The 144,179-nt window shown below is 42.6% G+C and overlaps 1 protein-coding gene across 1 annotated transcript; it reads right to left on the bottom strand.

Moving 5' to 3' along the window:
• Positions 1-27,912: 27,912 nt before the first annotated feature.
• On the bottom strand, positions 27,913-141,117 carry LOC140493870 (low choriolytic enzyme-like). The gene is made up of 11 exons (XM_072592863.1): positions 140,962-141,117; positions 127,436-127,532; positions 127,332-127,359; positions 121,253-121,330; positions 108,618-108,773; positions 81,096-81,216; positions 74,060-74,133; positions 65,345-65,348; positions 61,872-62,050; positions 54,383-54,464; positions 27,913-28,045 (listed from the first exon to the last, which is right to left on the bottom strand). The coding sequence occupies exons 2-11, from the start codon at positions 127,493-127,495 to the stop codon at positions 27,913-27,915; spliced, it is 915 nt and encodes a 304-aa protein (XP_072448964.1). The 5' UTR covers positions 127,496-127,532; positions 140,962-141,117.
• Positions 141,118-144,179: the final 3,062 nt, after the last annotated feature.

Genomic DNA, 144,179 nt, shown 5'->3' with positions numbered 1-144,179 from the left:
GGAAAAAGAGGCACTATTTAGAATAACGAAGAGCTTCACTTTGCATGTTAACAGTTGTGTACACAGTAGTTAGCCTGGGTAACTCACAGTGTAAATAATAGCGCATTATCAAATTTTTCTGCATTGAAAGGGTTGTTTGAATGGAAATGCAATACTGAACTAATGTCCTTCCTGGTTTCTATCGTCTCATAATTTATGTCATAAGGTACGCTTACTGCAGATATGAATCTTACAATCAGTTCTACAAAAGACAGAGGACATGCAACATTTTATTTCTTGAACATTTAAGAGCAGTGCCCAACCCATGGACAGTCTGTCTCTCATTCCTCTTTGCCATTTGCACTTTATGGTTTTCAGTCACAGGTAGCCATTCTCCCCTTAGCCAATTAAGCTGTACCATGCTCTTCATTCACAGCCTGTCTCCTCCACTTAGCCATTTGGGCTGCACCATAATCCACAGACACAGCCTGCCTTCCTACCCTTCAATGTCTCAACTATACTTGGAGAGTTTATCATGTAAGGAATTGCAATGATGATTTAAAGCTGCATCACTACAAGGACCAAGTAGCAAGAACTGAAGCAAAAGGCTAAGAAGAATTGTACTTTGCCTTGTACATGCTTGGTCTATGCAGTGAAGAGTTTCACAATTGGCCAGAAGTTAATTGGAAAAACTAACTTAATTTTAGTGTAGTTTTAATAGTATGTTAGTGTATATCAATAAGCTTCTTGACTTACATTATGAGATCAGCGAATGTAATTGCTTAAATTTATCTTAAGGTTGAGATTCTGACTTTTTGGCTCACACTAATAAACTTTACCTGCCCAAAATTCTTCTCTCATTCTCCAGGAATGGAATATTCTGTCTTTACATTTTCCCGCCAATTGCATTTCCAAATGGATGAACTGATATATTGTAACTCCACCCATAATATGCCCATCAATATTTTTTACCATGAATTTAGTAGAAGAAAGCAGGTAAAGTTTCATTTCATATTAATGTTATATATATATTACTTTCTTTTATCAATACATAGTTCACTATTTCATCACTTTGTCCATATAGTTTGGATCTTCAGGACTTTATTTGAACTTTATCAAATTAAATGTCCTGGTCAGCTAAATCAATAGTTTGTTTTTTGTTTTTCACTTAAATTTGTCTTGTCAGGAACATGCAAAAGGAGGATAGAGAATGACTGCCACAATGGCTTCTTTGTTCAAGTCCAGATTAAAATGGGATTGGGGAACTATTGATGTAATAGGACATTGATTTACATACATTCGTGAGATTCCAACATTTAGGTCAAATCTATTGTCCATTCTGATGCTTTTACTTTCACTGTAAAGCATGGATTTCTTTTATTTTGTTTACAATGCTGTTGAGGTTTTACATACCACATAATGTCGAGCTATCCTAATTATCCACTTGCAATCAGCATTGTTAGGATATAATCCTGGGAAATTTGGAGAAGCAAAACTTCCAGCTCTATCTGACAGCATGTGTCCACAATCATCTGAAATAAGAAAAGAGTGCTTATGACAGAATAGGCTTGAACTTTAATCCAGACTGGAAATCCAGTCCCTGGATAATTTTTGAGTATTATCCCCACTCCGCAACTATGTCATTTCATACTATGCATAGAAGCTATGACTGGGGGTGTGAATGACAGCATTGGCAAGGATGTGAAGTCAAAGTAACTGAATGTGAAACCTTAGACTGATTATTTATAGGTGAGTGATAGGATTGCAGTGAGTTGATGCAAGGGGCATGAGGGTATAGAGTGTTAGGTTTGTTATGAGATTGGGTGGAAGGCAGATTGGGGAGGGTAGGTGGGTGCTGGGCTTCATGTGCTGTGCAGTTGGGGGCATTAGGATGCCAAGTGGGTGAGGCTGTTCAGGTACTAGCTGATTGGAGGTACAGTTGCCAGGTAGGTAGGGGACAGTTTGGCAGGCGGAATGGGGAAATTAAGGTGTCATGTAATTGGTTAGTAGCGTGATAAATGGAGGAACTACAATTACCTGGTGTGTAGAGAGGTAGAGTGGCAGGTAAATGGATGAATATTTGGCTGTGTCTGCTGCATGCACAGTAGACGTGATAAATGTAAATTTTTAAAATCGCTATCAGAAGTCAGCAAACACATGAAAACAAAAAGATTTGAATGGACGTATAGACTGATCCATGTAAAAAAAATATCAATTTTTTAAAAATACATTTAAAAATGTATTTAAAAAATAGCTTTTTATTGTGCATGGAGGGGGGAGACATTGTTTGAAAATACAACAATTTACTCTCAGCATTGAGAAAGGCCTCAACTGAGTCCTCATGCAATTGTCCCAGGTTTCTTGTCATATCAAGTGTCATTCACAGTCTTATGACATTCAGTTCTAGGTTTCATTAATGGACATAGAAAATAAAACAGAAAATGCTAGAGAAACTCAGCAGGCCTTGCGGCATCCATGGAGAATCAGGGTTAACAATTTGAATTCAATATGACTTTTCTTCGGAATCACACTTTGTGTTTTTATTCCCGATCTCCAACATCTACAGTACTTTGCTTTTACCAAAAAGCAGGGAAGTTATGTTAAATGTGTATCAAATCTTGGTTAGACTGCACAATAACTGTGCAGTTCTGGTGGTCATATTTTAAAATGATCATAAAGACATGGTGAGAATAAGGAGAAGATTTACAAGGATGGCAGAAACGCATGGGACTGAAAGGAAAGGAATAACAGTGGATCTTTTCTCTCTTGGAAAAAGGAAAGTTGAAAGGTAAGTTAATAGAGGTCTTTAAAATTATGAAAGATTTTGATACAGCATCTGCAGAGAGAATATTTCCTTTTTTGGGGGAGGGACATCAAAATAAAATTGTCACTCAGTCAGAAGAAATTTCTTTACCCAGAAAGTGATAAAAATTTAGAACTTGCTACCACGGGCAACAGTTGAAGTGAATAATAAGGAAGAAGAGAATGGATGGTAAAAAAATATGGAAGGAGAGTCAAATGGAGCAGCAAGATTGGCATGGTCTGCTTCTGTGCTGTATATCCCATGTAATCCTAAATGTGAACAGTTGAGAAGCTCTACTATCTCAAGCATGATGACTGGAAGTTGGTAAAATATCAAGTTTTCCAGTGGGGTCGCAAAAAGGTCAAATGCCTTCACATGTTTTTGAACAGACATTATAAGTCATTAAAATACACACAGGCATTGAAGCAATTGCATCTTTGTGCATAGCCAGGTTTAACAGCTTTTAGTGATAAACTGCCCTTAGAAAGAATGAATTATATACCTTGCAGCATCATCTCTATTTATCAAATAATATACATTATTACATGATATTCAGCCTTAGACCTTCCGGTGAGCATCCTCCAAGACTGACTGTGGAACAATCAACAACACAGAGTGGCTGAGCAGAAGCTGATAGCAAAATTCGGTACATGTGGGAATGGCATCAACCTTGGGTTCATGTCACACTACAGGCCACTGCACATACAGACACACAAGCTCGCTCTCATATGCACACACATACATCCACTGTACTCACACGAATACACACACCCTCTCACACATACCCCATCGCACTCATGCATACACTTAACTAAGCTCCTAAACACACACACACACACTTTATCACATGCACTCACAACCACATGCACACAATCACATGCACACTCAATCTGTCACTCCCATATGCGTACACATATAAGCTTATGGGGTGAATTTGTTTTTGCAGAATTACCTTTTATTTTGCTCAAAAACTTCCTGAATCCTTGTAAAACTCTGTAAAACTATACAGAGGGTTTGTTGTCTGACATAGCATTGGGACACAGACAGACTTCACACCTACTGTTTAAAAAGCTGAGCTATCTTGAGAATGTAATTTAAAAGAAGTTCTGAGATTTACATATCAAAGAACAGGAACCAGAAAGATGCAAGTTTTAATCTAAGATTATTTACTGTATCACATCTCCACAACACTGGACTCCTGTGGCTCCAAATTCTGTGAGCACGATCTTAACCTCCACAGCAACCTGATAAAAGAGCAGTGCTCCAAATGCTACTGCTTCCAAATAAACCTGTTGGACTATAATCTGGTGTTGTGTGATTTTTAACTTTGTCCACCCCAGTCCAACACTGGCATCTCTAAATCATGATATATTATAGCAATCAAACATAGAAAATAACAATGATCACAAATTTGAGGTAGTGGCAAGACCAGTAGTATTTAGATTATGGAGTAAATCAGTCTGCAACTTGCATCTTGCATATGTGTTGCTGGATTTTAAAATCAGAAAGTTCCTCTTAGTTATCTTGTTGTACCATAACCTTTGTTACAGTGATGCTTTGCTGAAAAATTTACTTTGACAACAGATTAAATTGTAGCATCTTTTCACTGCATATCTACTAAATAGTCTGTAGGCTGAGTGTGTACTAAGTGGGAATTATAGTATACATGCACGGCTCACATAAATTACAAACCTGGATATATTTTAAGGGCAGCTTGTCTTTAATCGATCGGAGATGCATTCATGCTACAGGAACTACTGCCGCAATTTTTGGAAAGCTTTTGATGAAAGGTCCATTACAACAAATGGAGCATAAAACAGAAAATGTAATTAACAGATGTTGCGATGGGGCCTTACAAATAAATGTCAGTGTCAAGGCTCTCACTGAGAACAGAATGGAAACAGAAAGCCAGTGTAGTGATTGTAACAAGGTCAGCCAGCTGGATGTCAAAGAATATGCATTCCCCAAATGGGGTAGTTTATCTGGCCCAATCAGGAAGCCGAGGCTGACAGATAAAACAGGAATGTCAGGGCTCTCTACGCGGGAGTCCTCCCCCTTTCTCTCGGGGATCTGGGGTGGAGGGTGCTGCACGCAGCAGTCCCCTGCAACCGCAGATTGCGGTGGTTCACGGACTCCCAGCCCAACTGCTTGTTCTGTGGCGCTGTGGCGTCCGTGGACCATGTATATATTGGGTGTGGGCGTTTGCACTCCCTTTTTGATTTTCTTAACCTTCTCCTCTGTTTCTGGCTGCACTTCAGTCCCACGCTCCTGATCTTCGGGCACCCGGTACGGAGGAGGGAGGGCAGGTCCGAGGACCTCCTCGTGGGTCTGTTCCTGGGCCTGGCCAAACTGGCCATCAACAGGTCCAGGCAGCGGGCCGTGGAGGGGGTCGTTAGGGCCGACTGCCTGCCCCTCTTCCGGGGTTACGTTAGAGCCCGGGTGTCCTTGGAGAAGGAGCACGCCGTGTCCACCGACACCCTGGAGTCGTTCAGGGAGAGGTGGGTGCCGCAGGGAGTGGAGTGCATCATTTCTCCCTCCAACTCTATTTTGATTTGATCCCTACCCTCCCCTTCACTGTTTTGATCACACAGCATTGCCCTGTGGTTTGAAGGGCAGTGCTTGTCACTGGCCACTCGGGTGTTTTTCCTATCTTCCTGGTGGTGGAAATCGAATAAAGATTTATGCACTTTGTGTCTTTTCACTGTGTCTCACACCTGCACACACACACCATGGGTGCAGGGGATAAAAATAAGCACTACCGCACTTAGGTGGTAGTGTAGGGGTTAAGGGAAAAAAAATATATAAACAGAGGATTTAAAAAAAAAAATAATAAAAAAAAAATAAAAAAATAAAAAACAGGAATGTCAGGGCTCTCTACGCGGGAGTCCTCCCCCTTTCTCTCGGGGATCTGGGGTGGAGGGTGCTGCACGCAGCAGTCCCCTGCAACCGCAGGTTGCGGTGGTTCACGGACTCCCAGCCCAACTGCTTGTTCTGTGGCGCTGTGGCGTCCGTGGACCATGTATATATTGGGTGTGGGCGTTTGCACTCCCTTTTTGATTTTCTTAAAAACCTTCTCCTCTGTTTCTGGCTGCACTTCAGTCCCACGCTCCTGATCTTCGGGCACCCGGTACGGAGGAGGGAGGGCAGGTCCGAGGACCTCCTCGTGGGTCTGCTCCTGGGCCTGGCCAAACTGGCCATCAACAGGTCCAGGCAGCGGGCCGTGGAGGGGGTCGTTAGGGCCGACTGCCTGCCCCTCTTCCGGGGTTACGTTAGAGCCCGGGTGTCCTTGGAGAAGGAGCACGCGGTGTCCACCGACACCCTGGAGTCGTTCAGGGAGAGGTGGGCGCCGCAGGGAGTGGAGTGCATCATTTCTCCCTCCAACTCTATTTTGATTTGATCCCTACCCTCCCCTTCACTGTTTTGATCACACAGCATTGCCCTGTGGTTTGAAGGGCAGTGCTTGTCACTGGCCACTCGGGTGTCTTTCCTATCTTCCTGGTGGTGGAAATTGAATTTAAAAAAATATAAAAAAAATAAAAAAAAATAAAAAAAAAATAAAACAGGAATGTCAGGGCTCTCTACGCGGGAGTCCTCCCCCTTTCTCTCGGGGATCTGGGGTGGAGGGTGCTGCATGCAGCAGTCTCCTGCAACCGCAGGTTGCGGTGGTTCACGGACTCCCAGCCCAACTGCTTGTTCTGTGGCGCTGTGGAGTCCGTGGACCATGTATATATTGGGTGTGGGCGTTTGCACTCCTTTTTTGATTTTCTCAAAACCCTTCTCCTCTGTTTCTGGCTGCACTTCAGTCCCACGCTCCTGATCTTCGGGCACCCGGTACAGAGGAGGGAGGGCAGGTCCGAAGACCTCCTCGTGGGTCTGCTCCTGGGCCTGGCCAAACTGGCCATCAACAGGTCCAGGCAGCGGGCCGTGGAGGGGGTCGTTAGGGCCGACTGCCTGCCCGTCTTCCGGGGTTACGTAAGAGCCCGGGTGTCCTTGGAGCAGGAGCACGCGGTGTCCACCAACACCCTGGAGTTGTTCAGGGAGAGGTGGGCGCCGCAGTGAGTGGAGTGCATCATTTCTCCCTCCAACTCTATTTTGATTTAGTCCCTACCCTCCCCTTCACTGTTTTGATCACACAGCATTTTTGATGTGAAGGGCAGTGCTTGTCACTGGCCACTTGGGTGCTTTCCTATCTTCCTGGTGGTGGAAATTGAATAAAGATTCGTGCACTTTGTGTCTTTCACTGTGTTTCACACCTATATACACACACACACCATGGGTGCTGGGGAAAAATAAACATTACCGCAGTTAAAAAAAGAGAAAAAAAACAGTAATGTCAGAGCTCTCTACACGGGACTCCTCCCCCTTTCTCTCGGGGATCTGGGGTGGAGGGTGCTACACGCAGCAGTCCCCTGCAACCGCAGGTTGCGGTGGTTCACTGACTCCCAGCCCAATTGCTTGTTCTGTGGCGCTGTGGTGTCCGTGGACCATGTATATATTGGGTGTGGGCGTTTGCACTCCCTTTTTGATTTTCTTAAAAACCTTCTCCTCTGCTCTTGGTTGCACTTCAGTCCCACGCTCCTGATCTTTGGGCACCCGGTACGGAGGAGGGAGGGCAGGTCCGAAGACCTCCTCGTGGGTCTGCTCCTGGGCCTGGCCAAACTGGCCATCAACAGGTCCAGGCAGCGGGCCGTGGAGGGGGTCGTTAGGGCCGACTGCCTGCCCCTCTCCCGCGGTTACGTTAGAGCCCGGGTGTCCTTGGAGAAGGAGCACGCGGTGTCCACCAACACCCTGGACATGTTCAGGGAGAGGTGGGTGCCGCAGGGAGTGGAGTGCATTATTTCCCTCTCCAACTCTATTTTGATTTAGTCCCTACCCTCCCCTTCACTGTTTTGATCACACAGTACTGCCCTTTGATGTGAAGGGCAGTGCTTGTCACTGGCCACCCGGGTGTTTTCCTATCTTCCTGGTGGTAGAAATTGAATAAAGACTCGTGCAGCTTGTGTCTTTCACTGTGTCTCACAAAAAAAGAAAAAAATAAATAAACAGGAGATTTCTCTATGTCTCAAAAAAAAGGGAAAAAAAAGAAAGAAAAGATAAATGGAGAGATGTGTCTCATACCTACACACACACACACACACACACACCATGGGTGCTGGGGAAAAATAAGCACTAAGAAAAAAAAAGAGAAAAAAAAAGAGGAAAAAAAATGGAGAGAAGGGCACTACTTAAAAAAAAGAAGAAAACAGGAATGTCAGCTGGTTTTCAGGAAACTGGATGAGTGGAAATGGTCCAGCAGCCAAACCCAGAGCTTTCAAGGAAGGAAAGAAACAGCTATCATCTTTTAAGGTGCTAGCACACTATGATCCCAAGTGAGATCAGGTATTGACATGCAATGGCTCCCCATGTGGTATTAGGATAGCATTAGCTCAGAGGTGGCCCAATGGAGAGGAACATCCAATAACATATGCATCTAGCTCTTTGGCTAATGTAGAGCATAAATACCCCCACTTAGAGAAGGAAGTTTGGCGGTCATATTTGGAGTCAGGAGGTTCCACCAATACCCTTCCGGATATGCATTTGTAATAATAATAGACCACAAATCCCTGCTACGTCTACTTTAAGAGGGTAAGGCAGTGCTGCTGATAGCTTCAGGTTGAATTTAGCAGTTGGCTTTTATGTTATAGAACATAGAACATAGAACATAGAACAATACAGCACAGAACAGGCCCTTCGGCCCACGATGTTGTGCCGAACTTCTAACCTAGATTAAGCACCCATCCATGTACCTATCCAAATGCTGCTTAAAGGTCGCCAATGATTCTGACTCTACCACTCCCACGGGCAGCGCATTCCATGCCCCCACCACTCTCTGGGTAAAGAACCCACCCCTGACATCTCCCCTATACCTTCCACCCTTCACCTTAAATTTATGTCCCCTTGTAACACTCTGTTGTACCCGGGGAAAAAGTTTCTGACTGTCTACTCTATCTATTCCTCTGATCATCTTATAAACCTCTATCAAGTCACCCCTCATCCTTCGCCGTTCCAACGAGAAAAGGCCGAGAACTCTCAACCTATCCTCGTACGACCTACTTTCCATTCCAGGCAACATCCTGGTAAATCTTCTCTGCACCCTCTCCAAAGCTTCCACATCTTTCCTAAAGTGAGGCGACCAGAACTGCACACAGTACTCCAACTGTGGCCTAACCAAAGTCCTGTACAGCTGCAACATCACTTCACGACTCTTGAATTCAATCCCTCTGCTAATGAACGATAATACTCCATAGGCCTTCTTACAAACTCTATCCACCTGAATGGCAACCTTCAAAGATCTATGTACATAGACCCCAAGATCCCTCTGTTCCTCCACCTGACTAAGAACCCTACCATTAACCCTGTATTCCGCATTCTTATTTGTTCTTCCAAAATGGACAACCTCACACTTGGCAGGGTTGAACTCCATCTGCCACTCCTCAGCCCAACTCTGCATCATATCTAAGTCCCTCTGCAGCCGACAACAGCCCTCCTCACTGTCCACAACTCCACCTATCTTCGTATCATCTGCAAATTTACTGACCCACCCTTCGACTCCCTCATCTAAGTCATTAATAAAAATTACAAACAGCAGAGGACCCAGAACTGATCCCTGCGGAACTCCACTTGTAACTGGGCTCCAGGCTGAATATTTACCATCTACCACCACTCTCTGCCTTCGACCGGTTAGCCAGTTTTCTATCCAATTGGCCAAATTTCCCTCTATCCCATGCCTCCTGACTTTCCGCATAAGCCTACCATGGGGAACCTTATCAAATGCCTTACTAAAATCCATGTACACTACATCCACTGCTCTACCCTCCTCCACATGCTTGGTCACCTCCTCGAAGAATTCAATAAGACTTGTAAGGCAAGACCTACCCTTCACAAATCCGTGCTGGCTGTCCCTAATCAAGCAGTGTCTTTCCAGATACTCGTAAATCCTATCCCTCAGTACCCTTTCCATTACTTTGCCTACCACAGAAGTAAGACTAACTGGCCTGTAATTCCCGGGGTTATCCCTATTCCCTTTTTTGAACAGGGGCACAACATTCGCTACTCTCCAGTCCCCTGGTACCACCCCCGTTGCCAGTGAAGACGAGAAGATCATTGCCAACGGGACTGCAATTTCCTCTCTTGCTTCCCACATAATCCTAGGATATAGCCCGTCAGGCCCGGGGGACTTGTCTATCCTCAAGTTGTTCAAAATGTCCAACACATCTTCCTTCCTAACAGGTATCTCTTCTAGCTTATCAGTCCGTTTCACACTCTCCTCTTCAACAATATGGTCCCTCTCGTTCGTAAATACTGAAGAGAAGTACTTGTTCAAGACCTCTCCTATCTCTTCCGACTCAATACACAGTCTCCCACTACTGTCCTTGATCGGACCTACCCTCGTTCTCGTCATTCTCAGGTTTCTCACATACGCATAGAATGCCTTGGGGTTATCCTTGATCCTATCCGCCAAGGATTTTTCATGCCCTCTCTTAGCTCTCCTAATCCCTTTCTTCAGGTCCCTTCTGGCTATCCTGTATCCCTCCACTGCTCTGTCTGAACCCTGTTTCCTCAACCTTATGTAAGCCTCCTTCTTCCTCTTTACTAGACATTCAACCTCCCTCGTCAACCAAGGCTCCCTCATACGACCATTTCTTTCCTGCCTGATCGGTACATACATATCAAGGACACGTCGTATCTGCTCCTTGAAAAAGTTCCACATTTCCACCACATCCTTCCCTGACAGCCTATGCTCCCAACGTATGTTCCTCAAATCCTGTCTTACAGCATCGTAATTTCCCTTCCCCCAATTGTAAAATCTTCCTTGTTGTGCGCACCTATCTCTCTCCATAACCAAGGTGAAAGTCACAGAATTGTGGTCACAATCACCAAAATGTTCACCCACTAACAAGCCCACCACTTGTCCCGGTTCATTACCGAGTACCAAATCCAATATGGCCTCCCCTCTGGTTGGACACTCTACATACTGCGTTAGAAAAGCTTCCTGGACACACTGCACAAACACCGCCCCATCCAATCTACTTGATCTAAAGAGCTTCCAATCAATATTTGGGAAGTTGAAGTCGCCCATGACTACGACCCTGTGGCTTCTGCACCTTTCCAAAATCTGTTTCCCAATTTGTTTCTCCACATCTCTGCTGCTATTGGGGGGCCTATAATAAACACCCAACAAGGTGACTGCACCTTTCCTATTTCTGACTTCAGCCCATACTACCTCCAGAGGCAGATCCCCCTCAAACTTCCTTTCTGCAGCCGTTATACCATTTTTAATTAGCAATGCCACCCCCCCTCCTTTTTTACCACCCTCCCTAATCTTACTGAAACATCTGTAACCAGGAACCTCCAATAGCCATTCCTGTCCCTCATCTATCCATGTTTCCGTGATGGCCACAACATCGTAGTCCCAGGTACCGATCCACGCCTTAAGTTCACCCACCTTATTTCTGATACTCCTTGCGTTGAAGTATACGCACTTGAGCCCATCTCTGTGTCCGCAAGTAGTCCCTGTCTGTGCTACCTTCTCCACAGCCTCCCTACAGTCTTGGGCATCCTGACACACAGCTAGCTTACTTGCTGGACTACAAGTCCGGATCCCATCCCCCTGCCAAATTAGTTTAAACCCCCCCGAAGAGTGCTAGCAAACCTACCCCCCCAGGATATTGGTGCCCTTCTGGTTCAGGTGCAACCCGTCCTGTTTATACAGGTCCCACCTTCCCCAGAATGCAGTCCAATTGTCCAAATATCTGAAGCCCTCCCTCCTACACCATCCTTGCAGCCACGTGTTCAACTGCACTCTCTCCCTATTCTTTGCCTCTCTGTCACGTGGCACCGGCAACAACCCAGAGATGACGACTCTGTCTGTCCTAGCTTTTAGCTTCCAGCCTAACTCCTTGAGCTCTTGAATGACCTCCCCACCCCTCTTCCTACCTATGTCGTTGGTGCCAATGTGTACCACGACTTCTGGCTGCACACCCTCCCCCTTAAGGATTCTGAAGACACGGTCCGAGACGTCTCGGACCCTAGCACCCGGGAGGCAACAAACCATCCGAGAGTCTCGCCCATGTCCACAGAACCGCCTGTCCGTCCCTCTAACTAGAGAGTCCCCTATAACTAGCGCTCTCCTCTTCTCCCCCTTTCCCTTCTGAGTCTCAGAGCCACAGACCCCTTCACTGCAGCTTACACCTGCAAGGCTGTCCCCCCCAACAGTTTCCAAAGCTGTGTACTTATTTTTTAGGGGAACGACCACAGGGGAACCCTGCACTGCCTGCTTCTTCCCCTTCCCACCTCTAACTGTTACCCAGCTACCTCTGTTCTCCGGCGTAACTATGTCCCTGTAGCTTCTATCGATCACCTTCTCAGCCTCTCGAATAATCCTCAGCTCATCCAGCTCCAGTTCCAGTTCCCTAACTCGTTCGGTGAGGATCAGGATCTGACTGCATTTCCTGCAGACGAAGTCGGCAGGAGTATCGGTGGTCACCCCTACCTCAAACATCCTGCAGGAGGAACACTCCACCGCCTGCGCTGCCATGACTGTACACTTTGTCTCCAAAAACAAGAACACTGAGTCAATAACCTGTGGACTTTAAAGTTAGGTTAGAGGAGGAGGGTGGGAGGGAGGCCCTACGAAAGTAGGACCTGGGGTCTAGAACACACCCACTCAAATACTAATCACTTACCTTCCCGCCCAGCTATGCGCTCCAACCTCACTTCCGCTGCCCGCTACAGGTAAGTAATTTTGAAACAAACTGTCTTACCTTAGCTGTAGTCTCCCGGGTTCGCTTTTCCTCGGCCGCTGCTCCCACTCAAAAAAAAATTATGTGCATATAATTATTGGAACATTGTCTGGGAGGCCAAGTAGCAAATGTGGATGCATTGAGCCACCTCCCATTGGCAGATATACCACTACTGGTACCATCACTGAAAGAATCCGTAATGGTTTTAAATTTTCTGGATGCATTTCCACTCACAGCTAACAATATCAAACTTTGGACACACAGAGATCCAGTTCTGGCGTCTTCAAAAATGAAATAACACGAGTCCAGAGACGGTATGTTCCTGTTAGGGTGTAAGGCAAGGTTGGTAGCTGTAGAGAATGCTGGATAAGGAGAGGAATTGAGGCTCTGGTCAAGAAAAAGAAGGAAGCATAAGTCAACATAGCCTATGTGTGGAACCACAGGAGATGGGGGAGATACTAAACGAGCATTTTGCATCAGTATTTACTGTGGAGAAGGACATGGAAGATACAGAATATGGAGAAATAGATGGTGACACCTTGAAAAATGTCCATATTACAAAGGAGGAGATGCTGAATGTCTTAAAACACATAAAGGTTGATAAATACTCAGGACATGATCAGGTGTACCCTAGAACTCTGTGGGAAGTTTGAGAAGTGATTGCTGGGTCCCTTGCTGAGATATTTGGATCATTGATAGCCACAGGTGAGGTGCCAGAAGTCTGGAGATTGGCTAATGTGGTGCCACTATTTAAGAAAGGTGGTAATGAAAAGCCAGGGAACTATAGACCAGTGAGCCTGACATCGGTGGTGGGCAGGTTGTTGGAGAGAGTCCTGAGGGACAGGATTTACATGTATTAGATAGGAAAGACTGATTAGGGATAGTCAACATGGCTTTGTGTGTCGGAAATCATGTCTCACTAGCTTGATTGGATTTTTTGAAGAAGTCACAAAGAGGATTGATGAGGGCAGAGTGGTGGACGTGATCTGTATGGACTTCAGTAAGATGTTTGACAAAGTTCCTCATGGTAGACTAATTAACAAGGTGAGAATACATGAAATACAGAGAAAACTATCTATTTGGATAAAAAAACTAGCTTGAAGGTAAAAGACAGAGAGTGGTGGTGGAGGGTTGCTTTTCAGACTGGAGGCCTGTGACCAGCGGTGTGCCACAGGATTAGTGCTGGATCCACTACTTTTTGTCATTTATATAAATGATTCAGGTGTGAACATAGGAGGTATAGTTAGTAAGTTTTTGCAGATGACACCAAAATTGGACGTGTAATGGACGGTGAAGAATGTTACCTCAGAGTACAATGGAATCTTGATCAAATGGGCCAATGGGTTGAGCAGTGGCAGATGGTGTTTAATTTAGATAAACGTTAGCGCCTGCATTTTGGAAAGGCAAATCTGAGCAGGACTTATACACTTAATGGTAAGGTCCTAGGCAGTTGTTGCTGAACAAAGACACCTTGGAGTGCAGGTCCATAGTTCCTTGAAAGTGGAATCTCAGGTAGATACAATAGTGAAGAAGGTGTTTAGTATGTTTTTGTTTATTGGTCAGAGCATTGAGTTGGGAGGTCATGTTGCATCTGTACATGTTAGGCCACTTTTGGAATATTATGTGCAATTCTGGTCTCCCTCCTATCAGAAGGATATTATAAAACTTGAAAGGGTTCAGAAAAGACTTACAAAGATGTTGCCAGAATTAGAGCGTTTGAGCTATAGTAAGAGGCTGAATAGGCTGGGGTTGGTTTCCCTGGAATGTCGGAGGCTGAGGTGATCTTACAGGGGTTTATAAAATCATGAGGGGCATGGATAGGATGAATAGACAAGGTCTCTTCCCTGGATTGGGGGACTCAAGAACTAGAGGGCATATGTTTAGGGTGAGAGGGAAAAGAATTATATGGGACCCAAGGGGCAAATTTTTCACGCAGTGTGGTACGTGTATGGAATGAGTTGCCAGTGGTGGAGGCTGGTACAATTACAACATTTAAGAAACATTAGAATGGGTATATGAATAGGAAGGGTTTAGAGGGAATATAGGCCAAGTACTGGCATGTAGGATGAGATTAATTTGGGACATCTGTTCATCATGAATAAGTTGAACTGAAAGGTCTGTTTCTGTGCTGTACATCTCTATGACTCTAATTGAAACAGTTGGTAGTGAATGTACCAACCAAAGGGATATCACAACCTGAACAGAAACACTTTTGGACCTGGAGTCCACAGTAGAGGATAGCATATTATTATGGGGAGCAAGAGTGATTGTCCTGAGCATAGCTCACTACCAGACACTGGCTGAACTCAACCAGGATCATCTGGGGGTTTTCGAAAATGAACATATTAATGAGAAGTTATGTCTGGTGACTATGATTGGATGCAGATATAGCTGTGTTGGTGGGCAGTGCCCAGAGTGCTAACAAAGACAAAATGTACCACCAGCAGCATCCCACGTTTTTGGGAATGGCTGGGTAAATCCTGGACTTGGTTACATATCGACTATACAAGTCTGTTCATGGGCTCAATGTTCTTAGTCACTGTGGACACTGTTGTGAAGTTGGGTAGAGTAATTGTAGATTGGGAGGCAGTGTTAGAATTTGGTATTTGTAAAATTTGGAAAGCATTGTGTCGTCCCTTTAAAAGATTTTTCCATGCTTAGAGATTTAAAATGGATGTCTATGAGCAGCAGCTTGAAAGTTTACAAGTGCACAGAGCACATTTGAATTTAAACATTTGTATCGAAAGGCCATACAATTAGCAGGCTAAGCAACAGTTTTTAACCAAGACAACAGGGTTTTGAATATAGCCAATCAATTTGAACCAGGTAATTAGGTAGCTATTCAATTTAAATCTGATTGTTTTGACAACATAGGACCAATCCTACTGCAAGAAATATCAATATGTCATTCCAGGTATAAAAAGAAGGGGGTATTTGAACTAAGGTCCCAGAGCAAACTGCCATCTGCCAGATGAACTAGCTGCTATCCTCCAGAGCTAATGGCCCTTAACTCTCAAGAGATAATCACTGGCTTCCATCACTTCCTCTATGTCTTAGAGAAAGCATCATCTAAATAACAACAATATCAACAGCCGGTTAATATTCCTGACTAAAGAATCAACAGAGAAGGCATAGAACATTCGGAAGACATGTAACCTTGCCGTGATTTCGAGAAACTAAATTCTATTTCTTTTTCTATGAGTGGGTTTTGTATTTATTGGAACAGTATACACTGAAATCTTGCTTTATTCAGGAATAGTTAGGAGTTAGAAAGGATTTATTTGGTTTGTTAATAGTTTAGTTAATTTATTCACTGTTAGAGTTACAAAAATACATTGTTACTTGTTGATTTTAAAGTGAGTGTCAGGGATTTATTTTATTTAACCACTAGGTGCTGAAAAGCAGGTTACACCACTTTTTACATTCCTTTTACAGAATATAGAGTGAGGCATTCCTCTTTGGGTTTTGGTCTTAGTTTTCAGAAGGGATCAAGCTCCGCTTTATAACATTACCCAATCAAAGTGGCTTTGACATGCATAGAGTTCATTTGTCAAACACATGGACAACGATAGAAAATTAGCAGCATCTTTTGCGATACCTGGACTCCCGGAAGTGATCGTCACAGATAACGGGCATCGTTTACCTGCAAAGAATTTGAGTATTTTCTAAAGTGGAATGATATTCATCAAATAAGATCAGCTCCATCCTATCCAATGGTCTGACAGAAACAGTAGGCCAAACTTTGAAGGCAGGCCTAAAGAATCAGCCTACAGTTTCACTAGATACCAAAGTGTCCTAGTTTCTATTTGATTATTGAACCACCCCTCATACAACTACCAGATAGCTCCAGCAGAGTTGCTAATGGGGTAAAGACTCTGTACCAGGTTAAGCGTGACAGTTTGGTGCAGAAACCATGGGAATGACCCTGTACAGAAAAGAGGCATGATCAACACAAAGCCAACTACCATGATGTACAAAGTTCAGGTGGGTGCGATGGTCCTGAACAAGTATGTGAACCATATGAAAGCTGTAAACTCACAAATGTAAGGGAGCAAAATGTGCTCAGCTTCTCGACTGCCTTTCTGACTGTTCTGCAACTGAGAGGACTGTTCTCCCTCTCTGTCAAGTTTTAAAGATATCTCGGAATCTGAGATGGACAAGGTAGATGTTGTCGCTTTGATGCCTTTGCCGCCTGAAGAGGAGAATGAATTTCTTCTGAGATGTTCTGGGTGCAAGAGGCAAGCTACTGTGCGTTACACACCACATATATCAAAGGCAGAACTGGAGAAACCTGACCCAGTTCTAAAATGACCCAGGAAGAGCTAGAGAGAAAAGAACTGGCCTACGACCTTAGACTCAGAGGGTGAGGGATGTAGTGTTTGTAATGAGATCAGTCGGATGGACCTCATAGAATATGCGTTTCCTGACTGGTGCTGTTAGTCTGATCCAGTCAGGGAACACTTGCTAACAGATATAAACATGAGTGTCAAAGGTTCTGCTCCGAGAAAGCTGGATCAGTATCAAAGATGTTCTTGACATAAACAAAGGGTTATTTGGTGATGGGATAGTGACCTCTGTGGAGTTATTTCAACCAGGAGATCCAAATCCCAAAGTCTGCCCTTGAGTATCTAAACTTCAATGATTTTTTTATTTCAAAAATATACTTTATTCATAAAATACTTTAATGGTCTGTACAGTTGGACATGCCATACATATGTAAACATTCCATTTGTTTGCATACCGAAAACAGAGTAATCATTCCTATTTACAGGTCTGTACGATTACATTTTTAGCTGAGGTGTCAGCAGAGCCCAAGTGACTGTGTGGGCCCCCTGTTCTTCTTTAGGCAGGCAGATGTGACAAGGTGGTCTTTCCCCACCGCGCCTTGACGGCAGCTGCCCCAAGCTTCAGCACATCCCTCAGCACGTAGTCCTGGACCTTGGAATGTGCCAGTCTGCAACACTCAGTCGGGGTCAACTCCTTCAACTGGAAGGTCAACAGGCTTCGGACCGCCCAGAGAGCGTCCTTCACCGAGTTGATGATCCTCCAGGTACAGTTGATGTTCGTCTCGATGTGCGGCCCGGAGAACAGGCCGTAGAGCACGGAGTCCCGCGTCACGGCGCTACTCGGGACGAACCTCGACAAACACCATTGCATTCCTCTCCAGACTTCTTCTGCGTAGGCACATTCCAGAAGGAGGTGTGTGACAGTCTCCTCCGCCCCCCCACCACCCCCCCCCTCCCCGCAGCCGCTTCGAGGGCAGCGTGCGGTGCGGCTGAGAGCCCGGGCGTACATAAAAGATCTCACAGGCAGAGCCCTTCTCACCACCAGCCAAGCCATGTCTTGGTGCTTGTTGGAAAGTTCTGGCGATGAGGCATTCTGCCAAATGGCTTTGACAGTCTGCTCAGGGAACCGCTTGATAGGATCCGCCCTCTCCTTTTCCCGAAGGGTCTCAAGGACACTACGTGCTGACCACTTCCTGATGGACTTGTGGTCAAAGGTGTTTTTCCTCATAAACTTCTCCATGAAGGACAGGTGAAACGGAATGGTCCAACTACTTGAAGCGTTCCGCGGAAGTGAGGCCAGGCCCATCCTTCGCAACACCGGGGACAGGTAGAACCTCAGTACGTAGTGACACTTGGTGTTTGCATACCGGGGATCCACATACAGCTTGATGCAGCCACACACAAAGATGGCCATCAGGGTGAGGGTGGCATTGGGTGTATTTTTTCCCCCGTTGCCCAGATCTTTGTACATCGAGTCCCTTCGGACTTGGTCCATCTTTGACCTCCACATAAACTGGTAGATGGCCCGGGTGACTGCAGCGGCACAGGTTCTGGGAATAGACCAGACCTGTGCCACGTATAATAGCAATGACAGTGCCTCACACCTGATGACCAGGTTTTTTTCCACGATGGAGAGCGACCGTAGCTTCTATCTGCCCAGTTTCTGCCTCACTTTGCTGATACGCTCCTCCCAAGACTTGGCGCATACCCCAGCCCTCCCGAACCAAATACCCAGCACCTTCAGGTGTTCGGTCCTGATGGTGAAGGGGATCGAGGATTGGTCAGCCCAGTTCCTGAAAAGCATGGCCTCGCTCTTGCCTCGGTTTACCTTGGCCCCCGAGGCCTGTTCAAACTGGTCACATATGAACATGAGTCTGCGCATGGACAGCAGATCCGAGCAGAAAACGGCGACGTCATCCATGTACAGGGAGGCCTTAACCTGCAGGCCCCCACTGCCAGGAATAGTCACCCCTCTCAGGCTCGCATCCTTCCTGAAGGACTCGGCAAATGGCTCTATGTAGCACACAAACAAGGCAGGAGAGAGAGAGCAGCCCTGCCTGACTCCAGATCTGACTGGGAAGCTCTCTGATTCCCACCCATTGATTGAGACTGCAGTGACAATGTTAGTGTAGAGCAGTCTGATCCAATTGCAGATTCTCTCCCCAAAGCCCATTTTGGAGAGAACATCTCTCATATACCTGTGTGATATCCTGTCAAAGGCTTTCTCCTGGTCCAGGCTGATCAGGTAGGTGTCCACCCCCCTGTCCTGCACGTAGGCAATCATATCCCTGAGGAGTGCGAGATTCTCAGCGATCTTCCTGCCCGGCAGAGCACAGGTTTGGTCAGGGTGAATCACCGACCCCAGAGCAGACCTGACCCGGTTGGCGATTACCTTTGACAGAATTTTGTAATCCGCATTCAACAGTGAGATTGGTCTCCAATTTTTCAGTTCCTCCCTCTCCCCCTTCCGCTTGTAGATGAGGGTGATGATGCCTTTCCACATGGATTCACTCATGGTACCTGCCCGAAGCATACTGACATACACCTCCAGCAGGTCCTGGCCAATCAAGTCCCAGGAGTTTTATTCTTTTCGAAGGACTCGAGGACCTTGGTCAGCTCGTCCAGAGATAGCGGCTGGTCCAGCCTCTCGCGTGTTCTGTCCTCTAAGACCTCAGTGATAGAGGACAGGAACGACTGGGAAGGACGCACTGTCGGTCGGCTTTGCGTCATACAGACTGGCATAGAAGGATTTGCTGATCCTCATGACGTCAGCCTGAGATGACGTTATCGAGCCATCTTCTTCCTTCAGGCAGCTGAGCACAGAGCTCTCTTTGTGCACCTTCTGGAAGAAGAAACGTGAGCACGGCTCGTCCTGCTCCACCGAGTGGACCCTGGACTGGAAGATTATCTTAGAGGCCTCCGAGGCAAAGAGCGAGGCTTGCTGGCTCTTCACATCCTTGAAGTCCTCCGTGACATCGACCCCCATCGTCTGCAGCAGGAGCAGGTTCTACATACTTTCCTGGAGCTGGGACAGTTTTCCCCGCATCTCTCTCGCCTCCTGAACACCTTTGAGGATGAAGAACCTCTTGATGTTCCCTTTTACTGTTTCCCACCAGTCTGCTGGGGACTCAAAGAGGGGCTTCACGGTTCTCCAACCTGCGTAGTTCCTCTTGAGCTCCCCAATGTTTCCCAGGGTCAACAGCTTTGTGTTCAGCTTCCACGTTCCCTTACCAATTGCTTCTCGGCCTTTTGGCTCGGAATATGTGTAGTTCCTGAGGACCAGAGGAAGAGATTCTGCTCGAGTGTTGCAGGTTCGACGCAGTGGACATGTGCTGGCGGGGGAGAAACTACGGGGATCGTGTTGCGAGTTGTCGGAGCTGCTGAAGACCATCGCTGGATCATGATTGAACGTTGGAGGATCGTTTGGTTGTGCTGACCTGCTCTTGGTGGATCTTTATGCTGGCTTCGGCCTAACGCCAATTCAGGTACCAGCCAACCTCAGAGCTATGAACTCAGCAGCTGCTTGCAGCCCAGGCCTGGGCATTCGCAACAGTCTGGGTGACTGTGAAGAAGGTGGAGGAGCTCACACCGGTCAATTGGACGATGTTCGTGAAGAAGATTTTGCTGGAGTGCTGTGAGTTCGGTGAGATCCTTCATGCACGCCCGGACTCTCAGCCGCACCGCACTCTGCCCTCGAAGCGGCTGCGGGGGGACGAGACTGTCACACACCTCCTTCTGGAATGTGTCTACGCAGAAGAGGTCTAGAGAGGAATGCAGTGGTGTTTGTTGAGGTTTGCCCCAAGCAGCACCGTGACGTGGGACTCCATGCTCTACGGCCTGTTCCCGGTGACGCACACCGAGACAAACATCAACTGTGCCTGGAGGATCCTCAACTCGGTGAAGGATGCTCTCTGGGCTGTCTGAAACCTGTCGATCTTCCAGCTGAAGGAGTTGACCCCAACTGAGTGTTGCAGACTGGCCATTCACACTACATGTTGAGGGACGCACTGAAGCTTGGGGCAGCTGCCGCCAAGGCGCAGTGGGGAAAGACCACCGTGTAACATCTGCCTGCCTAAAGAAGAACAGGGGACCCGCGCAGCCATTTGGGCTCTGCGGACGCCTCAGGTAAAAATATAATCGTATAGACCTGTAAATAGGAATGATTACTCTGTTTTCGGTATGCAAACAAATGGAATGTTTACATATGTATGGCATGTCCAGTTGTATAGATCATTAAAGTATTTAATGAATAAAGTATATTTTTGAAATAAAAAAAAGACGTGTACTGCTGTGGGTTCACCGCAGCAGATGTGTACTGACTGCAGGATTTCCCTGGGGCAGGCTACTTTGATGTGACCTTCAGAAGTGTGAAGCAGTGCGAACAGCTCCTGAAGGTCTTCAAAGAGAAGGAAGGGGAGCCGCTGTTCTCCATCTTCTCGGCGACCCCATTGTATGTGCTTCCAGTAAGGTTCACCCAGACAGCAGGGAAACGGAGTCTGGTGGCACCCAGAAAGAAGAACAGACTGGAGTGGAGGAGGCGGCAGCCAGCGGAGAGACACAGCAGCTGATCCTAGCTCTAGCTGGGCAGATTGAAGCAATGGAGGAGGAGGTAATCGAGCAGGCAGAGGAGTGGATACCTGTTAAAAACAGGAAGAGAAAATCCTGCCAGGCCCCCAAAGCTTACCAGCAAAGGGGGGAAAAAGACAGCTGCACGATGGAGGGACGGCCAGCTCTTCGGATGGGGAAGATGGGCGCAAAGAAGGTCATCACCACCAGAAGAAGAGACAGAGCGCCGTAGGTAAAGAGGAGGGCATTTCCTCCCAACCAGGAAACAACGGACTCCCCGAAGTCCACCCTCCACCCAGTGAGAACCAGAGGGTACCCACTGCCCCACAACTACAGGTAACTGAAAGCTGTGATCCTCTGACAGTCCCATTGTCAGACACAGAACTGTACGGTGCAGACCCTTGCCTTGGCTCAATGACACCAGAGCGGGTAAATGACCCCAGTGAGGAGCTGGATAGCTACCTCAGCCCAGCGAAGGTCCAGCAGTTTGTGCTTACCTTGGGGATGTAGACAGCTACCCCAGAGACAGGACAGTCAAATGGACAATGGTAATGCCATAAACTGGGGGTGAAAGAAGTTTCCTTTGCTTTCATATAAGAGGGCACCCACTCAGTGGGTGGGTTCCGCTGAAGCCACAGCTAAATACTAAGAGACTGGATGGTTAATAAAGGGAACTGTTAAATAGGATAACTGTAAATTTGATTAATTCAATCTGTTCTTTGTAATATTAAGACATGCAATGTATATGAACGACATGGCAAATTGTACAAGTACCAAAGATTTATTTCTTTGAATAAAGTATATTTTGAAATTTAAATAAAGCTGACGTGTACTGCCTCCGTATCACCTGTCCTTCGTGGAGAAGTTTATGAAGAAAAACACCTTTGACCACAAGTCCATCAGGAAGTGGTCAGCATGTAGTGTCCTTGAGACCCTTCGGGAAAAGGAGAGGGCGGATCCTATCGAGCGATTCTCTGAGCAGACTGTCAAAGCCATTTGGCAAAATGCCTCATCGCCAGAACTTTCCAACAAGCACCAAGACATGGCTTGGCTGGTGGTGAGAAGGGCTCTGCCTGTGAGATCCTTTATGCACGCCCGGACTCTCAGCTGCACTGCACGCTGCCCTCGAAGCGGCTGCGGAGGGGGGGGGGGCAGAGGAGACTGTCACACACCTCCTTCTGGAATGTGCCAACGCAGAAGAAGTCTGGAGAGGAATGCAATGGTGTTTGTTGAGGTTCGTCCCAAGCAGCGCCATGACGTGGGACTCCGTGCTGTACGGCCTCTTCCCCGGGCTGCACACCGAGACGAACATCAACTGTGCCTGGAAGATCATCAACTCGGTGAAGGACGCTCTCTGGGTGGTCTGAAACCTGTTGATCTTCCAGCTGAAGGAGTTAACCCCAACTGAGTGTTGCAGACTGGCACATTCCAAGGTCCAGGACTATGTGTTGAGGGATGCGCTGAAGCTTGGGGCAGCTGCCGCCAAGGCGCGGTGGGGAAAGACCACTGTGTAACATCTGCCTGCCTAAAGAAGAACAGGGGGCCCGCGCAGTCATTTGGGCTCTGCTGACGCCTCAGCTGAGAATGTAATCGTACAGACCTGTAAATAGGAATGATTACTCTGTTTTCGATATGCAAACAAATGGTATGTTTAACATATGTATGGCATGTCCAACTGTACAGACCATTAAAGTATTTTATGAATAAAGTATATTTTTGAAATTAAAAAAAGCTGACGCGTACTGCCTGCAGGATTTCCCTGCGGCAGGCTATTTCGACGTGACCTTCAGGAGAGTGAAGAATTGCGAGCAGCTCCTGAAGGTCTTCAAGAAGAAGGAAGGGGAACCTCTGTTCTCCGTCTTGTCGGTGGTCCCGTTGTGTGTGCTTCCTGCGTAAAGGAGTCGGGCTGTAACAATCCAGATGTACAACCCACACGTCCCAGCAGCAGATGTCCTGACCTTCTTGAGAAGATACGTCCAGGTCGAGGGAGAGAGTACTGAGGTGGTCGATCCTTTCGGGATCTGGACCAGCAAAAGACAGGTCAGGGTAACCCTGAGGGTCGATGCCAGTGGGAACATCCTCCACCCACCCTCCAGCTTTGCCATCGGAGGAAGCACAGGTTACCTGACATACGCAGGGCAGCCGAAAGTGTGCCGAACCTGTGGGAGGTCAGGCCATATGGCGGCGGATTGTAAGGTGACTGTCTGCCGAAACTGCAAGCAGGAAGGCAACCCGACCAAGGAATGTAAGGAGGCCAAGAACTGTAATCTGTGTGGAGAGGCAGGCCACATGTACAAGGCCTGCCCAAGACGAGGGGCCGCCACCTACACACAGATGGCCAGAGGTGGCAACACGAGCCGTGGACTGCCTAAGACCAGCAAGGTACCACAAAACAGCACGGGAACGGTGTCTGGAGGCACCCAGAGGGAAGGGCAGGCTGTAGCGGAGCAGGCGGCAGACAGCGGGGAGATGCAGCAGCCGATCCAAGCTCCTTCAAGACAGACGGAGGAAATGGAAGAGGAGAGATCAAAGGAGGCAGAGGATTGGATTACTGTCAAAAGCAGGAAGAGGAAACCTCCCAAAGCCACCCAGCGAAGGGGGAAGCGGCACCTACACGACAAGGATACAGGCAGCTCTTCCGACGGTGAGGACAGGCGCAAGGAGGGTCGTCACCAGAGGAAGAGACAGAGCGCCGTGGGGTAAAAGGAGGGCACCACCGCCCAAGCAGGAAAAGACGATCCCTCTGAGGGGATGGGTAAAGGCCTCCCCCGACCCGGTGAGAACCAAGGGGTACCCACAGGCCCACAGCTCCAGGTAACTGTCAGATAGAGAACTGGACAGTGCAGACCCTGGGCCCGACCCAAAGACACCAGAGGGGGGAAATGGCTCCAGCTTGGAGCCGGATAGCTACCTCAGCGGAGCGCAGCATAGATACACCTGGTCACGGGCAGATGGATCTATCTGCTCAAGGATAGATTACCTTTTGTGTCCCGAACGCTCTCGGTCAGATCCACCGACGTCAAGTCGGTGTTCTTCTCTGACCACTGCCTCCTGCTGGCCGACTGTCACCTACAGGACGAGCAGCGGGCTGGTAAGGGAACGTGGAAGCTGAACACAAAGCTGTTGATCTAAGCTTCAATGATGGAAAAAGTTGAATAACCTTAAATATTGGTGAAGCTTAGTAAATGTTCATGGAATGCCCTGCCAGTAGCAGTAGTGGACTCTCCGTCTTTATGGGTATTTAAGCGGGCATTGGATAGGTATATGGAGGATAGTGGGTTAGTGTAGGTTAGGTGGGCTTTGATCGGCGCAACATCGAGGGCCGAAGGGCCTGTACTGCGCTGTATTCTTCTATGTTCTAAATGCATTTGTTAATCGAGTCTCTGCTTACCACAGACCACCTCTCACTCTGCTCAACATCCGCAAAATCATCACTCACCCTCATACACTTAATAATTCCCATATAGTACAGAAGAATGCTCACTCTCCCACATTTGATGGTGTGTCAAATCCTGAAGCTGTTCACAATCCTATAAATTGTGCTTTCCACATTTGCCAATATGCTGATCTCCCGAACGTGACAGTTTGACTTTTTTCTGGTGGAAAGATGATTATAGGTGAATTTTTTGCATTGGCTGATGATTGGTTATGTTCCTAATCTGGAAGATCATTGTCAGAACGTTGATGTCCTGGCAGAACACTCATTTTCATGACTTGTTTTATTTTTAGTTGATTAATGTTGTTGTTAAATCTTTATTTTTGTAAAGGTTGTTGTTATATTAAAGCTTAGCAGAAAAAGTTTCTGCCATTCTAAATGCTATTTTCAATGTAAAGTTCAATTTTCCTTGACCAACATGGAGATGAATGAAAATAGTCCTTTCCCAAAATGCCTGATGGATCACTAAAATATATGTAGTTAGCAATTTTTTCAAAAACAGTTTCAATCAATAACATGTAATGATTTTTTCACTGTATCAAAGATGACTGCCATGATGTTGTTCATGGTGGACTTTCTTCTGCGTTTGAGTTATTTTTGTGCTTGCTTGGTTTGGATTTATCTCCAAGGATGCTTTGGACATTTAATACTTTCTCTGCCTTTAAAAAAAAACATTTCCCCTGTTACAGGTTGTAAAAGGCTTTTGTTCAGATATTCAATTGTTTTTGGTGGTTTCTCTGTAAGAATATTCTGTTCAGAATGTTCTTGTTGTTCTTCATAACAGTTGCTCAGCTCTGTGGGTTTTCTGGCTACTTGCTGGTCTTAAAGCTACACCAGTTTTCGTTTTGGGAAAAAAAAACTAATGTTTTGAATTATTTTTCACTCCGAACAATCTTAAATCTGTTTCTTAATCTTTACGGATGCTATGATTTTCTTGGCTGTGGAACCTGTCATTACTAACATCTTTTGTTGTATGGGTTTAAGTACACATCCATGAATTTGGGTTCATGACAGAGTAGTTGAGGAGCAGGCAAGGTCAAGGACATTTTGAGGATTAGGCTTTTATCTAAAACTGTCAATTAAATATTAAGATTAGTTACCACAGTATTCAAAAATATACCAGATTCTAATCTTACTGCTTTACTACTGAAAGACTATTTAATAAATGCTACCACCAAATGCTAGTCAGTTGATTCCACATGCTGATCTGCATGGATTTCTAACATTTATCTAGCTAGATTTTAGGCTTTTGTGCAACTCTCCATGTGTTTCTCAAATGCAAACAGGCAAAAACAAAGACACCAAGAGCTTTTCTTCAGTTTAATACATATGAATTTGTTCATACAGGTACCTGCACTTGTCTAATGAATAGTTCTTCAGGTCACCAGCAAAGTTATGATGTATCCCTACATTTACACTACAACTCATGCAGGGCACTGCAGGTATTAAAATCAAAACAGTACATACCTTTACAAAGCAGGAACTGTTAATAAAGCGTGCAATTCTGGTCTCCTTCCTATCGGAAAGATGTTGCGAAACTTGAAAGGGTTCAGAAAAGATTTACAAGGATGTTGCCAGGGTTGGAGGATTTGAGCTACATGGAGAGGCTGAACAGGTTGGGGCTGTTTTCCCTGCAGCGTCAGAGGCTGAGGGGTGACCTTATAGAGGTTTACAAAATTATGAAATAGGTGAAATCTTTTCCCTGGGGTCAGGGAGTCCAGAACTAGAGGGCATAGGTTTAGGGTGAGAGGGGAAAGATATAAAAGAGACCTAAGGGGCAACTTTTTCATGCAGAGGGTGGTACGTGTATGGAATGAGCTGCCAGAGGAAGTGGTGGAGGCTGGTACAATTGCAACATTTAAAAGACATTTGGATGGGTATACGAATAGGAAGGGTTTGGAGCGATATGGGCTGGGTACTGGCAGGTGGGACTAGATTGGGTTGGGATATCTGGTCGGCATGGATGGGTTGGACCGAAGAGTCTGTTTCCATGCCGTACATCTCTATGACTCTAAATGTATTTATAGTACAGAACCAGGCACAAGTGATATTAAATCATTTGCTGTCTTTCTACTGATAAAGGTTTGTTGCTTTGGGAAATTTCCCACTTGAGCTATCCATCTTGACAGCAAAAATCCAGCTTGAAGAACGTTCAAGATAAGGAAGAATATCAAAGGGAACTCCATTGCTTTTTTTTCAAATGATATTATGATGAAGTCATATCCATTGAAAGATCAGACCATTTAACACCTCATCTAAACAAGGTACCACTTCCTCAATGCTACACTAGACTTTGAGCATAGATTTTGAGAGATTATTACCACTTATCCACAGCTAATACCAAAACATATACTTTTTTTTTCCAAAGGTGGCTGAAGCAATGAGGGTTCATGACATATTGTGGTCAGGGAAATTTGATCTAGGTGTATGCCTGCAAAGGGTTTAACTTTGAAGTCAAATTATTCTATTTTAATCAAGTGATGGTGGCAAGTACACATTTTCTGTTTCTTTCCTGACTCATTTGTAGTCCTTTCCTCTATTGATGATTTTGCAGAATACTTTAAGCTCTAAAGAAATAGACAGCTGGTCAAGATGGAGTCTTAATTTGTAATGCCAGTTGAGCTCACATTAAGTGTAAGTTATCATTCTACTTAATTTATCATACCAATCTGACAATGTCAATGCAGCTTGGCAGTACAGTTTCTATTTCACTCTGTGAAATTGTTCACCTCACCTGTTCCTACACAGCCTTTGCAAAGGCCGTTAGCATTATTCATATACTGCTATCATAAAAAAGCATATGTTTATGGGCAAATAAACATATGCCCATTTATTTTAATTCATTCTGTTAACTGTCAGCTACAGACTCTTTCAAGATTCCCTTCCCTTTAAGTGAGTTCTCTGCATAAAGTTAGATCTTTGCAGGAAACTTTGTCAACAAATGGACATTGTAGAGTAGCATAAGGTCAAAACTGGATGATTTTGAGGAGTATTACAGTTCCTGTACTAGTTTCTCAGATACCAGAGATAATCTACTCAAAAGAATGTACTATAAATTTTCTACATACCACAATTATATAGTTTGTTAATCTTGGCAACATCTTTGGTGGAAAGCCCTCGAATTTGACCAATTTCAACATTGGGATCAGGTATTGGTAGGATAGTAGGAAGCCCATTTCTGGAAAAAACAGTTCTGGAATAAAGAATAATAAAGGTATTTATATAGCATCATTTATGTCATTATTTTGATCTTCAATTGATGAATTTTAAATTGTTGGTGACCTTGTGGCCAAAACAATTGCAAGTAGAGTTTTTTTTTTAATGTGGGAATGTGATGTCTTTCGCTTTGTCCTCAAGAAAGATAAATCAGAGTATAAGAAACCAGGGACTGTAATGGAGCAAACAAATTTGGGAACGAAATACATGAGAACCACTCAAAGACAACAGACAGGGACAAAAAATAATTAGAAAGACTTAAGAAATGTTGGTATTTATCTTAAGGAAATGGAGATTATTTTAGTTTTTTCCAACCTGATAATTCTGAAGTTCATATCTGTAATAACACTAATTTTTGCACATCACTCAGAAAGAATATAGGAAGGAGGGTACTCAAGATGGAAATCAAGAGCATGAATAAAAGACATGAAATAGTTTTGGCAAGTAGGATTAAGGAGAATCCAAAGCAGTTCTACTAATAAATTAAAGGGAGAGAATAAGGCCCCGTAAAGATCAACAAGGCTGTCTCTGTGTGGAACCGCAGGTTGTTGTGGAGTATAAGGTCGTAAGACACAGAATTTATAGCAAAGGTTTACAGTGTGATGTAACTGAAATTATATACTGAAATACCTGGATTGTTTGTTAAGTCTTTCATCTTTTAGAATTACCATTTGGTTTCAGTTCTTTCATATGTAAATTACAAAACGTTTTCAAAAAGTTATATTCTCAAGTGACCTTTACCAATTGGTGTTATGTCGGCCCAGTTAATGCATTTAAGGTGTGAGACAGGCTGTGCCACAATGGTCAGACTGATACTAATCTAAAAAAATGGATTTGCAGAATTTTACATGGATTCATGCAGTTTTTTGAACAAAGTAAAATGTAATTCTGCAAGTACAATTTCACCCCACAAACCTGTGTGTGTGTGTGGGGGGGCTGTTATGAGTGTCTGTGAGACAGTATGCATTTGCGTGTGAGTGTAAAGGGTATAAGTCTGTGAGAGGGTGCGTGTGTGAGTGCATGTGTGAACGTATGAGGGTCTGCATGAGTGCATGGGTCTGTAGGAGAGTGTGTGTGTCTGTCTCTGTGTGTGTGTGTGTTTATAGTGCAACAGGGTGACCCAGTTGAGGCCATCCCTATGGGTACTGAATTGGCTATCAGTCTTTGCTCGGCCACTTTTCATTGTTGCCTGTCCCGGTCACCCGAAGGTCCAAGGTCAAATATGCTGGACCACTGAAGTATTCTCCAACTCCTGTCTGTTGGTTGTGCGGTGTCCATTCATCTGTTGCTGTAGCCTCTGCTTGGTCTCGCCAATGTACCATGCCTCAGGGCATCCTTGTCTGCAGCGTATGAGATAGACAACGTTGGCTGAGTCACATAAGTATCTGCCACGTACATGATGGGAGGTGTCCCCACATGTAATGGTGATATCTGTATCGACATTCTGACATGTCTTGCAGCATCTACCATGACAAGGTCATATGGTGTTGTCCTGAAAGCCGGGCATTTTGCTACAAACAATGATCTGTTTGAGGTTTAGTGGTTGTTTAAAGGTGAGAAGTGGAGGTGTGGGGAAGGTCTTGGTGAGGTGCTCATCGTTATTGGTAATGTGTTGCAGGCTGCGAAGAACATGGCATAATCTTTCGGCTCCTAGGAAGTACTGGACAACGAAGGGCACCTTATCAGTTGTAGCTCGTGTCTGTCTCCTGAAGAGGTCATTACAGTTTCTCACTGTGGCACGTTGGAACTGGCGGTCGATGAGTTGAGCATCGTACCCTGTTCTTATGAAGGCATCCTTGAGTACTTCCAGGTGCCCATCACGTTCCTCCTCATCTGAACAGATCCTGTGTATGCGTAGGGCTTGTCCATAGGGGATGACTGTTTTAATATGTTTCAGGTGGAAATTGGAAAAGTGTAGCATCATGAGGTTATCCGTGAGTTTGCAGTAGAGTGAGATATTGAGGTGCCCATTCTTGATGGAGATGCAAGTGTCCAAGAATGAGACAGATAGTAGAGAATAATCCATGATTAGTTTGGTGGTGGGATGAAACTCATTGATATCACTGTGTAGTTGTTTCAGTGACTCCTTGCCATGGGTCCAGAGGAAGAAAATATCATCAATGTACCTGGTATATAGTGTTGGTTGGAGGTCCTGCATAGAGAAGAAGTTTTGTTCAAACCTCATTTGGGCATTGCTAGCTGACCATCATGTATTGCACATCCCTAGTTGCCCTTGAGAAAGTGGTGATGAGATGCCTTCTTGAACTGCTGCAGTCCACCTGTTGTAGTTAGACCCACAATACCATTAGGGAGGTAATTCAGGAGGCAAATAATTCCTGGGCCCCTTGCTGAGATATTAGTATCATTAATAGCCATGAAAGAGGTGCTGGAAGACTGGAGGGTGGCTAATGTGGTGCGATTATTTAAGAAATGTGGTAAAGAAGAGCCAAGGAATTATAAGTTGGTGAGCTTGATGTCAATGGGTTAGTTGTTAGAGTGGATTCTGAGGGAAATGACCAACATATATTTGGAAAGGCAAGGCCTGATTAGAGATAGGAGAAAGTGAGGACTGCAGATGCTGGGGATCAGAGCTTAAAAATGTGTTGCTGGAAAAGTGCAGCAGGTCAGGCAGCATCAAAGGAGAAGGAGAATCGACATTTCAGGCATAAGCCCTTCTTCAGGTGATTAGAGATAGTCAACATGGCTTTGTCTGTGGGAAATCGTATCTCACTAGATTGACTAAGTTTTTTGAGAGAGAGAGAGGCAGGTAGAGAGAGAGAGAGATCGAGAGACAGGCAGGCAGGTAGTGAGAGAGAGGATGCAGGTAGGTAGAGAGAAACAGATGCAGGCAGGCAGGTAGAGAAAAAAAAAGGTTTCATCAAGGGTGGGTCGTGTCTTACAAATCTCACTGAGTTTTTTGAGAAGGTGACCAGGCATATAGATGAGGGTAAGACTGTATGAAGTGGTATACATGGACTTTAGTAAAGCCTTTGATAAGGTTCCACATGGTAGGCTGCTGGAGAAAATGCAGAGACATGGGATTGAGGGTGTTTTAGAAGTTTGGATTAGAAACTGGCTTTCTGAAAGAAGGCAACAAGTGGTGGCTGATGGAAAATATTCAGCCTGAAGTCCGGTTGCTAGTGGTGTGCCACAAGGATCTGTTTTGGGACCACTGCTGTTTGCCATTTTTATAAATGACTTAGACGCAGGCATAGTAAATTAGCAGATGACACTAAAGTCGGTGGAGTAGTGGACAGTTTGGAAGAATGTTACAGGTTGCAGGGTGACTTGGATAAACTGCAGAATTGGGCTTAGAGGTGGTAAATGTAGTTCAATGCAGCTAAATGTGATTTACTTTGGGAAGAATAACAGGAAGGCAGAATACTGCGTCAATGGAAAGATTCTTGGTAGTGTGGATGTGCAGAGGATCTTGGAGTCCATGTACATAGATCCCTGAAAGTTGCCACCCAGGTTGATAGTGCTGTTAAGAAGGCAATACGGTGTGTTAGGTTTTATTGGTAGAGGGATTGAGTTCCAGAGCCACAATATCATGCTGCAACTATACAAATTGCTAGTGTGTCTGCATTTGCAATATTGTGTACAGTTCTGGGCGCCATATTTTGGGAAGGATGTGGAAACATTGGAAAAGGTGCAGAGGAGATTTACCAGGATGTTGCCTGGTCTGGAGGGAAGGTCTTATGAGGAAAGGTTGAGAGACTTGGGTCTGTTCTCATTGGAAAAAAGAAGGCTAAGAGGGAATTTGATAGAGACATACAAGTGATCAGAGGGTTAGGCTAAGAGGGGATTTGATAGAGACATACAAGTGATCAGAGGGTTAGATAGGGTAGACAAAGTCTTCTTCCTAGGATGATGACGTCAGCTTGTACGAGGGGGCATAACTACAAATTGAGAGGTGATAGATTTAAGACAAATGCCAGAGGTAGGTTCTTTACTCAGAGAGTGGTAAGGGCATGGAATGCTCTATCTGCCAATATGGTTAACTCAGCTACATTAGGGAGATCTAAACAATCCTTGGATAAGCACATGGATGATGATGATGGGATAGTGTAGGGGGATAAGCTGAGAATAGTTCACAGGTTGGCGCAACATTGAGGGCTGAAGGACCTGTTCTGCGTTATGCTGTTCTATGTTCTAAGAAGTGACAAAGAAGATTGATGAAGGCAGAATGGTATCCTTATCTATATGGACTTCAGCAAGACGTTCAACAAAGTTCTGCATGGTAGACTGGTTAGCAAGGCTATATCATATAGAATTCAGGGAGAGCTAGCCATTCAGATACAAAATTGGCTCGAAAGTAGGAGACAGAGGGTAGTGATGGAGAGTTGTTTTTCGGACTGGAGACCTGTAACCAGCGGCATGCTACAAAGATCAGTGCTGGGTCCACTGCTTTTTGTAATTTATTTAACTGATTTGGAAGATTACATAGGAAGAATGATTAGTAAGTTTGCAGATGACACCAAAAATGGTAGCATAGTGAATAGTGAAGAAAGTTATCTCTCAGAATAATGGGATTTTGATCAGATGGGCCAAAGAATGGCTGATAGAGTTTAATCGAAATAATGTAAGGTGTTGGATTTTTGCAAGGCAAATCAGAGCAGGACTTATACACTGAATGTTGCTGAACAAATACTCCTTGGGGTGCAGGTTCATAATTTCTTGAAAATGGATCACAGGTAGACAAGGTATTGAAGAAGGCATTTAGTACACTTATCGTTATTGGTCAGTGTGTTGAGTATAGGAGATAGGACATCATGTCATGACTGTACAGACATTGGTTAGACCACTTTTGGAATACTGTGTTCAATTCTGGTCTCCCTACTACATGAAAGATATCATTAAACTTGAAAGGGTGCTGAGAAGATTTACAAGGATGTTGCCAGGGTTAGAGGGTTTGATTTACAGAGAGTCGCTGAATAGGCTGGGGCTATTTTCTTTGGAGGGTTGGAAACTGAGGGGCGACCTCATAGAAGTTTGTAAAATCATGAAGGGCATAGATTGAGTGAACTGCCAAGGTTTTTTATCCCCCAGGGTAGAGGAAAACTAAAGGGCATTGTTTTAAGGTGAGAGAAAAACAATAGAAAAAGGGACCTAAGAAGCAACTTTTTCATGCAGAGGTTGATGCATATTTGGAATGAGCTGCCGCAGGAAGTGGTGGAGATTGGTACAATTATAGCATTTAAAGACATCTGGATGGGTACATGAATAGGAATGGTTTAGAGGGATATGGTCCAAATGCTGGCAAATGGGACTAGATGAATTCAAGATTTCTGATTGGCATGGACAAACTCGACTGAAGCATCTGTTTCCATACTGTACAACTTTATGGCTCTATGAAAGATACAGCATCATTCATCAGGATGACATGAGGTTTACAAGGACAGACTAATAGGCAATAATGAAGTATGACTTGACCATAATATTTGAAATGCTAAAAGGATTGGATGAGACAAAAATCAAGAAAATATTTTAGTAGTGGATGAATCCCAAAATTAAATCAGGTGGCACAATCTTAAAATTAGAGTTAGACCTTTCCACAACAACTTGCAATTAAGCATAAATTTTAATGTGGCTACAATATCTCAAAGTGTTTCACAGTAGTGTTATCAATCAAATTTTCATAAGAAGGACTTGGGAGATGACCAAAAGTTTAGTAAATCAGATAGGTTTGAAAGCATGTACTAAAGGAGGAAAAACAGATAGATTTACTGAAAGAATTAGGAAGGAAAATCCAGAGTTGTGGCTCAGGCAGATGAAGATCCTGCCATGAGTGGTGGATAAATAAAATCAGGAATCTGCAAAGGCCAAAATTAGAGAAGTACAGAGATCCGTGTCTCAATATTTTCACAGTGTAACACAGTGTTACAGTGAATCATTATTGCTGTATCTTCAATTGCATATGGCATGTTGGCTCAGTGGTTAGCACTGCAGCCTCACAGTAATAGAGACCCAGCTTCAATTCCAGCCTTGGGTGGCTGTGTGGAGTTCGCATGTTCTCCTTTTGTGAGTTCCCTCCAGGTGCTCTGCCTTCCTCCCACAGTCTAACAATGTGCAGGCTAGGTGAATTGCCCATGGTCTTCAGGGATGTGTAGGTTAATTGCATTAGTCATGGGAAAATATAGGGGAATGGGTCTGGGTAGGTTACTCTTGGAGGGTTCGTGTGGGCCCAATGGCCTGTTTCCACACTGTAGGGATTCTATAATTCTGTAAAAATCTGACAAAACAAACAAATTCAACACGAAAAGTTTTGTTGGACTTATGGGGTGATACTTTCTAAATTAGTAAGGGATCCTCCAGCTAATTTTGTCCTTTGTACTTTTGTTTCCACGTGCTCTTTCATCAACTTGGTATTCACTTACGGTTCCACTCAGATATATTTGGTACTATTGCTTCCAGAGCTGTCTGAATGACACCTGGGGATAAACTGCTCGCCTGTCCAATTGCTTTCAGTAAGTCTCATTGACTCTACTCAGTGAAGGTGCTGTTTCTTTCTCGTCAACCATGGCACCTGCTGCCTCTTGTTTGGAGTTTTCTATAGGGCTGATTTTGCCGGGCTCTGCTGCAAGGACTTTGGTGGTGGTGGTGGTGGTGGTGGTGTGGGGGGAGGGGGGGGGGGGGGGGGGGGAGGTGGGCGGAGGTGGGAGGTGTTCTCCTGTGTCCATAGGATTGTAGGCTTGGAAGTGGTCATGAGAAAGTGGATGATTAGGCCTTTGAAGGATTTGAAAATATGAAAGTGTGTTTTAAAATTGAGGCACTGTTAGAAAAGCAATCAACTTAGGTTAGTTTGTATGGAGGTGAATAGTGATCGTGAGTTAATTATGATCAACAAAACTTTCAAAGTTAAAGTTTACGAAGATTACAGACTGAGGAGTAGCAGAGACATGGATGAGGAGATTCAGGAGCAGAGAGGTTGATGTAAACCAGGAGATGGATGATATTACAGAGATGGATGTAGTTGGTTTTACTGATGAAGAGGACATATATTTAGAAGTTCAGCTCTGGTCAAACAAGTTGCCAAACTTGAGGACACTTTGATTCCATCTTAAATAGTGACCAGGAAGGGAAATGGAGTTAGGAACCAAAGGAAAAAAACTTCTGTGCTTGCTATCACAGATATCATTATGAACCATTATGGATTCCAGTCCGTTATCTTTGGTGGTAAGTAGCACATCCTTTAGTATTCTGGTTGTAATCCTGACCCTTTCCTCTTGAGCCCATCTTATGTACAGCCTTTGTTAAAGCAAGCATTTTAATTATAGTTTGGCTACTTGGTGAGGATGACTATCTGTTATAGGTATAGATGTAAGATATCAAAGTAGAGTTGTTGAGGCACCGGACCTTCCTACAGCATGTCACAAGAAGCACAGCCACAAGCGCAGGAATTATAGGAAGTGAAGGAAGATGCCAACTACTATGGTTCCCAGCTGCCAGAGCTTTCAGTTCATCCTAATCAATCCTACTTACTATTCCTAGTGTACTCAGAATCCTACAACCATTGTCATCACCATCTTTCCTGTAACCATCTAATTTCCTTCCTTCAGATTTAACATTCTTTGTTGTTATTTCAAGCAAGACTTACAAATCTAGTGCAAAAATCCAAACAATTAATTTAATCATTTTTGAATAGTGAACAGAAATAATGTTGAATCTCTCTTCTGCAGCCCTTAAACCCTGTCTTTTAATCACCTTTCCATAATTTACCCTAATGGCTAGAGCTTGGAAATTACAAATCCACTGAACTTCTATTGAGGCTTTTTAAGGTGACCATTATGAACAATTTCAAACAGCTGTGGCTCTTTATGTCCTGCTTCCAGACAACTGTACCGTGTGTGGATCAGGATTGTCTGCCCAAGCTGGCTGTGTGATACCAATTTTACTAAAGCTGTTTATATTTCTTTGAAACTCCAACACTACTATGAATGAACAGATACCATAGCAGCGACTTCAACACAAGTAATGCCATAATGCAGGCAATTTACGCAAGGAAGTTGAGATTTGTAATTCTTTATAAATCTGGGGACTCCTGCAATATTGAACAGCCAGAGTCATCATAATAATTGTGATTTTGACATGCTTCATAACGAGGACAATGCTGGAAGACATCATGTACATTTTGTGGTCACAGGATACAAAAAAAGCTCGCAAAGCACAAACATCATATTCAGTGCTTCCAATCAAACATGTTAGACTATAATCTGGTGCTGTGTGATTTTTATCATAATATTCAGACATCGTTCTCCTCCATTCTTTTGTTTACATATGATTGCAGCATTACTTGCATTACCATTTCTGTAACCTTGATTCCACTCTTTTTGATCCTTCCACTTTGTTACCTTAAAAGTCACGTGTCGGATTCAGAGAATTTGGATCAGTAAGCTTTGTAAGGTCAGAAAGGAGATATCACATCCAGATTGAGACATAGCCCGATTGAGTATGTAGTTGGGGAATTTGAGGAATTGTGGGAAATCCATGCAGAAGGTAAGAGGTGCTTTTTGCTTCCCTTCTTTTGGCTCATAGTTTGTGAAGTTTTTTTTAAACAGGATAAATTGAAGGCCAGGATCAGGGCTCAGCACAAAAGAATGACATCACAGGTAAACTGTAATTTGACTATCTATTAAATGGTACTTTCAGATTGAAGATAAAGAGGGGCAATATTAATAGGCTACTGAAAGTTTTGAAAATCAAATTACCTTATTAAAATAGAAAATCTGGAACAGGTGATGTGTTGTGAATGCTTGATGTGGGAGCTGGTGGATGCCACTGCTGTCATAGTGATTACATTTGTAGCAAGTGTTAGTTGCTTGAGGAACTCTGGCTTAGAGTTAATGGGCTGGAGCCTGAGCTTTGAACACTGCATTATATCAGTGAGGAGAGTTACCCGGATGCTGTGTTTCAGGAGGTAGTCACACCCCTTAGATTAACAACCTCTATTTTGGTAAGTGGCTAGGGATAGGACGGCACCACTAGTGAGGCAGGTAGAGGGATGCAAGAGCTAGTACTGAAAGAACATCAACCCTTGAATTTGTCTAACAGGTTTGAGATTTGTGCTACTGCACGGATGAGATTGGTGACTGTAGGGAGGATGTGCAAACTCATCACAGAACCATGGTACAGGGAGCTATTAAAGATGGGGGAGGAAATATACTTGTAAATAGACATTGTTTTCTTTGACCAGGATTGGAAGTCCCAAAGCTGTGGTGCCTTCCTGGTGTCCAGGTTCAGGATATTTCATCTGGAATGCAGAGGAATGTGGACTGGAAGGAGAAAGATCCAGTTGTCATGGTTCATGTAGATACCAATGTAGGTAGAAAGAGGACAAACATTCTGCGGAGGGAATATGAGAAACCAGGGTTAAGTTAAGAACCAGAACTTATAAACTAAGCCACAAGCAAATTCACACATGGGCAACAAGGATAAAGAGGTAAATGTGTGGCTCAAAGACTGTTGTGGTAGAAATGGGTTCAAATCCATGGGTCAATGGCATCAGTGCTTGGAAAAGAGGGAGCTGTTCCAGTGGAATCGCTCCACCTAACAATGGTGGGACCAGAGTCCTGACAAATCACATATCTAGGCATTTGGTTAGGGCTATAAACTCAACATTTCAGCTGCATGGAAAATGATGGAAACAGTTATGGGAGAGGGAACTCAGTATAAGATAGTATTAAGACAAAGAGTTTGGAAAAGGTCAGGAATCTAGCTTCAGGTACAGCAGATAAAGGGATATCTATGAAAACAGTGATGGTCAATGCAGGGCTGAAGGTATTGTACCTACAATAATGTAGCATGCGAAATAAGGTAAATGAACTTGTCATGCAGACTGAAATTGGCAGGTACAATGTTGTTGGCATTAAAGAGATATGGCTCCAAGGGGATCAGGTTGGGAACTAAATATCCAAGGATTCACATCCTATCAAAAAAACAGGGAAATGGGCAGAGAGGTGTAGGATTGCGTTACTAGTAAGAAATGAAATTAAATTGAAAGCAAGAGTTTCAATTTCAAGAGTTAGAGGGTGTAAAATCTGTATGGTAAAGTTGGGGAACCACAAAGAAAAAAATGATGGGAATTGTATTAAGCCTCCTAACAGTAGTCAGGATAGGGAGAAGAAATTAAATCAGAAGATAGAAAAGGCAAATAAGAAAAGCAATATTACAAAAATCATGGGAAACTTCAATATGCAGCTGGACTGGGAAAATCAAGTAGTAGCAGATCTCAAGAAAAGGAATTCATGGAAAGTCTATGAGATTTTCTTTGGAGCAACTTGATGATTATTGATCCTACGAGGAAACAGGCAGTTCTGGACTTGGTGATGTATCATGGGAAGACTTGATTAAAGAGCTTAAGGTGAAGGAACCCTTAGGGGCAGTGATGATAATATGATAGAATTCACCCTGCCATATAAGAGGGACAAGTTAGAAGCAGATACAACAGTATTAACAATAGTGTAAAAGTAACTACAAAGATATGGGGGAGGTGCTGGCCAGAGTCGATTGAAAGGGAAGACAGTTGAGCAGCAATGGCAGGAGTTTCTGGAAGTAATTCAGATGGCATAGCACAAATTCATCTCAAGGCAGAAGAAACATACTAAGAGGATGAGGCAACCAGGACTTATAAGGGAAGTCAGGGACAACATACAAGGTGGTGAAGATCACTGGGAAGTCAGAAGATTAGGAAGTCTTTAAAGACCAACAGATAACTGAAAAAGCAATAAATTGGGGAGCAGGTAACATTTGAGAATAAGCTAGCTAGTAATATAAAAGAAGAGCGCAAAGGCTTTTTTATATATAAAAGGTAAGAGAGAGGCAAGAGTGGATATTGAACCATTGGAAAATGAGGCTGGAGAAGTAGTAATGGTCAACATAGAAAAGATGGAGGAAACATGTTTTTATTACACAATTAAATATGTTTTCAATTACACAATCAGAGTTCAATGTCTCAAGAAAACCAATATTGCAGGAGGGACTTCTACCCTCCAATGCTTGTCTCTTAAACAATTTCAAATCATGTTGCCACTGACCTTTTAAACGCATAGACTGATGTTACTTTTTTTTGGATAAATGGCAGTTTTGTCATGATCTTTGGAGGACTATTTACTCCAATGTCTAGACAGTTGGTTACTGTTATCTTAACAAACTCACCACATTAATTACCTAACAATGGCACCCATTTGCCTAGTTCTAGCCCCTACTCAGCATTTGCCATTGCCAAAAAAACTTTCCAGTTACTAGATATCTGCCGTGAGGCTAGAATCTCTGGTGCCTGCATCATCTTTAAAAGGACACTGTACACAGTGAGAGAATCGGGTTGAGAACTGGCACTGCCCTTTGGAAAACAGCAACAATGTCAAGGCACAGCTGTCACATTTCTTACGGGCACAAATCCAATGTGGCTGACATTCGCGTCCACATACAACCCTATTCTCTCACCTTTGTAGCTGTTTACTTACCAGGCCACATAGAATGTAGCTAAGGAAGGTAAACTGTCTAGCCACCCTTTCTATGTCACTGCTACTCTGTCTTCAATGCCCACTGTAGGTCTACATCTGGTCATTATCCAGTAAAGAATATCACATACAGGAAACCAATTGGACAATTCTAAATATGAGCTTCTATTTACAGTCAGCAACAGCGAACAAAAACAGAACAATAGAGGCTACAGTTCAATCCTACAATGCAAACCAAATGCTGGCATGATGACCAACAACTATTTTACATTTCATGATGATCTCTGGCACCCAGCTGTAACCTACTGGAACCTGGTGTCAACCAGATCCTTCTAGTTCATTGTATCCAATGCAGCTGAACTCTGACAGAAGAAGAGCTTCCTATTCCCCAGTGTTCTCATTGTCCTAGTTTCACAAAAATACCAGGTATGTGGGAGAGCTCCAGGACGTAGGATAATGTCATCTACAGGGTCGTGGGCATGTATCGATAAAAAGTGGTAACATTCCCACTTGCAGAGTGTTGTGATATGGTCCTCACAGTACCACATGAACAGTAAAGGCTGGATCTGGGAGAAGAAAGCTGTGTTTCTGAATACTACTATCCAATCTGCAGCACTGACCTTGTCAACAGGCAATGAAATGAACCAGTGTGATCTTGAGGAGATGGCACTGATCAGTGTCCTCATGCATTTGTGGGCGGACGACTGAGAGATCCAACACAGGTTACCAGGTACTCCCTGGAAGAAGCCAGTAACATAGAAGTTGAAGTTCAAAGGGGCTGTCTCCTTCACAGCCACATGCACAGGATTGCTTCCCACCTTGCAGCCCCCAGGTCTTGCTTGAGCAGCCAGCATAGGTCCATCACATTATCCCAGGACATATGCAGCCTATGTTGACACTGTGCCTCACTCATCCCCAGAGAATGGAAGCTAGGTGAAAATCTCTGGTCCTCCTGCAGATCCTATGCAACCTGAAGGGCCCTGCCTCAGCTAATGGTTTGTCTGTCGCAGATGCTGTTACCATGGGGCCTCATGAATCAGCCTTCATCTTCTTAAAAAGGTGCCACTGTAACCAACATCTTACCAAAGTCTGCATACATGATGTTCTGTGGAAATTACCTAAGTTGGGAACATAAGGAACACAATCAGTTTCCCCTCTAAGTTGTGTGGCCACTGGGAAGCTCTGCACACATCGATTGGTGTGCCAATGAATGGCTTCAGCTTCTGGATTTTGGTGTCACATATGGACCTTGGAAGTCACTGGAAACAGCAAAAAAAAACAGGAAAACGTTGAGCAAAACATTTTTTAACTCTGACAACAGTCAGTGATGGGATGCACTGCAGGCGAGGGCTGCACAAACTCCTCCATACAATGAGAGAAACATGCTGGACCCTGATAACAAGGATCATTTCTCCATTGTGAATTCAGTTTCAGCCTCAGCATGTGCACCAACTTGGTGAAGGGGCTGTGGCAAATAAACTGACATGACAAGTAATGAAGCACCCCTTGCATTTGCAAGCACCAACAGCACTGCACAATCACATTGACCAGCATGCTTATTCTATATGTATTGTAAATGGAAATTATTACAAATTAAATCTAGCTGCAGTTTGGAAATGCATGCATCGTACATTTGCCACTTCAGTGAGTGATTATCAAGTTGAAGTGGATCCTGCACTTTTAACCACCAAACTGTCATTTACGTTGCCAACCTGTGCATTGACCCAGCCATTTTCCAGTTACAGTCAGCATTTATAGAATAGCAAATGATGGGAACTCATGCAGTGCACAATCACCAGATACTCCCCCAAAACCTCCCATGATACATTTTACTTTGCATTGCTCAACAGCCCATTTCTATCCATCCTACTCATGTGGATATCCATCACATTGAACTTTGCCTCCAATTGTTCTCCCTTCCCTCTGAGCCCCAATGTTACACCTTATTGATGCCTACAGAGGCTATGCTGGTGGTTCCAATAAACCCCCTCCCTCCCCCATAGCCTACCATGTCCTTGGATGTTGTCACACATACTGCCATCACACCTTGAGATTCCCGCCATCACTGTCTTTGCTCCACCTTGATACAGGCTTCTTCTTTTTCCACAGCATTGATGTGCAACTCCTTAAGGCACTGAGTCTCCCATTGCCTTTACAGCTCCCTCACTTTGCACCCACCCTTCTCAATGATCAATGCATAGACCTCCAGAACTGTACTTTCCTCATATCTGTGAGTGACTTCAACAAGTAGTCCCTTGTCTTGACTGTGACTGACCAGACTCCTGACCACTGTCTCTACAGCTCCCCAACTGATGATATGTTATTCCCCTAACTGCTTGTAGTGGCCCTTCAGGTCAGACTGCTATCAGACTTACTGGATAATTGTGACCCGAGCCTCAGACTATGCCTGTGACTGATGGTGCCAGGATCTCCCTTACTGACAGCCACTCAACCCTAAACTGGACTGAGGACAAGATTCCACCATTTCTCTGTTTGATTATTTGAACAAAATAGCATGCTTGATTGGCATTACATCAGGAAAACATACACTTCATCCAGCACTGATGCTCAGGAACAGCAATGTACACTGCAAAAATTCACCAAGCCTCCTTACAGAGCATCTTCCAAACACACAACACGCTCCATCTAGAAGGGAAAGAGCAATAGATATATGGAACACTATTTCCTGCAAGTTGCCCTCCAAAGCACTCACCATCCTGACTGGAAATATATCATTGTTCCATTCAGGACCAAGGTAGCAATCTGTCTGTGGAACCAGAAGACATAATTGAGGTTTTAATAAGTACTTTACACCTGTATTCACTGTAGAGGAGGGCATTGCAGGTATAGGAATTGATGAGGGAGATTGTGACATATTTGAATGAATTAACAGTGAATGAGAGAGAAGGTATTAGCAGTTATAGCAGACTTGAAATGGATAAATAATCAGGCCCAGATGAAGAAACTGGAGCCAGGGTAGGGGTGCCAGTAGTGCAGAAGACAGTTAAAGTGGTGCCACTATTCAAGAGGGATGATAGAGAAAAGCCAGGAAAATACAGGGCAGTGAGACTAACATCGAGAGAAGGGAAATTATTGGAAAACCTTCTATGAGAGAGAATTCATTAAAGCTTGAAGACATAAGAATTAATCTAGAATAGTCAGTATTTTTGTGTAAAGAGGAGGTTATGTCTAACAAATGTGACGACTTTCTTGAGGAAGTCACTAGGTGTACAGCTGCAGTCGACATGGATTTCAATAATATTTTTGACAAGGTCTTACATGGCAGACTGGTTAAGAAGCTAAAACCCCATGGGATCCAGGGGAAATTTGGCAAATTGGAGCCAAAATTGGTTTAGTGGCAGGAAGCAGAGAGTGATGGTCAAAAGTTGTTCTTGAGAGTGGAAGCCTTTGAAAAACAGCGTTCCACAGGTTCACTGTGGGGTGCCTTGATGTTTGTTGTGTATGTTACTAATTAAGACTTGAATGTAAGAGGTTGATTTGTAATTTCTTGGATGAAACAGAAATGATGGTCTGGTAAATAGTGAGAAGGAAAATCCATAGACATCAGTGCAATACTGATGGGCTGATCATATGGGCTGAACAATGGCAAATGGAATGTAATCATGAAGCATGTGAGGTGATGCATTTTGCAAAGATTAACAAATCTAGGCAATATATTGAACAGCAGGATCCTTAAAAGTACAGAATGTCAGTGGGACCTTGATGCACATGTATAGATCCTTGAAGGCAGCACGGCAAGCTATAGGTGATTAACGGGAATATCGGTGAAATAACTGCAAAAATGCCAGTATTCTATCACCAAGTCACCTTTTATTTACTTATGCTTAGTACGTTGGCTGTAGCTAGCTAACTCGCCAGCTCAGAATCTGTCCCTGAACTGAGGAGATTCTAAATTTCCTAGTTATATTGGTCAGTAGGGGCTTTTCTGATTGGGATTGTTAATTTGGGCCAATCAAGGATTGTGTAGTCAACAAGATCCAGCTGGTTCCATTCCTGAAGAAGGGCTCATGCCCGAAACGTTGATTCTCCTGCTCCTTGGATGCTGCCTGACCTGTGCGCTTTTCCAGCAACACATTTTCAGCACCAGCTGGTTCCAATCACTACATCCCTCCCCATCCAAATCTGGGGATGTAGGCCTGGTCTTCCTCTTATAGCTTTTCTTGCAATGTTTTTGTGCCAGGTCTGGTTCTTCTGACTCAGACTCTGACATGGGTGACATGTAGTCCGTCCCTTGCGTCTGGAGAGTCTTGGGAGAGTTTCTTCTTCTTCCTCCGGCATTGAGGATGCATCCATCTCAGAATGTGAGGATTCCTCGACACTAAACAGAGACACACACGAGAATTCCTAGAAGCATGGCATGGAACTCTCTCAACAAACACATTGACTTGGATCCCATTTACCACCCCCTAAGAGAAAGAACAGGAAATGACACCACCAACCCAAGGAAACCTAAACGCATAAATAAAAAGTGGGCCATACCACCAGTGCTTCACCAGAGGCTCACTGATGATGTTACCTAATATGGTGACGAAACGTCTGAAAACAAACCTTCCAGCTCAGCGAGCAAACTTACATCCAGAAATAGATGGAGGGGGAAGAACCTGGAGTTTCTGACAGGCCTTCTGGCAGTTTTGAGGACCAGGTCTGTTTTTTCTCTTTCCCCGTTTAAGAGGTAACAACTTTCAGGTGATCCAAGTGTTTGTTTAGGACCGTATACCCACCCGAGCTTTGTAATTCACAGGACCTGACTTTGCATTCACCCTGCCTCGTACCCATTTTCATAGTTCCAGCACCAAACTTTGTCCCTTGAATTAAATTGTCTCTCTCATTTAGAGGAGGCATGTGGCCAGCATTGGTGATCCTGCTGCCATTTCACCCACTGCTCCCCAGGTCTGGGAATATGGGATTTAATCTGGTTAGGAATGGTCTCCCTATCAGTAACTCTGCTGGAGCTATCTCTGTTGTTGCATGTAGAGTATAATCAAACTAGAGCCAGGACAATTTGGTATCAAATGACAATATAAGCTGCTTCTTTAGGCCTGCCTTCAACACTTGGACAACTCTTTCCACTAGACCATTGGATGATGGATGGTATGGTCTTGCCCTTACGTGTTGAATGCCATTTGACTTTGGTAAATGATCTCCCAATGTCTGTGACCAAAAACGGAGACCATTTTTCATGAATAATGCTCACAGCTTCTCAATTGTCATCCCTAGTTTGCTGAACAAACTTTATGCAATCACTTTGAATGACCAGGAACATATAACCCATGAAAGGTCCTACAAAATCAAGTCCAGGGTTTACCTAGCCATTCCCAGGAATTTGGGGGGAGCTGCTGGCAGCAAATTTTGTCTTTGTTGGCACTCTGGGCCCTGTCCCACCAATGCACTTATGTCGACATCCAACCCTAGCCATCAGGGTTGCATCTTCATCTTGGAAACTCCTGGATGACTCTGGTGGAGTTCAGCCAGTATTTGGCGGCAACCTTTATTCAGGACAATTACCTTTGCTCTACATAGTAATATGCTGTCTTCTATGATGCTGTAGTCTCACCACGTCTAGAAAGGTTTCAATCCGGGTTGCAATGGCCCTACTGTTTCCATTACCACCAGCTGTTTTAGTTTTCCTAGGGCAGGATCTTTATAAGTCTATGTCAGATATTGTCAGCAGTGACTAGAAGGATGTCCAGGAAGTTTAACGAACTCTTCAAGAGGAGGTACTACCAATGGAGTAACTGCCAGAGGGAGGCAGTTCAATGCATCCATATTAGGCACTTGGCTTCCTGGATGATGTTCTAACTTGTACAGGCTAAGAATAAGGGTCCAGTGGTGAATTCTCCCAGAAGCTATGCGAAGCATCACCTTGTCTTCCTTCAGTAGCCTTTGCAGGGGTTTGTGATCTGTTACTATGACAAATTCCTGTCTGTAAAGTTACTGCCGGAACTTCCTCACCCCAAAAAATGACTGCCAAACCTTTCTTCTCTATCTGGGCATACTTAGCATCAGCCAAAGTCCAGAAGCATATGCTATCAGGCATTCCTCTTCATTGGGCCACCAGTGAGTCAATACTGTGCGATACCATATGGGGAGGCACCTCACATCAGCACTACCTCTCACTTTGAGTCATAAGTGACGATAGCTGTTTTGTCACTTGCTTAAAAATGACATCTTGGTTACGTGACCATTTCCAGGACCGACCTTTTTTCAATAACAGGTGTAAGGGTGCCAAGATAGAAGCCAGGTTACATTTGAATTTTCCATAGTAATTCGCCAACCCAAGAAAAGACCTAAGCTCCGGTACAGACATGGGAGCCAGGGTTCTTTTGATCGCCCTCACTTTATCTTCCAACAGGTGTAACCTGATTTTGTTGACTCTGTAACCCAAGCAGGTCACTCCTGCTCCTCGGATGCTGCCTGGCCTGCTGTGTTTTTCCAGCACCACATTTTTCAACTCTGGTACTCCAGCATCCGCAGTCCTCACTTTCTTCCAGGTCACTTGGGGTGCCTGGAACACATATTTTTCCCTTCTAAGGTGTACACCTGCCTGGGAAAAACATTTATGCACAAGGTCTAGGTTCTCCAAATGCTCTTTATTGGTCTTCCCTGTTATTAGTATGTTATCCAGTTAAGTGGCAACATGGAGTCAGCCCTTGTGTAATGTTCTCCATGGTCTGCTGGAAAAGGGTGCGAGCTGATGATACCGCAAATGATAGTCATCTTGATGTAAATCCTTATGGGTATTAATTGTAGTGGAGTTCTGGGACTCCTTATCCAGTCGAATTGCTGGTAGGCATCACTCATGTCTAGCTTCGTAAATGACAGCCCCCTGTCAAACTTGCGTACAAGTCCTCAATGAAAGGAAAGCAGTTCACCCCTTGCTTAACATTTCCACAACAGAAAACTGAGCCATGAAGCTTCACAATAGGTATGACTGGTGCTGCCCATTCTGCAAACTGTACTGATTTGATAATTCTTTTGCTCTCCAGCCTCCTGATTTCCGCCTCTGGTTTTGCCTGCAAGGCAAATGGCACCGGAATTGCTTCCTGGTTAAGATGTAAAGTACTTTGGTCCCTTTGATAGTCCAAAGTCCTTCCTGTAATACTCCTGGGTATTTTACTAGGACTTCACTGAGGCAGCCATTTTCTAATCAAAAAATGTTGAGCCAGTCTAGCCATTCTAGGTGAATTGTTCTCAATCAATTTCACCCCGATAGGCTTGGGCCTGAGTCTTTTACTACCATTCTTGGTAACTGCACCAACTGTTTCTCATAGGAGACGGGACCTGAAGTTGTAATCTTAATCTATAATCTTAATCTGTAATTGTTCCCCAGTATATGTTTTGAGTCTAGTGGAGGTCTTGCTCAAATTTAAGGGTTGGAATCCTGACCGAATCTTGTTAAAAACATTCTGATCACTGACACAGCTGCACCAGTATCAACCTCCATGGGAACAAGGTGACCATTGAATCAAACATTAATTTTAATTGGTTCCGATTTGGATGCTGCTAAATAACTTAATTGTTCCAACCCACACGTAGGGGGACTTTCCAAGGTGTGACTCTCCTGGGTACTGGCCTACAAGTTTTCTTGCTCAAGTCAGGCCTTGAAGGACTCCTTTACTGTTTCCAGTCTGCATACCGGCAGCAACTACAATGGCTTGCTGGTCCATATCCTGAAGAACTGTTTAGCCACTTTGCTGAGGCTCAGCTTTGTTGTGGAGTTCTGCTGTGGGCTGAACAAGAGTCCTTCTGCTCAGGATATGCCCTGCATAAGGCTCTGTGATTGCCTACACTCAAGTAGTGTTCCTCAAGCTCAGTTGGGCAGGTGAGGGAGTCCACTTCCATGCCCTGTAGCTCCAATGCTCCACTTGCTCTATTTTCTAATGACAAAGCCAGTTGTGGCTCCTATTTGAAATCCAGTTGGGTTTCATCTAGTAGGTGCTTCTGCATGGTTACATCATTAATCCCACTTATCAAACGGTCTCTTAGCATCTCATTCAGGGTTAACCCAAAATCAACCTTATCAAGAATCCTGATATGGATTCCCCCAGTTCTCTAACAACAGATTAAAATAGAATAAAACAGATAGCATCTCAGAATTAGAGGAGGTTTGGGTCATAATATTTCTTAACCAACTCAGTTAACTCTTGGAAGGTTTAATTGTCTGGTGCCTCTGGGAAAGTTAAGCCCCTTGTAATAGAAAATGCTGCAGGTCTGCAGCAGTCCAGAATGATTACTTATTGCTTTTCATCTGATACAATGTCATTTGCCTGGAAAAATATTGCATTCTTTCCACATACTGGGCACAGTCTTTGACAACAAGATCAAATGAACCAAGCTTTCCAAATAAAGGCAAGTGCCTGAAATGCTTCTCCCAACTTCAAGAAGACTGTTGCATGCGAATGTCCTTCAAGCACATACCACTTTCTCCCATTGCCACTGAAATAACTACACAAGGTCAGTATCATATCATCAAGTCACCCTTTATTTACTTGGGCACAGTACACTGACTGTGGCCAGCCAGCTCAGAGTCTGTCCTCTGAACTGAAGAGATTCTAAATCTCCTAGTTATATTGGTCATAGAGTTATAGAGATACACAGCACAGAAACAGACCAACTCAGTCCAACTCATCCATGCCGACCAGATATCCAAAATAAATCTCGTCCCATTTGTAGTATTTGGCCCATATCCCTCTGAACCCTCCCTATTCATATACCCATTCAGATGCCTTTTAAATGCAATAATTGTACCAGCCTTCACCACTTCTTCTCGCATTTCATGTCATACCAGCTCCACCCTCTGTGAAAATGTTGCTCCTTAGGTCCCTTTTAAATCTTTCCCCTCTCATCTTAAATTTATCCTACCCATGCTCTTCATGATTTTAGAAACCTCTCTGAGGTCACCCCTCAGCATTCAATGCTGCATGGAAAATAGCCCCAGTCTATTCAGCCTCTCCATCTAGCTCAAACCCCCAAATGCTAGCAACTTTTTTTTCTGAACCCTTTCAAGTTTCACAACATCTTTCCTATAGCAGGGAGACCAGAATTGCACGCAGTATTCCAATAGTGGCCGAACCAATATCCTGTACAGCTGCAACATGACCTCCCAACTCCTACACTCAATACTCTGACCAATAAAGGCAAACATGCCAAATGCCTTCTTCTTTATCCTATCTACTTGCGACTCCACTTTCAAGAAATTATGAACTTGCACTCCAAGGTCTCTTTAGGAGAAAGTGAGGACTGCAGTGCTGGACAGTCAGACCTGATAAAACATGGCGCTAGAAAAAACACAGCAGGTCAGGCAGCATTCGAGGAGCAGAGAGTTGATGTTTCAGGCATAATCCTTCTTCAGCACCACTCCTCAGGACCTTGTCATTAAGTGTATAAATCCTGCCCTGATTTGCCTTTCCAAAATGCAGCAGCTCACATTAATCAAAATTAAACTCCATCTGCCACTTCTTGGCCCATTGGCCCATCGATCAAGATCCCGTTGTACTCTGGGGTAACCTTCTTTGCTTTCCACTACACCTCCAATTTTGGTGTCATCTGCAAACTTACTCACCATACTGCCTCTGTTCACATCTTAATCATTCAGACAAATGACAAAAAGCAGTGGACCCAGCACCTATTCTTCTGGTATACTGCTGGTCACAGATCTCCAGTCTGTAAAGCAACCTTCCACCACCACCCTGCCTTCACTTTTGACCCTGTTCTATATCCAAATAGCTAGTTCTCCCTATACTCGGGTGATCTAACCTTACTAGCCAGTCTACCATGAGGAATCTTGTCAAAAGCCTTACTGAAGTGCATAGAGATCACATCCACCACTGTGTCCTCATCAATCCTCTTGTTACTTCTTCAAAAAACTCAATTATGTTAGTTATACATGAGTTATGTTGTTTTTTCCCCACACACAAAAGCCATGCTGACTATGCCTAATCAGTCTTTGCCTTTCCAAATACATGTACATCCTGTCCCTCAGGATTCCCTCCAACAATTTGCCTACCACTGATGCCAAGACGACTGGTCTGTAGCTCCCTGGCTTTTCCTTACCATCTTTCTTCAATAGTGGCACCATGTTAGCTGACTTCCGGTCTTCCAGCACCTCACCTGTGACTATCGATGATACAAAAATCTCAGCAAGGGGCGCAACAATCATTCCCTAGCTTCCCACAGAGTTCTAGGGTGTACCTGATCAGGTCCTGGCGTGTATCTATCTTTATGCATTATAAGACACAGCCAGGGCTTTCCACAATCAAGACTGTTGTAGTTAACAAGATCAAGCTGGTTCCAATCACTACAAGACAATTAATCAAGACATTGAATGCAAGAGCAGGGAGGTTATGATGAAACTGTATACAATATAAGCCAGAGTACATTGTGTAGTTATGGTCGCTACACTGAAGAAAAGATATGACTGCATGAGAAAGAGTAAACAGAGGAGATTCACCATGATGTTTGCTGCATTTAAATGATTTAGCTTTAATGATGGATTTAATAAGCTGGGATTGTTTTCCTGCAAACAGAAGACTGAGGGGAATTTCAAGTTTATAAAGTACTGAGCAGCATAAACAGTGTAGATAGGGAGAAACTGCTCCCCTCAGTAGTGAGATCAATAACCAGGCAGCATAGTTTTAAGGGAAGGACAGGAAAATTTAGAAGGGATACATGCAATTTGTTTTTATTCAGATGCTTGTACGTATCTGGATCTCACTGTCTAAAGAATTGTAGAAATAGGAACCCTCAAGACATTTAAGAAGCATTGAGGACAGGACATAGACATGGACAGGATGGGCCAAAGTCCTTTGTGCATCCGTAAAAAAATCTATGACTCTAATCCCACTTTCCTTCTTATCTTCTGTTCTTTATCTTGCCTTTTTAACCAGGAGTGGTAGTGCTCAATTCTGCTCTTATTTAAGGCAGGTCTCTGTTAATTAGTTGACAATATCAGATGGATGCATCCTTATTGAGATGCCTTGAAACTTTGGCTTTCCATCTGTTTAGAATCATTGACCTTTTTCTCACATTAGTTCTGCAAGCTCCCCTTTCATGTCAATATTTGGATGGCTATGGCACGAGACCTATCTTATCCCAATAAGTGCAAACAATTTTATGAGTATGAAGGCCTTGGCAGCTTCTTTGTCCTCCTTACCATCCTGCCAATGGTACAATGTATAATTTTAACTGGCTCCCACATATTCACTCCACATATTCCAACTGATGCTAAAGCCTGCAACCAAAACTCCTGTTTAGCATCCCTTTTCACTTGCACATTTACATTGCTTGATACATTTATGAGTCATTCTGCAGATACTATACAGTACCATGTATCCTTACAGAGGACAGAAGGACTTTTTTTTTTAACCCTTTTAAGGCACTGGACCCAAACATCTTTGTGAACACTGTGGCTACTAACATCTGCTGTCATTTTTTATAGATCAAATTAGTTAGGCAGCAGGTTCTTGTGCTACCAATACTGGAAAACAAGATCACTGGTTCATGGATGACCTGGAGAAACATTGCTAAAATACTCATTGTCTGCTGGGACATTCTTCAATGATTAAGAGGGGTGACAGCTGGAAGTGGTATCGGTAGATAAGGGGTGGGGTGCAATGTTAAAGCAGTTATAGGGGTCTAAAAGGACAATTCAGAAGAGAGCACAACTCAGAAGAGAGCACAGCAGCAGTTCAGTTAAAAATAAAACTCCTGGACTGATATTGCTGGATAGTGGGTGTTGATGCTGTTTCATTATAGTGGCTAAGAAGTAAAGGCAGTTCTGGTAACTTCCTGCCCATCTCCATCACATGATTGGCTGGAACCCTCACTTCTGCATGTTCAATTGGCTGGCTTCTCAATAAAACCTCAGAATCATTGACTTATAGGATGGTTCCAGCACATGAGGAGATCACTTGAAACATTGTGTCTGATCAGAATCTGCTCAAGGACAATTCAGTTAGTCCCATTCCTCTGACCTTTTCAGTTGATTACTTTCTTTTCTAGTGCTGATCAAATCCTTTTGAAAGCCTGTAATTAATCACATTTTCCAGCAATCTTAATTACTTGACGTTAAAAGAAGTTTCCCTGACTTGCTCCAGACTTACCCTAACTTGAGTTTCTTAGTCTCTGGTGTATTCTTGTAAATCTTTTAGGTACTCTCCCTAACTTCTTCACACACTTTCCAAAGTGTGCTGCAGAGAAATGAATAAGATGGGTGGAATCTAGCTGTCTTTTAAGATTTGTGAGGTCAGGACCTAATGCAGATTGTGTTACTGCAGGGCTGCTTGGCATGCCTTTAATATTTTACTGAATATTAAGTATTAGATGAGACTGGCACACACGGCTCAAGTCGAGGGCTACAATGTTGTCCTTCTAGTAGCTCTGCCTTGAAAAGTGGACACTGCTAGGTCACACATGAGAAAATAAGAGTAGTTTAAGATGGAGACATGCTCAGAATCTATATTAAAATTTTTTTTTGGAATTGTGGCAACAGTTATTAGATCATCATTGTGTAAGGCACACCCCCTTCAATGCATGACTATTGGACAAAACAATGGTTCTCGACAGAAGTGTCCCACATATCTAGGGGCATCGGGATTAAGGACAGGGAAATTCAAAGGTCTGTTAGTCTGCAAACCACACTCAGGTTCCTATTGAGCTTTACCTTCACTGGGAGCTTGTCCTGACCATATCTACAGTCTACATAGAAGTAGACAGTTAAATAGTCAACGTAAAAACCTGCTAAGTGTCTACAGATGCAAATATCCCTAGTTATCTGATTTGCAAATTTTCTCCCGGTCCCACCATCAAGATTACTTCTGTGAGACAATGCTGTAGTTCAGGCTGAACTAGTAAAGAACTAACCATGCATGTCTTTAGTTAACAATGTCTAGAAAGCTTACAATATAGCCTTCTGCCTCTCTACCTCATTTAGTGGTAGAAGCTGGTACAATTACAACATTTAAGAGGTATCTGAATGGGTATATGAATAGGAAGGGTTTAGAGGGATATGGGCCAACTGCTGGCAAATGGGACTAGATTAGCTTAGGATATCTGGTTGGCATGGACAAGTTGGACCAAAGGGCTAGTTCCGGGTTGTACTCTATGACTCACTATAAAACCTTTTTCTTTGACCAATCCTTTGGTCATTGAACCTAATATCATTATATGTGGCTTTCTGCTATTACCACAGAAGTGGGAGGGGTAGACTGTTGTTCTAGCAGATGCTGAAAATCTTAAACAAAAACAGAAAAAGCTGAAGAAACTCAGCAGATCTGGCAGCATCTGTGGAGAGAAAGCAGAGTCAACATTTTGGCTTCAGTGATTTTTTTTCAGAACTGGTGAGAAAACTGGTGAATAAGGTGGAGAGTTTTCCAAAGTCTGTCAATCTGATGTTTTGTGTGCGGTCAGATCACTGGTCACACATGGTGTCCCTGGAGTTGTGGAAGATACAGCTTTCTCAGAAAGTACAAAATTAAGAGGTTCTTTCAGTCACTCTTCCAGAAGAATAATCCGGCTTCACCATGATTTCACAGCAAAGATGTTTCAGTAAAGAAGACATGAGCTGACCAGTAGGCTTCCCTCAACTGAAAATCCAAAAACAAATACTAAGCCTGTTTGAAGAGAATAGCCATTAAAGCTTGTAGGTGTTTTCCCTTAAGTGAGTTTAAGCAACCAAGACAAGAAATTATCTAGGTGCATGTGATTTCCAAGAAATGTCTTGTTTAATAATATAGTTCTAACGTGTCTTTTCATTGACTAATTAAAAAATTCTAGCCATTTCCAAAATCCTTGAAACTCAAGTCCACAAAAGTCATTGAAAGTAAAGCATCTTCAAAACAATGTCATCCTCTTTTTATACTGCTCTTATAAAACAATTTGCAACATTTTATTGTTTTACAAGTTCTATCTAAACATAAGTTTCTGTTGCTGTTTGCTACAACTTTGTTTTTGTAATCTATGCCCAAGATAACGCATCAGTTTTATAACCACTTTCTCATGAATTCTGCGACTTGTGATGATTAGAACACATACATCTCCAGATCTATCTCTGCTACTGCATCCCCCTTGGAATTGCACACCCACGTTCATTTCATTAATATATTTTTAAAAATGGTGTCTCCATATTGACTCCTAGAGAATTGGTCCAGTCTACCAGCTGCTCCACAAACTTTACATTGATAGTATCTTTTTACTGCATGAGTTCCAACTTTCATGCCACTTTTGCAAGACCATGCACACTATCTCAACCTCATGATCCTTACAAATCAACACTGTTATATCATCCAAAAAATCAATACATTTCAGAGCCATATGATAGGAACAAAATGTTGACATTTGTTTCAAAGATATGGATGCTTGTTAATGACTGAAATCTTAATGCAGAGGGTCAACAGGAATTTAGTGATTGTTTCCTGATAACCACATTAATGACCATTTGACTAGTATACCAGTCAGTTCTGCACAAGATTTACCAGTCAAATTATTTCTCTGTGAAACATGGGTGAAAAGATGGTGGGCATGTTTTTGTACATTAAGAATGCAAACAACCAGTCTGAGACTCAAAATTGAAAAGTGCAGAAGAAACCTAGTAGGTCTGGCAACATCTGTGAGGAGAAAGCAGAATTAACATGTTGAGTCCAATAACTTTTCATCAGTGCTGATAGCAGCTAGGAAAATGTTGTATTTAAATAAAGATGGTGTTGTTGGTGGGGTTCTGAGAGCAGATAGGTGAAGACGGAGCCCAGAAAGAGAGAGGGAGAGAGAGATATGAACGAGGTAGGCAGATAAGAGGATTATTGATAGTAAGCTAGGGCAAAGAGATGTCTAAGACTCACCTGCCGTAGTGCATGACTGAGCTATAATCATACTCTGTGCCCAGATTATTTGTGTGCAAAATATTAAAATTATATTGGAGCTCTGTGAAGAAAACAAATTAGAAATTAATTAAAACAGATCTGTTTTGCTTTAACCAATAAATGCCAAAATAAAAAAAATTGAAAAAGCTGATCGACAACCTTGGAATTTTTTTTTAAAAAGCTGACACCATCTTAAGTGGGGAGCTGTAAACAGCACCAATTATCCACTTGATGTCACAGTGGGTAAAAGAAAGCAAAGAGCCTCTCTTGAGTTACCTGGGAGAGAGCAGAGACATACAAAGCTACAACTACAGATTCCATAGAAAGCTGGGTTTGAATAAAAGTAAATCAACCCGGAATCAAGGCACATTTTAAATTCATTGATATGTAGGCTGTTTGTAGTCTGAGGCTAAACAATTAGAATTTTAAAAACATTAAAATTATTAACTATTACCAACAAAAATCAAATGAGCAGTTGCTGAGTCTTACTTTGCATTTTTACAATGAATGTTAAGTTTTAGTAGGGTTTGTCCGTATTGATATGTTTTCTTAATAGTGGTGAGATTTATTATTAATGACAAATGTTTGTTAGCAGTGGCAAGGTTTATTATCATGGGTAAAATTTATTAGTCGTGCAAAAGGTTACAGATTAATAAATAAGTAATAGCAGTCTAGCTCCTACATGAGATGCCCTGTCGAAAATAGAACTCCAGGATGCTTTCCCTGTCCTGAACCGCTATTCACAGAAGAATTGTAGTCAATTGCAATAGCTTGAATTCTGGGTTTCAGAGCTTTAGCAATAGCTAGTATCACGACAGTCATCTGTAAGGCTAAGAGTTACATGGGTACCATGTTTATAGATAAATGTACTTTACACATAGAGAGATAAGGATTTGACCACAGTCAAATTGGAAAAGGTGGGAAATGCAGAGGTCACATGAGTTCATTCCGCTCTCTAATTCTCAGTTCTGAATAATAATGAGGGTGTTAATTCATCTGCACTGTGTGGCCAATCATGTCCATGTCACCATGGGTAACTGAGGATTAAGAGGAGAGTGGAAGAAAAATTGGTAGAGAAATATTGTTTGGGGGATTCTGTAGTGAGGGGACAGAAAGGTGTTTCTGCAGCCTCAGATAAGAATCCTGATTGATGGGTTGTCTCTGATGTGCTTTGTGGATTTCTATACATTAGCCTATGTGACTAGACATTTTAGATGCAGGAAGGGTGTTCCCGATGGTGGGGGAGTCCACCACCAGGTTTAAGGACAAGTGGTAAATATTTTAGAACTGAGATAAGGAGAATATTTTCACCAGAGAGTGATGACCCTGTGGAATTCACTACCATGGAAAGTGGTTGGGCCTAAACCATTATGTGGTTTCAAGAAGGGGACAACAGTGTGCGACTGTAAATGAGGCAGGTAGGGGGATTCTGAGTTCAGGAGTGGAGGAGCCTCAGCCCTTGACCTTGTCCAACAGTTGAAAGATTTTTGCTTCCTGTAATGATGAGAAAAAGGGCTGTGGACAGGATGAACCAGCTGACCACGGCACTTTGGTGCAGAAGGCCATTCAAGAGGGGAGAGCAAAAAGACAAGTAGTTTTTACAGGGGCTTCTATAATTAGGGGGCAGATAGTATCCTTTGTGAGCCGGATTGGGAGTCCCACATGGTGTGTTGCCTGCCTGGTGCCAGGGTGCAGGACATCTCCGACTGGCTTGAAAAGATATTGGAGCAGGAGGGAGAAGATCCAGTTGCTGTGGTCCACGTTGGCACAAACAACGTAGGCAAAGCTAGGAAGGAGGACCTGTTTGGAAAGTATCAAGCACAAGAAAGGAAATTGAAGAACAGATCCTCGAGGGTCATAATCTCTGGATTACTGCCTGAGCCACTCGCTAATTGGCAAAGGGATAAGAAAATTAGGGAAGTAAACACATGACTAAGAGATTGATGTGGGAAAGAGGAATTCCATTTCATGGGACATTGGCATCAGTTTTGGAACTGGGGAGATCTGTACTGATGGGATGGTCTCCACCTGAACCAATTTGGAACCAGTGTTCTGGCGAAAACGATAAATAAGGTAGTCACTAGGACTTTAAACTTGTGAGTCGGGGGGGGGGGTAAGGGAATGGGAAAGCATTAGGGAGTCAAGTAGAAAGATAAGCTACAGATTAGCATGTGTGCAGGTTTGAAGTTCAAGGCAGACTAGGAACGAATCAAAAAAGAAGGATAATTTAGGACATATTACTGGAGATGATGGAAATCATGGGGATAAGAAAATTAGCATTAAGGTGCTTTACCTGAATGCTCATAGCATTTGTAAAAACGTAGATGAAGTAACAGCACAAATCATCGTAAATTATTATGATGTGGTAGGCATCACAGAGACGTGGTTGCAGGGGGTTCAGGACTTGCAGTTAAACATCCAAGGATTTACAACTTATCAAAAAGACAGGGAGGTGGGTAGAGGGGGTGGGGTTGCCTTGTTAGTTAAGAATGAAACTAAATCTATGGCACTGAATGACAATAGAGTCAGATGATGTGGACTCTGTGTGGATGGAGTTGAGGAACCACAAAGGCAAAAAAATCACAATGGGAATTATGTACAGACCTCCCAGTAGTGGTCAGAACCAGGGGTGCAAGAGGTACCAGGAAACAGATAGTGTATGTCAGAAAGACAAGGTAATAGTGATCATGGGGGACTTCAATATGCAAATAGATTGGGTGAATATTAGTGCCAGTGCATCCAAAGAAAGGGAATTCATGGAATGCTTACAGGATGGCTTTTTTGGAACAGCTTGTGATGGAGCCCACAAGGGAGCAGGCTATTCTGGACTTAGTGTTATGTATTGAGTCAGACTTTATAAAAGATCTTAAAGTAAGGGAACACTTCGGAGGCAGCAATCATAATATGGTAGAGTTCAGTCTGCAGTTTGAAAGAGAGAAGGCAAAATTGGATGTAATGGTGTTACAATTAAATAAAGGTAATTACAGGGACATGAGAGAGGAACTGATGAAAATCGACTGGAAGCAGAGCCTAGCGGGGATGACAGTAGAGCAACAATGGCAGGAGTTTCTGGGTGTAATTGAGGACACAGTAGAGTTTATCCCAAAGAAAAGAAAGATTATCCAGGGGGGTGGGGGTGGATTAGACAGCCATGGCTGACAAAGGAAGTCAGGAAGTGTATCATAGAAACAGAGAGAGCCTATAAAGTGGCCAAGAGCACTGGGAAATCAGAAGATTGGGAAGACTACAAAAACAAACTGGATAACAAAGAGAGAAATAAGGAAGCAGAGGATCAAATATGAAGGTAAGCGAGCCAGTAATATTAGAAATAATAGTAAAAGTTTGTTTAAATACATAAGAAACAAATGAGAGCAAAAGCAGAAATTGGGCTGCTCCAAATTGATGCTGGAAGGCTCATGATGGGAGATAAGGAAATAGCTGAAGAACTTAGTAAATACTTTGTGTCAGTCTTCACAGTGGAAGACATGAGTAATATCGCAACAATTAAGGAGAGTCAAGGGATAGAGTTGAGTATGGTAGCCATTACAAAACAGAAAATGCTAGAAAAGCTAAAAGGTCTAAAAATTGATAAATCTCCTGGCCTGAATGGGCTGCATCGTAGAGTTCTGAGGGAGGTGGCTGAAGAAATAGCGGATGCGTTGGTTGTAATCTTTCAAAAATTACTGGAGTCAGGGAAAGTCCCAGATGATTGGAAAATTGCTGTTGTAACCCCCTCGTTCAAGAAAGGATCAAGACAAAAGATGGAAAATTGTAGGCTGATTAGCCTAACCTCGGTTGTAGGTAAAATTCTAGAATCCATCGTTAAGGATGAGATTTTCAAATTCTTGGAAGTGCAGGGTCAGATTAGAACAAGTCAGCGTGGATTTAGTAAGGGGAGATCATGCCTGACAAACCTGTTAGAATTCTTTGAAGAGGGAACAAGTAGGTTAGACCAGGGAAACTCAGTGGATGTTATCTACCTAGATTTTCAATAGGACTTTGATAAGGTGCCTCACGGGAGTCTACTGAGTAAGGTGAGGGCCAATGGTGTTTGAGGTGAGCTCCTGGCATGGATTGAGGATTGGCAGTCTGACAGAAGGCTGAAAGTTGGGATAAAAGATTCTTTTTGGAATGGCAGCTAGTGACAAGTGGTGTCCCACAGGGTTCAGTGTTGGGGCTGCAGCTGTTCACTTTATATATTTATGATCTGGATGAGGCGACTGGGGGCATTCTGGTTAGGTGGACAGTTAGGTGGACAGACTGGTAGTTTTGAGGAGTGGGAAGGCTGCAGAAAGATTTAGACAGTTTAGGAGAGTGGTCCAAGAAATGGCTGATGAAATTCAACATGAGCAAATGCAAGGTCTTGCACTTTACAGGCATGGACTATTTTACAAACAGTGAGAAAATTCATAAGGCCAATGTACAAAGGGATCTGGGAGTGCGACTCCAGGATTCTCTAAAGTTTGACTTGCAGGTTGAGTCAGTGGTTAAGAAAGCAAATGTAATTTTGGCATTTATCTCAAGAGGGTTGGAATGTAAAAGCAGGTTATATGTTACTGAGACTTTATAAAGCTCTAGTTAGGCTCCATTTAGAATACTGTGTCCAATTCTGGGTTCCACACCTCAGGAAGGACATACTGGCACTGGAGCATGTCCAGCAGAGAGTCACACGGATGATCCCTGGAACGGTAGGCCTAACATACAATGAACGGTTGAGGATCCTGGAATTGTATTCATTAGAATTTAGAAGGTTGAGGGGAAATCTACTAGAGACTTACAAGATAATGCATTTCTTAGAAAGTGTGAATGCTGGGAATTTGTTTCCTCTCGGCGGGAATACTAGGATCCATGGGCAAACCCTTAGAATTACAGGGGGTCAATTTAGAACAGAAATGAGGAGACATTTCTTCAGCCAGAGAGTGGTGGGCCTGTGGAATTCATTGCCATGGACCGCAGTGGAGGTTGGGATGTTAAATGTCTTCAAGGCAGAGATTGATAAATTCTTGATCTCACAAGGAATTAAGGGCTACAGGGAGAGGGCAGGTAAGCAGTGTTGAAATGCCCATTAGCCATAATTGAATGGTGAAGTGGACCCGCTGGGCCGAATGGCCTTACTTCCATTCTTATGAATTACCATGTTACAGATATAGCTCTTGTGACCAAAGGGATCAAGGGATATGGGGGAGTGTAGGATTAGGTGCTGCGTTCGATAATCATATGAATGGCAGAGCAGGGTCAAGAGGTTAAAGACCTACTCCTGCTCCCATTTTTTAAGTTCCTATGTAATATACATAACAAAGAGACAGGAAACTTTCTGAGAAAGATGTCTTTAAGTTTATTAGGAACACCAACCATTTGAGAGGCTATAACATCACAGAATTACAAGCATAGTTTGGGTTTTATGGTCTTAGATATTAGTATGCATTATGTATGTAGCTAACTGATTGATGGCACTGAACTGACTCCATTACACAGAGAAAATGACTGAAGATAAGGTGCTTTATATCGAAACATCACAGGTCATGATGTCATGTAACTGTCGGAGGTCTTGTGCTTTATGAAGAATACAAAAACTTAGATACTCTGGTAACAATTTGTAAAAAAAAACTGGATTCAACAAATACTTTAATGGTATAAAATATTTACAAGAATGCTTACAGATTTGAGAGACTTCAGCTACGCAAATGGGTCAAAGAAACTGGCTATGTTTTCCTTGGAAAATACATGATTAAGAGATGTGTTAGAGATATGTTAAACCATGAGAGGAATGAACAGAGTCAATAGAGGGAAACGTCCCCTTGGCATAAAGATTCAGAATCTCAGCTAACAAATTTAAGTCTGATTTAAGAGGCAGGGTCTCTCACTCTCTTCAATACTGCAACACTTTTATACATATTAGATTAGATTCCCTACAGTGTGGAAACAAGCCCTTCTGCCCAACAAGTCCACAGCGATCCTCCGAAGAGCAACCCACCCATTCCCTACATTTACCCATGACTAATCCACCTAACACTATGGACAATTTAGCATGGCCAATTCACCTCACTTGCACATCTTTGGACTTGTATTCAAAGATAACTGAATACAGCTCTCTAGAGTCTTACTCCTACTCCATTTCAGTGTTTTCTCTGGTTTGTTCTTCTGCTCTCCTCTATGCTGCTGGTGTCAGCATAACATCAATTAAACCATCCTCATATGCATATTCAAATTCTATTATACAACATCTGATCTGTTCATTGTAGATAGTGTCAAGGTTTTAGGGAATCAGGACGTGACATACTCACTGTAATGTTTCCATTGTCTGACTGGCTCTTAGAGCCACAGTATTTATACAGCTAGTCCAGCATATTATTTTGTCAATGGTAAACCCTCAGGATGTTTCTAGTTGGGGTTTCAGTGATTGTTATGCATCGAATATAAAGGGAAAATGCTTGGATTCTTTTTTGTTGGTAATGGTCAACTTCTGGCACTTGTGTGGCACGGATATACATTTTCAGGCCAAGCCTAAATATTGTCCAGAGCTGAAAATGTGTTACTGGAAAAGTGCAGCAGGTCAGGCAGCATCCAAGGAGCAGGAGAATCGCGTTTCGGGCATAAGCCCTTCTTCAGGAATGAGGAAAGTGTGCCAAACAGGATAAGATAAAAGGTAGAGAGGAGGGACTTGGGAGGGGGGCGTTGGAAATGCGATAGGTGGAAGGAGGTTAAGGTGAGGGTGATAAGCCGAAGTGGGGGTGGGGGCGGAGAGGTCACCATTTCCAACGCCCCTCCCCCAAGTCCCTCCTCCCTACCTTTTATCTTAGCCTGCTTGACACACTTTCCTCATTCCTGAAGAAGGGCTCATGCCTGAAATGTCGATTCTCCTGCTCCTTGGATGCTAACTGACCTGCTGCGCTTTTCCAGCAACACAGTTTCAGCTCTGATCTCCAGCATCTGCAGTCCTCACTTTCTCCTAAATATTGTCCAGGACCTATTACATATTGACAAGAACTGCTTCAATGTCTGAGTAGTCAGAAAGGGTGCTTTTTCTGTGCTTGTGACTAAATATATAAATATGTACCTAACATATATATTTAATTTATTCACTGTGCAAATAAAACAGCCAATTAGCAAATAAGACTACCTATTTTAAAAATTACCTAAAACAGATTGTAACAGTATGTGCATATTCTGCACTCCCATGAACAGAGATGCCTGATGGTGAGTTTAGCCTGATAGTCACTACATCTCAGACGATTTGCAAGACAGAGAAGTGGTAACTTCAGTATAGAAACTGAACCTGCACAGTTTGCATCACTCTGTATCACAAACTAATCAATCAGCCAACTGAACTAACCACCTCCCCCAAACATTATTACAGTAATAACCAGTTTTAACTTTCTCTGAGTAAAGAACAGTTAAAATAATGTATGTTATGGTAAAGTTAACTAGGCATATATAAACTCTCAAGAACCAAACTAGGTATTCTTACCATGTACAACGTTATGCATAAAGATCTTGACATATTTGTTACGATCACTCCTACAGTGCTCATGGTGGAAGCCAATTGCATGTAGGAATTCATGTGCTATCACACCAAAATGCAAACACTGTGGTATTTGCAATGACATTTTCTGTCGACGTCCTCTGTATCCTATCACTGCAAAACACCTGAGTAAGAAGGGAATTAAAAACATAAATTGACTTTTGTAAGCCAAAAATTTAAACAATACCAAAATTGGACAAAATACACAATAGGAGATTTGATAAATGCATATAATTAAGTGGAATCATAAAAGCCAGATTTCTAGCATATTGTCCAATTTATAATTAGTCATCTGATCTCAGCTTGAACTTTTGTTGGCCACAGCAAACATCTTTGCAATCCCTGAATGGATGAGAAATAAAAACTGTTTCTGTTCTTAACTAGCAGCCATTCAGCCTGAAGATGTATTTTTATGGATATTAAAATCATGTTTAACTATGATGTATCCCATTGTTACTTTGCTACTGCCACTTTAATCATATTTCCCTCTTTGCTTCAATCACTTTTAAATGGTGGCGGTGTGACCGGTAGCATTCATCTATACTTGTTCACATACACTTCGTGACATCCTACTGAAAAATGATTGCTTAAATATGTATGGAAGAAGGATCATGACATGATGATATGATTATGATATGAAACGACTTGGCATCATGCATTACACTTCATGTTTAGATTAGATTAGATTACATTACATTACAGTGTGGAAACAGGCCATTCGGCCCAACAAGTCCACACCGACCCGCCGAAGCACAAACCACCCATACCCCTACATTTACCCCTTAACTAACACTACGGGCAATTTAGCATGGCCAATTCACCTAACCTGCACATCTTTGGACTATGGGAGGAAACCAAAGCACCCAGAGGGTACCCACACAGACATGGGGAGAATGTGCAAATTCCACACAGCCTGAGGCAGGAATTGAACCCAGGTCTCTGGCACTGTGAGGCAGCAGTGCTAACCACTGTGCCACCGTGCCGCCCATTGGTTAAAACTAAAAGAAAATGTTAATATAAGCCAGTTTTCCGTCACTAGGCTGCAGTATAAATGAAGAAGTGAATTTAACAAATTTGGTATTCCTTGAGATCAGGTAGCAATTTTGTGAATCTACGTTCTGCCCTTTCTATTAGATCAACATCTTTTCTATAATATGGAACCCAAAATTGTACATTTTACTAGGAGCCGGTGTTTCAAGGGGTCCTCTTGAGATTTCCTGAACATCTACTTTTGATATTTGGGAACTAAGTTTTGGTCTTAGAGGCTTCTTTCGTTCTTACTAACTCCTTTATGAGGTGATGCATGCATTTTTAATTTCACCTTCAGTACGTTTGTTGATTAACAGGGTACTTGGACTCACACAGAAGCAGAATTACAAGATTTCATCAAAATGCTCAACAATTATCATCACCTCTCTAAATTAAGCCACAAGACTCAAGGGAAGCATTAGTTTCCTAGACACCATTGAACTTAAATTATCATAAGACAACAAATTCCTATTAGAAATAAATACTTAAAGATAAAGCTGGTACACATTTGCACAAAACCATAAGCCTGAACACAAAGGCTTCCTCAACTGGACATTCAAGCTTAAACTTTAAGATTGAGGAGTTCTGGGTCAGAAATATCCACCATGGAACTTTGGCAGGATTGTAGCAACAATACTCTAGATCTCACAGCAACACTCCAACCTCACACCAACTAGCCCACTTTCACAGTTTCAACTGAAGGGGTCACAATAATTTTCTAGCCTCAAAATGGAGTCACTATGGGAGAATGTTTGAAAAGCAAAGATGAATTTGTTTTTCACTGATTGTCATCATAGAGAGATGATTGCATCTCTAACATGGTCACTGCACCTCAAGTAATTTACAATATGTGAGACAATTTGACACCTTAAAACTGTTTTGTAATAAGTTATTCAATGGTCATTGTTTATTACAATGGCATCTACAACATTTTCCCCCAAACAATATTGCTTAACCCTTTGCAGCTTTAAGCTAGAGACTCCACATCTGTTTACATAGAGTTCATTACCTTAGTGACATCAAATTTTCCTGGTTCCCAGTTAGCTAAAGGTAATATTATTAAAAGATTATAAAACTGCTCTTCTCTTCTACTATTTTTTTCTCAGCTCTAACTTGCTGGGTTACATCAAGTAGATACTACTTGTGAACATTTCAACTCCCACTTACTTTTGTACTGAACACTTTGTAGCAGAGGCTTCATTAGACTCCCTGCAGCTTTTAGGACTTTCCCCGAGTCTGACTGCAATAATCAGCTACCTATTATTTACTAGATCTTCTACTTCAGTTCAAATTGAACAGAGATATCCAACAGCACTTTACTTCTACTGAGTCCCCAAACCAGAACTCATATAGGTCAGTTGTATTCCTGCTAGAAGCAGCACTACCCAACATGAAGTCTACTTCTATCTTTCTTTCATAAAAAAATCATTATTTCTCCACTGCCTGTAACTTTTAAACTCATCCTCAGTGACCCTTGAACTGTCCTGAGTAACTTGTTGGAAGTCTTGAAACCAATCCCATTGCTATTTCTGAACAGAATTGCATGAAACCAGCATTTTCAAACAGCCTCACAGAATATTTGTTTCTACAGCACAAATAATGCTGACAAAAGGATTCTTCAAAATGTATACTGTGGATTGTTTTACTGCTTACAGTATTATTTTTTGCAGTTGGAAGCTATTCAATTCATCATGTTTGTTGCAGCTGCAGCTAGTGGAATTTAAATTAAATTACAAATCTGAAATCTAAAGCTAATCTCAGTAATATTGACCATAACAGTTATCTTCTGTTATCGAAAAAATCCATTTGGTTCACTGGTGTGCTGTAGTGAAGGTAAGGTGGTATCCTTACCTGTTCTGTCCAACACATGATTCCAGTCCTAAAGCAAAGTGGCCTAGCAAACTACTCAGTTCAAGGGCAATTTAGGATGGGTTGCAATTACTGGCCTTGCCAGCAACACCCACAGCCTATGAAAGAATGAAGAAAACAAATATAACCTCTTTCCCTTGTAATCCATGCTCCTATTAATAAAGCACATTCATTCCTGCCACCTTTAATGATTTATGCACATATACACACGTTTCGTTGCTTTTGTACCCCATTCACTTAATACTATGTCTCCTACAATATTCTTCCTACAAAAATGCATCATCTCACATGTCACTGGACACAACATCTGCCACCTATTTCATCAATGTGCTCATGTTTGTAGTTCTACATTATTCTCCTCTTAGTTTACAGTATTTTCAATATTATTATTATCTGAAAATTTTGAATTTGTTTCCTGTACATCAACGTCTAGATCTAAAGAGTGCAGCAGTGCAGGAAGGCCGCTTACTTCACAAGGACAATTTGGGATGTGCAAAACATTTGGGCCTAGACAGTAGTACCCGTCTGCCATGAAAGAATATTTTATAAAAAGTCATGTGAGAGCAATTATGAAGAAGAACTGTTAAAGAAATATTATAGTATGTAACAGATTTTGTATTTGTTTTTATTTGAACTTTTGATACCTGCTTTTGAGGCAAAATGAAGTCTTTGCAGTGAAGAGGCTCAGGGTAACACATGCCTTGGAACTGAAAGATGAGTAAAGAAAAACTTGTCTTGAAATTCTGGACTGCCAAAACTCACAATGCTGAATAAAGGATCATCTGTGCACAGTCAAATGAGCTTAAAGTACTAACAGACTAATTTGGGATCGATAGTCTATTTAGAAATGGATTGTTTGTATAGAAACAGAATTGATACAAAAATTTAACTTTGGACAAAACAAAACAAAGTGAATTAGCAGATATCATGAACTTGTTATTGCTACAGACCACAACTGAAAATACGGTGTACTTTCACAGGGTTTAAAACAATATTTAAATTTAAGACAATTGCATGTGGAAGATGAAGTAAGGGTAAAATACAGCAAACTGTGCATTTCAGCCATGAAATTGAAAAGAAAAGCATAAAACATATCTTAAAATGATTATTAGATCACAAGAAACGGCCAATGAGGAAAATGTCAAAAGAAAAAGAACTTCTTTTTATTCTGAAAGGAACTGATCATTCTGCATTAGGAGGCTCAATTCTTGTATAATGTTATATCACATTTTTATCCAGGAAACTGCTGTATCTTAAAGTTAAAGCTATTTAAGCTTAATATCAATCTAAGTGTAACAGATTGGGGTTCTAGAACAAATCTCATCCTATTCTTACCCGAGTTTCACCATCTGTCTGTAAGCAGATTCTAGTTTAATTTTCTCCATGTTTAAACAATGATGGCATGTCTCACCACTCCTTCTTTATGTGGACACTGACTTTATAAAGTCTGCAATAAAGTCTGCTGTAAATTTAAACCAATACTAAAGTTTATTTCATAAACTCCTAGATGCAGTTGGGCAGAAATGTTACCACACAGGCAAACTCACAATCATACAAGGAGGCACTGCATTAAAAAGAATAAAGAGATTTTTCAGTTAGCAATAATGCAAGTACAAACTGATCAAGGAATAACATTTTATTAATCTCCATCCTTTTAAGATGGAGTCCAAAAATCCAAAGCTGCAGTTAACAGTCTGGAACTCCTTTTTGGGGGTGTTGGATCAGTACTCTGCAGTTCAGATGTTGGAGACAGTTCCTCTCTTTAAACCTCTTCATGTGTTTTTTCTGAGAAATATGCTGAAATGTATAAGGCTATTGATAGTTTTTCACAGGCCAGAGTTAGTAATCTAGAGTTAGGGATTTTGATATTGTTAGCAGATGTTGTCTGAAGTGTTAAGTCCTTAACTAACTGCCATTTTAAAATTGTAAATTTAAAAGGCATTTGGGATCAGCATTGTGAGGAATCACATGACTAACCCACATACAAGAAACACGGCTATCAAGATAAACAGTCCCATTTCAGATAATCAGCTGTCCATAACCCATCTCAGGGCTTAGATGGAAAGCCATGAACACATTTTTCTGTTCACAGGATATGGGTAACTTGTAATTCTATTAAGACAGAATTTTTCCTCAAGAAAATTGGATTCTGGGGCGTCTGAGAGATTGCCACTCCTTGGAAAATCTCACATAATGCAAGTGAACCTATTGTTACCCATATCTTTGCGTTTGGTACACCTAGAGAGAAGCTTAAAGGTAACTGGGAGGGTTGGAAAGGTAGCTTTTGGGATTGTCCTTAGTTTAATAGTAGATGGAGTTGTCCCACTCAGAGGGATTGATTTGGCTGGAGTTGAGGTAGCAGGTTCTCCGATAATGTCAGAAAGATCACATGAGATTAAGCGAGCAGAGATAGGATGAGGTTCTGGGATTTTTTCCTTCACCTGAACTGGCCTGAAAGATGGCTAGACAAAGCTTATCATCGGAAATTGAAATGGTACCACAAACAGATGGTTGGTTGTTTGAAACTTTCTTTAGCGATTTGGATAATCCACAGGTATTTGGAATAGTGTCCCACTAAATATGTCCACTGTTCCATAAAACTTCGCAAAATGCACAAGTGTGGAAGAATACCAACGAAACCATCAAAATGTCTGGTTTGGCTGACTAATACCCAGAACAAAATAAAATCACACCTATATTCTTCAGTAATACTAAATATAATTCTGTTTACTGGCACAATACAACTACAACAATAAAAGACTGAAAAACAGTAAAAAGGGTTTCTAATTTATAAGTTAGCACAGCTCAACAAATGCAAAACTTGTTTTTCACGTTGTAACATTTTCCTTTTTGTCAGTGACTGCAGTCAAACTTTCATTTCAGTTTATGGTCCAAAAATAAAGTATTAGGGCAGCACTGCTGCCTCACAGCACCAGGATCCCAGGTTCGATTCCAGCCTCGGGTGACTGTCTGTGTAGAGTTTGTACATTCTCCCCCTGTCTACGTGGGTTTCCTCCGGGTGCTCTGGTTTCTTCCCACAGTCTAAAGATGTGCTGGTCAGGTGAATTGGCCATGCTAAATTGCATTAGTCAGACGGAAATGGGTCTGGGTGGGTTACTCTTCAGAGGGTCGGTGTGGACTGGTTGGGCTGAAGGGCCTGTTTCCACACTGTAAGGAACCTAATCTAATCTAAAAATAAGTGGTATCACACATACTCTTTTTGAAAATGAAACACTGTTCCTAAGTGCATTTCAAGATCAAGAAATAACAGATATACAACACAAAACATTACAGTCAGTCACCCCATTACTTTTTATGCAAGATTTAAACATTTATTTATCATTATCATTTATTTTCCAATTTTAAAAATATTTTCTTTAATTGCCTTCTTCATAATGTGTCAGCTATGTCTTCTTTCTAGCAATGAGAACAACTTTTACACTGAATAGATGAATCAGTAAGTTCTTACTTAATAACCTTGCATTTTAGATCTTAAATTACATGACAAAAACGAGCAGATTATGTTCAGTGAATATTTGTGTTTCTTCGCATGTTGGACATGGTACTCTGATGACTGTTTTCATAACAAAATACACTATTAGAGAAGAAGTTTGCAATTTGAGGAAAACATTTTTCACCCAGAGAATGGTAGAATCTGGAATTCACTTCCTGGAAGAGTAGTTGAGGTGGGAAATCTCACTATTTAAATAAAAAATTTTGGATGAACACTTGAAATGCCATAACATTCAAAGCTATGAGTCAAATACTGGAAGTCAAGGGTCGAATCTAGATTTAGAATCGTCTGTGTCAGTGTGGATTTGATGGGATGAAAGGCCTCTCCTGTACTCTATGATTCTATGATACTAAGATTACTTACCAAGGCAATTAATGAGTTGTTTAAACAAATCTCCTAATTATTTTAGATGTGCTTCTCAAGTATTACTATGTATTACAACACTGTCCTAAAACTACACAGCTTGGCACTTTAGTGTGACTTGATTTATAAGTCTTTGTAAAGTAGTTGGGGCATTTAAAACCAAATGGCATGATACATCGACATTGATATAAACCATTTGGTGTGACCAAAGCTGATGACTCCTTAGCTTTTTATATTAGTGATACTTGCCAGTACCCCTTTCAATAGATCAATCTAAGGAAGAACTGAAGTATTGCAAAGCTTATCAATACAATCTTTTAACTGAGGAACTGGGTTTTAAGCTGTTTTCATTATCACATTCATTTTTCTGGAATCTATGCAGGGTGTAGTTCAATTTAGGAACACGTCCAATTTAGGAACTAATACTATTGGTGAGCACCACTGCTTTTATTATGTTCAATCTGGTGATTGTTTAACTTGAATTAACCTTGTTTTTCTGATAAGGATGTTATTTGATCAGTACTAATTTCCTAATACCCAAATTATGTCTGTCTAATCTATAGACTTCTTTGAATTTCTTAGGTTACTGTACAAAATCTTTTCATTGTCCTTCCCTTAAATTCAAATATACATTATCATCATTCCAGCATTTCAGTCCTGGCAAATTGAATTAAAGGAGGTTGGCTTTGTGAACTATTTCTCCTACCTTCCTACTGTCTCTGCCATACTTTACTACCTGACACTCTTGGTCTTTCTCATCTTTTTCCTGAGGATGATATTGCTTCAACATGAATCACTAAGCTTTATCTAAACAATCTTGCATTTGAGGTTTAAATTTTTCAACAAAAGCTGACAGATTATCGTCAAAATATATTATTATTTCTTTGCAATTTGTCAGGCTTGGATTTCAAAATGTTGAAGAGCCAACAATAATCTCAATTTCTCCTTTACAATTGCATAGTGCTTCTTTGGATATTGATTTAATTTCTTAGAAAGGTATCCCACCAGTTTCTTTATTTCTAAGTCAACTTTTTACAGTGAGACAATATCTACCCTCAATTCATTAGCATTCATTGTCATTTTTAAAGATTTTGGCAGCCAAAACTGAATACATGTATAGACTTGCCATCAACTTCTCAAAGACTCTTGGGCACTCTGCTGACCATACAAACTTTACTTGTCATCAGAACAAATCTATTAAAAGTATAGCAATCGTGCTGAAGTTAGGTACAAATTTCTGATGGAACCTACATACACCAAAAGAATTATTGATTTTCCATTAAGTTTTAGGAACAAGAAGTTCTAACAGAGCCTCTATTTTTACTGTTCTTTGCATCACCTGGCCTTGTCCTATGATGTGTCCTAGCTGGTGCAGACACAATAGAACATAGAACATTACAGTGCAGTGTGGGCTCTCAATGTTGTGCCAACCTGTGGAAATCTGAAGCCTATCTATCCTACACTATTCCATTTTCATCCATACGTTTATCCAATGACCATTTAAATGCCCTTAAAGTTGGCAAGTCTACTGCTGTTACAGGCAGTGCATTCCACGCCCCTACTACTGTTTGACTAAAGAAACTATCTCTGACATCTGTCTATATCTATCACCCCTCAATCTAAAGTTATGTCCCCTCGTGCAAGCCATCACCATCTGAGGAAAAAGGCTCTCACTGTCCACTGTATCTAATCCTCTGATTATCTTATTGTTATGACATAGGGTAAACCCTCTCTGTTAATTTTAAACCAGCAACATAGAAAAAATTTATCCCGTGGATTAATCTGTGAAAATTCAAGAGGCTAAGAATGATTTAAAGTAAATATTTACAACTTTATTTCTTAAAGTACAACAGAGAATAATTAACCAACAACTATTTACAACTCCTTCCTCTAACCTATCTTTTACTTTCTTTTCTATAATACTAGTCTGATAAAACCCCCGATTAAAGTTTACCAAAATTCAAATTTCAAAACCAGGCAGCTGAGAAATCTTCCTTTTGTATCTTCCCCTGTAGATTTTCTTCTTCTTAGGATTTCTCTTTTACAGATGTTTGAGAAACAAAAGTACTTTTAAGACAGCTAATTTTCTGGGCAGTCTGCAGATATTGGTGGCTTGGCAATTCTCCCTCAACTGTTCAAGTTTTCCCGGTCTTAGACCCCAAAACACTGGACTGAATCATTGGCTTTTAATATTGTCAATACACTAAATTCAAACTTGATTGGAGTCTGGCTTTTTGGGGGAGGTATAATTTAAACTGATTGGCCCAATTTAAATTTGTTTTTTGTCGCCTGGCAATCACTATACTAGCTGCTGGTACATTGTATCTTGTTCAGAACACTTGGTGCTGTCGGGTAGTTCTGGGAGCTTTTAACTTTCTTAAAGGTGCAGTACACTTCTACATCTTCATAATATCTTATGTCTCAATTAAGTCATCTCTCAACCTTCTTTGCTGTAATGAAACAGGCTCAAGTCTCTCAGCCTTTCCTCATAAGACCAGGTAACATCCAAGTAAATCTCCTCTGAACCCTTTCCAAAGCTTTCACATCCTTCTTATAATGTGGTGACCAGAACTATATGCAATACTCCAAGTTTAGCCACATCAGAGTTTTGTACAGCTGCAGCATGGCTTCGTGGCTCCAAACCTCAATCCCTCTACCAATAAAAGCTGACACACTGCATGCCTTCTGAACAACCCTATGAACTTAGATGGTAACTTTCAGGGATCTACGTACATGGACACCAAGATCTCTCTGCTCATCGACACTATCAAGAATCTTATCATTAGCCCAGTACTATTTATTCCTGTTGCTCCTTCCGAAGTGAATCACCTCACACTTTTCTGCATTAAACACCATTTGCCGCCTTAGCCCAGCTCTGCAGGTTATCGATGTCCCTCTGAGAACCTGCAACATCCTTCAGCACTATCCTTAGTGTTATCCGCAAATTTACTAACCCATCCTTCTACGCCCTAATCCAGGTAAAAATGACCAACAGCAGTGGCCCCAAAACAGATCCTTGTGGTACACCACTAGTAACTGAACTCCAGGATGAACATTTCCCATTAACTACCACACTGTCTTTCTTAGCTAGCCAATTTCTGATCCAAACTGCTAAATCACCCTCAATCCCATGTCTCCGTATTTTGTGCAATAGCCTACCATGGGGAACCTTATCAAATGCCTTACTGAAATCCATATACACACATCAATCACTTTACCCTCATCCACCTGTTTGGTCACCATCTCAAAGACTCTGCAATCTCCTCCCTGGCTTCCCAGAGAATCCAAGGATGAATCCTATCCGGCCCTGGGGACTTACTGATTTTCACACTTTCCAGAATTGCTAACATCTCCTCCTTGTGAACCTCAATCCCATCTCGTCTAGTAGCCTGCACCTCAGTATTCTCCTCAATAACATTGTCCTTTTCCAATGTGAATACTGATGAAAATATTCACTTAGCACTTCCCCTATCTTCTTGGACTCCATGCACAACTTCCCACTGCTATCCTTGATGGGCCCTAATCTTACTCTCATCATTCTTTTACCCTTGATATACCTATAGAAAGCTTTAGGGTTTTCCTTGAACTGTGTTATCTGTCTATGCCATGATATTTAGATTGATTCTCATCTAAAAAGTGAGATAACAGAGTTTTACATGAATTCATGCAGTTTTTGAGCAAAGTACAATGTAACTCAGCAAGTACAAATTCACTCCACAAAACATGTGTGTATGTGGGTCTTTGTGTCTGACTGTCTGGGTTGGGAGTGTGAGAGAGAGGGTATATGTGTGTGTAGTGAGTGTAGAGTGTCTTAAGTCTGTGAGGGGGTGCATGTGAGAGTGTGGGAGTGTGTGTGTGCATGTCTAGGGTAGGGGGTTGTGAGTGTCTGTGAGAGAGAGAGTGTATATGTGCGTGCATGAGTGTAGAGTGGTCTAAGTCTCTGAGAGGATGCCTGTGGGAGTGTGTGTGTCTGTAAGCGTGTGTGTCAGTAAGGGTGCGTGTCAGTGTCTGTGTATATGTGTGTCCGTGTGTATGTGTGCGTGTATATAGTGCAATGGTGGTCACCTGTAATGTGACATGAACCCAAGGTCCCGGTTGAGGTCCTCCCTATATAGCTATCAGCCTCTGCTCAGCCACTTTTCACTGCTGCCTGTCCCGAAGTACGCCTTGGAGGATGGTCACCAGAAGGTCTGAGGTCAAATGTCCTGGACCACTGAAGTGTTCCCCAACTGGAGGGAACACTGTTGTCTGTTGATTGTTGTGCGGTCCCCATTCATCCATTGTCGTAGCCTTTCCTCAGTTTGCCCAATGTACCATGCCTGAGGGCATCCTTGCCTGCAACGTATAAGATAGACAACATTGGTTGAGTCACATGAGTACCTGCCACGTACAAGGTGGGAGGTGTCCTCACGCGTAACGGTGGTATCTATGTCCACACTCTGACATGTCTTGCAGCGCCTACCGTGACAGCGTTGTATGGAGTTGTTCTGAGAGCCGGGCAGTTTGCTACAAACAATGATTTGTTTGAGGTTTGGCGGTTGTTTAAAGGCAAGCAGAGGAGGTGTGGGGAAGGTCTTGGCGAGGTGCCCATCCTCATTGATAATGTGTTGCAAGTCACGAAGAACATGGCTTAGTTTTTCAGCTCCTGGGAAGTACTGAACAACGATGGGTACCCTGTCGGTTGCATCACGTGTCTGTCTCCTGAGGAGGTCATTATGGTTCCTTGCTGTGGCACGTCGGAACTGGCCGATGATTTGAGCATCGTACCTCGTTCTTGTGAGGGCATCCCTGAGTACTTCTAAGTGCCTGTTACGTTCCTCCTCATCTGAGCAGGTCTAGTGTATGCGTAGGGCTTGTCCATAGGGAATGGCTGTTTTAATATGTTTTGGGTGGAAGCTGGAGAAGTGAGGCATTGTGAGGTTGTCTGTGGGTTTGCGGTAGAGTGTGGTGCGGAGGTGTCCATCCTTGATGGAGATGCATGTGTCCAAGAATAAGACAGATAGTCGAGAGTAGTCAATGGTGAATTTGATGGTGGGATGAAACTTGTTGATGTCACTGTGTAGTTTTATTAGTAACTCCTCGCCATGGGTCCAGAGGAAGAAAATGTCATCAATGCACCTGGTGTATAATGTTGGTTGGAGATCCTGCGTAGAGAAAAAGTCTTATACGAACCTGTGCATAAAGATTTTGGCACATTGGGGTGCAAATGTGGCTCCCATGGCTGTTCCATGTGTCTGGGTGAAGAACTGGTTGTCAAAGGTGAAGACGTTGTGATCGAGGATAAAGCAGATGAGTTGTAGGATGGTGTTTGGAGATTGGCAGTTGTTGGTGCTGAGTACTGAGGCTGTTGCAGCAATACCATCATTGTGAGGGATGCTGGTGCAGAGTGCTGAAACATCCATTGTGACGAGAAATGTTCCCGGTGCTGAGTTTCTGTAAGAAATCCGTAGTGTCGAATAATTCTGTTATCTCACATTTTAGATTAGAATCAATCTAAACATCATGGCATAGACAGATAACACAGGGAGCTAACACTGTCAACATATTGTCTAGCGAACATCAATTGTTACAGCTAACCTGAGAATGCAACTTTTAAAAAAAGGTTTTGTGATTTACACATGAAAGAAGTGAAACTACCATCGTATTCAAATAGATGAAAGAACTCTACAGACAATCAAGGTATTTTTCAATGTACAATTTCAGTTACATCACACTGTAAATTCTTGCTATAAATTCAGTGCCTTACAATTCTGTCCTCCACTATCACCTGATGAAGGAGCAGCACTCCAAAAGCTAGTGTTTCATTCATCAACTTCACCAACACATTCCACCCTGACCTTTAAATTTACCTGAACTATCTCTGACACCTCGCTCCCCTTCCTGGGCCTCTCCATCTCCATTAGTGACGACCGACTTGACACTGACATTTTTTACAAACCCACCGACTCCCATAGCTACCTGGATTACACCTCTTCCCACCCTATCTCTTGCAAAAATGCCATCCCTTATTCCCAATTTCTCCGCCTCCGTCGTATCTGCTCCCAGGAGGACCAGTTCCACCATAGAACACACCAGATGGCCTCCTTCTTTAGAGACCGCAATTTCCCTTCCCACGTGGTTAAAGATGCCTTCCAACGCATCTCGTCTACATCCCGCACCTCCACCCTCAGACCCCACACCTCCAACCGTAACAAGGACAGAACGCCCCTGGTGCTCACCTTCCACCCTACAAACCTTCGCATCAACCAAATCATCCGCCGACATTTCCGCCACCTCCAAAAAGACCCCACCACCAGGGATATATTTCCCTCCCCACCCCTTTCCGCCTTCCGCAAAGACCGTTCCCTCCGTGACTACCTGGTCAGGTCCACACCCCCCTACGACCCACCATCCTATTCTGGCACTTTCCCCTGCCACCGCAGGAACTGTAAAACCTGTGCCCACACCTCCTCCCTCACCTCTATCCAAGGCCCTAAAGGAGCCTTCCACATCCATCAAAGTTTCACCTGCACATCCACTAATATCATTTATTGTATCCGTTGCTCCCGATGTGGTCTCCTCTACATTGGGGAGACTGGGCGCCTCCTAGCAGAGCACTTTAGGGAACATCTCCGAGACACCCGCACCAATCAACCAAACCGCCCCGTGGCCCAATATTTCAACTCCCCCTCCCACTCTGCCGAGGACATGGAGGTCCTGGGCCTCCTTCACCGCCGCTCCCTCACCACCAGACGCCTGGAGGAAGAACGCCTCATCTTCCGCCTCGGAACACTTCAACCCCAGGGCATCAATGTGGACTTCAACAGCTTCCTCATTTCCCCTTCCCCCACCTCATCCTAGTTTCAAATTTCCAGCTCAGTAACTATCTCCTTGACTTGTCCGGACTTGTCCGACCTGCCTATCTTCTTTTCCACCTATCCACTCCACCCTCTCCTCCTTGACCTATCACCTTCATCTCCTCCCCCACTCACCCATTGTACTCTATGCTACTTTCTCCCCACCCCACCCTCCTCTAGCTTATCTCTCCACGCTTCAGGCTCACTGCCTTTATTACTGATGAAGGGCTTTTGCCCGAAACATCAATTTCGCTGCTCATTGGATGCTGCCTGAACTGCTGTGCTCTTCCAGCACCACTAATCCAGTATTTGGTTTTCAGCATCTGCAGTCATTGTTTTTACCTTACCCAATTAAACCTGTTGGACTATAACCTAGTGTTGTGTGATTTTTAACTTGGTTAAATTTAGGTCTGCATTGAAGCACTGCTTTGTTGTTTTAGAATGTATCTGGAGTTTGGTGAAACAGAAACTCAATGTGTATGTTTTATGGAAAAATTAATTACATTTAAGGACTAATTTCAATCTAAAGTCTAGTCTGTTCTTTAACTTAGCATTTAACTAAAAATTGTTCTTTTGATTAGGAGCATTTTAATTTTTGAGATGAGGAGGAATTTCTTCAGCCAAAGGGTAATGAATCTGTGGAGCAAACTCTTGCAGTAGGCTGTGGAGGTCAAGTTGTGGAGTCATATGATGGAGATAGATAAGTTCTTGTTTATTAAGGGAATCAGGATTACACAGAGAAGGCAGAGAATAGGATTGAGAAGCTTATTTGCCATGATCGAAAGGTGGAGCAGACTCAATGGGGTGAATGGACTAATTCTGCTCCTGTGTGTTATGGTCTTAATTGTCTCTTTAAAATGGGAATTTACAAGTGCTCAAGAAGTGAATTAATTACATAAACAGTTGAATTCAATTGCAAAAGCCTTTGAATTAGGGCTCCTTCAGTGATGCCTGGTTTGTAATGGAGTGCTGCCACGAATCATTAGAGTATAACTGGAGTTTAGTTGCAACAGGAAGAAGGTGATCAGTTCCTCCTTTTCACTCTCTGGTCTTTAATATCTAAATAAGGTATTTGGGTATAGAAATAAGAGCTCGTGAGGGAGGACACAGTGAACAGAAATCAAAAATCAAAGCCTACAAACTCTCTGGGAGTTCAGAGAGATAAAGACAGGACTAATCAATAGGGGAGGAAGCTTGGGGTCAGAAACAATAAAAAGACAAAAAAAAAGTAAGTTTGTTGCTTGGTAATTTACTGCTAATTTGAACACCATATTGTAAATTGCTTTCTGATTAAATTGGAGAAATATAGTTATACAGCACAGAAACAGACCCTTTTGATCAACTTATCTGTGCTTACCAGACATCTCAATGTGACCTCGTCCAATTTGCCAGCATTTGGCCCATATCCCTCTAAACCCTTCCTATTCATATACTTATCCAACTACCTTTTTCAATTTTGTAATTCTAATAGCCTCCACCACTTCCTCTGGCAGTTCATTCCATACATGCACTACCTTCTGTGTGAAAAATTTGCCCCTCTGATTCATTTTAAATCTTCCTCTCTCACCTTAAAACTATGCTCTCTAGTTTTGGACCCTTATGCTGGGAAAACTACTTTGGCTATTCATCCTATCTATGCTCCTCCATGATCTTATAAATTTCTAAGGCCATACTTCAACCTCTGATGGTCTGGGGAAAACTGCCCCAGTCTATTCAGCCTCTCCCTATTGCACAAACCTTCCAACATATTTGTAAATCTTTTCTAAACCTTTTCAAATTTTACAACATGCTTCCTATACCAGGGAGACCAAAACTGAATGAGTTGTTCCAAAAGTAGCCCAATTAACATCCTGTACAGCTGCAACATAACCTCCCAACTTCTACACTCAATGCATTTTCCAATAAAGGAAAATACCATATGCCATATTCACTATCCTGCTTACCTGAAAATCTGTTTAAGGAACTATAAACCTGCATTCGAAAGTCTCTTTGTTCAGCAACACTCCCCAGGACCTTACCATTAAGTGTATAAGTCCTTCCCTGATTTGCCTTTCCAAAATGCAGCACTCCTATTTTTCTAAAATAGACTCCATCTGCCACTCCTTAGCCCACTGATCCTTCTGATCAAGGTCCTGTTGAACTGAGGTAACCTTCGTAGCTGTCCATTACACCACCAGTTTCAGCGTCATAGACAAACTTACCAACTCTACCTCCTATGCTCATGCCCAAATCATTCATACAAATGACCAAGTAGCAGACCCAGTGCTGATCCATGTGGCACACTGATGATCACACTACTTCAGTCTGAAAAGCAACCCCCACCACTCTCGGACTGAGTAAGGAAAGGGGCAGGAATCTAACTTCAGGCACAGCAGATAAGTGAATGATTAAGAGGGGTGTGGTTAACTGTGTGTAGGATATGAAACAAGGTAAATGAGCTTGAAGCACGGATTGAAATTGGCAGGTTGGAGTTGTAAGCATTGCAGAGATGTGGCTGCAACTGAATTATCCAAAGATACATGTGATATTGAAAGGTCAGGCACAAGAGCAGAAGGACTGGGATGCCTTTCTTTTTGGAGTGGTGGGGAGAAAATGAAAATTCTTCCATAGAAAGAAGCAATATAAGGATGGTGTAGAATCTGTCTGGGTAGAGTTGGGAAAGGGATAAAAAGACCCTGCTGTGAGTTACCTAAAGATCTCCTGGCAGTAATCAGGATGTGGGGTAGAAAATAAATTGGGACACAAGAAATATAAGAAAGCACCAATTCAATAATCATGGAGGACTTCAGTATGCAGGTGGACTGGGAAATCTGGATAGTAGCAGATCCAAAGAAAAGGAATGCCTCCAGAAGGCTTGTTTAGAGTAGCTTGTGGTAAAGCTCATGAGGAAACAGGAAACTCTGGATTTAGTGATTTTTTTTAATGAGGTAGACTTGATTAGGGAGCTTACGGTGAAAGCACCCCTAGGGGACAGTGACCACAGTATGATTGAATTCACCTTGCAGTTTGTGAGGGAGAAGCCAGAATCAGATGTAACAGTATTACAATTGAGTAAAGGGAACTACAAATGACATGAGGGACAGGTTAGCCAGAGTTCAATGGACTGCTGGAGCAGTAATAATGGGGAACAAATAAACATTAGGGGAATCTGCATCAGTTTCATGATGGAAGACAGCAGTAGAACACCAGAACCTTACAACAGTAAGTGGACTGAGTTGAATACAGCCTGGCCTCGTTCAATGGTAATATTTTACAGTCTATTATTAAGTATGAGATTGTAGAGTACTTGGATGTGTATTGTAAAATAGGGCTGAGTCATCTTGCTTTGTCAAGGAGGTCTTGTCTGATAAGCCTTAGATCCTTTTGAGGAGGTAATGAGTAAGTTAGACAAAGGTGAACCAGTGGCCATGGTATGTTTGCTTCTCCAGAAGGCCTTTGACAAGTGCTGCGCAAGAGATTGCAAAATAACATAACCCCTGGTGTTAGTGGCAAGATGCTGGCATGGATAGAGGATTGGCTGACTCTCAGAAGGCTGAGAGTGGGTATAAAAGGATCAGTGACTTATGAAGTTCTGCAGGGTCAGTGTTGAAACCACAACTATTCACACTGAACATTAATGATCTGGACAAAGAAACCAAGAATGAGCATTGTTTAAGTTTGCAGATGACCCAAAATTAGATGGAGAAACCAAGTGGGAAGGCTGCAGAAGGACTTAAACAAGTTAAGAGAATGGGCAAAGAAGTGGCAGAAAGTGTCTGAAATTATGCACTTTGGTAGGAAGAATAGAGGCATAGATTACTTTCTGAATGAAGAAAGACTTCAGTTACCTGAAGCTTTAAGAGTCCAACTAGTTTGGGATCCTATAATGGCTAACGTGCAAGTTCAGTTGGCAGTTAGTAAGGCAAATAGAATTTCAAGAGGGTCAGAATATGACAGGTATACTGCTGAGGATGTAAGACTCTGGTTAGACTGCACTTAGAACATTGTGAGCAGTGTTGGGTTCCATATCTCCGGAAAGGATGTACTCTCCTGGAAAGGGTCCAGAGGAGGTTCACAATGATCCTAGCAATGAAGGGCTTGTCGTACAAGGAGCAGGTATGGATTCTTGGCCTTTACTTGGAGTTTAGAAGGATGGGGGGGGAAACAACATCTGATTGAAATTTAGAGAATATTAAGAAGCTGGACAGAGCCAAACTGGAGAAAATTATTCTTCCAGAAGAAACCAGGACCCGAGGGCATAGTCTCAGAATGAAGACATTCTACCTTTATACTTCATTATCGAGCTGTTCATACTTCCTTAGCAGTTTCTTTTCCTAGCCTGACCTGTGCTGCTGCACTCAGAAGGACTGTAATAACTACCTCAACCCCTGCCACTCTCAAATTCCTCTCCAGCATTGAGATGCCCTTAGATTCTGGCACTAAGCAGGCAAGATAGCCTTTTGGACTCCCTTTATGACTTCATAGAACAGTATTTATCCCTTTAACTATATCATGCCCTTTTTTTGACTCCTACATTTGAATGCCTCTCTGTATCATGGTGATAGTCCCTGCTTTCAACAACAAAAGTTTAAAGACAATAAAACTAGTTGGAAAATTATAACTGCTAAGGTTCCTCCATTGCTACCTCTGGGTCTCCATACCTGCATCACAACTTTTTATACACTTAAAAAAAAACTGCAGATGCTGGAATCCAAGGTAGACAAGCAGGAGGCTGGAAGAACACAACAAGCCAGGGAGCATCAGGAGGTGGAAATGGATAACAATGTTACCTCCCAGCTTCTGTGTGTTACGCATCATTTACTATGGTTTTTGTATTTTGCTCAACTGATAAAATTTCAGACCATCACTCAACCATTATCTGCAGTTATCTGAAATAATTTAACTAGTTAAGCTATAAATTTTAATGCAGTAGTTGTGCTCCTCAGTGAAAACTATTGCTTTTGTTCAGAGGGCTGCATCCTCAAATGCTGACAAATCACCTACCTGCTCACATTAAATTGTTTTGAATATTCACCATCTTTTGGGGTTTGGATAAAGGTATAAAGAGCAGCACCGTTTTTACACTCCATTCCTAGCTGCATCAAATTACCAAGTTAGCTCAGAATATGAAGGCTATGTGTTTCTTGCCCTACTCTGTGCTCCCAGTCTGGGTTACAAAACTCTTTTGCTTTAATAAGAGTGCTGGTGACTGACACACAAATTGCAACTACTAAGTCAGACTTCTGTTACAGTAATTAATACCTATTCAGCCAACATTTTTCTTTAATCATAATTTGAAGCATATTCCAGGCTTTTTAACTAGTGTGACTTTTGAAGTTCTAGTCTGAGTATTATATCTTGAGAAAAACTGACAGATAAATTTATTGCTTGAAAAGAACTTAACAAAGATGCAGGTGCCCCATCTGCACCAGATTCCCAAGTTTATACCCAAAATTGAAGTACTCTGTCCTTGGTTCACTGCATCTCCACACCTATCACATCTTAAACTTTATTAGGCATAAATAACAGATCACTGAATACACTAACATGTTTGTTACACATCTGAATTTTGCAACTTACCCTCTCTCTGAATTAACATCAATAAAGGCTGGTTCGTGTTTATGACTGTGGTAAAACTTTACGCATGTTAAAATAGCAATCTCATCAAGAGATCTTTTGATTAGCTGTCTGCTAAATGCATCTGCAATTAAAGAATAAAACCATTTAATAGTTGATTGTACATAATCATCACAAATGTCACAACTGCCACATCATTCACCAATGTTGTGACAATGTTGTCACTTTTAGAAAGGTTATTTTGTCTTGACTTTTTTTCCATGTTTAAAGATGGGTTGTAAAGGTGAAGAGTCGAGGGAGCTAGAACCATTTAACAATTGAAGGGGAGTGGCCAGTTCTCCAGTTCAGGGTTTTTCTAGCTTTTTTAGCTATTGCAGTCAAAGATCTGAGTACCAGAAGGGTGGAAGCTTCAGTAAATGATTCCTAACTAACTTTCTGTGAAATCTGTCTGGATGTTGTTCCCTCCTGCCAATAAGAATCTGTTTGAATCAACTTTTTTTGCCAAGGGATGTATTTGTGGGATGTTACAATATTAGAACAGATCCTTCGTTAAGTTGCTTTATTGGGTCAGTTAAGTTTTCCAATAGCTAAGTTATTCTAAATTCTGCTTTCTTTGTGTTTCAACTCTAGTGTTTAAATACATTTTTGTTTAATGCTGGATTGATGAGCTGGAACCTTCATACCTGGAACACCTTATACCTTTTTAAAATAAAGTTAGGAATTTCACCTTTGCTTCAAAAGTTAAAATCAAAAGTTAGAAAAAGCCTAGCTTTTTAAAATAAAGCTAGGCTACTTAAAATATTGAGGGAGGGAGCAGTCCAGGCCTGGTCCATACCAATGAAAACTAACTTACTTAAACTAAAACATTTACAACTTTGTAATGAAGTGCAGACTTTGCATTTTGAATATTAATGCAGCTCAGGTAAATACTTCAGGGTCTCCACCTTTTAGATGAAACCTCAAGTCAAGGTTTCATCCTTCAAGGACCACAAAAGATTCCATAGGTTTAAGATGGGAGAATGACATACATTTTCATGCAGTTATCCTCATTCAATGTAACAACAAGATGTATCTAATTCCTACTTGTAGGAACTTATTGCCTAGAAACTCTCATGTTGCCCCCATATAAAAATAATGGGCGAAGTCTTCCTAGAATCTGATCAATATGGCTATGCTGAGAAATGTGGGAGAATCACATGAAAATTCAAGTGAAGCCTTTCCTGAAGTGGAGAGCAACAAACTGGATTTTACAATAGTTCCAGATGTTGAGATGTGCAGCTATGTGAAAGAACAGCAAGTGGCCAAGGTAGTACCAATATTGACTACATAAGTAGAAAAACAAGAGGTACTACCAGCAGAATACCGTTGTATAGTTTCAGGATTACGACCAATGCTATGTGCCAGCAAAGATAAAAATAACAGGATATAACACATGAATGTGGCAGGAGGAAGGGGTTCAGATTCTTGGGACATTGAGACTGATCCCCACACTTTGATAAGCTCATGAACAGGAAGGCTTAGAGGGATATGGGCCAAATGCAGCCAAGTGGCACTCATTTAGTTTGGGAAATTTAGTCAACATGGACGAAGGGCCTTTTTTTTGCTATGTTGTATGACTCTATGCCATGGTATGGACACCTTAAATGCCAGAGGACAAGTACTGGCTCATATATAGTGGCTTGAGGAAGTGTAACGACTTTGAGATTCATGGGAGAAGCTACCAAGAAGATGATTTGATGTTTGGGGCCTCACTGACACAATGGTAAAATCTCTAGAAATTTTTTGAGGCAAGCTCACTGTCACCTTTCTTCGTGAATGAAACCTCAGCAGTACAACCTCTTGAGTGAATGCGGGGGGTGCATTTGCTTTTGTGAGATATTGTTATAGGTCTCTTTACTGCATTCCCATTCATTCATTTGTAACTCTGTACTAACTGGCTCACCAGTTAACCGTATTCACTATGCAACATTTTCTTTCATTCATAAAACCACACTTTACTATTACAAGACAAAATTAAAACATCCCTCCAACCCATTGCTGTTGCTTCACACTATCAATCCTTAACAGCCCCATGCTATTTCTATATCAAAAGCTGCCCCTGAATAAGTGTCAATATGGTAACTTCTTCAGAACCATGCTGTCCCACTGCCATGACTGACTCACCTGAAATTATGGAAAGATTATAATATTAATCAGCTCTTGGGACCTGGATAGCTAAAACATTTAGTTTTCTCAACTAATATGTTCCTGTTAAATATTAATAGGGCTGCTATCCCCTCTAAGAAACTTTGATCAAAACAGTGCTTCTGTGAAACTGCATGAATGAATGTCAAAACTGGTAATAGCAAACAAAATTATATGACCCAGTTACAGTAATTAGTTTAATATCCTTTTTATTAATTAAGCAGATGTATAACTTCAAACTTGTGTAGATCACCTAGGGTTAGTATTTTTATTAACTTAAAAGATAAAAGGGCTAACATCTTGATTATGCAAGCAGACTGGACAGACACTCTAATCCCTTCAGGGGAGCATGTATAAGATGTTTAAATCGCCTGCTTCCCCAGACAGATGTTATATGAATTTTTGTGAACAATAGATACAATTATTTAACAGTGCCAGAACTTTAATATGCAAGAACTGTATAAAAGGATATTGTTAGAACTATACTTTTGGGATTCCATCACCTTAAACTGTGCAACTGCCAATACTCAATGAACTTATTTTCCAAATTCACTAATTTTGGTCATAATTTGAACACCATCCCATACCTTCTTGTGAACTGAGTCTACATGTTAATCTTAACAGAATCCCAACCTCGGACTTTTAAGTCCCTTTTCTCGGCTTCAGATTTTCAAAGCCTTTCCAGATTTAGAAACTAATCTATGCCTCTATTCTTCCTACTGAATAACTTCTGACTTTCATACATTGTATTCTATCTGCTATTTCTTCACCCAATCCCCCAGCCTGTCCAAGTCCTTCTGCAGCGTTCCCACAACTTATCTGTCCATCTTTGTCATCTGCAAGACATAGCAGCAATGCCCTCAGTTCCTTCATCCAAATCGTTGAGCTATAACATAAATATTGTGGTCTCAGCACTGACGTCTGCAGAACTCCACTAGACACTGGCTCTCTGCCACCCTGAAAAAGACCTTTTTATCCCCACTCTCTGCCTTCTGCCAGTCAGCCAATCCTCTATCCATATCAGTACCTTACTCCAACACCATGGGCTTGTATCTGAAAAAGCAGCCTCCTGTGCTACTGTGGATACTCAATGAGGCTATTATTGCCACTCTCCAATTGCACCTTGTTAAAGGCTTTCTGGATATGCAAACATGTCCACAGGTTGTCCTTTGTCTAACTTACTCATTACCTCTTCAAAGAATTTAAAGTTTTGTCAGGCATGACCTCTATAGGTGTGTATTGTACATGCTTAGAACAAAATAGTCCATGTCTGCTCAGACAAAATGGCAAACAAACAGTGTTGGCCTGTCCTAGCTCTACAATACAAGATAGCCAACAGGAGATAAATAAGAATAGTCTGTTCTGGCCCTTAATTAAAAGACACACACCACCTTTTGAACAGGCCATAAGCACATCATTCCCGACAGTTGTGATAAGAGTATATCTGTAAAACAGACAAGCCACTAATCTTGGCCTTTCATTAATGGAAGAATAATTGTCACAGTGAAAGGATAAACACCAGATGCAAGATACAGCCTAGTCAACTCCCTAAATAGCTATCAAGACAACAGCTAATGTTAGTTTGTGGAAAATAGTTACCTTTTAAGAGTTACTCAATATCAAAGAATCTTGTTCAAGATTCATCAGAACCACAGGGGCAATTTTCTACCAAAATTAATACATAACCAATGCTTAATAAAAGTACTTAAAAAGCATTTAAACCTAGATGTGACATTAACTAGCTTGAGGAAATGACTTCAAGATTGTTCATGGCCCACTAATTACACTGTATAATTTTACACTAACTTAACTGCGGTCCATATTACTAATATCTCAGCAATAAGTTAAACCTAACCATCTTTTGCATTTTTGTATGTATATATTTAGGATAGTGGAAAACATAAGAGTAATTGTACTGGATTAAAATACAATACAATGAATAATAGAATTCAAACTGTCCCTACAGATAAGCCAGCTTGAAGCCAAAGGAATGTTGTAATTAACTCTGGAATACGTAGAAAAATCCCAAGGCCTAGAGATTATAGTGCCTGTTAAACACCAGGAGATCGTAGGAACCTGAGGCTGTCCACAGGAATTCCCATCATTTAGTGTTTTGCAGGATTAGGTGGATGGATTAAAAGGGAAGGGCTGTAACCACACTCTATGGGATCATTTGTAATACACAAATGTATAAAATACTGCTTTTTACTGTATAAATTAGTGTCACTGGTCTGTCTTCTGCTCTGAGCCAAAGATTAAACAAATTGAATTTATACATTGAGGAAGATATAAAAATATTCCATTTGCCTAGTTCTGCCTGCCTCCTGAGTCTTCATTTCCTGTCAGTCCAATAATCTTCCCCTTGATGAAGCTGTGCTGACTCAGCCTTCTTTTACTACGCACTTTCAAGTACTCTGTAATCTCATACCTAATACTACGCTCTAAAATCTTACCATTGACCTAGGTAGGCTAACTGGCCTATAATTTCCCATCTTGTCTCCCTCCCTTTTAAACAGAAATGTTACATTATCCCTTTTCTGGTCCTCAGGGAGCTTCTGATTCCAGTGATCCCTGAAAGATCACCACTATTGCCTCTACAATTCCCCAGCTATCTCCTTCAAAGCACTAGTGTGTAGCCATCCAGTGCAGGTAATTTACCTACCTTCAGATCTTTCAGTTCCCCTGCATCTTCTCCTTAGTGATGCTACTACAGGCACCTCTTTCCCCCTAACTCTTGATGTTGTGGCATGCAACTGGTATCTTCCACTGAAGACACATGCAATTATTTCAAAGACCTAACTTGAATCTTCTAGATAATGGGCAGGCTTTAGGGAGTCAGAGTAACTTGCCACAGAATTTATATGGCAAGTCAATTTCAGATCCTGCTTGTCAGAGACCCCAAGATGTTAACAAAAGAATCCATTACAATTTTGGTCCAAACGCAAACTGAACCTTGAAAAGGTGAGTGAATCCATTTATTAAAGCAGCATGTGAACAAACATGACTTATGGAGCAAAACTTTAAGTCACTGGAAAGCAAAAGGTAAGTGAGGGGTGGCTCAATGGTTAGGGATCTGGGTTCAATTCCACCCTTGGAATTGTATGGAGTTTGCACATTCTCCCCATGTCTGCATGGCTTTCTTCTGGATGCTATGGTTTCCTCTTACAGACCAAAGATGTGAAGTTTAGGTAGATTGGCCGTGGGAAATGCAGGGTTAGTGGGAAGGATGCTCTTCAAAGGGTTGGTCTGGACTCAACGGGCTGTAGGATTCTTTGAAGCTTTGATTGGAGTCATACCACCTTGTGGTGAAAGTTTAAAAAGAACAACAACACCAGGGTATAGTCCAACAGCTTTATTTGGAAGTACTGGTTTTTGGAGCACTGCTCCTTCATTAGCTAGCTATGGAGCAGGATCATCAAACAAACTTTATAGCAAAAGATCTGTCATGCAACTGATACAATGTTGTGATTTTTTTTGTCTATGTCTCTGTGTTTTTCGCACTTCAAATTTTACAACAGTCTACCCTAGTTCTGAACTCAAGCAAAACTGTCAGGTCCATCTTATCAAGACTATCTTAGACACTTCATTCAAGCCACATCTCATCTTCTAAACTCCAATGCAAACAAACCCAGCCTGTTGAACCTATCCTCATAACACAATCCACTCATTTCCAGTACTGGTTTAGTAAACTTCCTCTGAGCCATCTTCAACCAATTTACATTCTGTCTTAAAAGAGGACTGAAACTTCAGTTTTCAAGATGTTGTCTCTCAAATGCTCTGTGTAACTGATGCATGACATCCTTATGATTGTCAATTCCTCTCTTTAATAGACAGAATCCAATAGATTTTGTGATTACATGCTACACCTGCATACTAACGTTTTTGGTCTCTTGCACCAGATCATCCAAATCCCTCTGTACCTTGGAATTCTCCAGTTGTTCTCCATTTAAGTAAATTTGCTATTTATTCTCCCTACCTAAGCAAACAACTTCCTGCAATCCCAAATACTCAAACTACCTGATTTTTGTTTGTTCACTCAACTGATCTATATACACTTGCAACTTCTTTGTCGTCTTCACATCACATGTTCCTACCTATTTTGGTATCAACTACTTCGCCTTCACTTTCCTCCTCTAAATCAGTGATGTAAAGTGCAAAAAGTTGAGTCCCCAACACGGATGCCTGCGTCATAGAGTCATAGAGATGTACAGCACAGAAACACACCCTTCGGTCCAACCAGATATCCCAAACTAATCTAGTCCCACCTGCCAACTCCCGGCCCATATCCCTCCAAACCATTCCTATTCATATACCCATCCAAATGCCTCTTAAATGTTGCAATTGTACCAGCCTCCACAACTTCCTCTGGCAGCTCATTCCATACATGTACCACACACTCTGCATGAAAAAGTTGCCCCTTAGGTCTCTTTTATATCTTCCTCTGTCTCCCTAAACCTATGATCTCTAGTTATGGACTTTTGTTTCCCCCTCCCCAGGAAAACGACTTTGTCTATTAACCCTAACCATTCTCCCCCATAATTTTGTAACCTCTATAAGGTTGCCCCTCAGCCTCTGACGCTCCAGGGAAAACAGCCCCAGCCTGTTCAGCCTCTCCTATAACTCAAATCCTCCAACTCTGGCAACATCCTTGCAAATTTTTTCTGAACCCTTTCAAGTTTCACAACATCTTTCCGATATGAAGGAGACCAGAATTGCACGCAATTTTCCAACAGTGGCCTAACCAATGTCCTGTACAGCTGCAACATGACCTCCCAACTCCTGTATTCAATACTCTGACCAATAAAAGAAAGCATACCAAACACTGCCTTCACTATCCTATCTACCTGCGACTCCACTTTCAAGGAGCTATGAACCTGCATTCCAAGGTCTCTTTAACATAGAACATAGAATATTACAGCGCAGTACAGGCCCTTCAGCCCTCGATGGTGCGCCGCCCTGTCATACTAATTTGAAGCCCATCCCACCTACACTATTCCATATACGTCCATATGCCTGTCCAATGATGACTTAAATGCACTTAAACTTGGCGGATCTACTACCGTTGCAGGCAAAGCATTCCGTAGCCTGATTACTGCAAGGTTTGTGAAGGTTTGTAGCTCAGGTTGAGGTTTATGGTGTAGGTTTGCTCGCTGAGCTGTAGGTTTGATATCCAGTCGTTTCATTACCTGGCTAGGTAACATCATCAGTGGCGACCTCCAAGTGAAGCGAAGCTGTTGTCTCCTGCTTTCTAATTATATGTTTGTCCTGGATGGGGTTCCTGGGGTTTGTGATGATGTAATTTCCTGTTCGTTTTCTGAGGGGTTAATCGATGGTATCTAGATCTATGTATTTGTTTATGGCGTTGTGGTTGGAGTGCCAGGCCTCTAGGAATTTTCTGGCATGTCTTTGCTTAGCCTGTCCCAGGATAGATGTATTGTCCGAGTCGAACTGGTGTTTTTTTTCATCCGTATGTAGGGCTACGAGGGAGAGAGGATCATGTCTTTTTGTGGCTAGCTGGTGTTCATGTATCCTAGTGGCTAACTTTCTTCCCGTTTGTCCTACGTAGTACCTGTGGCAGTCCTTGCATGGAATTTTGTAGAAGACGTTGGTTTTGTCCATGGGTGGTACTGGGTCTTTTAAGTTTGTTAATTTTTGTTTGGGAGTGTTGGTGGGTTTGTGTGCTACTAGGATTCTGAGGGGTCTTAGTAGTCTGGCTGTCATTTCTGAAACTTCTTTGATGTACGGTAAGGTGGTTAGGGTTTCTGGCTGTTCCACCGCAGGAACTGTAAAACCTGTGCCCACACCTCCTCCCTCACCTCTACCCAAGGCCCTAAAGGAGCCTTGCACATCCATCAAAGTTTCACCTGCACATCCACCAATATCATTTATTGTATCCGTTGCTCCCGATGTGGTCTCCTCTACATTGGGGAGACTGGGCGCCTCCTAGCAGAGCGCTTTAGGGAACATCTCCGAGACACCTGCACCAATCAACCAAACCGCCCCGTGGCCCAACAGTTCAACTCCCCCTCCCATTCTGCCGAGGACATGGAGGTCCTGGGCCTCCTTCACCGCCGCTCCCTCACCACCAGACGCCTGGAGGAAGAACACCTCATCTTCCGCCTCGGAACACTTCAACCCCAGGGCATCAATGTGGACTTCAACAGCTTCCTCATTTCCCCTTCCCCCACCTCATCCTAGTTTCAAACTTCCAGCTCAGTTACTGTCTCCTTGACTTGTCCGACCTGCCTAGCTCCTTTTCCACCTATCCACTCCACCCTCTCCTCCTTGACCTATCACCTTCATCCCCTCCCCCACTCACCCATTGTACTCTATGCTACTCTCTCCCCACCCCCACCCTCCTCTAGCTTATCTCTCCATGCTTCAGGCTCACTGCCTTTATTCCTGATGAAGGGCTTTTGCCCGAAACGTCGATTTCGCTGCTCGTTGGATGCTGCCTGAACTGCTGTGCTCTTCCAGCACCACTAATCCAGTATTTGGTTTTCAGCATTTGCAGTCATTGTTTTTACCTTACTACATAGAGAAAGCCAATGCACTACTCGCAGACACCAACACCTACCAACAGGTGGCGCTGGACCCAAACTCACAACTAGGAAACAAATCTACATATCTCCTAAGAAAATTACACAATTCCAGTCATTTAAACAAGACAGAATTCCAAAAAATGCAACCAAACAGGATCAACACCCCACGATTCTATGGACTACCAAAAATCCATAAACCAGGAGCCCCCCCCTCAGACCCACAGTCTCACTACCCGGAACACTAACTTACAGACTGGCCAAAGAACTACACACAAGACTGAAATACCTAGTAGAAGAGTCACAGCACTCCATCCACTCCACCCAGGAATTCCTAAAAATCATCAAAAACACCAAAATAGAGGAAGACGAAACAATGACCTAATTCGACATAACAGCACTGTTCACCTCCATCAACATCGACCTGACAAAGGAAACACTTACCACAATTTTAGAAGAGACCATCACACACACACCAACCACCGCCAATCACATTACCAACGAAAACATCATGAAGCTAGTGGACCTTTGCTGATCTTTGAGGGGCCCTAGTCTCTCCCTTGTTATCCTTTTGTCCTTAACGTATTTGTGAAAAAAAAACCCTTTGGATTTTCTCCTTAATTCTAGTTGCGAAAGCTATTCAAATCCCCTTTTTGCCCTCCTGATTTCCCTCTTAAGTATACTCCTACTGCTTTTTTACTCTAAGGATTCACTTGATCTATCCTGTCTCTTCCTGATATGTTTTCTTCTTTTTCTTAACCAAACCTTCAATTTCTTTAGTCATCCAGCATTTCCTATACCTACCAGCCATTAAAGTTATATACTTTCTCTGGACTCTCTCATTATCTCATTTCTGAAGCCTTCCCATTTTCCAGCCGTCCATTAACCTGCGAACATCTGCCCACAGTCGGCTTTTGTAAGTTTAGATTAGATTACTTAGTGTGGAAACAGGCTCTTCAGCCCAACAAGTCCACACCGACCCACCGAAGTGCAACCCACCCAGACCCCTTCACCTAACGCTACGGGCAATTTAGCATGGCCAGTTCACCTAACCTGCCCATTTTTTGGACTGTGGGAGGAAGCCGGAGTACCTGGAGGAAACCCATGCAGACACAGGGAGAATGTGCAAACTCACACAGTCAGTCGCCTGAGGTGGGAATTTGGCACCGTGCCGCCCACAGGTTCTTGCTTAATATCGTAAAAATTGGCCTTTCTCCAATTTAGAACTTCAACTTTTAGATCTGGTCTATCTTTTTCCATCACTATTTTTAAATCTAATAGAATTATGGTTGCTGACCCCAAAGTGCTCCCCCACTGACACCTCAGTCACCTGCCCTGCCTTATTTCCCAAGATTCTGGATTAGTGGTGCTGGAAGAGCACAGCAGTTCAGGCAGCATCCAAGGAGCTTTGAAATCGACGTTTCGGGCAAAAGCCCTTCATCAGGAATAAAGGCAGTGAGCCTGAAGCGTGGAGAGATAAGCTAGAGGAGGGTGGGGGTGGGGAGAAAGTATAAAGTACAATGGGTGAGTGGGGGAGGGGATGAAGATGATAGGTCAGGGAGGAGAGGGTGGAGTGGATAGGTGGAAAAGGAGATAGGCAGGTAGGACAAGTCCGGACAAGTCATGGGGACAGTGCTGAGCTGAAAGTTTAGAACCAGGGTGAGGTGGGGGAAGGGGAAATGAGGAAACTGTTGAAGTCCACATTGATGTCCTGGGGTTGAAGTGTTCTGAGGTGGAAGATGAGGCGTTCTTCCTCCAGGCGTCTGGTGGTGAAGGAGTGGCGGTGAAGGAGGCCTCCATAACCAGCGCTCCTCAAACATTCCAGAAGATTCCCCTGGCCTCGGAATCTATTCCGCCATTAGCCATGCGGCTGATGCAGCTGCCACCCCCACGGTGATTGATGTCACTTCCGCCCCCCATCTTAGCCACTCCTCACAATTCCTCATGCATCATGCATGACATCACTTCCGCCCTTCACATCATCGCTGATGCCACATGCTCAGTGACTTCCGCCACCCCTACTGCCGTGGTCACCACCACTTCCGCCCCACCAGCTCCACTCACCGGCATTCTGCTGACATGCCTCCCACAGACCACACTGTCATTATCCCCACTCCCCAGAACCCTGAGGGGGACACTACCCCTGCTCATGACTCCACCCCCATTCCCCCCACCATAACACCCAGTTACAGGTTCCGCCCCCACTCCCAGCTCTACACCCACACCAGATCCCAGGTCCCAGCCCTGCCGAGTTTTCACCATCCCCCCAGACCTCCCCCTCACTGAGGACGAATGATCAGTCCTCAGCAAAGGACTCCCCTTCATCCCCCTCCATCCACGCATCAATGAATTTAATACACGCCGTGACGTCGAACAATTCTTCCGTCGCCTCCGCCTCCGAGCTTACTTTCACAATCAGGACTTCCGCTCATCTTCCGAGGACCCCTTCGCCCACCTCCAACACACTGCATCCACCTGGACACCCCGCGTTGGCCTATTACCTGCCCTCGACCTCTTCATTTCCAACTGCTGCCAGGACATTAACCGCCTCAACCTGTCTAGTTCCCTCCCCCACACCAACCTCTCACCCTCGCAACACGCAGCCCTCCAATCCCTCTGCTCCAATCCCAACCTCACCATCAAGCCAGCGGATACAGTCTGGCGCACTGACCTCTACACCACTGACGCCAAACGTCAACTCGAGGACACCTCTTCCTACTGCCCCCCCTCTACCATGACCCCCCCCCCCCTCCCCATCACCAAACCATCATTTCCCAGACCATACAGAACCTCATCACCTCAGGAGATCTCCCACTCATAGTCCAGAAACCCTGCACTGCCCGGTTCTACCTCCTTCCCAAGATCCACAAGCCCGACCACCCTGGCCAACCCATTGTCTCAGCATGCTCCTGCCCCACTGAACTCATCTCCACCTACCTCGACACTGTCCTATCCCCCTAGTCCAGGAACTCCCCACATACATTCGAGACACCACCCACGCCCTCCACCTCCTCCAAGACTTCCGTTTCCCCGGTCCCCAATGCCTCATCTTCACCATGGATATCCAATCCCTCCACACCTCCATCCGCCATGACCAGGGCCTCCAAGCCCTCCGTTTTTTCCTCTCCAGACATCCCCAACAGTACCCTTCCACCGACACTCTCATTCGTTTGGCCGAACTGGTCCTCACCCTTAACAATTTCTCCTTTGAATCCTTCCACTTCCTCCAGACCAAAGGGGTAGCCATGGGCACACGTATGGGCCCCAGCTATGCCTGTCTCTTTGTTGGTTACATAGAGCAGTTGATCTTCCGTAATTACACCGGCACCACTCCCCACCTCTTCCTCCGCTATATTGATGACTGCATTGGCGCCACCTCGTGCTCCCACGAGGAGGTTGAGCAATTCGTCAACTTCACCAACACATTCCACCCTGACCTTAAATTTACCTGGACCATCTCTGACACCTCCCTCCCCTACCTGGACCTCTCCATCTCCATTAATGACGACCGACTTGACACTGACATTTTTTACAAACCCACCAACTCCCACAGCTACCTGGATTACACCTGAACTATAAAACCTGCGCCCACACCACCTCCCTCACCTCTATCCAAGGCCCTGAAGGAGCCTTCCACATCCATCAAAGTTTTACTTGCACATCCACTAATATCATTTATTGTATCCGTTGCTCCCGATGCGGTCTCCTCTACATTGGGGAAACTGGGCGCCTCCTAGCAGAGCGCTTTAGGGAACATCTCCAGGACACCCACACCAATCAACCACACCGCCCTGTGGCCCAACATTTCAACTCCCCCTCCCACTCTCCTGAGGACATGGAGATCCTGGGCCTCCTTCACCACCGCTCCCTCACCACCAGATGCCTGGAGGAAGAATGCCTCATCTTCCGCCTCGGAACACTTCAACCCCAGGACATCAATGTGGACTTCAACAGTTTCCTCATTTTCCCCTTCCCCCACCTCACCCTAGTTCTAAACTTCCAGCTCAGCACTGTCCCCATGACTTGTCTGGACTTGTCCTACCTGCCTATTTCCTTTTCCACCTATCCACTCCACCCTCTCCACCCTGACCTATCACCTTCATCCCCTCCCCCACTCACCCATTGTACTTTATGCCACTTTCTCCCCACCCCCACCCTCCTCTTGCTTATCTCTCCACGCTTCAGGCTCACTGCCTTTATTCCTGATGAAGGGCTTTTGCCCGAAACGTCGAGTTCGAAGCTCCTTGGATGCTGCCTGAACTGCTGTGCTCTTCCAGCGCCACTAATCCAGAATCTGGTTTCCAGCATCTACAGTCATTGTTTTTACCTCTCTTATTTCCCACGAGTAGGTCAAGTTTGGCACCTTTTCTAGTAGGTACATCCACATACTGAATCAGAAAATTTTCTTGTACACACTTAACAAATTCCTCTCCATCTAAACCTTTAACATTATGGCAGTCCCAGTCTGTGTTTGGAAAGTTTAAAATCCCCCTACCATAACCACCCTATTATTCTTACAGAGAGCTGAGATCTCCTTCCAAGATGGTTTCTCAACTTCCCTCTGACTATTAGGGGGTCTATAATACAATCTCAATAAGGTGATCATCTCTTTCTTATTTCTCAGTTCCACCCAAATAACTTCCCTGGATGTACTTCAGGGAATATCCTCCCTCAGTACAGCTGTAATGTTATCCCTTATCAAAAACGCCACTCCCCCTCCTCTCTTGCCTCCCTTTCTATCCTTCCTGTAGCATTTGTACCCTGGAACATTAGGCTGTCAGTCCTGCCCATCCCTGAGCCATGTTTCTGTAATTGCTATGATATCCCAGTCCCATGTACCTAACCATGCCCTGAGTTCATCTGCCTTCCCTGTTAGGCCCCTTGCATTGAAATAAATGCAGTTAAATTTATTAGTGCTACCTTGTCCCTGCCTGTCCTGACTGTTTGTTTGCCTCGCTACTGTTCTCAGATTGATCTCTTTCCTCACTATCTCCCTGGGTCCCACCTCCCACCTTACTAGTTTAAATCCTCCGAGCAGCTCTAGCAAATCTCCCTGCCATTATATTCGTCCCCTTCCAATTTAGGTGCAATGGGGATATGTCCCTTGATTAAACTTAAAATATAAGCCATAACTATTATTTTAACCCGGAGCGGTGTTTTATAGAGGAATAAGACTGTTATTTTCTGGATCTGTTCTTCTTGTACAGGTCACTTCTACCCAAGAAGAGATTCCAATGATCCAAAAATGTGAATCCTTCTCCCATACACCAGCTCCTCAGCCATGCATTCATCTGCTCTATCCTCCTATTCCTGCCCTCACTAGCTCGCAGCACCAGGAGTAATCCAGATATTGTTACTCTCGAGGACCTCCTCTTTAAATTCCTACCTAACTCTCTGTAATCTCTCTTCAGAATCTCAACCTTTTCCCTTCCTATGTTTTTGGTTCCAATGTGGACAATGACCTCTTGCTGGCCCCTCTCTCTCTCTCTTGAGAACATTTTGCACCCTCTCCTGGCACCAGGGAAGCAACACACCATTCTGATATTTCGCTGTTGGCTACAGAAACGTCTGTCTGTTCCTCGGACTAGAGTCCCCTAACACAACTGATCTCTTGGAATCAGACATACTCCTGGTTGCATTAGAGCCAGTCTCAATACCAGAAACTTCGCTTATCGTGCTGCCTTTCCCTGTGAATCGATCACCCTCTAATATTGTCCAAAACAGCATACTTGTTTGAAATTGGGATAGCCACAGAAGACTCCAGCAATAACCACCTGTCCCTCTTACCTTTCCTGGAGTTAACCCATATATGTGACTGTATCTGCAACTTCTCCCCCTTCCTATAACTGCCATCCATCACATTCCGCTGCTGTTGCAAATTCCTCATTGCTTCTAATTGTCTCTCCAACCGATCCACTCGATCTGATAGGATTCGCAACCAACAGCATTTATTGCAGATATAATCCACAGTAACCCTTAAACTCTCAACTCCCACATTTGAAAAAAGCACATATTACTCTATTAAAGGCCATTTTTGCTCCTTCACAATCTACAGACCCAGAAAATAACAGTCTTATTCCTCTATAAAACACCACTCCGGGTTAAAATAATAGTTATGGCTTACATTTTAAGTTTAATCAAGGGACATATCCCAAAAAAATCTTCAAGGAAGAACCCACTCTACTCACTACTGTAGACCATTTTTGTAGACCACACTTAAGTGAATAGTTTTATCTGTTTCTGTGCTGTGACTTCGCCCAAACATTCCTCCAAGATCAGTTGTGAATTTCACTGTTTGTTAATTTTTCCACACTCACTCCGATGTCCAGCGATACATGAATTCAAATAGCTATTCTCTCTCTCTCTCTCTTTCCTCCTCCTCTCTCTCTCTCTCTATCCCTCTCTCTTTTCCCTCTCTCTCTGCTCTCTCTCTCTTCCCCCCCTCTCTTCCCCCCCTCTCTCTCTCTTCCCCCTCTCTCTCTTCCCCCCCTTTCCCATGTCTCTCTCTCTTCCCCCCTTTTCCCACGTCTCTCCCTCTCTCTTTTCCCCTCTCTCTTTCTTTTCCCCCTCTCTCTCTCTTCCCCCCTCTCTCTTTCCCCCCTCTCTCTCTTTCCTCCCTCTCTCTCTCTCTTTCCCCCCTCTCTCTCTCTCTTTCCCCCCTCTCTCTCTCTTTCCCCCCTCTCTCTCTCTCTCTTTCCCCCCTCTCTCTCTCTCTTTCCCCCCTCTCTCTCTCTCTTTCCCCCCTCTCTCTCTCTTTCCCCCCTCTCTCTCTCTTTCCCCCCCTCTCTCTCTTTCCCCCTCTCTCTCTTTCCCCCTCTTTTTTTTCTCTCTCTCTCTTTTCCACACACCCCCTCTCTCTCCCCCATCTCTCTTTCCCCCTCTTTCCTCTCTCTCTTTTTCCTCTCTCTTCCCCCCCCCCTCCCCCCACCCCCCCCATGGCTCTGTCTTCCCACCGCCCCCCCCCCCCACCAATGGCTCTCTTCCACCCTCTACCCCCACCCCCACCCCTCGCTCTCTTTATGTGCTTCCTATGTCTGTTCTTCTCTCCTTTTAAAGTGCTGTTGTTTTGACTTTGTTTCGGAACTTTGGAAAAAAAAATGTTATAACATATGAAACATTAATTGCTGCTCCTGAAATTCAAGGAAATCCTCTCCAACACCTAAAATACCTCAAAAGGAGCAGCTGTTACAGCCAGAATTTTTTTCCATCCTCCATCTTGGATTACCTGTCCACCATCTGTGATAGTCTACTTGTCACATCCTGCTAATCAAACACCCTTTACACGCACTGTTTTCTACCAGCCAATCTTCTAATCGCATGAATGTTATTTTCTAGTCCAGGAACATATTTTCAACAATCTGTTATACCTTATTAAATGCATTTGGAAATATAAGTAGTACACACCTACAGTCTCTCCGTTTTTCCCCATCTTTCAAAGAACAGTGATAAAATGTGTGACACTACTATGGCTTTTAGGAGGTGCATTTTGTCGTGGCATTTTTTTTTTTGTTTGGCACCTCTGCCTTAACCTTAATCTTCACAGCTAGTAAACAGTTTGAGAGGCCTTGAGTTTAAGTTGGAACAATATGGATGGATAGAGGCATTCTCTACAAACCAGGATTTTTAGATTTTCTGCTGCTGGGGTCTTAATGATACAGAAACCTTTTTCTCCTCCTCCCCACACCTGCAACCCCCCCCCCCCCCCAGTTATTCCTTAGAGTAGGGGCTCTCTTCCTGCCGCTGGAGTTGCATGTGAGATAATCAGTTTTTCAGAATTTGTCTGTCAAGCTGTGTTTATGGGATATTGCTATATTGGAACAGTTAATTAGCAATAGTTAATCTATTATTATAGAAGTTTTTTCCAACAGAGTTCAGTAATGCTAACTTCTTCCTTTTTACTGTATTTTACCTGTAGTGTATGAATAAAACATAGTTTACTTCAAATCTGGTAGTTTGACAAGTTGAATTGCATCTGGAATGCAACATATCTCATTGCACTCGTTAAAATAAGAAAACATTACGGTCGAGGGTACCTTTACTGTATTTTGAAGGGATTTGGTCTGGTTCAGAACAATTGGAAAACATGATTTTACTTTGACAAAAACATGCTGATTCTTCTCAATTAACTTGAGCTTTGCTAAGTACACAGTGATAAAGTGATTGTTTTTAAACCCCTATGACATATCAAGCTCTGGCTTGGCACTTTCTGCTTTTATCATCCTTGAAAAAAGGTACTCATTTGCTACTTTCCAGTCCAATGGAACCTTTCCTGAATCTAGGGAATTATGAAAAATTTCATACCAATACATCTACCACCTTTTTAGAAACTTCTAAGACCTTGAGATGAAATATTTGGACTTGTCCATTTTTAACTCCACTTCTCTTATGATTGTGACTTTGCTAAGTTCCTCCCACTCTAACAGCTCTTGACTTTCACACTGTATAGTGAAGGGAGGAGCAAATTATTATTGCTCACTTCATCTGCCATTTTGTTACTAATAAATCCTCATGCACATCTGCTAACTGAGTTTACATTCCTACCTAGCTTTTCCTCGTACTAGAGTTCTTTCATGAATTAGAAACCTATCTTCCTCTGCTCTTAGAAAAATAGTCAAGGTCTCTGCTTCCCCAACATTTTGAGGAGCAGCACTCCAAAATCACATACTGAGAACATTTTTTTTAGATTCCCTACAGTGTGGAAACAGGCCCTTCAGCCCAACAAGCCCACACCGACCCTCCGCAGAGTAACCCACCCAGACCCATTTCCTTCTGACTAATGTACCTAACCTATGGGCAATTTAGTGTGGCCAATTCACCTGACCTGCACATCTTTGGACTGTGGGAGGAAACCAGAGCACCCGGAGGAAACCCACGCAGACATGGGGAGAATGCGCAAACTCCACACAGACAGTTGCGTGAGACTGGAATCAAACCTGGGACCCTGGTGCTGTGAGGCAGCAGTGCTAACCACTCAGCCACCGTGCCATCTCTATATGTTATATAGGTATCCCTTATTTTGAAATAGTGGCCCTTTACTCCTAGGTTCTCAGGCAAAAAGGAAACACCTTTTCACACTGATTCTTACCAAGATCCCTCAGGATCTTCTGTTCCAAACAAGTCACATCTTACCTTTCTAAACTCTAGCAGATGCAAGGTTAGTCTTTCCAATGTTTCCTCTGAAGCAACCTGCCTATTCTAGATATTAGTCAATAAGTGTGGTGCTGGAAAATCACAGCAGGTCAAGCAGCATCCAAGGAGCAAGAGAGTCAACATTTTGGCATAAGACCTTCCTCAGGAATGTGGGGAGGTCCAAGGGAGGCTGAGATAAATGGGAGGGGGGGGGGGGGGCAGAGCTGGAGGGGAAAGGTCACTTGGAAGGTGATGTGATGGTGACCGGTCAGGGCGGAGCAGATAGGTGGGAAGGTAAATGTACAGGTAGAACAGTTTGAGGGCAGTGCTGAGTTGGAGCATTGGATGTGGGATAAGATTGGGAGAGGGACATGAGAAAACTGATGAAATTGACATTACTGTGTGGTTGGAGGATCCCAAGGTGGAAAATGAGGCATTTCTTCCAGGCATCAGGTGGTTTGGATTTGGCAGTAGACTTCCATCCCTTTGGAGTGGGATGGGAGTTGAAGTGATCAGCCACAAGTGGCGTTGTTGGGTGCATGTGTCCTGAAGATGTGCTCTGAACCATTCTGCAGAACGGCTTCCTATCTCTCCAATGTACTGGAGATCCAAAAAGCAACAATACAGATGAGGTGTCCAGATGCGCAGAATAACTCTGCAACATGCACTCAATAAATCTGTCGCCCTGTGCCGCCCAACCACTTCAACTTCTCTCCCAATCCACCAAGGACTTGCAAATCCTGGACTGCCCTCCACAGGGCTCAAAAGTTCTGTATAATCTCCAACTTTTGTATTCAGCTTCTCTCACAATAAAGAGTAACATTCTATTTTCATCAATGCTTTGTATCTTTGTCATGCTGTTTCTTCAATGGTTCAATGGTTGCTATCTGACCAAAATGTCATCTGTAATACCACATTAAGTATGTCCTTACTGAATTTTTTTCAGTTATTAATCTCAATGCAATGTGGTACCTCCAAATCTGCAGCACTAATTCAGTCATTGTTCAATCTGACTCAGGCCTTATTCAAAAGACACTTCTCTGTTGCTTTTGTGTATTGTAACTGTGCTCCAGGTGTTTTTGGTTCCTTCTAATTGCTGTTCTTGGGGCCACTTATTTGTCATTTTTACCAATGACCTGCGCATAGAAGGATGGGTTAGTAAATTTGCAGATGACACTAAGGTCAGTGGAGTTATGGACAGTGCAGAAGCAGGTTACAGAAGGACATAAGCTGCAGAGCTGGGCTGTGAGTTGGCAAATGGAGTTTAATACAGAAAAGTGAGATGATTTCCTTTGGAGGGAGTCACAGGAATACAGAATACTGGGCTAAAGGTATGATTCTTGGTCGTATAGATGAGCTGAGAGACCTCTGTCCATTCATAGATCCCTGAAGGTTGCCACCCAGGTTAACAGGGTGGTTAAGGCATATGGTGTGTTAGCTTTTATTGGTAGAGGGATTGAGATTTGGAGCCATGAGGTCATGCTGCAGCTGTACAAAACTCTAGTGCGGCTGCACTTGGAGCATTGCATACAGTTCTGGTCACCACATAGAGATGTGGAAGCTTTGGAAAGGGTTCAGAGGAGATTTAATAGGACGTTGCCAGGCAGAGAGGGAAGGCCTTATGAGGAAAGGCTGAGGGACTTGAGACTGTTTTCATTAGAGAGAAGATTGAGAGGTGTGACTTAATTGAGACATATAAGATAATCAGAGGGTTAGATAGTGAACAGTGAGAGCCTTTTGCCTCAGATGATGATGGCTAGCACGAGGGGACATAACTTTAAATTGAGGTGTGATAGATATAGGACAGCTGTCAGGTAGTGTCTTTACTCAGTAGTAAGGGTGTGGAATGCACTGACTACAACAGTAGTAGACTTGCCAACTGCAAGGGCATTTAAATATCCATTGAATAAACATGCGGATGAAAATACAATAGTATAGCTTGGATAGGTTTCAGATTGTTTCCACAGGTCAGCATAACTTTGGGGGCCGAAACGGCCTGCACTGTGCTGTTGTCTTCTATTATCAGAAGAAATCACCTTTTTATTGTACCCATGTCACTTCCACATATGTACAGAACAAAACTTTACATATCTTGGTGGTTCGGATAATCGAGTGATTTTTATGATTAGATTACTTACAGTGTGGAAGCAGGCCCTTTGGCCCAACAAGTCCACACCGACCCTCTGCAGAGCAACCCACCCAGACCCATTCCTCTACATTTACCCCTTCACCTAACACTACGGGCAATTTAGCATGGCCAATTCACCTAACCTGCACATTTTTGGACTGTGGGAGGAAACCGGAGCAGCCGGAGGAAACCTATGCAGACAAGGGGAGAATGTGCAAACTCCACACAGACAGTTGCCTGAGGTGCAAATTGAACCTGGGTCTCTGGCACTGTGAGACAGCAGTGCTAACCACTGTGCCACTGTGCTGCCTACTAATGTAATGGCATTACTTTTTTATACTAGAAAGAAAGATGTCAAGATAGATTACTCGAGTCAAAGGAGATCAAAAATAGATCAGCATGTCTCTCTACTGACCTGTTCTCAAATTACATGCAGGACAGAAATAATCACAGAGCCCCTCTTCCAGCTAGTTGCTTAATTACTCATCACTGGGGCAGAACTGCAGAGTTTGACCTATTTTAGAACTGCCTGTGTATGTTGTTAACATGTAGTTGTTTGCATTGATGAGTCAAAGGTAAATTAGTTGACTCTGGATATCAGCTATCACCCTCGCTGAAGAAGACTGATGGAACAGCAGTGATTTAAAATGAAAATATGCCAACTAACATGTCCCCTCCTTTTTTAAAGGATGGTTAATATATTTCAGATCATGGGGTCAATTGGTCTCTAGGGATTGTTGTTCATAATTTCAGTTAAAAGTGGACTTGCAGCAGCATATGCTGAGCGTGGTCACACTGGTTATCTTTGCGGTTGCAGGAAATGTCAGCATTTAGACAAACTGACATGGTGGCTCAGTGGTTAACACTGTTGCCTCTCAGCACCAGGGACCCAGGTTAGATTCCAGTCTTGAGCGACTGTCTGTGTGGAGTTTGCGCGTTCTGTGTCTGCATGGATTTCCTCTGGAAGCTCTGGTTTTATATCAATTCAAAGATGTGCATGACCTTGTGATATGGTCATGCTAAATTGCCCATAGTGCTCACGGATGTGATAGGTTAAATAGGTCAGGGGTAAATATAGAGTAAGGGAATGGGTCTGGGTGAGTTACTCTTTGGAGAGTCTGCATGGACCTGCTGAGCCAAAGGGCCTGTTTCCATGTTGTTGGGATTCTATGATAAAGCCACATCCTGAAATCTGCTATGCTGCCTAAATCAAATACTTGCTCAAGCTGCCTGTTAAGAGTGCAAATGAACTCCCCGCTTTGAACATTAATAGTATTTGCTCTCAATAACAACCTCTCTGCTGTAGCAAAAGATATAAACTTGGAGGTGTTAAATGGGCCCATAAGTAAAGAAAGTGTGTTATGGTCACTCTTAGTTACTAGTAGTGCATTCCTGGCCCTGTTCTGAGGCTGCAAGTCTGGTTCTTCTACTGGAATCCCTTCTCCTGTTATAAGCAGCCTGACACTTTGTTTCCTATCTCTGCTCTACATCCTAACATGCAGAACCTAGAGATAAACTGCAATTACATCATACAAGTCTGAGAGCCAGTGGTGTGCCCAAAATCTTACATTCACAACTAGCACCTTCTAGCACAACACCCATTAGACTTCACCAATTACAATCAACTCCTCAAAATACTTAGCATAAACGTAATTAGAGCAACATCGTGGGGCTACCATCAAGCCAGAAACTGAACTAGATGAATAATATACTGAGGCTAAAAAGCAGCTCAGTCTAGGATTTTTACAGCACATAAATTTCCTCCTGATTCTTCAAAGCCTGTCCACCATCGACTTGGTTCAAATGTGATGGAATCATCTCCTGCTCATATAAGTGCAACTCTAGCAACACAAAGCTCAACAATATCCATAACAGCCTGCTTGATTGGCGCCAGGTCCACATTTCATTACCTTCATTACTGATGCTCAGTAGAATCACACAGTACAAGATACACCATAGAAATTAACTTAGGCTCCCTCAGTATCACTTCCAATTTCTCCATCATTAGAATCAAGGAGAGGGGCAACCAATACCACTGCAAGCAACCCACCTCTCCAACCAAGCCACTCGCCACTAGCTTTATCCAGATAAATCTTTATCCAGCTTCCTTCAATATTGAGTTGTAATTCCTGTCACTCCCTAACTGTATTGTGGGCTTATCTATACCAATGGACATCAATGGTTCAAGAAGGTAACCCCTTTGAGCAATCAGATGAGTAATGAATGCCACCCCAGTCAATGATGCTCACTTACCATGAAAATATATTTTTTTTAAATCAGCAACTACCTTGCAGGTTCTTTATGAATCTAGTAGTCACTAGGCTCTTCTAGTTGTTGAACACATTCATCAGTGCAAGATTAAAAAGATTTGTGGTACATCCACAAATGGCAGAATCGGTGTCACAAAGTACATATTTTCCAGCTTTTGGAGCGTTGCTCCTTCATCAGGTGGTCATGAAGGAGTACTGCTCCGAAAGCTAGTGCTTTCAATTAAACCTGTTGGACTATAACCTGGTGTTGTGTGATTTTTAACTTTGTACACCCCAGTCCAACACCGGCATCTCCAAATTATACATATTCTCCATACTTTGAGCACATTTGCATTACCACGTTTAGCAAGACAACACTTGAGAGGATTGTGCACATGTGCCAGCTTCGTAACAAAACAGCATCTGTAGAAAACAACTTTTAGCATTATGAAGTCCAATTTTGCATCCTGGACTTGGTAAAAAGAACTCAATTAATTAAAGCATGAATATGAAATAAGATATTTCTTGGACAATAACAAAGACAAAAACATAAGCATAATTGTTTGGAATGGTTCATGTGCCAATATGGCAGAAAATATAAGCTGGAGAGAGCAGAAATTCAGTTCAAAGTTTAAGGTTCCTTATCAGAATTCATGCAGTATTTTGAAACCAAATAGATAAATTGACTGCACAAATATAATAAACAGATGAATAAATAAATAGTCAACTGTTACAGAGACATGGTTGCAGGATTTAGACCTCCATATTCGAGGAAAAAAGGAAATAAAGATTGGGTAGCATTATTATTAAAGAAAGGTATCAATGCAGTGATGAATAAGTGCAACAGATCATGATGTGGAATCGGTTTGGACAGAAATAAAGGATAGCAAGAGAAAGAAGAAAAGGGTGGGGTTATCTATAGGTCCCAAAGAGTTCATTGTAGTACAAAGTACAAATCTGGGAGAAAAAGAAAGAGGCATGGAGGAAGATACGACAACTGCCACAGGTGATTTTAACCTGCATACTAACTGGACATGTATGGACAAGGTTAATACAGTCTGAATCATAGGCGTGTACAGCATAGAAACAGACCCTTTGGTCCAACCCATCCATGCCGACCAGATATCCCAACCCAATCTAGTCCCACCTGCCAGCACCCAGTCCATATCCCTCCAAACCCTTCCTATTGATATACCCATCCAAATGCCTTTTAAATGTTGCAATTGTACTAGCCTCCACCCCACTTCCTCTGGCAGCTCATTCCATACCCGTACCACCCTCTGTGTGAAAAAGTTGCCCCTTAGGTCTCTCTTATATCTTTCCCCTCTCACCCGAAACCTATGCCCTCTAGTTCTGCACTCCCCCATCCCAGGGAAAAGACTTTGTCTATTTATTCGATCTACGCCCCTCATAATTTTGTACACCTCTATAAGGTCACCCCTCAGCCTCCAACACTCCAGGGAAAACAGCCCCAGCCTGTTCAGCCTCTCCCTGTAGCTCAGATCCTCCAACCCTGGCAACATCCTTGTAAATCTTTTCTGAACCCTTTCAAGTTTCACAACGTCTTTCCGATAGGAAGGAGACCAGAAATGCATGTAATATTCCAACAGTGGCCTAACCAATGTCCTGCACAACTGCAACATGACTTCCCTATCTACCTGGGACTCCACTTTCAAGGAGCTATGAACCTATACTCCAAGGTCTCTTTGTTCATCAACACTCCCTAGGATCTTACCATTAAGTGTATAAGTCCTGCTAAGATTTGCTTTCCCAAAATGCAGCACCTTGCATTTATCTGAATTAAAATCCATCTGCCACTTCTCAGCCCATTGGCCCATCTGATCAATATCCTGTTGTAATAAGAGCAGTATGTTGCAGAACCCAGCTAGTGACAGTTATTTTAAAATCTAGTAACATGTAATGAGAGACAAGTGATAAGAAATCTATTAAGGATTCTTTAGGCGTGTTGATCACAAGATGGTAGAACTTCAAACTCTGAGGGAGAATATCAAGTCTCAAATCTATTCTCAACTTAAATTATCTTTACAGAAAAAAAGAGTTGTCTGAAGTGGGATGGTGAAATAGACTAATGGAAATGTCAGTCGATGGGCAATGGCCAATATTTAGGCAGTTATTTCATAATACTCAGCTAAAATTTTATTCCAGGCAGGGATGGACTTGAAGTGGTCAAGGAGAGTTTCCAAATCAATGCATAGAAAGTAGTTAAATCTGGTGATGGGCCAGAGAATTGGAACTTTTTAGGTACCGGTAGTATTAAAAAGTGATTTAAAAGGGAAAAATTAAATTGGCAAGAAATAAAAGAAAACTGCAAGAGCTTCTGTGGGTTTACAAAAAGAGTGGCTAAGGTAAGTATAAGGCTCCCTGGCAGATGCAACTACAGAAGTGATAATGGGGAAACAAGGAAATGGCAGATAACTTAAGCCGGTATTTTATACTGGTCGTCATTGAAAGACATCCCAAAGATATCAGGGAAAGAAAAGTGTTGTAACAGTTCCTATCATGAGGGACAAAGTATTTGATATAGAACTGGAGGCAAATATGTAAATAAATTGCCAGGACCTGATGGGCCTGCATCCAAGAGTTTTAAAGGAAGGATATTTAGAGAGTGGAAGAATTGCCAAAATATTCCAGGGCTTGCTGGATTCTGGAAGGGTTCCAGCAGATTGGAAAACTGTAAATGTATTTCTCCTGCTAGAGGAGAGACAAAGCAAGAGACGTAAGGTGAATTAGTCTAACATACGTTAATGAGAAAATAACTAAAGTCTATAATGAAGAAAACAGCAGGACATTTAGAAAAGCTTAATATTCAAATAGTCAGAGTTTTGTGAAAGGTAAATTATATTTGAGATTTGAGAATTCTTTCAAGAAATAGGAGAGTTGATAAAGGGGAATCAGTTAAGTAGTGTCTTTGGATTTCCAGAAAGTATCCAATAACCTTTTAGGTGGCATGTTCATGCACAAGGTAGGAGCTCATGATATTGGGGCTAATGTATTAGCAGGGATTGAGGCTTGGTTAAAACACAAGACAGTTATGATTAATTATTATTTAGTGGCTTTGAAAGATAGTTAACTCATGGAGTGCCATGAGAATCACTCAAGGCTTCAATTATTTACAATTGATACTAATGACCTGGAGTAGGCAGAGTGCAACGCAATGTGGAAAAACATGTGGGAGGGAATATGGTGATGAGGGCATAACAAGCGAGCAAAAACTTGGCAGATGGAGTTTAATGTAAGAAAATGAGGTCATGCACTTGGGGACAACCAAAAGGTAGACTCTAACTTAAATGGAGTTAGACTTCAAAGAAGTCTGGCATGGAGGGAAGCATGCAGGTACAGCTGTATACAGTTTTGGTGTCCATATTTAAGAAACGATATACTGGCATTGAAAGCAGTTCAAGAGATTCACTGGGTGGATTTCTGGGATGAAAGTCTTGATGTAGCAAGATTAGCTAAAGAGGTTATGCCCTTATTCAGTAGTGTTTAAAAGAATGGGGGATTATCTTACTGAAATATAATATTGAGGGTTTTACAGGTTGGATGCTGATGTTTTTACTAGTATAGCATTCTCAAAGTACAGGACACACTTACAGTACAAGGGGCATAATTTCAAACCTAGATGTTATGAAGTTGAAGGCATGTAGTGTGCCTTTGAGACAGTGAAAGCTGGTTCTGTACTGAACTTGCAGGTACCTATCATGTGAGTGACCAGCAGTCTGTGTACTAGAAAACTGAAAATAATATAACATTTGGCTGTGAAACAAAGACCTAAGTTTCGGGTGTTTTCACAACCATTTGAGTTTAAATTCAATCAGTTTAAATTATGCCCCAGGATACTAAAAGCGAATTGAATTTGTTTTTGCCAAACTTGAACTAATGAGATGATTCAATGTTTGGGGTATAAAAAAGCCTGCATTTTGAGTTAGCCAGAAAAAGGGACCAACTGCCATCACCAGAGTAGCTACCAGCAAATTACACTCTCTATCAAAGGTACCTTTCTTCATATCAAACATCTTTGCAGCAAAAGACCCAGAGAGATCTACAGCCAGAGGAAGAAGGACACCAGAGATGAGAGCTGGTGTCTGGTTTTGAAACTAAGTCACTGCAACCTTCAAGCTTGGGCAAGTAACATTTCCACCATACAAGAGGCAGGCAATGACCATGTCCAACAAGAGAAATCTAACCATATCCTCTTGACGTTCAATGACATTACCATAGCTAAATCCTACATTATCAATATCCTGATGGCTACTAATTAATCATTGTTAACTGGACTAACCATATACTGTGGCTACAAAACCAGTGTGTTGCTGGAAAAGCACAGCAGGTCAGGCAGCAACAGAGGAGCAGGAAAATTGACGTTTCAGGCCTTCCAGCAACTTACTCTCAACTTTGATCTCCAGCATTTGCAGACCTCACTGGATACAAAACCAGGTCAGAGGCAGGGAGTTCTACTATCAATAACTCATTTTAACATCCCAAAACGTGTCTAATGTTGACAAGGCACAAATCAGGAACGTGAAGGAATATTTGCCACTTGCCTGGACAAGTACCACCCCAAAAGCACTCAAGATGTTTAAATGCATCCATGACAAAGCAGCCTATTTAACTAGCATCCTATCCACCACCTTAAGCATTCATTGCTTCCACCACTGGTCGATAATTTCAGCAAAACATGATAACTACAAGATGTATTGCAATTGTTCACTAAGCCTCCTTCAGCAGCACCTTCCAAACCCATAACAGCTACCACTGAGTAGGACATGGACAGCAGAAGAGTGAGATGACCAGTTGCTACAATTTCCCATCCAATCTAGCTGACATTCTGAGTTGGAACTGTATTCGTATTCCTTCACAATCATTTAAGCTGAATATTCCCTTCCGAATGTGGGTGTACCAGAACCACATGAACTTCAGGGGTACATGCTGGTAATTCACCTCTTAATGGCAATTAAGGATGAGCAGTAAATATTAGCCTCATTATTGATGCAATGATCCCATGAAAAGTATGTAAAATAGAACCACGGATACAAAAGGAACGTGTATATTCATTACCACTATTCCAGGTATAATTATCTACATGGTAGGACTCAAAGCTTGGAGCTTATTGAATCTGCATGGTTTAGGTACACATTGGCTTAACTGAATTTTGATAGAAACACTTTGTGAAGCTGCTTCATAAGATTAAAAAACACAAATGCCCCAAGATCCACAACAGGCTCTTATAGTTGTCATGTTTTCTTATCAAGAACAAATATTAATGAAAGTTGCTTACTGTATTCACGACCGAGCTTATATGGGACGTAAACATTTCCATCTTTTGCACGTGGCCATAAACAGCTTCTTGGTGAATTGTTACATATCATAGCATTTCTGGAATTGTCAACGAGAATGTCGCCATGTTCAATTATTTTACTTCCTGTACTTTTTACTGCAAAGTGAAAAAAGCAAGGTATTATTTAAAAGTAATACAGGTGTAAAAATATTTATATGAACATTTAATACTTTTACCCAAGCTAACTAATAAAACTATTAGATTACTGTCAAAATAGTAAATTGTTCCAAACTTCAAATTAATGCCATCTCAGTGAAAGCCATCAAATCTGTTTATTTTGTTAACTCCAAAATGGAAACAAAATATATTGCAGGTTAAATTCTTTTTCAGTTTAAATACTGACATTAAAAGCACAAATTGTTTTTGACTTCAAAAAAAATCTGTTGACACACTCATTCATTATTCAGTAGTTATCACTTCATGAGTAGTCCAGATCCTTTGGTTAGTAGTGGAGTAAGATGCACCTGCTGCAGACTGAGATTTGAACTACTCATTTACATTTGACACTGGAGTCTTTGCCCCTTCTGATCCTGGCTCAATTTTAAATCCAGCGATGAACACAGGCATGAGGCAAGTGTTGAGGTAATTCCAGCAAAGCCACACTCTTTAAGGACTATGTTGAGATAAATGGTCTTCAACATCAGAAACTGCAGAGTCTCAACCCACCCATCCCCAACAACATTTATCCATCACTCATTCCCCACAACAATACTCCCCTCCCCCAACCCCTGACAAGGACAACATATCTTCCTAGTTCACGCCACATTGGAAACCTCACCAGACAAGAAGGTTTACTTAACGTCCACTCTGGAAAGTAATCCATCCACCATACGTTTCATTTTTTTAAAAAATTTATTCATTGAATGAGGGTATTGCTAGCTAGGTCAGAATTTATTGCCCATAGGGCAATCGAGAGTCAATCACGTTGCTGTGGTTGTGGAGTCACATGTAGGCCAGACCAGGCAAGTGAAGTGAAGTGACATCATGGTTAAAAACGTGAGGTAAGGCAAGAGGATTACCAGCTTAGGAACTAACTTTAGATGCTGAGTGCGTAGTAATAGGATGGAGACAGAGTGTGAAGTCCTGATTTTTGTTGTTTGCAATTTAAGAATAGAGAGACACTGAGTGAGAGACAAATCTGTTTTGGATAGTGGGTACGTTTGTGTAATTGTCTTTAGTTGATGAGTTTCATAATGGCAGGAAAACTCACCCCCATGAAATGCTCCTCCTGCATTATATGAAACCTGGGACACTTCTAGCAACCATGGTGACCATGTATGCAGGAAATGTGTTTAGCTGCACAGAGTTGCTGGAGCTGCGAATGGACTCACTATGGAGCTTCCATGATGCTGAGAACTTCATGGACAGCACATTTAACAAGCTGTTCACACCACAAATATGGATTACAAAGACAGGAAAGTTTTGGGTGACTACTGGGAAGACTGGTAAGCATGGGCAGGCAGTTCACTGTGGCCATTCCCTCTCAAATAGATTTCATTTTGGATGTTGTTTTGGGAGGGCAGGGGAGAATGGCCTCTCAGGAAAAACAGCAACACCAAGTTGGTGGCACCACAGTTGGCTCTAATGCACAGCAGAGGAGGAAAAAGACTGTCAGGACTTTAGTGATAGAAGACTCAATTGTGAGGGAAATTGACTAGTGGTTCTGCAGCAGCAAACCGGACTCTCAAGTGGTCTGTTGTTATGGAAAATAAAGAACATGAAAGCATGGGAAAGTTTAAAGCATGAAGACCACTGGTCTGTGGTCTGTGGAAGGAAAGATGGGATAAGAATAGTGGAATGCTCTTACACCAATTAGCAGAGTAAGGTTAAGGCTGAAAGGTCACTATGGTGAGATGAGATAACACAAGTAACAAAGCAAGTTTCTCTGTTAAGTGTTATTATGACAGGATTGGGACTATAAATATTTGGGACATGACATTAAAATATCTACTTAATAGTTAGTAGAGTCAGCTTGAGACAGGAGACTATTGTAACAGATGAAATAGCTAAATATCTATCATGACAGGTTAGTCTGGAATGGAAGCTCGCTGTAGAAGAGTTAGCAATAAATATCTAACCATGACATTAGAATAACATTAAGTTGAATGTACAACTAAAGAGATAATGGGAATTAACACCACTGGATTATTGTGTAGCTAGAGTGAGGTACTTTGATTAATATAGTTAGACATGCTGATAAGCTAACAGAAACATGATTAAAAAAAATACAAAAATCCATGGACCTTGAGGTTCAGGGGCATTCGAGAATCTGCTTTCTCAGTGTCATAGTTTTTTTGTTTGCAAATAAAAGACCTACTTCTTGAAGAACTTTCTGCGTCTCCTAGTGGTTCTCTATATTTTCTCCACAACATTGCTTCCCTGGTGCCAAGGTTGAGAACGTCTCAGAACAATTGCAGGACATTCTGAAGGAGGATGGTGAACAGCCAGTAGCCGTGGTAAATGTCGGTAGCATTGACATGGATAAAAAGAGAAATAAGTTCCTGCACCAGGAATTGCAAGAGTTAGACAGTAAAAATAGTGGAAGACTACTAAGGTTATAATTTACAGATTACCTCTGGTGCCATGCACTACTGAGTACAGGAGTAGGAAGGGATGATATAGGCGGGAGGGCTTTAGATTTTTGGATCATTGGGTCAGCTTGTGGCATTGGTTGGACCTATACAAAATGGATAGGTTGCATCTGAACCAGACTGCATCCAATATCCTTGCTGGGAGGTTTGCTCATGCTGCTGGGATCGTTTTAAACTCATTTGGCAGGGGAGTAGGGCACACAGTATATGTAAAATCAGGAGCAAGGTCCAATCAGATATAGAAGGAATGCAAGGACAATCAGTAGGCAAAGAAGACATGGGCAGGATAAGGCATATGGGAGGTGCAGAAAGCTAAATGGCATCTATTTTAATTCAAGGAACTTGACTGGTAAGATGAATGATCTTACAACATTGATTAGTATGTGGGAATATGATTGTTGTAATCAGAGACCTAGTCGAAGGACAGGACTGGACTGACAGTTTTAGATGTGATGGTATCAAGATGTGATTGGGGGGGGAGGTGTTAGAAAGTAAGAGAGATGGGGGCATTGCAATATTGACAAAAAAACCCATCACAGCAGTATTGAGGATGGATGTCCTAGAAGAGCCTTCAAATCAGGCCATTTAGGAAGAGTTTAGAAAGATAGGGTGATTATCTTGTTTGGGATTATACTACAGACCTCCCAACAGTCAGAGGTAGATAGAGGTGCAGCTATGTAGGCAGATCACAGAAAAATGAGAGAGAAAGAGTTATAATTGCAGAGGATTTCAAGTTTGTAACACTGACTGGGATTATCTGCATGTGAAAGAATTACGTGGGATGGGAATTTTAAAGTACACCCAGGATAGCTTTTTATGCCAGTATGTAGATAATTCTATTTGTGATGGAGCAATGCTAGACCTAATCACAGGGAGTGAAGCCGGTCGAATGGTTGATATTTCAATGGACAAGCATTTTGGAGATTGTGACCACAACTGAGTTCCATAATTATGGAAAGGGATAAGGATAGTGCAGAAGTGAAGTTTCTAAATTTTTAGGGGGGGAATGGTGGGAAAAAAAGGCTGTTTGCAATATCATTACACAGAATTTGGCAAACATAGACCAAGAGCAAGCAAGTCTGCATTTTTGAAAGTGGGAATATCTTAAAAGTAATATAGTGAGAATATAAGGCCAGCATGTTCCTAAGAGTGAAGAGCAAGGGCAGTAAGTCCAGGGAACCTCAGATATCAAGGGATATCAAGAATTTGATAAATAAAAAGGAGGAAGTGCAATATAAACACAAGTAGTCCTACAAAAGGTACAGACTGTGTGGGGGCAAGCTTAAAAGGGAAAGGGAGGTTGCTTAAAAGTAGCACAGGAAGAATCTATTTTTGGATGTTGACAAGTTTAGACAAAAGCAAACAACCAAAGACCACTTTCTGTTCCTGTATTTTTTGATTCCATGAAGCACTTAACTCAGGCACTCCACATTTTCCAATCAACCAGTTCAGATGTTATTACATCTCTGGTGGGACTTGAGTTAATGCTATTGGTAGGATTTAAACTACTTTGGGGAATTAGACAAAGTATAGGTACAATAGTTGGTAATGCACATGCAAATGTGGAAGAAACTTTAAGTTAGACTGGCAGTCAAAGTGTATAGTAAAATTAAGACACCAAGGAGTTAGCCAAGATTGGATAGTAATGATTTTAATGCAAGGAGGTTTGCAAGTAATGCTGATGAGTAAGAAGTATTGGATTAACACATGGCAATATGATTTTATTGTTATCACTGAGACACAGTTCAAAAGGGAGATGACTGACAGCTCAATATTCCAGTTTATTCTTCAGGTGAGATAGGGAATGGTGTAACAGAAGTGGTGGTGTTATAATACTGATCAAGGAGTCAATTATTGCAATAAGAACAGATGATATAATTGAAAGGCTCCTCAATTAAGGCCATATCAGTAGAACCTAAAAACAAAGATGCAGCAATCACACCCAAACAAACAATCAGGAAGTGACAGAAGGGCAAATTTCAATGTAAAAATAATAGGACAGTAATAGTAAAGGATTTCAACTTCCAATTTTTAAATGGGCATTTGGTGTGAAAGGTTTGGAGGGCATATGAATTCTTAAAAATGTCAGATACTGTAACAGACAAGATATTTCTGAAAAAATCTACAGTGAAAACACATGGGTGTAAATTAGAAATAAGAAAGATCACCTTGATGGGGTTGTACTATAGCCCCCAAAAGTTAGAGAGAAATTGAGAAACAAATATGCAGAGAGATCTCAGATACATGTAAGCAAAATAAGGTTGTAATAATGGGAAATTTAAATTTTCTAAACACTGACTGGGACTTCTATAGTGTTTAAAGGTTTAGATGGTGAAGTATTTGTCAAATGCATTCAAAAAAATTTATTTCTAGCAATATGTGAATGTTCTTACTAGACAAGGAGCAAATTTGGCCTTCTTTTGGGCATTTAGGCAGGGCAGGTGACAGAAGTGAAAGTACGGGAACACTGTGGGTCTAGCAATCATAATTAAATTAGTTTAAAATGGTTATGGAAAAGTTGATTGGAGTAGACTGTTCACAGGTAAAACTATGTTAACTGAGGTGTTATGTTCCTGTTAAAGTGAGGAGGAAAACTGGTAAGATTAAGGAGCAATGGATGAATAAAGATGGATGTTCTAGTCAAGAATAAGAGAATCTTTATATTAGATGTAGACAATTGGATTCAAATGAATCCCTTGAACAGTATAAACAGTGTCAGGTATTCTTAAGAAGAAAATCAGGAAAAGAAAAAGAGGGGATATGAAATAGCATTGGCAGATAAGGTGCAGGATAATCCAAAGTGATTCTACAAGAATATTAGGAGCAAGAGGGTAACCAGAGAGAGAATAGAGCCCCTTAAAAATCAAAGAGGTTGCCTTTGTGCTGAACCCCAGGAGGTGATAGAGCTTTTAAATGAACTCGGAAATAAATTTTGATGTTTTAAAAATAGTTCACATTACAGAAGAGGTGATTTTGGAGGATTTGGAGATATAAAAGGTGGATAAATCTCCAGGACCTGATCTAATGTATCACGGAAAGCTGTGGGAAGTAAGGGAGGTAATTGTGGGGCCCCTTGGAAAAATATTTGTATCATTACAACTACAGGTGATGTGCCTGATGAATGGAGGTGCCTAATGTGCTTTTGTTTAATAAGGGTTAGATTAGATTAGATTACTTACAGTGTGGAAACAGGCCCTTCGGCCCAACAAGTCCACACCGCCCCGCCGAAGCGCAACCCACCCATACCCCTACCTTTACCCCTTACCTAACACTACGGGCAATTTAGCTAACACTATGGGTTGTAAAGAGAAACTAGCGAACAATAAACCTGTAAGTCTAATTTTGGTTGTGCTAAGTTGTTGGAGGTAATTCTAAAAGATAGGATTTATAAACATTTAGAGAGGCAAAAATTGATTAGTGACAGTCAGCATGGTTTTGTGTGAGGAAAATCATGTCTCACAACTTTGAGATTTTGAGGAGGGCTCCCAAAAAGATTGAGGGCACAGCACTAAACATAGTTTACTTGGACTTTAGTAAAGCCTTTGACAAGGCTCCTCATGGAAGTCTAATTTATGTAATTAGATCATATGGGATTCAGTGCAAGTTTGCCAATTGGATATAACATCAGGAGACAGAGTGGTGGTGGAGAGGTTGCTTTTCAGATTGGAAGCCAGTGGTGTTGCAAGGCGATCAATTTTGGGTCCTTTTTTGTTTTGTCATTTACATAAATGATTTGGATGAGAACACAGGCATGGTTAGCTAGTTTGCAGATGACACCAGATGACAATGAAGAAGATTTTCTAAGATTACAAAGGGGTCTTGATCAAATGGATCAATGGGCTGAAAAATGGCAGATGGAGTTCAATTTGGATAAATGTGGAGTTTTGTTAAAATAAACAGGGAGCAAGAATTATACAGTTAATGGTACTGTTGTAGAACAGCGACCTAGGGGTTCAGGCTCATTAAATCTTTGAAGTTTGCATCACATAAGGTAGAAATGGTTAAAAAGACATTCAGCATGCTTACCTACATGCCTCGGTGCTTTGAGTATAGGAGTTGGGAAGTCATGGTGAAGTTGTACAGAACATTGAGGTCTCTTCTGGTCACTCTGTAGGAAGGGTATTGTTAAGCTAGAGAGGGTTCAGAAGAGATTTACCAGGATGTTGCCAGGTATGGAAGGTATGAACAATAAAGAAAGGCAGGGACTTCTTTCACCGTTGAGAGGTGACCTTCATAGAAGTTTATAAAATCATAAAGTGTATAAATAGGGTTAATAGTAGTTGTCTTTTCCCTAAGATTGGTGACTTCAAGACGTGAAGGGCAAATTTCTTTTACACCGAGGGTGGTGGTTCGCGTGTGGAATGAACTTCCTGAAGAAGTGGTGGATGCAAGCACATTTACTACATTTAAAAGAAACTTAAACAAGTACATGAGTAGGAAAGGTTGGAGGGAAATGGACTAGGAGCAGGCAAGTGGGACTAGTTTAATTTGGAATTATGTTCAGAATGGACTGGTTGGACTGAAAGGTCTGTTCTCCATGCTGTTTGACGCTGAGAGTTTTTTTTAAAGCCAGCACATATAACGTCTTACAAGAGACAGGGAAGTAAGTGTTGGACTAATTTTAATGAACAAAGCTGAGGAAGTGGTGGACGTGAACGGGAGAGTATTTGGGTGATAGTGACCACAACTCCATAAGATTCAAAGTAGGACATAGAATAGTAAAGCACAGAACAGGCCCTTCAGCCCACGATGTTGTGCCGACCACTGATCCTCATGTAAGCACCCCCAAATTTCTGTGACCCTAAGCATGTCCAGTAGTCTCTTAAATGTCCCCAATGGCCTTGCTTCCACAACTGCTGCTGGCAACGCATTCCATGCTCTCACAACTCTCTGTGTAAAGAACCCGACTCTGACATCCCCTCTATACTTTCCTCCAACCAGCTTAAAACTATGACCTTAGTCATTTCTGCCCTGGGAAATAGTCTCTGGCTATTGACTCTATCTATGCCTCTCATTATCTTGTATACCTCAATTAGGTCCCCTCTCCTCCACCTTTTCTCCAATGAAAAAGTCCAAGCTCAGTCAACCTCTCTTCATAAGATAAGCCCTCCAGTCCAGGCAGCATCCTGGTAGACCTCCTCTGAACCCTCTCCAAAGCATCCACATCTTTCCTATAATAGGGCGACCAGAACTGGACGCAGTATTCCAAGTGCGGTCTAACCAAAGTTTTATAGAGGTACAACAAGATCTCACGACTCTTAAACTCAATCCCCCTGTTAATGAAAGCCAAAACACCATATGCTTTCTTAACAGACCCTGTCCACTCGGGTGGCCATTTTAAGGGATCTATGTACTTGCACACCAAGATCCCTCTGTTCCTCCACACTGATAAGAATCTATCCTTAATCCTGTACTCAGCTTTCGAATTCGACCTTCCAAAATGCATCACCTTGCATTTATCCAGGTTGAACTCCATTAGCCACCTCTCAGCCCATCTCTGCATCCTGTCAATGTCCCGCTGCAGCCTACAACAGCCCTCTATACTGTCAACGACACCTCCAACCTTTGTGTCGTCTGCAAACTTGCTGACCCATCCTTCAATCCCCTCATCCAAGTCATTAATAAAAATTACAAACAGTAGAGGCCCAAGGACAGAGCCCTGTGGAACACCATTCACCCACAGACTTCCAGGCAGAATATTTTCCTTCTACTACCACTCGCTGTCTTCTGTTGGCCAGCCAATTCTGTATCCAGACAACTAAGTTCCCCTGTATCCCATTCGTCCTGACCTTCTGAATGAGCCTACCCTAGGGAACCTTATCAAATGCCTTGCTGAAGTCCATATACACCACATCCACAGCTCGACCCTCATCAACTTTTCTAGTCAGATCCTCAAAGAACTCGATAAGGCTTGTGAGGCATGACCTACCCCTCACAAAGCCGTGCTGACTGCATTTAATCAAGCCATGCTCTTCCAGATGGTCATAAATCCTATCCCTCAGAATCCTTTCTAACACCTTGCTGACGACAGACGTGAGACCTACTGGTCTGTAATTGCCGGGGATTTCCCTACTTCCTTTCTTGAAGAGAGGAAATACATTTGCCTCTCTCCAGTCCTCAGGTACGACTCCAGTGGAGAGCAAGGATGCAAAGATCTTCGCAAGTGGAGAAGCAATTGCATTTCTCGTTTCCCAAACCAACCGAGGACAAATCTGGTCCGGGCCTGGCGACTTGTCAATCTTAATGTTTGACAAAATTTTCAGCACATCAGCTTCCTCTATCTCTATCCATTCCAGCATGCACATCTGCTCTTCAAAGGTTTCATTCACTACAAAGATCATTTCTTTCATAAAGACAGAAGCAAAAAACTCATTTAGGGCTTCCCCTACCTTCTCAGACTCCACATACAAATTCCCTATGCTATCCCTGATCGGCCCTACTCTTTCTTTGACCATTCTCTTATTCCTCAAGTAAGTGTAAAATACCTTTGTGTTCTCCCTAATCCGTTCTGCTAAGCCTTTCTCATGCCCCCTCATGGCTCTCCTCAGACCACTTTTGAGCTCCTTCCTTGCCTGCCTGTAATCCTCGAGAGCTGAGCTTGACCCTAGCTTCCTCCACCTTACGTAAACTACCTTTTTCCTTTTGATGAGAAGCTCCACCGCTCTCGTCATCCAAGGTTTTTTATCTTACCCCTTTTTGCCTGTCTCAGAGGGACATATTTATTCATCACTCGCAACAACTGTTCCTTAAACAGTCTCCACATGTCTATAGTGCCTTTACCATGGAACAATTGCTCCCAATCCATGCTTCCTAACTCATGTCTAATTGCATCATAGTTTCCTCTTCCCCAATTAAATATCTTCCCATTTTGCCTAATCCTCTCCTTCTCCATAGCTATGTAGAATGTGAGGCAGTTGTGGTCACTATCACCAAAATGCTCTCCCACCACAAGATCTGATAACTGCCCTGGCTCATTTCCGAGCACCAAGTCTAGGATGGCCTCTCCCCTCGTCGGCCTGTCAACGTACTGAGTTAGGAAACCCTCCTGAACACACCTTACAAAAACAAATCTTCTGCTTGAAGGAGGTTCCAATCAATATTGGTAAAGTTAAAGTCACCCATTACACCAACACTACTACGTCCACACTTTTCCAAAAACTGCTGACCTATGCTTTCTTCCATCTCCCTGCTGCTATTGGGGGGCCTGTAGTAAACCCCTAACGAGGTGACTGCTCCCTTGCTGTTCCTAATTTCCACCCATACTGACTTGGTAGGCAGATCTTCCTTGACAATGGAAGCTTCTGTAGCTGTGATACCCTCTCTGATTAGTAGTGCTACACCCCCTCCTCTTTTTCCCCCCTCCCTATTCTTTTTAAATGCTCTAAACCCTGGAACATCCAGCAACTATTCCTGCCCCTGAGGAACCCATGTCTCTGTTATGGCCACAACATCATAGCACCAGGTACTGATCCATGCTCTAAGTACTTATTGATAAGGACAAATAAAGGCTCTGAATTGGGAGAAAGGATGATCTTACTTTGATAAGCCAGGATCTAGCCAAAGTGAATTGGGAGCAGCTACTTGTAGAAGAATATACATCAAAGCCTTGGGAATCTTTCAAAAAGGGAACTGAGGAAATGCAGGACAAACATATTCATGTAAAAGTAAACAGTGGAATCATAAATTCCAGAGATCCCTGGATGTGCAGGAACATACGAGACTTGGATATGTTATATACCCAGGACACTTAACACTAATAGCCCTACAGGCATTTAGAAAGTGCAGCACGTTACTTTGTAACTAAGAAAAGTGAAGATGAGGGATGAATAGGCAGGTAAAATAAAGGAAAATCCAAAAGCATTTTGTAAGTATATGATGAGCAAGAGGATAACCATGGAGAGAAGCTCATTAGGGATGTAAGTGCAAATTGGAGGTGGAGCCAAAAGAGAAAGAGTATTTTACATTTGTGTTCAAGATAGAGAACAATTGATGTAAGTATATAGAGAACTGAGGTTTTTCAACAAAATACAACAGAGGAAGGAGCTGTAGGAGGACAGCTATGTGATGTAATAATTCAAGAACGGTTATTGGAATGAGGAGGAATCTAACAGTGGTAGTGAAACTATTGGGCACAATGTATAGAAGTGAGTGAGATTGACATTTGATCAAGTTTTTCGAGGATACGAATGGTTTAGTGGACAAGGGTAGCATGGGGGAAGTACTGTATGTGAACTTCAGTGAAGCTTTTGACAAGGTCTCCCATCAGAAACTGGTCAAGAAGGTAAGACCCTAGGACAATTTGCCAAACTGAATCCAAAATTGGCTAAGTGGCAGGAGGCAGAGGGTTATGACCGCAGGTGGTTTTAGGAACTGAAAATCTGTGCCTCATAGCATAGTGTAGGTTTTCGTGCTGAGTTCTCACCTGTTGTACCTAACATTAGTGATCCAGACGTAAATGGGTAGGTTTGTTCAGTAAATTCGCAGTCATGCAAAAATTGATGGCATGGTAAAAAATGAGGCATGCCTTAGACTGCTGGAAGAAACAGACAAGCTGGTGAGATAGGAGAACAATGGAAAATGGAATTTAATCCTGGTAAATATGAGATGATACATTTTGGGAGGCCTAACAAGGCAAGGTATACATAGTGAACAATAGTGAGCATGTCCACAGATCCTAGAACGCAGCAGGATAGGTGGACAGGACATATGGGATACTTAACTTTATTAGTTGTAGCATGGAATATGACAGCAGGGAGGTTATGATAGAGCTGTATTAGATATTAGTTGGGTTACAGCTGGAGTACTGTGTGCATTTCTGACTACCACACTATAGGAAGATGTGTTCATACTAGGAAGGGTGCAGACGATATTCACTAGGATGTTGCCTAAGCTGGAGCATTTCAGATATGAAGATAGTCTGGATAGGCTGGGGTTGATAACCAGAAAGTAAAGGTGGGTTCCTGTTTGAGGTCTGCAAAATTATCAGGAGTATTTTTTCCCTTAGTAGAGTGATCAATAACAGAGGCCACAGATTTAAAGGACAAGAAGTTTGGAGGGAACTTAAGCTAGAATTATTTTACTCACAATGGTTGGTATCTGGAACACACTGCCTGAAAAGGATGGTAGAAGTTGGAACCATCACAATATATAAATAGTATCTAGATGATTACTCAAACCTACCTAACAGGTTAGACTACAGGTCAACTGATAGAAAAATGGACTCGAGTAAATAGGTGTTTAATGACTGGCGTACACATGATTAGCTGAAGGGCCTCTTTCCATGCTGTAAAACGGTGACACTCTGTAAGAATGTCTACATTTTAATTTATACTTACTCAACAAATACATGCATGCAGACTTGAATGTGGCTCTGGAAAAACACAGCAGGTCAGGCAGCATCTGAGGAGCAGGAGAATTGACGTTTCGAGCAAGACTCCTTCTTCAGGAATGATTCCTGATGAAAGGCTCTTGCCTGAAACTTCGATTCTCCTGCTCCTCAGATGCTGCCTGACCTGCTATGCTTTTCCAGCACCACACTCTCTACTCTGATCTCCAGCATCTGCAGTCCTCACTTTCTCCTAATACAAGCATGCAGCCCAGAGAGAAAATCTACTACAACTAAAAAAAACGAAACGTTTTCACTATTCTGTTGATCATCTTGAATTTATACTCTATATTACTAACCTCACAGCAGTTATCTTTCCTTAATTATCTAATTCAACCTTTTCATCACTTTAATTGTTTGTTTAGATCTCAACTTTCTTTGTTCTAATGGAAGTAATGCAGTTTCTCCCATTAATTAAAACCTCCATTCCATTTAACTGTTTTCATGAATCACTTCCCACTGAATATCACTTAAACTTAAAGCAATTTTAAAAAGCTGCCTTATAAATCCACAGTATCCTCCTAACCATTATATCAACACAATATTATTTAAGTATTAAAATACACATTGTTTTACTCGAAAACAAATATTTTTCTTACATAGCTCTTCATTGGCTTTCAAAATTATACTGAACACATCTGTTTCATTTGTGTCCTTTCGTTTCCTTTTCAAGACACCTGTAAATATAGAGAAAGTTAAAATATTGTTTAGTTTAATGAATGAATCTCAAACTTCACAACCTTACATTCTGTGCACTGTAATCTCTCCACTCAACTCAAAAATCTAGTAATACTAGTTCTCAAGGATATTTTTCGGCAGGCTTTGGAGACTTAAGATGCTAGTATGCTAACTTGATGGCAGCAAAGACAGAATCGTGTGTCCTGAAAGCAGAGGAAACAAAGTCACACAGCAAGGGAAGGAGTGTGGTGGCTTCAAAATTTGCTATGTTCCTGTTCCTTTTATACACTTTCCTTATCCAGACAAGTAAATGCTACACATGCATTCCCAATTAAACCAAAATGGCAGGATGGGGTTGATTAGAGAGACAAAGGAGATAGTGCAGGGATGGAGAGTGAACACAACTGTATATTTGAAGGGGAAGAGCAGCTGATTGCAGAGAGTGTGTGAGAAAAAATGCTGATTATAGTGTGCAATGAAAGAAGTGAGGATGATATCAATTTTGGGTCTAGGGAGGGGCTGATTATTACATGTTTGGGGGACTAGAGGGGTTGATGGTTGTTGTATGCGGGTCGATGCGTGTGATCAATGAGTAATGTGTATGTGTACCAATGTGGAACAAGTGAGCTGATTACTATGTGGAGTATTACAAATATGAATTCAATATAATTTTCAATACATCGTTGATTTTTATCTCTGCATCTTAACTGCCATTGCAATCAAAACTTTGTATGCTGCCTAATTAAGTCACCTACATGTCACATTTTCCTATAAAGATCTTCCCTTTGATTCTATCCCTAATTTCTTTATTACTCTAAGCTTCAACAAATGTGATCCTCCCAAAATGTTTGGTATGTTGCACATTCACATTCCTTGGAGCAAGCACACTCCCGATAATTAAATTATAATACCAATATTTAAATAAGAGATAGCAAATTTCTCATAAGCCAGCTACTTTGAGCAGATGAGTTAAACATAAAGCTTTGGCTGACCTTACAAGATTAGTGATGCAGATAGGACAGGGAGTTTCCACTTCTCTCTTCTCTAAGTGATCTATCATAACACTAAAACCTTAGACACAAAGTAAAGCGAAGTAATACGATTCACCAGAAGGTGTGTGGGCTCAACTGACGGGAGAGAAGGGGGCAGGTGCCTAAAATGAAGTTTACCATGAGGAATGATAGGTAGGAAAGCAAGCTGTGAGACCTTTTGTCCACAAAAGTATATGGATTGTTTAAGTGAATATGCAAAAACACTGGCACATGGAGTACAATCTGGGAAAATATGATTGTTTTGGTGGGAAGCATAGAAGAACGTACGTTACTTAAGTGGAAAGAGATTGTATTCTGCTCCAGTACCAAAGGATCTGGGTGTCCTTATTAGACTTCTTGCATCTCAAAAAGTGAATATGTAGTTATAACGAACAATTAGGAAGGTAAATGGAATGTTCATCTATATTGCAGGAAAAGTGACTACAAAAAATACAAGATTTCTGAGATTTTAGATTATGGGATCCTTAGCCAATGTTCGTAATCTTTTCAGCATCCATTTGGAACAATGATCTAAAGTCCCTCCTAATCAGTCCACTTTTCCAATGTGGAAACCGATATCCTACAGTTTTTTTTTGTCAGATTGGTAGAGTTAATTATCACAGCTCCTGCTGCAATAATTTAACGTGAGGGACTGCAATTCAACTTGAGGCAAAAAAAACTCTGCGTTCTGAGTTCGTCAATGCTCTATCTCCCCAATAACATCACAACCTTGCCTCAAAAGAAACAAATGCAATGTTATGTTTCAGGCACTCTTCCTTCTCCCTGCTATTCTATGATGTTGCTCTGGCAACAACAATATAAAGAGAAGACAAGAATTTGAGTGTTTTTCCCATAAAAATACTAATATTTTTTAGTGGACAATTACTAAAAGGACCCTAAAACATAAAATTACAATGACTTGTTGCAAGAGCTTTTGAGAGGAAGGGCTTAAAAATACATACTAAGAATTATAAACTTATTGTACCACAGTGCGTGATAAACTTTTATCCCAGTTAAGTAGTGGAGAGGAAATTTCCTTACAATTAAAGTGAATGCAAGAGATGGTGGATTTCTTAACTGCCTGTATTAGATAATTTGGATTACTTTTAATCATTGGTCTTTCGGCCTGAGTAAAAACAACACTCAGAAATTCCTCATTGTTCACATGACTCCTTTTACTGTTTATCTTTTGTGAGAATCCAATAACTTTTTGTCTCAATCTGTCCCAACAATCCCTCAATGCTAGAACCACCCTTAAATGAATTTGTTGTTTTCCTTCACAGCTTCGCCTCACTTTAGTTGGCAGATGTACTCCTGGGCTGACCATAGGTATTCTAATGAAGTGAACTCAAGATCAGTTACAGAAAAATACATCATGTTAGAAGCAAATATTCAGCAGGATCCAAAAAGATATTAGGTCTAGATCTATACAGTTACTGATAAAGGTGGAACAAGACCAAGGTTGTGATTCAGAACTAGGCATGATATTTATCAATTGTGGAAATTAACACATACAATTTCTTGAAAATACTGCCTGAAAATGTTTCACTCCCTCCATATACTCAAATAATAGTAATATTCTTTCTGTATTAGGAATTTAAATATTTGTGACTGATCCACTCAGTGTCTGGACAATGGGAACCCCAGGATGTTGCGCATCGTGCCACTGACCAAAGGGCAAAGGTTACATCTTTTTCTTGTTTGAGATAGCCATTGCTAATGTTATGAAGGTATAGAAGTGTACTGTACCTTTAAGAGAGTGAAGGACTTAGGAAGCTGAGTTGCTATCAGGCAAAAACAAATTTGAATTTGGGCAATCAGTTTAAACTATACCCCAAAGTACCAAATTTCATTCTAGTTTGAATTTAGTATATTGATAATCTTAAAAGCCAAAGACACAATCCAATGTTTTGCAGGTATAAGGCCAGGAAAATTGAACAGTTGAGATCAGAACTGCCAAGTTACCAGCATGTGAAGATTGCCTGAAAAATACCTATCTTAAAGGTACTTTTATCAATCAGTAACTTGTGAAACCAAATTCCCAAGAAGAAGAAAAGACAGAAATACAGAGAAGAATTGAAAGCTGCCTGGTTTTGAGATAAGAAGGTTTGTTTTATAAATCTTAATGGGGGTTTTACTGGACTAGTATTGTCGAAGAGGAAGGTTAAAAAAAAGGTGAGGGGAAGGAGTTGTAAATAGCTGTTAGTTAATTATTCTGTTATACTTTAAGAAATAAAGTTGTTAATTTTACTTTAAATAGTTCTTGGCGGCTCGAATTTTCACAGATTATTGTACAGGACAAATCTTTTCTGTGTTGCTGGTTTAAAATAAGCAGGCGAGTTTACCCACTGTCGTAACACTATGCACTTCTGTGCTGTGAATATTGCTTGCCATGTATTATCCCAAACCTGGACATTATCCAGGTCTTACTGCACATGGACACAGACTGGGTCAGTAACTGAAAGGTAGTGAATGGTGCTCTGAATGTTGCATAATTACAAAATTATTATCTCACTTTAGATGAAAAATAATTGTTAAAGCAACTGAAGAAAGTTGGACCTAGGACACTGCCTTGAAATACTTTTGTTGTGACCTCCGAAGGTTGCAACAAGACAATTATCTTCCGATATATTTCAATCAATTGAAAATTTTCACCCTGATTTTCAATGACTGGTTTTTCTAGGCTCCTTGTTGGTGTACTCCGCTAAATGCTTCCTTGATGTCTAGGGTAGTCACTCACCTTGTCTTGAGTGTTCAGCTCAAACTTGGATCAAGGCTATAATAAGGGCAGGAACTGAGTGACTCCTGGCAGATATTAATATTAAGACACTGCCATTTTATTGTACTTAGCCTGTAGAGCAGGCATTTCAGCTCATGTATTAGCCTGTGAGGCTTATACATTTTCATAACTTATGAAAATTCCAACATCAAAACAACATTTTCCACTTTCTACACAGACAACCATCCTAAGTCTCTCTATAAGAGCATCATCAGGCTGTTTGGCCCCTGAAGTTTGCTCCACCATACAATACTGAAAATGTGTTACTGAAAAAGCGCAGCAGGTCAGGCAGCATCCAAGGAACAGGAGAATCGACTTTTCGGGCATAAGCCCTTCTTCAATTCCTGAAGAAGGGCTTATGCCCAAAATGTTGATTCTCCTGTTCCTTGGATGCTGCCTGACCTGCTGCGCTTTTCCAACAACACATTTTCAGCTCTGATCTCCAGCATCTGCAGTCCTCACTTTCTCCTCCACCATTCAATAGGTTCATAGCTTAGCTGATATTCCTCATGTTCACTTTCCTGTGTTTCCCCATAACCCTTGATTTCCCATCAATCAATAATCTATCTCATCCTTAAACATACACTAGAACTGTGTTCCCTCAGCTATCTGTGGCAAGGAGTTCCAAAGACACACATTCCTCAAAATAAATTTCTCCTCATCTGTCTTACATTGGCACCCCGTTATTCTGAGTCTATGCCCTCTGGTCTTAAACTCTCCCATGACAGGAAATACCCGAACAGTATTTACGGTCAAGTACCTCAAGAATTCATTGACACCATCACTCATTCATTTAAGGTGTGTCTGGACAGATGCATAAGTAGGTAGGGAGCACAGGGATACAGATGCTTAGGAATTGGGTGATAGGTTTAGACAATGGATTTGGATTGGCTGAGGCTTAGAGGGCCTTAGGGCCTGTTCCTGGGCTGTAAATCTTAATTTGTTCTAAATTCGAGTGAGTAAAATCCCAATCTATTATTCTTTGCTCATAACACAATCCCTCCACACCAGTAATCATTCTAGTGACCATTCACCTTCTCTGAACTGCCCCCAATGAAATTATATCTTTCCTTAAATAAGGAGATCAAAACTGCTCACATACTCCAGATGTAGTCCCACTCGCACCTGGTATAGATGCAGTAAGGCTTCTCTATTCTTATACTCCAACCCCCTTGAAATAAGTGCCAGCATTCCATTCATCTTCCTGATTACCTGCTGGAATCATGTGCTAGCTTTCACAAATCCCCTTTGTGTTGCATTTTTTTACAGGTTTTCTCCCTTTCAATAATCTGTTCTTTTGTTCACCCTTCAAAAATGACTACGTCACATTTTCCCACGTTAGACTCCACTTGCCAATTTTTTTGCCCACTTACTAAACCTATAAATATCTCTCTATAAACTGTCTGCATACCTCTTGCAAATTGCCTTTTTCCACCTATTCTGTGTCATTTGCAAATTGGGCAAAAGTACCCAACTCATTAATAGATATTGTAAACAGTTGATGTTCAGGGACAGTTCCCAGTGGAACCCCATTGGTTAAAAGTTATTCTCAGTCAATGTGACCATTAGCCAATACAATACCTCAAATCGCATGGGCTCTTATGTTATAAGTTAACCTTTTGTGAGGTACCTTGTTGAATGCCTTCTGGGAATCGAATTATAATACATCTACTGGTTCCCTTTTAGCTAGGCTGGTTGAGATTTACTTGAAAAACTGTCAGACACAATTTTCCTTTCATGAAGCAATTTAGACACTGCTTGATCAGATTATGATTTTCCAATGTGCTGCTATTATTTTCATAATAATTGATTTCAACATTTTAGGTTAATTAGCCTATAGTTAGCTGCCTTTTGCCTCACTCCCTTTTTGATTAGGCATGTTACATCAGCAGTTTTCTAATCCCCTGGGTCTCCAGAATCCAATAACTTTTGGAAAATTACAACCAATTCAGTAGTCTGGATACAATCCCAAGAAACAGACAATTCAAGTGTCTTCAAGAATTAGGCCAGGAAAGTTTCATATCAAGGTGGTTGATGGTTTGAAATCCAGGTCAAATGGGTCAAGAACTAATTTTTACTCAATTGTACCATACCACATGATTTGTCTTCACTTTTTAATTCACATATACAGTCAGTTATTTTGTTTTCAAATCTGACAACAAATATGATTTCCTGCAAAAAAAAACAAACCTTGATTGGTTGAATTCATACTGTCCACCTGCAGGAAAAGAAGAAGTGTTATAAGAGTAAAACAAGATATAAGCAAATAATATTTTGTCTTGGTAGTCACTTACCAACTGTATATGGATTATTGTCAAGATGAAGACCAACACCACTACAACGTTTAAGTTCATCTTTTGTTCTCAGTGCTGCATGAGCATCTAGTTCTACCTGAATAGAATAAAACAGAGCTTATTAAAGTGCTGTGGACATGCAAAGATCTTGACAACATTCAGATGTAGGTCTAAAGAAGGCAAGTTTTTTTGTAAAATTTATTTTCAGGATGATGTTGGCTTGGCCAACATTCAATGCTCAGGCCTAACTGTCCTGGACAAGGTGCTGTAGTTCTTGAGATGTATGGATATCCACAATGCTATTAAAAAGTGAATTAAACAATTTTGAACCAGCAACAGAGAATAAATAATAATATAGTACCAAGTCGGGATGGCTTGCAAAGGACTTTGCAAGGTGAGGTTTCTTCTTATGCCTCTGCTGCTGTTGTTCCTCTGAGGTGCAGAGGTCACAGGTTTGGAAGTTGCTGTCAAAGAAGCCTAGGGACTTATTGCAGTGTATCCAGGAGGTGGTATACATTGCTGCCGCTGTGTGTTGGTGATGAAAGGAGTTAGCATATGTGCAGGGGGTGTCAATCAAGTAGAATGCTTTGTCCATGATAGTGTCAAGCTTGAGTATGTTGGGAGTTGCACTCATCCAGACGTATAGAGCAAGTTTTCATTACTCTCCTGACGCACTTGTGCTTTCTGGATGGTGGACAGGTATAAGGAAACATGAGAAGTGAGTTAGATGCCACAGAATTCCTAGCCTCTTACGTGTAACTACAATTTTGCATTGCTCGTCCAGTTCAGTGTCTGGCCAATTGTAACACCCAGGATGTGGACAATGAGGTTTACAGCAATAGTCATGCCACTGAACATCAACTGACAGTTGTTATAATCTCTCTTGTTTGAGACATTCATTGTCAATTTATGGTGTGAATATTACATGCTACTTATCACCCTAATTTAGAAGTTGTCTAGAGCTTGCCGCATATGGATATAGATTACTTACAGTGTGGAAATAGGCTCTTTGGCCCAACAAATCCACACCGACTCTCCGCAGAGCAACCCACCCAGACCCATTCCCCTTCACCTAACACTATGGGCAATTTAGCATGGCCAACTCACCTAATGTGGGAGGAAACCAGAGCACTCGGAGGAAACCCACGCAGACACGGGGAGAATGTGCAATATCCACACGGACAGTCGCCCAAGGTGGGAATTGAACCCATGTCTCTGGCGCTGTGAGGCAGCAATGCTAACCACTGTGCCACCGTGCCACCCTAGGCTGCTTTGATACCTGGATCACAAATGGTTCTGAACATTGTGCAATCATCAGCAAATTTTGATCTCACAATGAAGGTAAGGTTCTTGATGAAGCAGCACAATGGACTCCCCTGAGGTACTCCAGCAGTGGTGCCCTTGAACTGGGATAATTGACCTCTAACAACCACAAACATATTCCCACGTTAGTGAGTTTTGAGAAGGTTTATAGATCAGGTTGAGGTTTTGGATGTAGGTTTGCTCACTGAACTTGAAGGTTCATTTCCAGACTTTTCATCACCCTACTAGGTAACATCTTCAGTGGGCCTCAGGCAAAGCACTGCTTTCTATTTTATGTTTGGGTTTCTTTGAATTGGTGATGTCATTTCCTGTGGTGATGTTATTACCTGTGGTGAAGTCACATCCTGTTCTTTTACTCAAGGGGTGGTAGATGGACTCTAACTCAATGTGTTTGTTGCTAGAGTTCCATAGCCCATGGTGGCCCACAAACCCACCAACACCAACACATTAAAACAGCAACTAATGAACTTGAAAGACCCTATACAGACAACAAGCATAACAACGTCATTGCAAAATACCATGCAAGAACTGTAACAAACACTACATTGGACAAACAGGCAGAAAACTAGCCACCAGGCTACATGAACACCAACTAGCCACAAAACGACATGACCATCTCTCACTAGTGTCCTTATATACGGATGAGGAAGGACACCACTTCAACTGGGACAACACATCCATCCGAGGACAAGTCAAACAAAGACACACATGAGAATTCCTAGATGCATGCATTCCAACTGGAACTCCATCAACAAACACATCGAGTTAGACCCCATCTATGACCCCCTGAGAAAAGGTACAGGAAGTGACTTCCCCACAGGAAATAACATCACCAACCCAAAGAAACCCAAATATATAAATAGAAAGCAGGAATTTTTAGCAGTGCTTCGCCTGAGCCCCACTGAAGATGTTACCTAGTAGGGTGACGAGACGTCTTGAAATGAACCTTCAAGCTCAACGAGGAAACCTACATCCACATTCCCATGTGCTATGCATGACTTCAAACACCAGAAAGACTTCCCCTTGATTTCCATTGGCTCCAAATTTACTCAGGCTCCTCAATGTTGCCCAAGTCCAGCAAACAGCTGGCAGGCTACAATACCTTACCTGGGCAGTCTTTCCTGTACCCTTCTAATGTGGGCAGGAAGTGGCATCTATTAGGCCACTGAGTGACTCAATTTGCCACCCAAACCACTTAATTTCCCATCGCTGGCAAAATGCTGTGGTGAACACTCCCAATATCTTTCCTCATCGTTATGGGCTTGAATGGACTTTCAAAACTCAAACAATTATTCCTATCAAAAGACAAAAATTTATCTTGCCAGTATCATACCAAATAGCTTCACTAATCCTTGTAAAATGGCCATGACACTAAAAAAGAGGAAGTGTGAACTTTAAACAAAAAAATGCTGGAGATCACAGTGGGTCATGCTGCATCCATGGTGAGAAAGCAAGTTAACTTTTTGAGTTTAGATGACTCTTCTTCAGAGCACTCACCCTGCAAGATGACGGTGGTGGGGTAGGGAGCATTTGGGTTTTACCATGGATCTCATCCATACTATCTGCTTTCCTTTTCTCTTTTTCTTCTTTTCTAAAGTTTTTCTTTAAATGTTTGAGTGTTTCTTACCTTTTGGAGAACACTGAGACAGCACTAGCGATTGAGGGTGGCAGCAGCTGTGGCCCACGTCAGGCTTGGATGGCAGCAGGGGCAAGACAGTGAAGGATGATGGCACTGGCAGTGGCAGATAGCGGCAATGGGGCAGTCAGAGCCAAAGTCTTGTGAGCAGTAACGAATCCTGGCATGCTGGGCTAATTGTAGTCCAGGACAGGTGAAAGAATGCTGAATGTGGGGGAGAGTGTGCCCTGTTGGGGTAGCCCAATTGGAGCACCTGCAGGCCCATACTCAAGAAAGGACTGTAATGTTTGACAATTTAACTTTATTTTTCTACTTTTATAGTTCAGACTGTAGTGCTGAACTAACTTTTATTTCTTTATTTTTCTATTTCTGTAACAGATTTTGTACCTTTGTACTTCGTTTGTAAGGTGGCACCATGTACAGTGACAGTGTATACTTCTCACGATATTCTTGGACCCTGTACTTGAGTGCACGTTACAATAAATCTTAAATCTGAAGTCTTTGCCCTGTGCATAACTACATGATATTGCACTTGAATGATAGCAATATAAAGAGGTGGGTAAAATTTCAGCCTTGTGATGCCCTGTGTCAAATTAAATTGAATCTATCATTGGTGTTCTAGCAATTTTGGTGGGGTCTTGAAAGAAGAGTGATTTCTACTCATCTGGGTTCATAGAATCCAGTTAGCTTGACTTCTAGGTATCAGTGTTATGTTCTAACAGTAATGATGCTATTAATGAAGGGGATAATTAAAATTAAGCTAAATTGTCTGTAAGAATTTTTTTATTCCAGACTTCCAAAAAGTACGATCTCCAGACAAACTGAGAGAGGCTTACAGGTCTGAGTCCACAAGGTATTCCGTGGGCTGTCTCATATCTGCACTTTAACACAGGGAAAATAACCCAAGCCTATTCAGACTCTCCCTATAGCTCAAACCCTCCTACCCTGGCAGCATCCTTTTAAATCTTTTCTGAACCTTTTCAAGTTCAACATCTTTCCTGTAGAAAGGGGACCAGAATTGAATGCAGTATTTCAAAAGTGGCCTAACCAATGTCCTGTACAGCTGTAACATGACCTCCCAATTCCTATACTCAAAGCACTGACCAATAAAGGAAAGCATATCAAACGCCGCCTTCAAGGAAAGCATACCAAATGCCGCCTTCATTAACCTATCTACCTGCGATTCTACTTTCAAGGAATTATGAACTTGTACTCTCTTTGTTCAGCAACATTTTCCAGGACCTTACCATTAAATGAGTAAGTCCTACCTTTATTTGCCTTTCCAAAATGCAGCACCTCCCATTTATCTAAATTAAACTCCATCTGCAACTCTTCTGCCCACTGGCTCATCTGATCAAAATCCTGTTTGCACTTTTGAGGAAACCTTCTTCACTCTCCATTAATCCCTAATTCTGGTGTCATCTGCAAATGTACAAACTATATCTCCTACGTTCACATCCAAATCATTTGGCATATCCTTGGTATATATAAGTTGACTCCACCTTTTTCTGAAAACATCTCTGGGACACCTGCACCAATCAACCCCCAGCGTTGCATGGCCGAACGTTTCAACTCCACCCCCCCAACTCTGCCGAGGACATACAGGACCTGGGCTTCCTCCACCACCACTCTCTCACCATCCGACACCTGGAGGAAGAAAGCATTATCTTTCGCCTCGGAACACTTCAACCCCACAGCATCAATGTGGACTTCACCAGTTTCCTCATTTCCCCTCCCCCTACCTTATCCCAGTTCTAACCTTCCAGCTCAGCACCATCCTCATGACCTGTCATACCTGCCAATCTTCCTTCCCACCTATCTGCTCCACCCTCCTCTCTGGCCTATCACCTTCATCCCCACCTCCATCTACCTATTGCACTCTTCTCCCCAGCCCACCTCCCATTTATCTCTTCACACCGGAGGCTCCCTGCCTCATTCCTGAAGAAGGGCTTTTGCCCGAAATGTTGATTTTCCTGCTCCTCGGATGCTGCCTGACCTGCTGTGCTTTTCCAGCACCACTCTAATCTTGACTCTGATCTCCAGCATCTGCAGTCCTCATTTTTGCCTAGTTGATTTTAACCTTACTGTGAATCCTCTTGCAAGGTTGTCTCGCTTGAAGAAGTTCTCCTCTTTTCTCTACAAAGACTTCAGTGAGTCTCTCTCTCTCTCACACTGCAACCCCCAGGTCATCTCCTCTGCCCTGAAGCTCTTCAACCATGTCCTGAAACAGACTTGCTATCACAGTCACATCACTGCTTCCTCAGTGCTTGCCTCTGCAACCCAATGATCCTAAATGGACTCCGGACGACATTCAAACCAGCACAGTTTGGATCCGAACAGAACAACCAGTACAAACTACAAATTTAAAACCACCAGCTATGGTTCTCCTTCAGGATTCTCCGCTCCACACTTGCTCCGCACTCCCACCACCCCTACTGGTATCATCACCACCACTTTCGCCCTCACCAACACCACTCACCTGCATACCGCCGACCTGCCCCCCCACCCCCCCCCCGCCATCGGATTCCACTGTCACCATCACCATCCCCACCCCCAAGAACCCTAAGGGGAACATCACCCCTGGCTAATGACTCCACCCCCATTCCCCCTACCACCACTCCCAATCCAGTTACAGGCACCGCCCCCACTCCCAGCTCCACACCAATACCAGGTCCTAGCTCCCAGCCCCGCCGAGTTTTCACCATCCCCTCCAGACCTCCCCCTCACTGAGGACAAATGATTAGTCTTCAGCAAAGGCCTTACCTTCATTCCCCCTCCAGCCACGCATCAAGAAATTCAATACGCCTCGTGACATTGAACACTTTCTCCGCCTCTTCCGAGCTTACTTTTTCAATGAGGACTCCCGTCCACTTTCCAAGGACCCTTTTACCCGCATCCAACACACTTCATCCATCTGGATACCCCATGCTGGCCTATTACCCGCCCTCAATCTCTTCATTTCCAACTGCTGCCGAGACATTAACCACCTCAACCTGTTGACCCTCTCCACACCCCCCCCCCACTCCAACCTCTCACCCTCACAATGCGCAGCCCTCCACTCCCCCTGCTCCAGTCCCAACCACATCATCAAACCAGTGGAAAAAGGGGTTGCAGTGGTAATTTGGCACGCTGATCTCTACACCACTGAAGCCAGGCGCCAACTTGAAGATATCCTCCTACAGCCCCCTCGACCATGACCTCACCTCCCATCACCAAACCATCATCTCCCAGACCATACACAACCTCATCACCTCAGGAGATCTCTCACCCACAGATTCCAACCTCATAGTTCCGGAACTCCATACCACACAATTCTACCTCCTTCCCAAGATCCACAAGCCTGACCACCCCTGCCGAACCATTGTCCATCCTGTCCTACTCCCCCCCTCATTCTAACTCCCTACATACGTTCTGGACATCACCCATGCCCTCCATCTCCTCCAAGACTTCAGTTTCCCCAAACCCCAATGCCTCATCTTCACCATGGACATCCAATCCCACTACACCTCCATCCGCGATGACCAGGGCCTCCAAGCCCCCCATTTCTTCCTCTTCCCAACATCCCCAACAATACCTTTCCACTGACACTTTCATTCGTTTGGCTGAATTGGTCCTCACCCTTAACAATTTCTCCTTCGAATCCTCCCACTTCTTCCACATGAAAGGGGTAACCATGGGCCGCAGCTATGCCTGTCTCTTTGGCTACATAGAACAGTCCATCTTCCGTAGTTACACAGCACCACTCCCCACCTCTTCCTCCACTACATTGATGACTGCATTGGCGCCACCTCATGCTCCCGTGAGGAGACTGAGCAGTTCATCAACTGCACCAGCACATTCAACCCGACCTTAAATTCACCTGGACCATCTCTGACACCTCCCTCCCCTTCCTTGGCCTCTCCACCTCCATCAATGAAAACCGACTCAACATTGACATTTTTTTACAAACCCATCAACTCCCACAGCTACCTGGATTACACCTCTTCCCAACTACCTCCTGCAAAAATGGTATCCCATATTCCTAATTCCTCTGCCTCCACCGTATTTCCTCCCCAGGAGGACGAGTTCCACCACAGAACACACCAGATGGCCTCTTTCTTTCAAGACCTTTCCCTTCCCATGTGTTTGAAGATGCCCTCCAACGCATCTCGTCCACGTCCAGCACATTCGCCCTCAGACCCCTCCAACTGCAACAAGGACTGAAACAACAACCAACATTACCCCCCCCCCCCACCATCCTCACCTTCCACCCCACCAACCTCCGCATAAACCACATCATCATCTGCCATTTCTGCCACCTACAAATGGACCCAACCCCTATCCACTTTCTGCAAAGACCATTCCCTCCGTGACTACCTGGTCAGCTCCACACCCCCAACAACCCACCCTCCCTTCCTAGCACATTCCCCTGCCACCGCCAGAATTGCAAAGCCCGCGGCCACACCTCCCCCCTTACCTCCATCCAAGGCCCCAAAGGAGCCTTCTACATCCACCAAAATTTCACCTGCACATCCACAAATGTCATTTATTGTGTCTGTTGCTCCCGATGTGGGTTCCTTTACATTGGGGAGGACTTCAGGGAACATCTCCGGGACATCTGCACCAATCAACCCCACTGCCCCGTGGCCGAACATTTCAACTCCCCCTCCCACTCTCCGAGGACATGCAGGGCCTCCTCCACCACCACTCACTCACCAACCGACACCTGGAGGAACAATGCCTCATCTTCTGCCTCAGAACACCTCAACCCCAGGGTATCAATGTGGACTTCACCAGTTTCCTCATTTCCCCTCCCCCGCCTTACCTCAGTTCTAACCTTCAACTCAGCACGTGCCTCATGACCTGTTCTACCTGCCAATTTTCCTTCCCACCTATCCGCTCCCCCCTCATCTCCAACCTATCACCTTCATCCCCACCTCCATCAACCTATTACACTCTTAGCTACCCTCTCCCCAGCCCCCCTCCCATTTATCTCTTCACCCCGGAGGCTCCCTGGCTCATTCCTGAACAAGGGCTTTTGCCCGAAACATTGATTATCCTACTCCTCAAATGCTGCCTGACCTGCTGTGCTTTTCCAGCACCACTTTAAACTTGACTCTGATCTCCAGCATCTGCGGTCCTCATGTTCACTGTATTCAAATTGCAGTCTGCCCAATTTTTCACCCTAGAATTGTATGTTTTACATACCTTTTACAGCATGTTAAAGGTATTTTTTATTAGTCTTCAACTACAAGTATGATACATAATGAAAAACTTGGCTGAAAAATTAAACACAACAGTGGTAATTGGGACTTGGAAAGCCAAATTTTGCAGAAGTACGTGGTAACTATGCTGACTGACAGAACAGCATATGTTAGATGGGAATCTGTCAAATCGTGAAGATTACTCTGAACAAGAGGATAAAGCAGTGGAAAATGAGTTTTAAAATTACTTCAGGAGTCACTAACAAACAGTGGAATACAGTCCTTTGGAAAGGTGAAAGGTAAGCACACAGTGTTTCACTACACTTGTAAATCTGGCAAAGAATCACTTGTGCATTCCAAGATCGCTTTTGACTACAGAACGTAAATGCTGGCTGTACTGTTAATTGTCTACACACAAGAGTGACACTGCAGCATGTAAAAATACAGATTTTTCTGATTTTAAAAAAATTAAAGTGAATTGTAGCTTAATTCACATGTAAATTTTCCTTTTTGATAAGCTGTGTTTTTGGATAGCTCTGGGATATTATGTAAAGATTAGGAAAAATGCCACAAAATATTTCTTGGAAAGATATTAGTAATATTTGAGGTTATTGCATAAGGCAATTGTAGATTTGCTCTCGTAGATTTACCCATTTCTCTTTTTCATATTGGGTGATACAATTTAAACTATAAAGCTGAAGGAAATGTGTCTGTGTTTTGTGTTTAGTAGATTTGTTAACTTATGAACAATTAATCAAAATAATTTTACTCATTTTAATAGGTACTGTTGAAATTATATTTGCATTCCAACAGGAATCCGGATGTAAAGTGTTCAGTTCTGGTCGCCTCATTATCGGAAAGATGTGGGAGCTTTGGAGAGGGTGCAGAGAAGATTTACCAGGATGCTGCCTGGACTGGAGGGCATGTCTAATGAAGAAAGGTTGAGGGAGTTAGGGTTTTTCTCATTGAAGCGAAGAAGGATGAGAGGTGACTTGATAGAGGTGTAGAAGATGTTAAGAGGCATAAATGGAGTGGACAGCCAGAGACTTTTTCCCATGGCGGTTTAAGGTAATTGGAGGATAGGGGAGATGTCAGAGGTCGGTTCTTTACTCAGAGTGGTAGTAGAGTCAGATATTGTACATTAGGGACATTTAAGTGACTTAGATCGGCACATAGAAGTTAGTACAATGAAGCAATTGTAAATTAGTATGATCTTAAGAGTAGGATAAAAGGCTGGCAAAACATAGAGGGCCAAAGGGCCTGTACTGTGCTGTATAGTTAGGTCTTTGCTTTACATAAACCTTTTACAAGAGCATCTCAGCTAGCTTCAAGTTGATTTTCATGATGTGAAAACTGCCGCAGGTCTGCATCCATACTGCTTTTTAAATGTTATGATTATGAATCTCTGAACTATGCAGTCAATTTCTCCATGCAGAGACAGGTGTTTTAATGGTCTAACTTGTACTCTAATCTGAAGAAATTACCTGATATGTCCCATGCCTCTTCTACAACCAATCTTATTACTATTTTGTAAAAATCAGAATTCTCCTCACATGAGGTCAACAAGAAAGGAGGGAGTAGGAAAATCAAGTATATACTGTTCAACGATTGTTGTTATCCTACAATGTTCAAAACCAGTAAAGTGTACAGTAGACCACCGCAGCTGAAAGGCTATCGAATTAATGATTAATGTTATGCTGGCAGTCTCTAAAGGAGCCAATCAGTGGAGGTAATGGGTGGGATCAGCACAAGAAGAACTAACTCTGCGTTCAATAACGTATATGAAAACTCTAACACAAAATGCGAACTGAAGGTATTGGAGGTTGGAGGTCAGAAAAAAGTTTAAAAGGCAAATTTCCATTTTGGAATAGAAACTTCTGAAATTTTTAATCTCTCATTGACACTTGCATTCAAAGCAGGCCATGCATAGCATGGTAATGGATAACAATTACTTCCACAGCAAAATGAATGAAGCATGAAGCTGCTTTGAAGTTACGGTCAGCAAATTCAATGCTAGTGAAAATCTGGTTTAAGAATTAAGAGAAGAAATCGTCTCCAAATATGATGCAAAAGACCATTAAATCATGGAGTAACCATTGGCATACCTGCAGAAGCATGTTTAAGACCTGAACTAGGAAGAGCAGAAATAGATTTTCAGATCATCGAGTTTGCTGTGCCATTCAATAAGATCACAGTTGGTCTGATAACCCTAAACTCCACTTTTTCACCTTATTCCTATAACTTTTGATTCCCCTTAGTGATTAAAAAATCTTTCAATCTTTCACTGGAGAGTAGGAGGCTGAGAGACCTTATAAAAGTTTATAAAATAACGAGGGGTGTAGATGGAGTTAAAGGAAGTTGTCTTTTCTCTAGTATGGAGCATTTCAAGACTAGGGGGTACATTTTTAAGGTGAGAGGAGAGAGATCTTAAAAAGACACAAGAAGCAATTTTGTTTTTAAACATAGAGGATGGGTTGCATGTGGAATAAACTTCCTGATGAAGTAGTGGATGTGGATACAATTACAATGTTTAAAAGACATTTGTATAAACACATGAATAGGAAAGGTTTGGAGGGATATGGGCCAGGTGGTAATAGTTTAGTTGGGCTATGTTCAGCATGGGAAAGTGAGGACTGCAGGTGCTGGATATCAGAGCTGAAAATGTGTTGCTGGAAAGACGCAGCAGGTCAGGCAGCATCCAATGAGCAGGAAAATCGATGTTTCGGGCATGAGCCTGAAGAAGGGCTCATGCCCGAAACATCAATTCTCCTGCTCTTTGGATGCTGGCTGACCTGTTGCGCCTTTCCAGCAACACATTTTCAGCTATGTTCAGCATGGACTGGTTGGACTGAAGGGTCTGTTTTTGTGCTGTATGACTCTATGACTATGACTCAACCTTGAATATACTTATTGACCCAGCCTCTGCAGTCCTCTCTGGTAACAAATTCCACAGATTCACTACGCTCAGAGAAGAAATCCTTTCCCACTTCTGTTTTAAAATGTGCAACCCCTTATTCTGAAATCCAGTCCTACACTCTTTCCCCCAAGTGAAACTATCTTTCATATCTACCCTGCTAAGTCCCCTTTGAATCTTGTATGTTTCAGAGATTTGGGGAGTATTTATTGGGGGTAAGGAACCTACGTGAAAGAAAGGAAAAATTAATCCAAAACAGTCAACAATGCTTTGTCAAGGAAGATTGTGTCTTACAGATTTGATTGAGTTTCTCCAGGAGGTGACTAGATATGAGAGTGAGGAATTGCAGTGGATGAAGTCTACTTCAGGGACTTCGGTTAGGCTTTTCACAAGGTGTCCTGCATAGTAAACTGGTCAAGAAGGTAATGAAGAAGGGCTTATGCCCGAAATATCGATTCTCCTGTTCCTTGGATGCTGCCTGACCTGCTGCGCTTTTCCAGCAAGACAGTTTCAACCTGGATTTAACACCTGCTTAGTGTATATTAATGATATCGATATGAATGTTGCAAGTTTGATCAGTAAGTTTGCAGGTGACATGAAAATTGGTGGTACGATAAATTAAACCCTTGGACTGCAGGCTAATATTAACAGGCTGGTCTAATGGTAATGACAAATAGAATTTAATCCATAAAAATGTAACACATGTTGGTAGGATGAACAAGGCAAGGGAATATGTGTTGACTGATAGGACCCCAGGAAGTCAAAGGAACCTTGTGTGCATGTCTACTGATACTTGAAGTTAACAGGACCATGGACAAGGTGGTTAAGAAAGTACACAGGATTAATGCCTTTAATTAGTCAAAACACTGAATACAAGAGCAATGAGGTTATGGTGGAGCTGTACAGGATATTAGATAGGCCAAAGCTGGAGTGGTATGCACAGTTCTGATGTAGAGGCTGGAAGAACACAGCAAGCCGGGCAGTATCAGGAGGTGGAGAAGTCAATGGTTTGGGTGTAAGGCAGCATGCAGAGAATATTCACCAGGATGTTGGCTGAGCCTGACCGATTCAATTCTGAAGAGAAACTAGATAGGCTGGGATTGTTTTCATCAGAAGACTGAGGGAAACCTGAATTAGATGTACAAAATTATTAGGGCACAGAGAGGGGAAAAAATAACTTTTCCCCTCAGAAGAATGATCAATACCCAGGAGCCAGAGAGTTAAGGTAAATGGCAGGAGGTTTAGAGGGGTTTCAAGGAAAGCTTTTCTCACCATCGTGATGGTAGGCATTTGAAAGATAATGGCGGCTGGAAACATAACATTTAAGTATTTACATTACAGACCATATAGACTACATGGAGAAAGTGAGGACTGCAGATGCTGGAGATCAGAGCTGAAAAATGTGTTGCTGGAAAAGCGCAGCAGGTCAGGCAGCATCCAAGGAGCAGGAGAATCGACGTTTCGGGCATAAGCCCTTTTTCAGGAATGAAGATTCTCCTGCTCCTTGGATGCTGCCTGACCTGCTGCGCTTTTCCAGCAACACATTTTTCAACTCATACAGACTACATGCCAAGTTCTGGAAATTGGAACTACAGTAGGTAGGCACCGAAATAGTTGGCAAAGGGCCTCTTTCAGTGCTGTAAAACTATGATTAACTTATGAACAGATTTTGGGCAAAGGCAAAGGTATAGGCAAACGGCTGTACATCCAACACGATTCCAGCGAAAGGCAGAATGATGTTTCAGTCCGTTACGCGGTTCCAATTAATCAGCATTGGTGCAGACTCTGGGACTTTGATTTGTAGATGCTGGGATGTTAGTATGTCTTTCAATTGTCAGTAAAGACTGGAAGGCAAAACAGCAGAGATATTACAGAGACAGCAACACAAATCGCAGCTGTAGGTTAACGGTGGGACAAAATAAAGCAATACATTAAGCAGCTTGGAGTGCTGCTCAATTTAGCTGTTGTGAGACATGGTGGGGGTGGGGGGTGGAGGTTCTCCAGACCCAGAGTCCTAGGACCACTTGGAGCTGGGGCTGCTATGTAAGTAGGTTACATCATGGTGATAGCTCTCCCGTCTGAATATTCATCTTCAAGGGTCTAAAAAGAGAGTCTGGAGGAGGCAGCAGATTTTTAGCCGAGGGCGGCCCAAATTGCAATTTCTAAACAAGAAATTGGGACAGTGAGATAACTTTAAACAAAAATGAACTCCTGTTTTGTTTTCGCAGAGGCTAGTCAATAGTGGAAAAGAAAAGGACGGATGGAGGAGAAGCTGAGACACTTTAACCGAAGATGTGACCCTTTCGAAAGGCTGTTTCTGTTGACACGAGAAAAGGCTAGAAAACAATCCAAGTAGACTTTAAAACCACACAGCGCTCACAAAAACAAACTCAAGTTGCCGCTGGCCGTCCAGAGCTGAGAAAAGTCCCCATCCCACCCGAGGTTTCTCACTCACTGAGACTGGACTCACTTTCCTCGTCCTCTTCCACCTCCTCCTTTTCTCAGACACGCGCTTCCCGCTGTTTCCCGCCGTCTCGCTCACGGCCGTTTACCGCTTTTTTTATTTTTTCAAAAAGAAACCGCCACCGGCGCGTGGGCTCAGCAGCTGCCACCTCCATCGGGCCGGAACTGGCGGCCGGCGCCAGCAGCTCCCTACTGCCCGGGGAAGGAAGGGGCAGAAAAATGACTCCGGCTCAAGTGGTTGGTGGAATCAGTGCATCTCCATCGCTTCCAGGGTAACTGCGGGACGAGTAACAAATGGCCCAGGAAGCGACCTCTATATCCCGACCAGCGGGTATTAAATGAACCGCAAGGCCACAAATAAGGTATGAATTTTAAGTAATTTACACTATAACTAGGCTGTGCATGAACAATACATGGTCTCCACACTACTGCGTTGAGCCAAGGTACAGTTGGTAGTGGGGCTTCAACAAGCAGAACTGTAAATGTCTGGAATTGTCTATGGTTTGACCATAGTTAGGCCAGCATTTTGTTTTGGTTCCTAATTGTCATTGAAAAGATGACGTGGTGCTTCTAACCAGGTCAGCCAGAATATAGGACTGTTTTCCCTGGAGCATCAGAGACTGAGGGGTGGACCTTATAGAGATTTATGAAATCATGAGGGGCATGAATAGGATAAATAGACAAAGTCATTTCCCTAGGTTGGGGGAGTCCTGAACTAGAGGGCGTAGGTCTAGGGTGAGAGGGGAAAGATATAAAAGAGCCTAAGGGTCAACTTTTTCTCGCAGAGGGTGATGCACGAATGGAATAAGCTGCCAGAGGAAGTAGTGGAGGCAAGTATAATTACACTATTTAAAAGTCTGGATGGATATATGAATAGGAAGGGTGCAGAGGGATGTGGGCTGGGTGCTAGCAAATGGAACTAGATTGGGTTGGGATATTGGTCAGCATAGACTAGTTGGATCGAATGGTCTGTTTCCATGCTGTACATCTCTAAGACTATGATTAATATGAGTTCCCTAATTGGGCTCTTAATCTAATCCAATTATGGAGCCTTGTTTGACAGAGAAAAACAGGAGGGTAAGGTCACTGCTTGTCACTGGCCACTTGGGTGTTTTCTTTCTTCATGGTGGTGGAACTGAATAAAGATTTGTGCACCTTGTGTCTTTCACTGTCTCACACCTGCACACACACAGCATGGGTGCTGGGGAAAAAAATAAGCACTACCGCAGTAGGTGGTAGTGTGGGTGTAATAAAAAAAAGCAGGAGTGCTAGACCTCCTGTTCACTCTGAGAACTGCCTCTGAGGGAGCTGGATCAGTAAAAGAAAAAAAAAGGAGGGTAAGGTCACTGCTTGTCACTGGCCACTTGGGTGTTTTCTTTTTTCCTGGTGGTGGAAATTGAATAAAGAGTTGTAAACCTTGTGTCTTTCACTGTGTCCCACACCTGCACGCACAACATGGGTGCTGGGGAAAATATAAGCACTACAAAAGAGAAAAGAAAAAGAAAAAAAACAATAAACAGGAGTGTCAGAGGTTCTGTTCACTCTGAGAGCTGGCTCTGAGGGAGCTGGGTCAGGGTCAAGAAAAAAAAAGCGCACAAGGGAACTGCTTGTCACTGGCCACTTGGGCATTTCCCTTCTTCCTGGTGGTAGAAATTGAATAAAGATTTGTGCACCTTGTGTCTTTCACTGTCCCACACCTGCACACACACAACATGGAAAAAGAGATAAACAGGAGTGTCAGAAGTTCTGATCTAAGAGCTGCCCTCGAGGGAGCTAGGTCAGTGGTAAAGGACTTTTTTTAAAAAATGAGGGAGCTGGATCAGTGTGAGTGGAGGACTCTGCTTTTCTTCCCCCCTTGTATTAAAGAGGAGAGGAGACTGATTCTGTTGGTGTCTTCCCAAAAACAAACAGGAGGGTAAGGGCACTATTTGTCACCGGCTACATGTGTGTTTCCTTTCTTTCTGATGGTGGAAATTGAATAAAGATTTATACACCTTGTGTCATTCACTGTGTTTCGCGTCTACACACACACAACATGGATGCTAGGGAAAATACAAGCACTACCACAGTTAGGCGGTAGTGTGCGGGTTAAAAGAAAGGACGGTGTGGGTGCTGGGGAAAAATAAGCATTATTGCTGTCAGGCAGTAGTGTGGGGAGAAAAACAATAGGTGGGAGTGTCACAGGTTCAAAAACAAGCAGAAGTGTCAGGGATTCTGTTTACTCTGAGTTGGCTCTGAGCAAACTTACAGAAACTTACAAGATAATGCATGGCTTAGAAAGGGTGGAGCTGGGAAGTTGTTTCTGTTGGGTGGGGACACTAGGATCCATGGGCATAAATGAGAACAGAACAGAGATATTTCTTCAGCCAGAGAGTGATGGGCCTGTGGAATTCATTGCCACAGAACACAGTGGAGGCTGGGACATTGGGCGTCTTCAAGACAGAGATTGATAAATTCTTGATCCCGCAAGGAATTAAGGGCCAAGGAGAGAGTGCGGGTAAGTGGAATTGAAACACCCATCAGCTGTGATTAAATGGTGGAGTTGACTCAATGGGCTGAATGGCCTTGCTTCCACTCCTATGTCTTACGGTCTTATGAGGGAGATGGATTAGTGTCAAAGACTCTAAAAGAAACAAATAAATGTGAGTGCCAGAGGTTCTGTTCACTCTGAGAACTGGCTCTGAGGGAGCTGGACCAGTGAGAGTGAAAGACTCTTCACTTTTCTGAAGAGGAGAGGAACTTCTGAACAGCCTGGAACCACCCAGTCAGTGTATCTAATTTACTGCTGTTGGTGTCTTCCTACTGAAATTTTGAATTAAAAGAAAATAGAAGGGTCAGACATTCTGATACTTTAAAGAATTGGCCCAGTGTTAAGGGTTTTCTGTGCCTAAATAAAGAGTAACTTGGTGATGGGATACTGGCTCAGTGAAGTTAGTTTAGTGGTGATCAAAGTAAACCATAGTCCTGAAAAAATTAGCTCACAACAGTCATCCTTGAGAATGTGGAGAAAATATATTGTGTTTTCCGAGCAGATGAAAAGCAACGAGTGATTCTCCTGACAGCTTATGGACCTGCAGCTCTTTAGGTTATTAGGAGCCTACCTTTCCTTGAGGCACCAGAATCTAGAACCTTTCAAGAATTGATGGATTTAGTTAAGGAGTATTAAGACCCCAAATCTCCTTTTAATTTTTACTCAGCAATTCAAGAACTGGGGAATCTGCAGCA

Source organism: Chiloscyllium punctatum, chromosome 22, assembly GCF_047496795.1.
Source record: "Chiloscyllium punctatum isolate Juve2018m chromosome 22, sChiPun1.3, whole genome shotgun sequence".
Taxonomy (NCBI): Eukaryota; Metazoa; Chordata; class Chondrichthyes; order Orectolobiformes; family Hemiscylliidae; genus Chiloscyllium; species Chiloscyllium punctatum.
Note: the sequence above shows the minus strand (reverse complement) of the source record. Positions and strands in the feature narration are given on the sequence as shown.

What these genes read in the sequence shown, in the direction of transcription:
- LOC140493870 (XM_072592863.1), bottom strand. Translation starts at nt 127,495, where the DNA reads ATGAACTTAAACGTTGTAGTGGTGTTGGTCTTCATCTTGACAATAATC. An exon ending in GAAAGCCAATGAAGAGCTAT is followed by an intron (nt 108,774 to 121,252) that starts GTAAGAAAAATA and finishes TTCACTTTGCAG; the next exon opens with TAAAAAGTACAGGAAGTAAA. An exon ending in TAAGCTCGGTCGTGAATACA is followed by an intron (nt 81,217 to 108,617) that starts GTAAGCAACTTT and finishes CTTTAATTGCAG; the next exon opens with ATGCATTTAGCAGACAGCTA.